This window comes from Macrotis lagotis, chromosome 1 (assembly GCF_037893015.1).
Source record: "Macrotis lagotis isolate mMagLag1 chromosome 1, bilby.v1.9.chrom.fasta, whole genome shotgun sequence".
Taxonomy (NCBI): Eukaryota; Metazoa; Chordata; class Mammalia; order Peramelemorphia; family Peramelidae; genus Macrotis; species Macrotis lagotis.
This window is the reverse complement of record NC_133658.1, coordinates 913,947,412-914,076,113: the sequence shown is the minus strand read 5'-3', so window position 1 is coordinate 914,076,113 and position 128,702 is coordinate 913,947,412. Positions and strand designations below refer to the sequence as shown.

At 38.8% G+C, this 128,702-nt stretch overlaps 3 protein-coding genes, 1 long non-coding RNA gene and 1 pseudogene across 16 annotated transcripts; 2 read left to right on the top strand and 3 right to left on the bottom strand.

Annotated features, from left to right (window-relative positions):
* Positions 1-7,668: 7,668 nt before the first annotated feature.
* Positions 7,669-23,659, bottom strand: LOC141509813 (uncharacterized). Of its 6 annotated transcripts, none has more exons than XM_074219608.1 (6): positions 23,601-23,659; positions 22,065-22,362; positions 21,132-21,211; positions 15,640-15,766; positions 14,677-14,772; positions 7,670-13,426 (listed from the first exon to the last, which is right to left on the bottom strand). In XM_074219608.1, the coding sequence occupies exons 2-6, from the start codon at positions 22,078-22,080 to the stop codon at positions 11,547-11,549; spliced, it is 2,199 nt and encodes a 732-aa protein (XP_074075709.1). In that variant the 5' UTR covers positions 22,081-22,362; positions 23,601-23,659; the 3' UTR covers positions 7,670-11,546. The 6 variants fall into 6 exon arrangements, with proteins under 6 accessions (XP_074075711.1, XP_074075710.1, XP_074075709.1 ...); XM_074219605.1 differs by lacking the exon at positions 23,601-23,659 and adding an exon at positions 23,356-23,437; XM_074219607.1 differs by lacking the exon at positions 23,601-23,659 and adding an exon at positions 23,239-23,339.
* Positions 23,660-23,737: 78 nt separating this feature from the next.
* Positions 23,738-69,768, top strand: LOC141509817 (uncharacterized). Of its 8 annotated transcripts, none has more exons than XM_074219625.1 (5): positions 52,528-52,584; positions 54,122-54,161; positions 56,081-56,207; positions 56,764-56,862; positions 68,008-69,768. In XM_074219625.1, exons 3-5 carry the CDS (start codon positions 56,174-56,176, stop codon positions 69,612-69,614), a joined length of 1,740 nt encoding a protein of 579 aa, XP_074075726.1. In that variant the 5' UTR covers positions 52,528-52,584; positions 54,122-54,161; positions 56,081-56,173; the 3' UTR covers positions 69,615-69,768. The 8 variants fall into 8 exon arrangements, with proteins under 8 accessions (XP_074075725.1, XP_074075727.1, XP_074075720.1 ...); XM_074219621.1 differs by having other exon boundaries at positions 52,533-52,584; positions 56,029-56,207; XM_074219624.1 differs by lacking the exons at positions 52,528-52,584; positions 54,122-54,161 and adding an exon at positions 23,738-24,089 and having other exon boundaries at positions 56,029-56,207.
* An 11,344-nt stretch (positions 69,769-81,112) lies between these two features.
* LOC141509831 (uncharacterized) lies at positions 81,113-94,633 on the top strand. Its single transcript, XR_012474718.1, has 3 exons — positions 81,113-81,179; positions 89,795-89,938; positions 93,972-94,633. It is a non-coding gene; the product is annotated as an uncharacterized LOC141509831 (long non-coding RNA).
* LOC141509826 (ubiquitin-conjugating enzyme E2 G2 pseudogene) lies at positions 86,649-93,580 on the bottom strand (annotated as a pseudogene).
* Positions 93,677-103,053, bottom strand: LOC141509823 (uncharacterized). The gene is given in 5 exon segments (XM_074219632.1): positions 93,677-95,012; positions 95,014-95,579; positions 98,881-98,976; positions 99,484-99,610; positions 102,801-103,053. Coding segments are annotated over 5 exon segments (1,410 nt in total). The 5' UTR covers positions 102,921-103,053; the 3' UTR covers positions 93,677-94,511.
* Between the last annotated feature and the right edge of the window lie 25,649 nt (positions 103,054-128,702).

Sequence of the window (128,702 nt, the reverse complement as noted above, 5' to 3'; positions counted from 1 at the left end):
TTATTTTTTTTTTATTGTCTCTTGGTTTTGAAAATGCTTTTAATGCATTTAGAACAAAAAAAAAAAATCTAAGATAGCCAAATAGTCAAAATCGTTTCATGTACAGAGGATGCTTATAGCTTGATGAGTGATTTCATCAATACTAAAATATTTCTACTTGTGCTGCCAGGACCTGAACAAAAGAGAGTGAGGCAATCCTTGTCCCCAAAGTGCAACAGCAATTTCAAATAACAAATTTTTGTTAACAGACATGAGGAGAAAAACTAGAAAATGAACTTATTTAAGAATGTACAATTCATGTCCTTTTGCCCAGTAATTTTATTAGAGTTGAACAGTACCTTGAATTGAACTGGATGAAATACAAGTGTATAAATCAACAAATCCAATAAACTCAAAGTGCTTGTTGCTGGTGCTTAAATCATAAAATTTAGTGCCCCACCCCACAGGCCACCATTGCTTGCTTGCTTTTCTGCATTCTTACCCTGAAGCCTTGCTCCACTGCTGAATACTTTTCCTCAAACTCCACTCTGAGGCACAGTTGGTCACTGCACTCCCTGGAGGCCCAGGCTCTCCCCACCTGCCAGAACTTTGCACCCACTCCCTAAACCAAACCAGACACAGCAACAGCCCTTCCTCAGCACCAGGTCCACAGCTACCTTCTGCCACCGGTCTTCTCACATACTCACACACCTAGACTCCCTCCCTTTTCTCTTCCTCTATTACCATGGCCAGGTCTTCTCCGAGGACCTCACTCTGTGCTCTCTGTAAAAAGTTATTCACCTATTCATTTTGACTTTATCTTGGTAAATGATATAAGATACTGTTTAAACTTATCAGTAAAATTTGACACTAGAATTTCAAAGCCTGTTTTCACTGGCTCTGGTCCTTTGGAGTTGCAGGTCCTGGCAGGCTTTTGCTTTCTGAAGGGCCATGATCAAGCTGGCTGCCAAAGTCTGAGCAAACTTCTGTAACCTAGAGCCAGGGTTTACATATCTCTGAAAAGAGGGGAGGGATCAGGGTATAGGATGCAGTTTTGACATAAGCCTCTGGGTCTATTAGTGCTACCTTGCTGCCAGTAACATCTGAGATGGGGGTGGAGATATTGAGCCCAGGGTTTTATTTTTAACCTTCTTTTGGATTTTTGGATATACTAGACTATTGAGCCAGCTGCTTTATCTTTGTTATATAATTTCTGTTTTTGAGAAGTTTAAAAGGTTGTGGGGAATCAGAGAAAATGTCTGGCCTACCTTCATGTGCCCACAGGGACCATACTTTCTTTTAAAAAGTCTCTTTATGCTTGTTCTCTATACTTTGTAACCTCAGTCCCTTGAGTTTAATTATTTTTATTGTAGATGATTTCCAAATATAGTGTTACTTATAACTAGTTCTAATTTATCCCCTGAGATCTAGGTCTGTATCTCTAAGTTCATGGTAGCCAGATTCACCCAGATGATCCATCAATATTTTTTCAAAAAGTCCAGAATAAAAAAATTACTTCTGTATAACCCCACCTCTTCTTCCAATTTTTACATTTCTTTTGGCGACATTATCCTTCTTCGTGATTTGGAACCTTCATTTTCATCCTCCAGTCACTCTTCAATCCAGTGACTTCTTGCTATTCCCTGGAATATATTCCATTTTTCTACTCTAGGAATTTCCAAGCCTAGAATATTCTCCTTCCTCATCTCTATTTCTTTACTTCCTTCAAGTCTCTCAAGCCAAGATTCCACTTTCCAAAAGAAGCCTTTCCCAATTCCAATTTATTCTGGAACCTTCCTTTTGTTAGTTTTTTTTCCTATTTATACTGTATAACTTATACATGTTTGCTCATTCATGAGATGACCTCATGAAGGGCAGGGCTATCTCTTGCCTTTCTTTGTATCTCAAAGACTAAATCATGTTTTCTCTACCGACTAACTCACTTTAACTATTTTTTTTTTAGGTTTTTGCAAGGCAAATGGGGTTAAGTGGCTTGCCCAAGGCCACACAGCTAGGCAATTAATTGTTTGAGACCGGATTTGAACCCAGGTACTCCTGACTCCAGGGCCGGTGCTTTATCCACTGTGACACCTAGCTGCCCCTAACTATTTCTTAATTTTTTTAACCCTCCTTTCCTTTTCGTGCCAACGACCTTTTTCATTTCTTTCTTGCATTTTTCTCTTCAGGATCCACTCCTCAAGTCTCCTCAATTCTTTTACATCTTCAATTGTCTTTGACTCTGCTTGTCTTCAAACTAGAAAAGGAGTTCTTAACATTTTATGTGTAAATCAACAGACATTTATTAATTATTTAATGTTCCAGGCACTGTGTTAAGAAACTAAGGATACAAAGAAAGTCAGGGTTAGGGGTGGGAGAATGGTCCCTGCTCTCAAGAAGCTCTCACTTTAATGGGAAAGACAATCTATAACAGAAACTATATAGAATAGATGTAAAGTAATTTCAGAGGAAGACACTAACAGTACACTTTCAGCTTCAGAAAGGAGGATTCAATCGACTCTTAGGAGAAGGTGGAGGTGAGGAGAGGACAACCTTCCAGTCATGGACATTAGGAAATGCAGAGTTCAAAGATGTAGTGTCATGTTTGAGGAGCAGGAAGGCCAGGGTCTCTGGATCATAGAGTACATATAGGTGATTAAAGTGTAACTTGAATGGAAAAAAGAAACTAGGTTGTGAAGAGCTTTAAATATGAGAGTTCATATTTGATCCTAGAAATAACAGAGACTGGAGGTGACTAAGTAGGTGGTATTTCACACACACATGTACATATAAACATATATGCATGTATATATACACATATATAGGTATTTATGTTTGAACACACAGAATATAACGTTTAACCAATTCACCACATAGTAGAAACAGGGAAGGGATGGAAGTCAGTGTAATGAGGGATGGAGGGATTGAAGGTCTGAGTGACGATGAACAGGTTGGGATCCTAAGGCAGAGAAAAACCTGAAATGATAAAAGATTATCAAATCTTAAAGGATTTTCAAAGTTCCTGAACATGGATCAGAATACTTGTTAAGTGATAGCAAAATTAAGGGTATGTCCCTGTGACCTTGCTGTCAAGTGGAGGAGGTTAACAAGCATCATTATATATATTGATATCCCCTCGTTGAGATATCAGTTAAGATAGACTATCTGGTAGGCACTGAACTCATTGGCAAACTGTTGGCTGGTAGATAAGTCAACAGTGTCTTGAAAGAATGATAAATTGTACTGAATGAACTTCAAAGGAGAAGAGATTACTTACTGATAGTGGAAATGGGAGAGACTGGGAGTGGTAATGAGAAACAGTATTCTTACTCCTTTACCATGTCAGTGAGTTAGGTAAGCTTAAGAGTGAAAGTACAACCAGAATTAGAATGAGTTGTCAAGGACCCCATATCATCAGGAGGGATCCAGGTCTTGATGAGAATCAGAAAATGAATAGAAAAGGAAAACACTGAAGATGAAAGCAAGTAATTCAGGGAAACACTGAGGACAAGAAAGCAGAACACTGGGAAAGGGGGTGAAGGGTTACATTGTCTATTGTCTGATCAATTTTTCATCATGATCCTTTGGTGAACCTGTTTAATTCTACATTATCCTCCACCCTTGAGTCACTTACCCCCATATCTTAACACTGATCATGCCTTACCCCAATCCTAAAGTGCTCCCACTACCCACTGTTATTTGCTGCTGAACAAAACTAGAGAAAAAAACCAAAACCATGTTGTTTGAGTCCATTATAAATTGTGTTACACAGTCTCAAATGAGCTCTCAGGACAGCAAAATAATCCTTTCACATCTCCCTAACCGGTTCACCTATTCCACTCAACACAAAAATTTTTCCAAACCTTGTTATTCCTTCTCAATCTCTATCCTTTCATCTGGGGAAACTTGTCTCATACTTCACTAAAAAAAAAAATTATCAAAGCTCCCTCTTCTCTCCTTTTCATCACTTATTTCTTTGCTACTATCGACTCCTTCGTTCATGTCCCATGAGAAGTACCCCTTCTTGCCAAGGCAAATCTTCTCACATGTACCCTTGGATCTCATTCCATCTCATCTTTTCCATAACACTGCCTCATCTATCATTCCACTCTTTTACTAATTTTCAATCTCTCTTAATCTGTTGGCTGGTACCCTCATGATTAAACACTTAGCCAATGTCTTTTTTATGCTCAAAACAAAATCTTTTGAGCCAAACATACCTCCATAGAATTAATCTAAATTCCTTGAGAAAGCTGTCTTCACTCCATTTCTCCACTTACTATCATTTTTTCTTAACTCTGCAGATCTGACTTCAGATCTCTTCATTCAACTGAAACTGCTCTGCCCAAAGTTGTCAATGATCCATCAATTGTTAAATCTAATGGCCTTTTCTTATTCCTCATCTCTTTAACTCTAACACTGTCAATCACCCTTTTCTCTTTAAGTGTTTATGTTTAGCTGAGTCTTCTTGTTTCTCAATTCTTACTTGGTAATTCCACTAGCTTCTATGGAATCAATTATAATATCCATGTAAATGACTCTCAAATATATTTATCCAGCCCTAATCTCCAGGATTGTATCTCCAATTATCTATTGGGCATCTTGAAATAGCTTTCATAAGCAAATTCATTTTTTTTTAGGTTTTTGCAAGGCAAATGGGGTTAAGTGGCTTGCCCAAGGCCACACAGCTAGATAATTATTAAGTGTCTGAGACCCGATTTGAACCCAAGTACTCCTGACTCCAGGGCTGGTGCTTCATCCACTGTGCCACCTAGCCACTCCCGGCAAATTCATCTTAAAATCAATTGAGGCCAAAGTTGAATTGATCTTTTCTCTCAAACACACTCCTTTTCATAACTTTTATTGCTGGCAAGGGATCACTATCCTTAGTATCCCCAGACTCAAAACCTAAGTATCATCCTTAACTCCTCACTCTCACTCACATAAACAATCTATTGCCAAATCCTGCCAATATCTCTTGAATATGGACCCTTCTTTCTTCTTGACACAGCCAGCATCCTGGTTCAGGGGATAACCTTCTGCTTTGTGTTCTTTTCCCATGTCCTCATTACTGTAATCCATCTATTTAACTACCAGAGTTATTTTCCTAAATTAAAGGTCTCTCTACACTCCCTTACCCTCCAGGATCAGATAACCCTCTGCTAAAAGCACTTCACAACTTGCCCCCTTCCTATACTTTCATATCCTTCCGGAGATTTCTTCTCCTCATGGAATCCAACAACACTGACTTTCTTGCTGTTCCTCTCATAAGACACTCCATCTCTAGATCTGGTGAATTTTCACTGCCTGTCCCTGCATGTTTGGAAAGCTCTCCCTCCTCATATGTGCCTCTTGGCTTTCCTGTTTCCTTCAAGTACCAGCTAAATCCTACTTTATTCAATTAGTCTGTCCTAGTTCCAATCAATGCTAGTGTCTCCTTTCTGAGATTGTCTCCTTTTTTGGCCTGTATAGATCTTGCATGGGCATAATTAGAATGTAAAGCTGTTTCAGGGAAGTGACTGTTTTTGCCTTTCTTTATATCACTAGGGCTCAGTCCAGTTCCTGGCAGATAGTTACTAATAAGTCCTTGTTTATATGCTTGACTGTCCTCTCCATATCTGTATATAGAGTTCTGTCCTAACAAGCTCTCTATGGAGATAGAGGTATGTTTTCCTTAATTTCTCCAGACTTCACTGTTTTTTCCAATCACTGTTCGATTCTTAGTGTTTTCTTCATTTAAGCTGTAGTCATATATATTGCTTTTTGTTCCTCTTTTGCAACTCATCAATTCATAATTTGATTCTTTGATTGATTCTTTAAATTCCTAGTGTCATTACTTGCTACACAAGTATATTCAGATAGCAGATTCATGTTTTTTTCCTAACTACTTCCCATTCAATGGGCACCCATTTTGCTGATCCTATTTTATTGTCATAATGAATTAATCAATGCCATGATGAATCAATGTATGTATGCACATAATTTCTGTCTTTTCATCAGGATGTTTTGCTGCTTTAACTGATTATGTTTACCTGCCCTAGGTAGGCACCAGTTAATACAGATGACTGGCTTCTTTACCACAGGTGCTGCCATACTGAATTAACTGGAGAAGCTGGGCTAGAAGCAGGGCCAGGGTCTGTAGAGTATTGCTATTCATAGGGCTCTTGAACTTACTCACTGTGTAATGTTGAAAAATATCACATTCTCTCCAAAGGAGAATACAAAGTTCCTTTTGCTGCCAATTTTTCCTCCTTGCTCTTTTTTCATTTTGTGGTTAATTTCACCATAAAAAAAGAAACAACAATTAGAAACTACAACTTTGAGGGCAGAGCCAAGATGGCAACATGAAGGGATTGAGTCTTAGGAACTCTCTGATAAAAACTCATAAACTAAGGACTCTAACTAAACTTTCGAGAGACAGAACCCACAAAGGGACCCAGTGAAGCAGTTCTCCTACTCAAGGTAACCTGGAAAAGAGCAGAAAGGCTCTGCTTCCCGGGTCGGAGGGGTGGCCCGCCAGAGGGGTGGCCCACCAGAGCCAAAGAACTTCAGTCTCCTGGAGGCAGCCCCAGGGTGCTGGGAGCCTCAGCTCACAGCAGCAGGGGAGTCTCCTGAGCTGCACCCTGGGGAGCACCAGCACAAAGTGGGGGAACAGCGGGTGACCTCTGCCAGAGCAAGCACGTGGAGCCCAGCCCTCAGGGCACACAGCCAGCAGCCTGGTCTTTCAGCAGCCTAGACCCAGAAACAGAAGCAGGTGGAGCAGGTAAGCAGGAGCCCCCAGGGCATGAGCCCATTGAGCTGAGGAGTGAAGAGAGAAAGACTGCTGAGCTCTGTCCTCTGCCCCTGGAACAGGACTCGGGGCTCTGACCACATTCAGATCCTGATTGCAGTCTAGGCCCCCCCCCACACACACACCTTGGCTCCGTGGCAGAGGGGGGCGCTTATGGTCATTCACAGACCAGTAGCAAGGACAGAGCCTCACACACTGAGACCACTGAGGGATTGTCCCAAAAAGCTCAGGAAGCACCCCAAAACCAGGCCCAGGCTGGGAAAATGAGCAAGTAGAGAAACAAAAGGAAGACTATTGAGAAATATTTTGCAAATGAGCCCAAGAAGGATCAAAATACTCAGTCTGAAGATGAGGAAGCACAAGCTCCTGCATCTAAAGACTCCAAGAAAAACAGAAATTGGGCTCAGGCTATGATAGAGCTCAAAAAAGACTTTGAAAATCAAATGAAGGAGTTAGAAGAAAAACTGGGAAAAGAAAGGAGAGAGATGCAGGAAAAACATGAAAATGAAATCAGCAGCTTAGTCAAGGAAATCCAAAAAAATGCTGAAGAAAATAGCATGCTAAAAACCAGCTTAGGTCAAATGGATAAAAAAGTTCAAAAAGTTATTGAGGAGAAAAATGCTTTAAAAAGCAAAATTGGCCAGATGGAAAAAGAGATAAGAAAACTCTCTGAGGAGAATAAATCCTTCAGACAAAGAATAGAATTCAGGGAGATTGATGAATTTACCAAAAATCAGGAATCAATACTTCAAAACCAAAAAAATGAAAAATTAGAAGAAAATGTGAAATATCTCATTGAAAAAACAACTGATATGGAAAACAGACTTAGGAAAGATAATTTGAAAATTATTGGAATACCTGAAAGTCATGATCAGGAAAAGAGCCTTGACATCATTTTCAAAGAATTACTACAGGAAAATTGCCCTGATATTCTAGAAGCAGAGGGCAAAATAGAAATGGAGAGAATCCACCGATCCCCCCAAGAAAGAGATCCTAAAAAACCAACCCCTAGGAATATTATAGCCAAGTTCCAGAACTCCCAAGTCAAAGAGAAAATATTACAAGCAGCCAGGACAACAGTTCAAATATCGTGGAGCTGCAGTCAGGATCACACAGCACTTAGCAGCAACTACATTGGAAGCTCGTAGGGCTTGGAATACAATATACCGGAAGGCAAGAGAGCTTAGAATGCAGCCAAGAATGAACTACCCAGCAAGGCTGAATGTCCTCTTCCAGGGAAAAAGATGGACTTTCAATGAACCAGGGGAATTTCAAAGGTTCCTTTTGGAATGGCCAGAGCTGAACAGAAGGTTTGATCTTCAGATACAGGACTCAGGTGAAGCATGGAGATTGGAGGAGAGGGGGAAAATATGAGGGACTTAATGATGATGAACTGCATGTATAGAAAAATGATACTGATAATATTCATATGAACCATCTTAGTTAATAGAGCAGGTAGAGGGAGCTTTTATAGTTGAAGCACAGGAGAAAGCTGAATTCGAAGATAAAATATGGTGTAAAAATGGAGTCAATAGAAAAAAAGGGAAATGGAATGGGAGAAAGAAAAAGGAGAGGGGGAATAGTCCAAGATATTTCATATAATAAGTTTTTTTCTTTATTACAATGAGCTATTGCAATGATATGGAAGGGGGGAGGCAAGGGGGAATGAGGGAACCTTTGCTCTCATCAAAGATGGCTAGGAGAAGAAACAGTAAATATACTCAATGGGGTATAGACAACTGGAGTAAGAAGGAGGGGGGAGCAGGGGGATGGGGTAGAGATGTGAATAAAGGAGGAGAGGATGGACCATGGGGGGACAGTGGTCAGATATAACACATTTTTTACTTCTTGCAAGGGGCTGGGATTGGATGGCCTGCCCAGGACCATAGGGCCAGGTGGATTCTGGGCCTAAGGGGTGGTATGGGGGCTCAGGGCTTCTTGGCTCCAGGACCAGGGATCTGTCTGCTGCGCCATTCAGCAACCCTACAGCAGAGTCAGAGTGAAAGGAGAGAGAAAAATATAGTACATGGTAGTGGAGGAATAAGAAAGGAGAGAGTTACGATCAGCAATGGCAAAGTTGGAAAAAATGGAAGTAACTTTTGTGATGGACTTATCATGTGATCCACTCACACATTTTTTGTTATTATTATTTGGGGGAGGGTGCAGGGCAAGTGGGGCTGGATGGCCTGCCTGGGGCCACATAGCAGGGTGATCATTGGGTGTCTGGTATTCATGGGTGGAGGGGTATTTTGTTTACTTGTAAACAAGTATATTTTAGTAATGTAAAGAAAAACATATGTACAAAATGAGAATAAAAAAATAAATTAAAAAAAGAAGAAACTACAACTTTTATTAATTTACTCTATTTTTTTATATTTATATCCACATTCCTACAAGCCCTTTTCTCACTTTGCATTTTAACATATGGATCCATTGAATTGCTGAATCAAATTTTCCAGCCATTCTCCAAATTCTGGGGTCCTAAATATTTTTTTCTAGATTTGAATTTTGCTTTTATGCTTCATATAATATTTCTAGAAATAATTTTGTAAGACTTTCTTTTTTCCTAAGGATATGCTTTGGTAATAGTTTTTACCTAGTCCAACTAATACCATATTTATAATCCTTCTCTATTGTCAGATACTTTCCCCCTGCAACAGTACTGCCAATATTTGAATTGTTTTAAAGTAACTTTTGTCAATTTTTTGTGATTATGGAGGTAAACAGCTTGAAAGATTTTAGCATAGCAGATGCCAGAGCAAGTTATGTTCTTATAGATTCCACTCTCCAGGGCTTAATTGAAAGTTTTCTTCATTAAAGCTTCCCTTGCTTCCATTGGCAGACGCAATTTAGAGGTTTTAACCTTCCATTCTTAAAGGCAATTCTTATGCTTATATTTACTTACATGGATTAATAGATCTAAATTCAAGCCTTTCAGTACTTAAACATGTTTGACTTTTTTTTTTGGTTTTTTTGCAAAGCAATGGGGTTAAGTGGCTTGCCCAAGGCCATGCAGCTAGGTAATTAAGTGTCTGAGGCCGTATTTGAACTCAGGTACTCCGGACTCCAGGGCCCAAGCCCTATCCACCTAGCCACCCCCTAACATATTTGACTCTTCATTAGTTCCATTGTAATCTAATTTTTACCCTTTGAGGTCTTAAGAAGACCTTTAACCTATAGGAGTTTGAAAATTATATGCTTTTGTGCTATATGTTTTCTTCTCTGCTATGGAGAATTTTCTGCAACAATCTTAAGTTGCATTTCTTCTCAAATGCCTATTTCTGGTATGTTGGAAAACCCTTATTGATTTTCAAGGTCATATTTATTTGCATTATTTTCTTATTTACTTAGATTCCTAGATCTTAGCATTTTCATTTCTCCAAGTGCTAATTGTTTATTGCCTTTCAGTGATGCCATTAGTTCACCCAGTGTATGTGCTGATCATGTGACTTATCTCTTCTTCTTCCCTTTTTGTGCAATCTGTGACTTGATTGCTTTTCTTTCTATAGTGGATATTCATTCCTATTTTTCCCCTCAGTCTATCTCCTTTACTCTGCCTGTTCCCCTTCACTTTACATTCTATGAACATCTTTTGTAGTTTCATTGCTTTGCCATTATACTGCATAATTTTTTGGCAGCAACAAATACCTATCTTGATTTTTGCTAAGTTCATTTTCAGATTTAATTTAATTTTGTTGTCATTTATTTGAATTTTGCAGCCTTTTTTTGTGAGGACTATTCTGAAATGATGCAATTCCTTTCCTAAATAGCTGTCCCCTCCCCTCCCATCTCCAACATTTCCTAGAAGTTTCCTTGAGAATTAGGGATATGGACAAAGGAGAGTGTGATATAATTTTGGAACAAAGTCATGATGAAGTCTTAGCATGTCCCCCTCTCAAAACCATTATCTCTGGGCAATCAGTTTCTCTAGTCCCAGAATGACTTTCCAAATTACTCAAATCTTGCCTGCTCTCAAACTAAGAGAAACATTTGATTTCTTCCATTGCCATGCTCTTTCAGATCCATTCTATCTTCTCTAGCTCACACTGAAAGCATATCTTATGAGAGGGCGCCAGAATAAGTAACTTATGTACATTAAGCAGAATTTGTACACAAGGATATTTTGCCTTGTAAGAGATCTAAACACACATACTATAGGGAAAAGTGTATTTCAATATTTCATCTGAATTTTTATTTCTTCACTTTCCATTTATCTATTTATCTATTATCTCTTTAGTTCCAATTCACAAGTTTTACTGAGAAATTATTTTAGATGTCAAAACTGAGCCTTGTTTTTAGGTCTACCTAGTGGGAGTTTATATAAATAGCAAAGAAAAGAGAAATGAACCAGAAATATTTTTCTCTTCTCTCAAGCTAAAGGACAAGTTTGCTTGAAGCTTTCTTTACATCATCTATAACCAGAATGACTCTCAAAAGTGAAATTGATGATGTATGAGGAACTCAATTTGAACTTTTTTGAAGCTTCTTCCATTCATTTTTTTCCATTACGATTTTCTTAATATAGAATGAGCAGATGTTGAAGACATCCCTACCCATTACATTTCTATTTTCTGGTCAGTATTAATAATCTGATAAATAACAATAATTCTGCCTGAAAGTGTTCCTAATATCCTTACAGTATGATATCTCTGTAGCTTTCATATATTATATGTATGTGTATATATATAAATACATATATATGTATACATATATACATATATATATATATAGATGACATTTCCCCAGTATAGAGTTGAGTAGACTGTGGCATTAGTTATACTTAAGGTTTATCTTGACTATGAATCCTCTGATGACGGGAAAGGGATGAGCTATGTATGAAGTTTTTTCCACATTCATTACATTTATAAGGTTTCACTCCACTATGACTCTTCTGATATTGAGAAGATAAATTGTCACTAAAGGATTTTCCACAATCGATAAATTTATAGGATTTTTGCCTTGTATGAATTCTCTGATGCTTTGTAAGGGAAGAGCTGCTACTAAAAGCTTTGTCACATATACTACATTCATAGGGTTTCTCACCTGTATGAATTCTCTGATGTAGAACAAGAAATGCATTCTGCCTGAAGGCTTTGCCACATTCATTACACTTAAAGGGTTTTTCTCCAGTATGAATTCTCTGATGATGAGAAAGAGAAGAACTGTCACTAAAAGATTTTCCACAGTCATTACATTTATAAGGTTTCTCTCCAGTATGAATTCTCTGATGTCGAGTAAAAGATGAACTGTCACTGAAAGATTTTCTACAATCACTACATTTATAGGGCTTCTCTCCTGTATGGATCCGCTGATGCTTAGTAAGAGAAGAGCCATCACTAAAAGCTTTGCCACATTCACTGCACTCATAGGGTTTCTCACCAGTATGCATTCTCTGATGTAAAACTAGAAATGCATTCTGCCTGAAGGTTTTGCCACATTCACCACATTTATAGGGTTTCTCTCCAGTATGAATTCTCTGATGGTGAGAAAGGGATGAACTGTGTGTGAAGGCTGCATCACAATCATTACATTTATAGGGTTTCTCTCCAGTGTGAATTCTCTGATGTTGGGTAAGGGATGAACTGTCACTGAAGGATTTTCCACAATCACCACATTTATAGGGCTTTTCTCCAGTATGAATTCTCTGATGCTTAGTAAAAGAAGAACTGTCACCAAAGGCTTTGCCACATTCACTGCACTCATAGGGTTTCTCACCAGTATGCATTCTCTGATGTAAAACTAGAAATGCATTCTGCCTGAAGGCTTTGCCACATTCATTACAGGTAAAAGGTTTCTCTCCAGTATGAATTCTCTGATGTTGAGAAAGAGATGAACTCCGTGTGAAGGCTGCACCACATTCATGGCATTTATAGGGTTTCTCTCCAGTATGAATCCTCTGATGTTGGGTAAGAGATGAACTGTCACTGAAAGATTTTTTACAGTCACTACATTTATAAGGTTTCTCTCCTGTATGGATTCTCTGATGTTTAGTAAGAGAAGAGCCATCACTGAAAGCTTTGCCACATTCATTACATGCATAAGGCTTCTCTCCAGTATGAACTCTTTGATGTAGAGTAAGAGATGAACCTTTTCTAAAAACTTTCCCACATTCATTGCATTTATAGTATTTCTCTCCAGTATAAATTTCCTGACATTGAGTCATGAATTTACATGGTTTGAATGCTTCCTGAAATTCATTATATTTGTATGATTTCTCTCCAGTAGTTATTTCATTACATTTAGCTGAGGAATAATGAAATTCTTTCTTGTAAACATTCTGCTTACAAAGTTTCTTTCTTGAGAAGATTCTTTTATTTTTACTTGCTTCTGAATACTGTTTGAAGGTATTTCCAAGTGCATCATGTTTTTGGGAACTATTTCCTAGTGGAATGTTCTTCTCTGTAACACTTGACTTAAGAGGGAAACTTCTTTCAAACATATTACATCCATGGAGTCTTATTTTATTAGTCATGTTCTTTTGAGAGACTGCTACATGCTCCAAAATTCTTTCTTTGCTCTCCTGTTGCCTCTCAAATCCATCATATTGTTTCGAATGTGAGTGCCAAAAGACATATCTTCCAAGTCTTTCCTGGGATGGTTCTTTCATGGAAGTACCTTGCTTTGGAACTGAGTTCTTGATCTCAGATTTAGTTTCCCAATCTGGGGGAAAAAATTAAAATACAAATGTTCCTTGTTCTCTTTGGAAGGAGAAAAGAAATTGCTATGTAAGTAAATCATTTTGTCATCAATAATATATTTCTGAGAACCATGAGATTATTAATAGGGTAAAAGTCCAAATTCATTTATTGAGATATCTTCTCACTCAGATTAAAATAACATTAATTCTTTATTTACAGGATTTATTAATTGGACAAATTGCTTTCCTCACAAAAACCTAATGAATAGTTTGAGTATTATCCTTCTTATAGATACAGAAAGTCAGGCTCAGATTGCTCATATGTAAGATGGTAAATATTGGAAGAGGAAAGGCTGTAAGTAATAGTGCCCAGTAAGGGAGGGATCAAAATCATCTAAAACAGCAAGAAAATTTCTCAAGAAGGAGGGCCTTCAATTGGATACTAAAAGATGTGCATAAAGTGGATTACTAGAGGATGGGCAGGACATTCTAAGAAGGAAGCATACTGTTTACCAATATATGAAAGACAATGAGATAAGCTTAGAGAGGGAATACATTTTCAAAAATAAAACATTTGCAGAGGTATATATAATGGCAAACTATATGGGAAGTTTAAATCCAGACAAGAGATTGGAAGATATCATACCTAGCTCAGGTACTACTTCTTTCAGGAAGGCTATCCTGATGTACCAAGATGAAAGGGAACTCCCTTTCAGGACATTTATTTATATAAACATTCCAAAACATTAGACTTCATTCAGAATAATGGAATTAATAGAAATTAGACATTAGATGCCATTTAGACTACTGAATTAAGAGAAATTAGAAAGTAGCAAAAAAGGGCAGCAGCTGTAAGTGGTTTTTGTTATGTATCTGTTATTGACATGCAGCAGTTAATGCAGAACTAGAAGTAGAAGGAAATGAATGTATAAAGACTGAGGATGCTAAAAAAAGACTGAAATAATCATAAGAATGTCCCAAGAGAAAGAAAAAGAATGAAATCTTGAATACAGGTAGAAAAATTAGTGTTATAAATTAAAAAATTCATCTTTCTCTCAGATTAATGGGAAAAATGAGGGAAGAAATTTCAGTCGAATGATCTGATGAGCTGAAAACAGGTCTATGAGAAAATTCATGAAAGCCTGAGATCCTTTCTCCAGGTCTGGGTTATTGAATAAAGCTCTTTAACTAACCTCTTTACCGAAGTCTTGAAAAGACTTATGATTTGATCTGCTGCCTGCAATGACTTCCATCTACTTGTGTTCTTGCTTACCTGGACAGGTGTTTCTTAGTACTTCTTCCTCTGCTACCCATGGTACCTCTCCTTGCTCCAACTGGGAAATCACCTCTGGTTTGGACACTGGAAGCCCTGTTCATAGGTTTTTTAAAAGTGAAGAAATGGAGAGAGGTTGGGAAAAAGTATACAGCTTACATTTTAATCCTAGCTGTTTCTCATCATGAGAAAGAAGGCATGCTTAGGAAAGCTCAGAGAGTGCCAAAGAGATTCTGAAGGAGGCTGTGAGCTATGACTAGAAAGTCTCTTCAGCAGTTAAGAGTAGAAGGGCAGGCTCATGAAAGGCTCAGTAGGAAAAGTAGTCTAACTGATGGCACATCCTGCTGAGAAGATGGAAATCTTTGATGTCTTCAGGTCTTGGTACTGGAGCTTTAGGGGAGAAATCCTAACCCTGGGGATTAGAAAATGACAAAGACTTCTGAAGGTGCACCCTTAAAGAAGTTAGCAATTTCCATGTATCACCCCCCCCAAAAAAAGAATTTTTCTTCTCTGAATAAAGGGCAGAAACATTTTGGATTTTAACAGTATAAGAATCTATATTCCCTGCAGGATCAAAAGATTGTTTTTTTAAAGTGAAGTATGGAAGGTCTGGCACTTATAACCTATAACTGTCATCACATTAAGAAATCATTTTAAAAAATATTTCACTGAAATTAATTTCCTTTTAATTCTTTTTTTTTGTTTTTAGGATACTTTTTTTTAGGTTTTTGCAAGGCAATGGAGTTAATTAACTTGCCCAAAGCCACACAGCTAGGTAATTATTAATTGTTCACTGAGGTCACATTTGAACTCAGGTACTTCTAACATTATCCTGAGGAGTTCGTAAACTATTCATCCTATTGTCAAAGAGGGTCCCTGCCTTAGATCAACTTTAAGGACTGAAACTAAATCCCAATGAACAAATTCTGAGTTGGAAAGGGTTGGAAAGGGAATTATCCTCACCCAGAGAGATGAGGTTCCTATAGTTCTCCAGCATCACATCCTTGTAGAGGTACCTCTGAGCAGGTGTCAACTGCTCCCATTCCTGCCTGGTGAAGTCCACAGCTACATCCTTAAATGTCACAGATTCCTGAAAAAACAAACATATTCGTATGCATCTGAAGACCAAGCCTCTTATGGAACTTGGAGAAGGAGGGAGAAGTTGCAAGGGTTTAAAGAAATTGGTTAAAATACCTGAATAACCACTGTGAATTTCATGAGACAGTCAAAGAAAGAATGTAAGATGGTGTGGACTTAGCATCAGTATATCTGGGTTAAAGCTCCCTTATTCTACAGAAGACTTAACCCTGACAGATCCCTAAGCCAAGTGCCTAATTCGTGAGTGATTCAATTTAACAAGCTCACTGTTAGAGGTTGGGGAGTATGAATGGAACACTGGCTCTATGGCCAGAGTCCCTGAGGTCTGGCATATGTTTCCTATGTAACCTTCATCTCATTTTCTTCTAAAAAAAATTTTTTTATCCAGATTATCTCCCTTCATCCACCCAATCTCCATTAATATGGCAAAAAAAAAACTGTTCTTATGAAGTTATGCAAAACATATTTCTACTTTGGTCATGTCCTGAAAAAAGAAAATGAAGAAATTGTACATCATTCTGCACTCTCTGAGACCAACAGTTTTCTATTAAGAGGTAGTAAACAGTATCTTTCATCAACAGTCCTTTGAAGTTGTGAAACATTACAATGATCAGTTACTAAGTCTTCATTATCTTTCCATTATTGCTTACTATGTGTCAATTCATATGTCTCCCCAGATTTTTCTGAAACCATCCCCTTTGTCATTTCTTATAATAAAATAGTATTCCATTCACAAACCAAAACTTATTCAACTCCTTGACATCACAAGAGCTGCTATAAATATTTTGGTACACATGGATTTTTTTTCCTTTTTCTTTGATCTCTTTGTGGTATAGATCTAGTAGGGATATTGTTGGACCAAAGGGTCTATGGGCATTACTCTCCAGAATGGTTGTCCTAGTCAAAATGTATTAGTTCCCAGTTCCACCAACATTGTATTTGAATCATTTTTTAATCATGTTTGATTCTTTGTGATTGCATTTGTGTTTTCCTTAGCAAAGATGAGTGATTTGCCATTTCTTTCTCCAGGTCATTTTACAAATATGGAAACTGAAGCAGAAGGTCAAGTGACTTGCCCAAAGTCACACAGCTAGTATGTATCCCAGAACTGAATATGAACTCAGGAAAAACAGTGTGCCTATTTTCTACACCTATTGTAAAATATGAAAGTAATCTAAATTTTGTAAAATATCAAAATTATCTTTTGGGGATCTATCTCATTTGGGCACTAACTCTTTGGCTACTCTTAAATCTGACAAATAATTTTTAACCATGTTGTTATAATCTGCTTACTTTATTTCCTTTATTTCCTTCATGGGCTCAGTTGTTTCAGTTATGTCTACCCCATTTTGGGATTTTCTTGACAAAAATAGTGGAGTGATTTGTTATTTCCTTTCCCAGCTCATTTTTATAGGTGAAGAACTGAGGTAATCAATTTTTTCAATTTTCAATCACTCCTTCTCTTCTAGCTTTTTCCCTAACAGCTAAAATATGTCCAGATCTCTCCATCTTTATAAAGCTTTTAATCTGTATTACTGTTATTTCAAACTCTACAAATTGCCTTTAGGTCCAAAATCCTCTTTAATCCTCCTTGATCTCTATAGCTTGATAACTTTATCCCTTCATCTTAAGTACCTTTTCTTCCCTAGGTTTCCCTCTTTTCCTCCTGGTTCTCCTGGCTACTCACCTTGAGTTCTGTTTGCTAGACCACGATCCTTATATCACATCACCTATATGGATTTCCTCTTCATCAAGGCTGTCCAAAATATGGCCCTTGTAAAAGGGTCACATGGGTTTACTAAATGCTTTGGTAAAGGAAGTCAAGCTACTGCAGAGCTCTCACTAAAATGGCAAATCAAAATATATAGTCTATTGCTCTCCAGGTAATCTCAGTAAGTTCATGAGTTCAACTATCACTTCTAAACAAATGACTCCCAAATCAATATATCCCAGCACCATTCCCCACCATCATTTTCCCAAAGAACATCTCCACATGGCTATTCTATAGGGATCTTAAAAAGTCAACATGACTAACAATAAAGATTTCTATAGACAAGGAAAGATTATTATGCTCACTGTGTATAGCTAGGTTTTTGTTTCTGTTAAGCATATACTAAATTCAGCACATTGATCAAAAAAGTTTTCCCTCATAGCCTTCATTTGTACTCTTCTGTGCATTTTTAAAAAGAAATACTTCATTGCTGCTGTATCCCATCCTCTCCATCCCCTCATCCCAGTTTTCTTTTTCCATGGTGATCACAGCTTTTCTTCCCCACCTTCATTTCTCTCATTCCCCCATTTTTTTTAACTCTGTCTTATAATAAATAACCATGATCTCATAAAACAGATTCTTATTTTGGTCATCTTTAAAATAGTATGTTTTATTCAAGTCCTTGCCTCTTAGTCATTATTCTTAAGTCTTCAAAGCTATTTTTCTTTATAACATTATAGTCACCATATACTTATTCTTCCAGTTGTACTTACCTCAAGAATGTGATATCTTTCCATCCCTAAGCTTTTCCTTCTTCCTAGCTACTATAAATTCTCAATATTAGTCATTAATGTAGAAGCTGGAAAGGATCTCAGATGTCCTCTGGCCCAAATTCCTCATTCCAGACAAGAATCAACTTGCCCAAGGTCACCTAAGTAATAAGTATAAGATTTGAACTGTATCCTAACTTCATAGTCAGCACTTTCCACTGTCCTCAAGTCAGTTGTCCTCCACAATTTCCTCCCAATAATGCTTCACTATTACTCATTTGTCATTCACATAGATCTCACTTATTCCCTCTCCCAGGCATCATCCTTGTTCTAACTTCTCCCCTAATATCTTCACTGCAATCCATCCACCACCCAATTTCAATTTATGTGTGTATGCATATATGTCAAATACATTTTACTGCACATTTATGGATGTTTCTATGTGTATAGACATGTATAGTACATGTCTATATATATATTTATATATAGTATGTGTTTATACACACACACACAAGGATTTTTTAAAAAGCAATGGAAAGGTGTGGCTAGGTGGCACCAGTCTTGGAGTCAGGAGTACCTGGGTTCAAATCCGGTCACAGACACTTCATAATTACCTAGCTGTGTGGCCTTGGGCAAGCCACTTAACCCCATTTGCCTTGCAAAAACCTAAAAAAAAAAAAAAAGCAATCTAAGAAAAAGGAAGCTTAAGAAATAGGACCAATACAAAAAAAAAAAAGAAATAGGACCTTCAGCTGGGGTGGATGGGACAATGAGAAGAGAGCTACTACTGTGTTTCTGTTTTGTCTATGAAAATGTGACAGAATCAAAATGACCACCAGGGAATTAATATTTAAGCACAACAGCATTCAATAAACACTGGTGGAACAAATATGAAAAAGAAAGATAGTTCTTGCCCTCAAGGAACTGACAACATAATAGGAGATGATATACTACAGGAAACTGAAAAAAATCTGGGGTGTAGGGAAGATACTCAAGGCAGGACAGGATGAGGAAGTCCAAGGAAGTCCCAAAGCAGTGGGGGAAATAAGGAGACAGATCTCCTGAGTGACAGAAAGGTTCTGCTTTCCAATCAGATGTGTGTGGGAGAGTTGGTTAGTTCTTGCAGAATAAAATTTTACAGTGATAAGTTTCCAGGAGGCATGAAGAAATTCAAATAAGTCCAAAAGCAGTGTAGCTGGTAGGAACTGATTAGTAACTGAATTCACATTTTCAGGTGTTCAAATAACTGGCAGATGTGACCACTGAGGTGCATAAATATTTATGTATCTAGTAGATATGTATCTGTTTATACAGATATAAATGTTACATAGCTTTCTTAACTATAGTGTCTGTTCTGTAAATACTCCTTCAATTATCAGAAGATTTGAAAGAAACCACAAGTTGAAGACAAATATCCTGACTTTCAAAACAGGAAAGAGAGCAATCTGCATACTAATAGTTAGCAGCCTTGATTCTTGGGAAAATTCTTGGGACTTGTTTTTGGACAGGATTACTAAATTAGTAGATAAGAGGAATGCTATGAATAGTTTGCCTAGATTATAAAGGACCAAGGGGAAAGGATACAGTGAGAAGTGTAGGTTTTTGTTTTTTTTTCCTTTTTTTTCCAATAGAGGGAAGCACTTGGTTGGGGAAAATTTTTGAATCTGATATTCAAGATACTATGAAACTCAGGATATAATGACATCATTGATGAGTTAGCATTTACGTAGTGCTAGATCTTACTACTCCCATTTTACAGATAAGGAAACTGAGGCAGGTTTATGAAACTTGCCCAGGCTCACCCTAGCTAGGAAATATGAGACTAGATTTGAACTCAGCTCTTCCTGACTCCAGCCTTTGGCACTATCTCCGATGAAACATTTTAAAAGTATTAATGGTTAGCAAGCAGGAGTGGGGATCACAAAAGCTATTAAGAGAGAGGCAATTCAAAACACGGAGTTATCACCTCATACCCAGCAAATTGTCAAAGTTGGAGGGGGTTATAGAAAAATATGAAACACTGGAGCTATGAATTGGCCAAATTATCACATAAGGCATTTGGGAATTATTCAAAGAAAATAGGCTAGAAGGATCCCTATTTTTTTGACCCAGATGTCACTATTAGACATTGATCAATGTTAACTTAAGGTTTCTATATACAGCAAAACACTAGCCAATCTACTTTGGGAGTGACTAAACAAATTGTAGTTTATGTATGAAATGAAATATAACAACTGAACTTTTTATAAACTGATACAAACTGAACCAAAATCAGGGGAACATACACATTGAGTACAATAATGAAATAAGAAAGAATACCCAGGTCTTACATTATAATAATTATGGTCCCTTCTCCTTCTACTAGCACTGGAAATTGCAAGCACCAGACATGAATTAACTTCATTTCTCTCTTTCCCTTCCAGGTGTCTTCAGTTTTACTGGCAGCTCCCATACCGTGAAACAGGCATCAAAATCTCCTGTGTACATGTCTAACTCTGCAGCCTCTGGCACCCAATCTTCCTGACCAAGGTAGTTGTTATAGCAACATGGTCCATTCTACCTCTGGACTTTTTCAGTCCTCCTCAATGAAAATCCCCTTTGCCTTAGTTTCATTAAATCAGCTCAATTGCCTTTTTGTGTGAAGCCTTCCCCATTCACATGAATATCTCTGAAACACTAAAGCAAGCACTGACTGATTTACTCCAAAGAAACTGCAACATTATTTATGCAACATAGACAAGTCACATCTTCAGGTGCTATAAATCTCAAATCATCCAGGCCCCAAGTGAATGATGAGTGGAGAGCTGACAAATGTGTGTGGGCATAATATATAATAAAATGAGATAGTTCAGGAAAGAAGGGTATCTCCAACTCACCTGGATCCTGGTTGTGAGGAGGCAAGCAGCCAATTCTTCATCTCCTTTGAATCCATTTTGGAAATGAGCAGAATCTTTGGCTTAGGAAAGAAAAGAAAACAAGTCATTAATCATTTAGAAGAATTTACTATGGATCAAGTACTTTGCTAAGCACTGGAAAGTCAAAGAAAGGCAAAAAAAAAATAATCACCGCTCTCAAGGAACTCAAATTAGGAGAGACAAAGGGGGCTAGGTGGCGCAGTGGATAGAACACAGGCCTTGGAGTCAGAAGTACCTGGTATGGGCAATTAAGATATGTAAGGTACAGCATTACTGTCCTTTTTAAGATCTTTATCTTCATTTAATCCTATATCTCTTTTGTTATGATTTTATAAATCAGAAGAAAAGACTTAAGAGTTCACTTTCTAGTGCAGCTAGTATCTGTAGAACTTTGGGAAAGTCACTGCTCACTTTTTTCAATTTCTTAAAGAAGGAAATAACCACCTGTCTCATTTATTGTGTTTTCCAGAGTAGTAAGTATAACAATATCCATATTCTTCTCAAACAGGAGTATCAAATGGAAAATGTGTTTCCCTCTGTGGTTTCATAGTTAATAGATGGAAGACTTTAATAAAGGAAGGGACAGGATACTATGATGGTGCAGACTTGTTAAGTTGTCAATAAAGGACAGCTAAAGTATCGAGGTGAATAGAGTACTGGCCCTGGAGTCAGAAGACCTAAATCTGGCCTTGGACTCTTAATAAGTGCCAATCAATTGGGCAAATCACTTAACCCCATTGCCTTAAATAAAAATTTTTTAAAAAGCCAAAAGTCATCTGGCATTATACTACTCCTGCAATGCTTATTTTACAAGGGTTCCTTCCCTTGATATGGTTATTTCTGCATCTCTTCCCCCTCAAATTCCCCTTCCCACCATCTCTTTGCAATTCTTACCTCTCTTTTCAAACATCTGGGCCAGCTATTCCACCAGGAAGAGCCGATCTGACTGGAAATGTCCAGGAATTGCTTCAGCATGTCAGTCACTGAAAACAGAGTTCTGTACCCTGTTCAGTGCTTCGCTGGGCTCAGCCATTGGGAGAGTAATGAAATCAGAAGAGATGATTCCTAGGATACTTATGTGTGATCTGTGAGGTTTATAGAAAAGGGCATTCTGTCTGCTGCTGGAACCTTCATTTTGGAAAACTTGTCTCATTCAGATCCAGAATTCATGTAGACATTCTAGGAAGTAATTCTGTGAAGAGAGTTGTTTGGTAGAAACAAGTCAGCAATCTTGATCTACCAACCTCTTCATCCAGAACCTAGAAGAAGGCAGGACCCTCCATGTTCCTCTCCCTCTCCCTTTTCATTTCTCCTCCCTCTTCATGTCCTTATGAATATACAGTTCAGAATGTATGAAGAAAACAAAAGTGTGCATAATTAGTTTTGTCTTTTGTGTGTGTGTGAGACACAAAGTCAAAATTAAGCTGATTAGATGGGGAAAAAAAGCAAAATAATGGTTTGATTCTATATACCCAGTGTTCTCAAAAAAAAAAATCTTAAGGGTACAGCCCCAGAGTCAGTAGTATCGGAGTTCAAATCCAAACTGGCTGTGAGACCTTTGGGCAGGTTGTTTAATCCCAATGCCTTAAATAAACTTTTAAAGTGGTCTTAAGAACAATGATTTCCACGCCTAGACTCCAGAAACTTCAGCTTTCCTTTATGTTGGTCCCATTGACTTAAATGAGAAAAATCTCAGGGCAGCTAGGTGGTGCAGTGAATAGCACTGGCCCTGGCGGCAGCAGGATCTGAGTTCAAATCCGCCCTCAGACACTTAACTACCTAGCTGCGCGTGTGGCCTCGGGCCACTTCACTCCACTGCAAAAAAACCCCAAACCTATGTTTTCTCTTGTCACCACATTCAACACTAACAGAATGCCTTCTGTGGGGGGTGGGGGAGGGAAGCAAGAATGCGGGGAATGGTAACTCAAAATAAATAAAACCTTTCTTTAAAAAAAAAAGCCTAGAAAAAGGAATTGAGTCTCCTGCCTGGAACCTGAAGCCCTGCCCGGGCACTCCCCCCACCGGCCCTGGCTGGCCTCCGCGGCTCCCCTTCGTGGGGTGACTCCACCTTGGGTCGGCCCTGGCCGCCTCTCCAGAATGGGCCGTGGGGAGGCTCGGGGCCAGGCCATCCCCCAGCACCCCCAAACCAAACCATGCACGCGGCTGCCAGGCCTGTGGCCCTCACCGGCCCCGTCGCTATTCGGACCAAGGCCCCGCCTTGGAGCCATGGACTTCCTGCGGCAGGCGGCGGGAAAGGTCAAGGCGGAAGCGGGGGCGGGGCGGGCTTCCGGCCGCGGGGCCTCCGCTTCCGGTCCGAGGAGTGACCCGCGCGCCCCCTCCTCCTGCGGCTCCGCCCTCTCCGCCCTTCCGCTCCCACCTTTCCCGGTAGCTGCCGGAAAAAGCCGCGCGTCGGGAGCGGGGGCTCCGTACCTGGGGCTCGCTGCCGGCTCCCGCTCGGTCCGACGGAGCCGCCCGGCCGCGGGCCGCTTCCGCATGGCGGCGGCCGCCCCTCCCCCGCCCTCGGTGCCCGTCCCCTGTGCGCCTGCGCACAAGTCGGAGCGCAACCACGGTCCCTTGTTGCCCCATCCTCCCTAGCCGGGACAGGGCAGGACCTGGGAGCCGGAGGCCGGGACCACCCGGGCGTCCTCGAGCCTCGCCCCCCTCCACCACCCGCAGAACAAAAGGTAGAAATATCGATGAACTAAGGATCGCATGACTGAAATGGGAATCACCAGCACCCCACATCCTATGTGATCAAAACAAGATTTAGACATTGATCACAGAGATCATTAAAAACACACTGGATAATTTGTTCAGGTGACAACTCATGCCTCTCAGACTGGCCAGTGTTGGAAGGTGGAAAATCCACCTATCACCAATTGGCAGATCTAGCCAATAGGCAAGCTACTTCTGTCCAAGGTAAGTGACACCTAAGCCCACCATCGTGGTCACAGAAATTTTAGGTATTCTTCAAGGGTTAGGGTCTGTGCCTTTCCCAGAACTAGCTAAGTGTCTGAGGCTGGACTTGAACTCAGGTTCCCCTGACTCCACTGCGCCACCTAGCCAGACCCTTGTGTAAATTACAAATGACTAAACAGTATAAATTACAAATTACACAATTAACACACATAGCAAAGAAAATTTATTCAAATTGGTGCTAAAATTCTCAGGTAAAGAGGTGGTAGACCATAACAGATGAAGAGCAAGTCAGGTCAGAATGGGACCACTTTAAAATAAAGGCCAAAGTAATTTATTTCCCAATTCCTTAGCCCTTTCCCCACATGGGAGTAATCTGACCTGTACAATTATGTAAAACATGTTAATATAGGATAACACATTATCCTCTGGAATGTTCTTTTAGCTCTCCTTTGTGGATAAACTTAATCCTAACAGTTTTAATATCATCCTCATGCACATCCTAGCTGAGCACTTTCTATGTCTAAGATGCACAGTTCTCTGCAGAATGGGCCGTGGGGAGGCTCGGGGCCAGGCCACCCCAGGGGGATGCAAGGCCCCCCAGCACCCCCAAACCTAACCATGCACATGGCTGCAAGGCCTGTGTCTATGCTTAGATTTTCTTGGTTCCTGAGGACCTTATCCTTCCTCCTTTGTATTCTCTGTAAATGCCTGTAGGACACTAAGAAATGATTGGAAATATTCAACCTTGTGAAGCTCTTCTTTGTAGATTCTTATGATTCCTGTGAATTGAATCATTCAGCCTTTCAAATCTGACAGAAAATGTCCAGACATTTCTCCCAATTTGAAAAGGCATTCCCAATTGGCCAGGCTTGCTTGCCTTGGAAACCAGAAACCAGTCAGAAATCAAGTCTCTTCCTGTCCAGAAGGGCAAAACAATGACTCCTGGAAAACATGGTTACCTTCCAGAAGGGAAAAACTGGTCTCTTGGGTAGAGTGATCCTACAGTCTTGCTCATCCTAACTGAGAGCACTTATCTATGTTCAATACCAAATAAGTGCCCAGAGTTAGGATGAACAAGACAAAGACAAAGTTTCTCCAAAGCAAATGTCTACAGAAAAACTCCCACTTTCCTGGGGATTAGATCCTGGAGAGTAGTTTGATTTCCAGCAATAAAATGGCACACCATTATTCTCTAGTCTTCCTCATCCTCACTAAGAGCACTTCTCTATGAATATGCAGAAAAAAGTGCTCAAGATTTAGGATGTACAGGACTAAGTTGCTCTCTGCCAATGCCTGCAGGATACTAAGGAGAAATCATTAGAAATAAACCTTCTAAAGCTCTTTGCTTTGTAGATTTTCATGATTCCTGAGGATCATTCTTCAGTCTTTCGAAATCTGACCAAACAAATATTCTCCCAGGTATTCCCACTGATCCATCTCATCCCAACTGAGGCACTTATCCTGCAAATACCAACTATGTGCCCTGAGTTAGGATGGGTTTGAATAGCTTTGGTTTGCAAAGTAGTGCTTGAGTATTTGATATTTTGATATTGAATATTTTAAATAGTATGAGACCATTTCACCTAGAAATATCACAATGACTCTTCCCTGGAAAACATGGTTACCATCCAGAAGGGAAACTCTTGGGTAGAGTGATCCTCCAGTCTTGCTCATCCTAACTGAGAGCACTTATGTTCCATACCAAATAAGTGCCCAGAGTTAGGATGAACAAGAAAAAGTTCTCTAAAGCAAATTCCCTGGAGAGTAGTTTGATTTCCAGCAGCAATAAATGGCACACCATGATCCTCTAGTCTTGCTCATCCTAACTGAGAGCACTTCTCTATTACCATACAGAATAAAGTGCTCAGAGTTAGGATGCACAGGACTAGGTTGCTCTGCAGTACAGTAAGGAGAAATCACTAGAAATAGTCAACCATCTGAAGCTTCTCTTTGCTTTGTAGTTTCATGATTCCTGGGGATTGGATCATTCTTCAGTCTTTCAGATTTAAGTTCTTCTCTGCAAATGCCAGCTCATGTTGGAGGTTACTTAATATGTCCAAGGTTGGTCTTTTGCTCTGTTAAGGTTCAGATCAGCTGGTTCTCCCTATTTGATCAATTTTACCTATAACTGTAAGAATTCCTTGGAAAGCAAAAAAATGGTTAAAAATGGTAAAACCATTAGATTGGCCTTGGACACCAGAAACTCCCAAATCACAATGACTCTTCCCTGGAAAAGATGGTTACCATCCAGAAGGGGAAAACTCTGTGGTCTCTTGGGTAAGAGTAATCCTCCATCTTGCTCATCCTAACTGAGAGCACTTATCTATGTTCAATATCAAATAAGTGCCCAGAGTTAGGATGAACAAGACAAAGTTCTCAGAAAACAAAGGCCCTGAGAATATTTATCTTGAAAATTCCACTTTCTCAAATCTGACCAGAAAACTTATGTTCTCTCCCAATTTGTTCCTCAGAGGCCTAGGTGGCGCTGTGGATAGATGACTGGCCCTGTTGTCAGGAGTACCTGAGTTCAAATCAGGCCTGAGACACATCTTAGGTGCTCCCATCACTCATATTTATATAAAAAAATGTAAATCCCCAGTGCTGAGTAAGGACACTTACCCTTCCAAATATTTGCAGACTCAGGATGTGCTTAAATAGCTTTTCTCTGCAAAGTAGTGAAGAGATCATTTCACCTAGGAAGTTCTGATGACATGAAGAAAGTTTGCTTGCCTCTTATAAAGTTGGGAATCCATAAACTCCCAAATCAAGAGAAATCAGTTTGTATTCTAGAAGCAAATGGCAAACCATGTCTCTTGGGCAACATGATGCTCCAGTCTTGCTCATCCTGAGAGCACTCAAGTATAAGTTCTCTGCAAATACCTGCAAATCCCTGTGTGACAAAAATTACAAATTCAGCCTTGTGAATCTCTGTGGTTTGTAGATTTTCATGAACTGTGAACTGGATCATACCTCACATCTCTCACACTGGCCAATAACCAGAAAGTATCATTGTTGGAAGGGTTGTAGGAAATTTGGGAAACATGGGAAACAATGTCTAAGACTGACAAATTGCTTTCTGTGGGGGGTGAGCAACCATGGTTCCAGAAGACAGCTGTGATATAGTAAATGCTCAGGAGATTTTGGGGCCTGGCCAATTTAAGAATTTATTTTAACTGCATTGTTACAAATTTAGTTCCCACTCCCACCTCACCCCACTGGGAGAGAAAGAAAATATTAAAAAGCTTCTTCCTCATCCTAACTGAGAGCACTTATCTATGTCTAAAACCAAATAAGTGCCCTGAGTTAGGATGAAGACAAAGTTCTCAGCAAATACCTGCAAAACAAGGCACTGAGAATATTCCTTGAAAACTACTTTCCTGGGATCAGATCCTTCTTCAATCAGACTGTATTCTCCCAATCCTCCAGTCTTGCTCATCCTAACTGAGCGCACTTATCTATGTCCAATACCAAATAAGTGCCCTGAGTTAGGATGAACAAGACAAAGTTCTCCTCAAATGCCTGCAGAACACTTACAAGTCACTGAGAATATTGAACCTAGAAAATTCTACTTTCCTGGGGATTAGATCCTTCTTCAAATCTGACCAGGCAACAAATTTTCCCATGGTGTTCTGGTAGATCATATCAGCCTAATAGAATCAAATTATCAGAGTAATTAATGTGAAAATTCCCTAAAACCAGTTTTCTAACTGAAAGCACTTCATGTATATGCAGAAAAAGTACTGAGTTAAGATGCACAGGACTAAAGCTGTTCTCTGCAAATGTCTATGGGACACTAGAAATATTTATATTTCCACATTATGAACCTTCTCTTATCACTTATCATTGCTCATATCTAAAAGAATTAAAGGTAAATTTCCGGTAGCATGATCCTCCAGTCTTACTCATCCTGAGGATTTTCCTGGGGTTTAGATCCTTTTCTTTCCTGGAGTATGAACATGCAGAAAAAAAGTGCTCAGAGTTAGGAGACAATAACTACTTTTGTGAAGCTCCTTTTCCATGCTTTGTAGATTCCTGGACTAATGGACAACAGGATGGGTTAGAATACAGTTGTGTTGGAGGTTATTAAAGGGCAAAGGTAACATGATCCTCTAGTCTTGCTCATCCTGAGAGCACTTCTCCATGCATATGTAGAAAGTGCTCAGGGTTAGCATGCACAGGACTAAGGACACTTATGACTTGCTTGCCTCTTGGAAACCAGTACCTCCCAAATCATGAGAAATACACTGACTCTTCCCTGCAAAGCAAGGTTACTTTACAGGAGTAATAAATGGGCAAACCATGTCTCATGGGTAGCATGATCCTCTTAGTCTTACTCATCCTAACTGAGAGCACTTATCTATGTCTTAATTGATAAAGTGCTCAGAGTTAGGATGCACAGGACTAAGTTCTCTGCAAGTGGCTGCAGGACACTGAGAAATATTGCACGAAGCTCCTTCTGTGAAAATCAGAATGAAATTATCAGATTAATGATGTAAAATTCTACCTTGATAACTCAGTACTGAAGAACTGTCCACCTCTAGTCTTGCTCATCTTAGAAATAACCAGAATTCTGAGGTTCCTCTTTGCTTTGTAGATTTTCATGATTCCTGAGGATTGGATAATTCTTCAGTCTTTCAAATCTGACCAAACAAATATTCTCCCAGGTATTCCCACTGATCATCTCATCCCAACTGAGGCACTTATCCTGCAAATACCAACTATGTGCCCTGAGTTAGGAAGGGTTTGAATAGCTTTGGTTTGCAAAGTAGTGCTTGAGTATTTGATATTTTGATATTGAATATTTCAAATAGTATGAGACCATTTCACCTAGAAATATCACAATGACTCTTCCCTGGAAAACATGGTTACCATCCAGAAGGGAAACTCTTGGGTAGAGTGATCCTCCAGTCTTGCTCATCCTAACTGAGAGCACTTATCTATGTTCAATACCAAATAAGTGCCCAGAGTTAGGATGAACAAGACAAAGACAAAGTTTCTCCAAAGCAAATGTCTACAGAACACTTGAAAAACTCGGATTAGATCCTGGAGAGTAGTTTGATTTCCAGCAATAAATGGCACACCATGATCCTCTAGTCTTGCTCATCCTAACTAAGAGCACTTCTCTATGAATATACAGAAAAAAAGTGCTCAGAGTTAGGATGTACAGGACTAAGTTGCTCTCTGCCAATGCCTGCAGGACACTAAGGAGAAATTAGAAATAAACCTTCTAAAGCTCCTCTTTGCTTTGCTTTGTAGATTTTCATGATTCCTGAGGATTGGGTCATTCTTCAGTCTTTCAAATCTGACCAAAGAAATATTCTCCCAGGTATTCCCACTGATCATCTCATCCCAACTGAGGCACTTATCCTGCAAATACCAAATATGTTCCCTGAGTTATAATCAGCCTTGAAAACTCCCAGTTTCCTGGGGCTTAGATGGTTCTCCAGTCCAGAGTATTCCCTGGAGAGCAGTTTTGATTTCCAGCAGCAATAAATGGCACACCATGATCCTCTAGTCTTGCTCATCCTAACTAAGAGCACTTCTCTATGAATATGCAGGAAAGTGCTCAGAGTTAGGATGTACAGGACTAAGTTGCTCTCTGCAAATGCCTGCAGGACACTTAAGGAGAAATTAAAAAAAATTCTGAACCTGGTAGGCAATTTGGATCAACTGTCCAGTGGGTGGCAGTGTCTACTATTCTTTCTCATCCTAACTGAGGGCACTTATCCTGAAAATACCAAATATGTGCCCTGAGTTAGGATGGGTTTGAATAGCTTTGGTTTGCAAAGTAGCGCTTTTGAGTATTTGATATTGAATATTTCAAATAGTATGAGACCATTTCACCTAGAAATATCACAATGACTCTTCCCTGGAAAACATGGTTATCATCCAGAAGGGAAACTCTGGTCTCTTGGGTAGAGTGATCCTCCAGTCTTGCTCATCCTAACTGAGAGCACTTATCTATATCCAATACCAAATAAGTGCCCTGAGTTAGGATAAACAAGACAAAGTTCTCAGCAAATACCTGCATAAAACAAGTCACTGAATATTCAACCTTGAAAACTTGATTCCTGGGGATTAGATCCATTTTCCAGTATTCAAATCTGACCATACATTTTTGACAAGTTGTTCCCATAGATCATATCCCTCAATAAAAGAATCAAATTATCAGAAGTAATGATGTGAAAATTCCCTGGAAAGTAGCAATAAACCCACCATGTCTCTTGGCTAGCATGATCCTCTAGCCTTGCTCATCCTAACTGAGAGCACTTATGTCTAATATCAAATAAGTGCACTGAGTTAGGATGAGCCAAGACTAAGTTGTCCTTAGCATGGCCAGGCTTGCTTGCCTCTTGGAAACCAGAGAGTCCCAAGTCAAGAGAAAATTCCCTTCTAGAAGCAATCAATGACAAACCCATGTCTTTTGGCTAGCATGATCCTCTAGTCTTGCTCATCCTACTCTATATGCAGAAAGTGCTCAGAGTTAAGTTGCACAGGACAAAGTTCTTCTCTGCAAATTCCTACATCTTGTGCAGATTTTCTTGGATTCCTAAGATTTATCATTGTTCTGCCCAGACAAATATTCTCCCAATCTTGATAAGGTGCTCTGAATGTCTAATATCAAAATAAATGATATGGAGTTATCTCTTCTAGGTAATCTGTAGAATGCTTGTGAAACAGTACTCAAACTGTCCAGCTGATAAGGGTTATATTTTTTTCATCCTGACAGCCCTTATTCTTCACAGATAAAGGATTAGAATAGTCAGGAGGATCTGTGTTCAAATCCTGCCTGTGTGATGGGGCTAATTGCCTTTGCACAAAAACAAAAAACCACTTGACTCTTCACCTGACAAACTTTTCCCTGCAAAATAAGGTTGCCTTCTAGAAATGTCAAAGCTCAGGTTCTCTTGGGGAGCATGATATTCTAGTCTTGCTCATCCTAACTGAGAGCAAGACCAACTTCTCAGCAAATGCTGAGAAAGAAATCACTGCGGGGCTGCTAGGTGGTGCAGTGGATAGAGCACTGGAGTCAGGGGTACCTGAGTTCAAATCAGGCAGACACTATTAGCTAGCTGTGTGACCTTGGGCATTTAACCCCATTGCCTTGCAAAAGTTAAAACTAAACAAGAAATTACTGGGAATATTCAACCTTGAGAAACACTTCTATAGAGATTGATTCCTGGGGATTAAAACATTCTTCTCCAGTCTTTCAAATAATGTCCAAATTTGACAAAGTATTCCCACTGATCCATCTCTAAATTAAAGAATTAAAAATTGTTGTTGTGAAATTTCAACTTTGATAACATGGTAGAAAATTTCTGGATCCAACTAGCTTGGGGCAAATCACAAAAAAAAAATATTTGCACTGTTAGGGTACATTTGCTCTCGCAAATTGCTGAAAAGTATTGTTCTGATGACATCTTTTAGGTTGGTCTTTAATAATTGCCTGGCTTGGAGCAGCTAGGTGGTGCCATGGATAAGGGCACTGACCCTGGAGTCAGAAGACCTGAGTGTAAGGGAAGTGAAAGGAAAAGAAAAGCAGTTTGTTCCAGAAGCAATAAATGGTAAAGGACAACTCTCTTCCACATGACTCTTCCCTTGAGGTATGAACTAGTCTTTTGCTCATCCTGAGGACTAAAGTTGTTCTCTGCAAATGTCTTCAGGACACTCAAGAAATCTCTTGCTTTGTATTTGTAGATTCCCATTTTGTCTGATCAGCCAAATATTCTCCCAATCAAAATTAGGGTGTGTTAAATCTCCAGTAGCATGGTCTTCCAGTCTTGCTCATCCTAACTGAGGGCACTTATCAAATAAGTGCTCTGAGTTAGGATGAGCAAGACTAAGTTCTCCTCAGCAAATACCTACAGAACACTTACAAGTATTCATTAGAAACTTGGATTTTTCTCCTACAACTTTTCTGGATTCCTGGGGTTTGGAGCATTCTTCAGTCTTTCAAATCCGACCAGACAATAGCTATTCTCAATTTCACAGGGTGTTGCTATTCATCATAACATCCATAGCAGAGGAATGATGTGAGATTTTATCTACCTTATCTGCAGAATCCTTGTGGAACAGTCTTCAGATGTGGGGTGTCCTATTCTTTTTCATCCTAACTGAGAGCACTTATTCTTCAGATATCAAATATGTGCCCTGAGTTAGGATGAGTTTGAACAGTGTGTTACCTAGAAAGATCTGGTAGCATGACCTAGATTGGTATTTGTTAAGCCTCAGCTCAAAACTGCTAAGGTAAGAAGTTCTGATAGTATGCTTGCCTCTTGGAAACCAGGACCTCCCAAATGTTAAGAAACATCACAGTTGCCTTCCAGATTTAACTCCCCAATCAAGAGAAAATCCCCTGGAAAGCAAGCTTCCTCCCAGAATAAATAAATGACAAACATAGGCCCTGGGTGTTTATTCACTGAATCTTATTTAAAAAAAACATTTTGGGTTCAGTGTTGTGCAGTTCAGAATCAGAAGAATATGCTATCCTAAAGTGTTTGAGTTGAAAAGGGAGAAAGGAGTGATAAATACATTCTTACACCTACAAAGACCTTTTACTAATAAGAGAGATATGGAGGAAGACATAAAATACTATAAAATAAAGACTTACCTGGATCCAATCTTCTAATGCCAGAGAGGGAATTTTCAAGGTTGCTGTTCAAAGGCCTGCTAGGGGGAGATTTGAATTTGGAAACCGAGAATTCATCTTATATCCCTTCCTTCCACTTTACCAAGCCCATCCCACCTCAGCCCCACCCTCCCCCACCCCATCCATCTTCTACCCCACCTATCTGCCACCCACCTTCAACCCCAGGAGTTTCCAATGCAGGTATCTCTGACTTCAGGCATTTAATAATCCCTTCACTCAAAATTTCAGAGTCTCTTTAGATAGCTAGCATTCATATAGACTTTAAGATTTGCAAAACATTTTTCATATACTTTTTTATTTGTGAGGGAGGTACTTTTGCTATTTCCATTTTAGGGATGAGGAATTCCAGGGTAAAAAAAGTTGCTAAATGTCCCAGTAGAATCAGAGAGTCCCAAGTCAAGGCTTCTATTCTTGGGTCCATCCAGACACTTCTATTCAATCTGCACTTGAGCAAAGACTTTCTGGGCTCTTCTGAGTCCAGGGGTCTGGAGGCTCCATGAACACCTCACTGCTGGAAGGCATCCTTCTTGGCCCATGGCCAGAGACTGCTGGGAATCCCTAAGATTGAGGGGGTGGGGTGGGATGGGGACAAGGATGGGGAAGGAAGGAGATAGAGAAAAAAGCACATTTTTAGGTAGCATTGTAAAGGGCAGCTTCAGGTAGGAGGGCTTTAGCCTTGCCCATATTCCTAGAGGTCTTTAAAGTTTGAAAAAAAAATTTCTTTTTTTTTCCCCAACAACCCTGAGAGAGTACTGCTATTATTAATCCTATTTTATAATTGAGGAAACTGAGGCAGACACAGGTGGGATGACTTGCACAGGGTAGTATCAGGCAGGATTTGAACTCAGATCTTCCTGATTCCAGTTTCAGTAAACCTGAACATGCTGATGGGGTACTAAAAGAATCAGTGACCCCAACCAGAAAATGGGCCTGCTGAATCATTTGAAAATGTATAGACTGATGACTAAGAAAAAGGTTCTTAAAAAAGGGAAAGTGAAAGAGAAGACCAGAGGGAATGTTGGGCAAAAAAGGGAAAAGGACAAAGTATCAGAGGCTTGGGTATAAGTTTTCTCTCCTGCCTCTTACCAACCTCCTCCCCACCCCAGCCCACCCCCCCCCAATTCCAAACTACCTTTGGTATCTAATTGCTCTAATCCAAAATTTCCTAGGAACTGGAAAGCTATTAGTATATGAGGGGGAAGGGATAGGTTATGAAGGGCTTAGAATTAGAAAGGATTTTATACTTGATTCTCCTGGAGTTTATTGAGTAGAGGAAGAGACAAGATCAACCCTGTGCTTTAAAAAAAAATCACTTCAATAGCTGAATGTTGGATGGGTAGAAGTGAAGAGAGATTTAATGGCAATCAGAATAACTACTGGGCTATTTCAATGATCAAAGAGTGAAGAGATGAAAGTTGGTTTTAGGGTGTCACAGTATCAGAGGAGAGTAGGTGAAACCAGAAGCCTTGGTAATAAATTGGCTATGGGCAGTGTGAGTGGTGATCACTAGAAGCTAAGGGGTGACACCTAGGTTGACCTCTACCATAATGGGGAAGTTAAGAGAAGGGGAGAGTACAGAGAAAAAGATACTGAGTTCAGCTTTGGACATGTTGAATTTAAAATAGCCTTCTGCTTTAAGATTTCAGAAAGGTAGTTTGGAAATGCAAAGAATGGAGATTAGCAGTGGTTAAATAGAATAAGTAGGGAAAGTAGGATAAATAAATAAAGATAAATAGATTTGTGAATGATTAGCATAAAGATAATAAGAAAATTCCTGGGAGCTGATGAGATCACCAAGAGAAATAGCATCTAGGGAGAAAAGAAGCCCCAGGACAGATCCATATGACCAAAGCCGGAATGAAGATCTAGTGAGGGAGATTAAGGAGAAGTCAGATTGATAGGAAGGGAATATGAAGAGAGTGGTGGTCCAAAAACTTAGAGAGAAGATAAGAGTGTATGGAGGCACCAAAGTTCTGGACTGCAGGCCAAGACATAATATATTTAAGCTAATTAACTATCACTCAGTTAACTCTGGATCAAATACAAATACTTGGAATATCTTCTGCATGTGGCCTTCTTTGGGATGAAGCTAGAGAACTGGCCTTATGAATGAGCTTAGTCCTGTCCTATCTGGATGATTGATCTTCAGGAATTTACTGACCTAGATCCCCAACCCTAAATATCCCTATACCTACAATCTCTGCTAAATAATGTTGCATTAATAAAGCCTTCAATATCCCAGGATCCTGAAAGATGGGGACCCCGGTCCCCATGGCTGGTAAATCAGTATCTCTTCCTCTAATGCTTCTAAATTCATTTTGCAGTTTTCTACTTCTTCCCATACTTTCACACAGTCTTCTAGGTCAATGGTACTGTAATCAGTCTCATTCTTCCTGTCCATTGTATCCCTTAGAACTCCAACTTTTCTACCTTTGAAATTGTAGCTAGTATATCCAATATTGTAGTCAGATAACCACTGTGGTAGAAATCTAACAAAACTCAAAATATCTTATCTCAATTTGTCCCTCAAGGCTGAAAGGCAATCCCTTTGGCAATTTTTTGAATGATTATCTTACTCTCTTCAGCCATAGTTAGAAATGTTTTCTCTTTAAGCCCTCATGCCACACCAAAAGGGGCACGACTAGGCTCCAGGTTTCATGAAAATATTAAGGTCATCTGTCTCCCTGTTAGCTTCCATTTCACTGCCTACATCTGTTCTTCGAGCTATCCTATCTTTTAAAACTCTCATTTGAACTTGTCATCCCTTGAAAAATGATGACACTCTAGTTCCTCCTTGACTCACTGCCTCTTCCTCTCCACTTTACTTAACTACTAAGCCCTGACTTCTGCCACAGACATTAGAATGATGAAGTATCTCATAACTGCTAAATCTAATTGATTCTAATTCTCATCTGTAGTTTGTGTACTTCTCTGTAGCATATGACACTTGAAAAAAGCTTCCTCTCAGTAGCTCAGTTGTCTCTTCTGATTCAGCATCCTACTCTTTGTCTTCTCTTCCCAGATCTCCTTGACTATATCATCATCTACATTCTGGCCATTTACTTACAATATCTTGAGTTTTCAGTTCCAGACCCTTTTTATTCTTATAGTCATTGAAACAAGTCTTTATTAACATTCCCTATATATATTCCAGACATCATGCTAGGTACTGGTAATGCCAAGACAAATATAAAACTTTCCCAGCATTTAAGAAGTTTATATTTTAATGGGAGAAAACAAGTACAGAGAAAAATCTATACATACAGTGTATGTGAGTGTGAGCATCTGTGTATGTATGTATGTGCATAGGAAGATAACAATGTAACTTCTATATATGAGGATCTGAGTCAGGAAAAATGGATTTGACTGCTGTAACTCCAGTTCCCTGTATGGGCAGAGACAAGGGATAGCCCACATTTGACCACCTCCATACACTCTAGTCACTTGTTTGCCATAGCGCAATTCAAGTTTTATTAATCCTCTGGAATGGTAGCTGGTCATAGTGCCAGACTCTATAAGATCCTAAGTTCCTTGTTGGTAGGGAACTGTCTATCCTCTTCTCACTATTTGCCCTTGCAGGGCATTATGCTAAGTACTGCAGTTACAAAAACAGGCAAAAGACAGTGCCTGCCCTGTAAGAGTTCACAATCTAATGGGGAACCACAAGTAAACAAATATGGATAGAGAATAAAATTTTGTACAAGATAAAAAGAGGGCAAACTATCAGTGCTCATTCCATCAGTATAACAGTCAGGGACAATTTAGGGCTATCTGCAATGGAGAATACTATCAGTATCCAGAGAAAGAATTGTGGAGTTTGAACAAAGACCAAGGACTATTACCTTCAGTTTGGGAAAAAAAAAATTTTTATTATGTAATTTTGCTATCTCTCTTATACTTTATTTTTCTTCCTTAAAGACATGATTTCTCTCTCATCACATTCAACTTAGATCAATGTATACCATGGAAACAATGTAAAGACTAATAAATAGATAACTTCTGTGGTAGGGTTGGGGGAGGGAAGCAAGAATAGGGGAAAAAATTGTAAAACTCAAAATCTTAAAAAAAAGAGGGCAAAACACTCGAATTAAGAAAGATCAGGAGGGGGCGGCTAGGTGGCATAGTGGATAAAGCACTGGCCTTGGAGTCAGGAGTACCTGAGTTCAAATCGGGTCTCAGACACTTAATAATTACCTAGCTGTGTGGCCTTGGGCAAGCCACTTAACCCCATTTGCCTTGCAAAAAAACCTAAAAAAAAAAAAAGAAAGATCAGGAAAGCAGAATTTTAATTGGGATTTAGATTTGGGCTACCTTGAGTATAAAATGCTTTGGGGGTACACAAGAGAATTTATCCTTAAAGTACTTGGTGATGCCTACACTCTCATCCTTCTCTCCCACTGGTTCCAGAATACTATCTATGCTAATAATTCACAAATCTCTATGTATACCCAATCCTGCCCTTTCTCTGGAATACTAGTCTCTCTGTTGAACCTCTCATACTGGATGCCTCCAAACTATCTTAAAACACATCTAAAAAAATGAAACAAATGCCCTCCTCCCACAATTATCTTCCCTCTGATCTTGATTTCAATTAATAAGTATTTATTAAGTTCCTGTTATTTGCCAGATACTTTGCTGTTCTGAGGATACAAAAAGAGGAAAAGATAGTCCCTGCCCTCAAGAGGCTTATAATTAAATGAGGGAATTAATAGGCAAGCAAATATATGCTATATACATACATATCATATGTATGTATTCAGCTATATACAGGATAAATAGAAAATAATTATCAGAGAGAAGGCTTTAGCCCCCCCCCCCCACTAGTCTCCCAGTCACTCAGATCAATAACCTCAAAGTAAGATTTTTCTGTTCCTCATTCCTGACTCTTGACTCAGTCCTAATTGGTCCCTTGTTTCTCTAATGCACTCCTTCCTCCCCTTCCTGACTCAACATCTCTAATTTTATTCAAGGCTCACATCAGAAGTGACTTTCTACAAGAAATCTTTCCTGATTTCCAAGCCCTCCCCAACAAAGTCACTTTTATCTATTTTGTATCTCTCTCTGCATTTGTATATTGTTTCCTTTGACTAGAATGCAATCTCTCTGATCTAAGGTTTTCACTCTTTTTTTTTTTTTTTTTTTTTTTTTTTTTTTTTTAGTATCCCCAGGACCTAGCAGAGTGCTAGGCAGATTTGTGGTTGTTGCTTAGTTGTTTCTGTTGCTATGAGATCTCATGGACAAAAGTCCAAAGACATTATTGAAGTGGTTTGTCATTTTCTTTTTCAGTGTTTCCCCATTTTCCAGAGTAGGAACTAAGGCAAATAGAAGAAAATGTCCAATGAGTCAGATACCACAGACAGTGGAATGCATTTAAAAGTTGTTCAGGTATATCAACTTTTTGTGACCCTGAATGGAATTTTGCTTCTCCAGTAGATTAAAGCAAACAAAAGTTAATTGACTTGCCAAGCATCATTCAGCTAGCAAAATTTGAACTCAAATCTTCTGACTCCAGTTGAATGTTCTATTATACCAACTAACTGCCCAGCCCAGGCAGATAGCAAACCCTAAACAAATGCTTGAGGATTAATGGAGTCATCCTTTTTCCTTTAGCTTTATTTCCCAAATCCAATTAGTTGCCAAATCCTGACCAATGTAGCAGAACAAAGGACCTGGGAGTGATTGTGTTATGTATTGATATCTTTTTTTTAAAAAGTATGAAAAGGGAGGGAAAGAGAAGCACACTGGGCAGGGGAGGGTAAGAGGGAGGAGAGAGGATAATTAGGAAAAGTCATCCTACAAAATTGCTTTTGTACAAGAGGAAAGGAATGAGATCAGATGACATTTGGACACCCCTTATCCCAAAGGAGGGAAGCATACTCTTGAACAATAGCACAGAAATTTATTAATGGTCTTTAATGACCCTGTTCCCCATCTAAAATAACCCGTGGTGGCATCTGATCAACCAAATTTCCTTTCACTATCCTAAAGGGATCAAATGAAAGTACTTTGTAGGATATCTCTATGAACTGATAGAAAGAGAAGTGACTAGAGAACAATTTATGTAATAACAGCAATATTTTCAAGACCAATGACTTTGAAAGACTTAGAAACTCTGATCAGCCCAGTGATCAAATATGATTCAAGAAGACTCATGCGGAAGAGGTGAAAAACTACAAAATTACAAAGTACAAAATTACACCTTTTTGGGGGACTTGGCCAATGCAGAAATGTATTTTGCTTGATTTTACATGTTTATAATGGGAGTTTTATTTTCCTTTTTTTCTCCATAAGGAGTTGGGAGATAGGAGAAGAAAAGGCAGGTTTCCCTTTACCTTTTTTATTTTTTATTTTTATTTTTTTGGTTTTTGCAAGACTTATCCAAGGTTACACAACTAGGTAATTATTGTCTGAGATATTATTTGAACTCAGGTTCTCCTGACTCTAGGATCAGTGCTCTATCCACTAATCTACCTAGGTGCTCCTAAAATTTAATTTTAAAAAATGTACCTATTACATTTCTATATGGATGCAATTTCTCTCAGCAGTTCAGTGAACTTAGGCAACCCTGGGAGACTGGCAATAAACAATGCTATCCCCATCCAGAGGAAGAAAAAGGAAACAAAACAAAAACAAAAACAAAAAACTCAACAGAATCTGAATGAATACTATGTACACTTTTAAGAAATTTTTCTTGTGTATTTCTTTCCTATCTCATGGTTTTCTTTCTTTAATCTTAAATTCTCATACAGAAAATCACTCATCTGTAAACATGTTAAACACAAATGGGTATGTACAATATTCACCAGACTATTCTCTGCTGAGAGGAAGGGAGGGGAAGGGGATGGGAAGGGAGAGTAGAAGGAAATTATGTAACTTAGAAATGTGCACATGCATGTGGATGAACATTGAAAAACTTTCATTACACGTAATTGGAAAAACAAAATAAAAATCAATTTAAAAAAGAAGGGAATATGTATATGAATTAATTGAGTTAAGTGAATATAACAACAACAGAACAAAAATGGAAAGCAACATCAGAAATGAAAAGACCCAAAAGAAGTAGCATTGTAATTGTGGTAACTAATTTTTGCTATTAGTCCAGGAGAAATAGGAATGGAGTTTGCCTTCCCTCTATGAGGATATGGGGAACTGTGGGAGCAGAATATTGCAGATACTTTCAGGTGTAGTCACTATATTAATTTTTTTTATTTTGATTTTCTTTGTTACAAGGGAAGGTTTAGGTTTTCATATAAGAACAAAATTTATCAATGAAAATCTTAAAAACAGAAAAGATCTCTCAGATCCATAACCTTCTCTGTTTATTGCTACTTACCTTAGTTCTGACCTAGAAACTGAACCTAGAGTCCAAGAGACCTGAGTTTAAATTTGACCCTGGTCACTTAATAGCTGTGTGACTCTGGGCAAGTCACTTCAACTCATAATAACAGCATCTATAACCTAGGGTTGTAATAAAGATGAAATTCGATAACATTTATATAATGTTCATCAATACTGAATATTATTAAAGAACTATATTATATTAAAAACTAACTCTTGGAAATACCACTCATTGAATAATTTCAATAGTTTCCCACTTAATAATAATTGTCTGTTGTTCAGCCATGTGTAACACTTTGTGACCCTCTAGGGTTTTTTTGGTAAAGTTACTGAAATGCTTTGCCATTTCCCTCTTCACGTCATTGTACAGATGAGGAAACTGAGGCAAAGAGGGTAAAGTGATTTATCCAAGATCAGCAAGCTATCAAATGGCTGAAAGTATATTTGAATTCAGAAAGATGAGTCTTCCTGATTCCAGGCCAGTCCTCTCTCCACTCTGCTTAGCTATTTTTTTTTGGTTTAAAATAAATTTATTTATTTTTGAATTTTACAATTTTTCCCTAAATCTTGCTTCCCTCCCCCCTCCCCCACAGAAGTCAGTCTGGGTATGGCTTGGTGGCATAGTGGATAAAGCACTGGCCCTGGAGTCAGGAGTACCTGGGTTCAAATCTGGTCTCAGACACTTAATAATTACCTAGCTGTGTGGCCTTGGGCAACAAACAAAAAAAAAAGAAGTCAGTATGTTAATATTTACATTGTTTCCATGGTATACATTGATCTAAATTGAATGTGTTGAGAGAGAAATCATATCCTTAAGAAAAAAAATTAAATATACAAGATAGAAAGATTACATAATAAGATAACAGGTTTTTTTTTTAATTAAAAGTAATAGTCTTTGGTCTTTGTTCAAACCCCACAGTTTTTCTCTGGATACAGATGGTATTCTCCATTGCAGACAGCCCCAAATTGTCCCTAATTGTTTTACTGATGGAATGAGAAAATTCATTAAGGTTGATCATCACCCCCATGTTGCTGTTAGGGTGAACAATGTTCTTCTGGTTCTGCTCATCTTGCTCAGCATCAGTTCATGCAAATCCCTCCAAGCTTCTCTGAATTCCCATCCCTCCTGGTTTCCAATATAACAATAGTCTTCCATAATGTACACATACTTCAGTTTGTTAAGCCATTCCCCACTTGATGGACATTCACTCAATTTCCAATTCTTTGCCACCACAAACAAGGCTGCTCTGAATATTTTTCTACAGCCACTTAGCTATTTTAACAGCAATAACAACAATAACAATCCCTAATATTTATGTTATGTTTATTATATGCCAGGAAACTGGTGGGAAGCACTTTACAATTATTTTGTTAGATTTCATTCTCCAACTTGACCTTCAGACAGCTATTACAATTATCTCCCTAAGGGATGGGTTTGATCATGTTACTACTTGCTTAAATATCTTCAGGGGACTCTATGGTCTGTCTGAAGCCGGTTTCTGGTTACAGTTCTGTTAATGGGCATAACAATCCTGAGCATCCAAAATTGAATATTTTTTTTTAATACTGTCCATGGGGTTTTCTAAGCAAAGAAACTGGAGTGGTTTTCAATTTCCTTCTCCAGTGGATTAAGACAAATAGAGGTTAAAGAAAGATGAGATTTGAACTCAGGGTTAAGTGACTGGCAATTGGCAATATTGGAGGCCAATTTGAACTCAGGTCTTCTGGATTCCAGGTCCAGTATTGTGTTCATTGAGTCTACCCTGCTGAATGCAGTCAATGACTATTCCTGTCTTCACATGGGAATCCTGTGATGATAAGACCCACAGATTCATGATTAAGAGCTTGATTCTCAAACCATACCTCTTCACATCCTACTAGGAATGTTATGGTTGCCCTGAAGGTGAGACAAATTTGGTTTCTAGTGCTCCAGGCAGGTACCTACTGAATGCTCGAGTGACTACCATACCTCCAGAGATGCTACCCACCTGGTTCAACCATGGCACCTACAAGGTACAGATCAATCTAAACAATGGAGCTATGTAATTGGGCATTATCAAAATTATCACAGTCTCCCAAAGACTGTGCCTGCTATGAATGACCAGTTTGCCTGATCTTCCTTCTGGTCATTCCCAAAGACACCCTTCTCTTCATTCCTCATCCTCCCTCTCTTTCCTTCCTGGAGAATGGCTTCCTACTGTTCAAATCCCAATACACTGATCTCAACCAGGGAGCCCTGTGTAAAAACAAAACTCCAAATCCAACTTGGGAGTGAAGCCTTTCAACACTCTTCATTCCCAAGATATTCTCAGCTTCCTCAAAATGATTTTTCTGCTGTACCCAGAGGTCCATAGTGGTTTTTCCTTGTGGCTAGCCTTGCTTTTCTAAATGTATTCCCACTTCTTTCATAACTCCTAATGAATGCTTTCCCATTTATTGCAATTGAACAAGATGTACAATGACTGAAAAAGTGTCAAGAAAAAGAAATTAATACCTTAGGGAACAAAGGGAAAAGGGGAAAGAATTTGAATTGTAGCAACTAATGAAAACAGATAAACAAAAATGCCCTTCCCCCTCCCTGTTTGAACCTGGCAGAGTCACTCGAACACTTGTCTTGAAATGCTCTCTGGTCTGGAGTGCACTAAAATCCAAATCTTCAGTAACATGTAACTTCATGCTGTGGTCAGTGCTAACCATAAATTGTCCCTGAATGAGCCAAAATCAGGCAATAAGGATGCACAATTGGTTGGTGGTAGGCCTTGAAGATTTGTGAATATGGATCATTGTCAACATAGCAGGGGAGGTATACTTCAGAATAAATACAAAAAAGTATATAAAGTATATAAGTATATAAAAAGTATATAAAATTTTATAGTTGAGTACAAAAATTCAGCTTCACAAGTACAAAATCAAGGAGGCTTGTTTAGATAGCCATTGTTCTCAAAAAGATGTGGCAGTTTTAATGGACTCTTCCCCCTATAATTCATTTTCCATTCTAATTCTAGAGTTGTTAATAATATAAATGGTTATGGACTTGAAGTTTAGGGTACCCCACTTGAAGGACATAAAAGAAGGTAATGTAACAAATATAAATCAGGTATGGAATGGGTGTTTATTCCTACCCAGAAAAGCATATGTTAAACCAAAAAGAATCTTAAAATGAATAGAATAGAATCAATTCAAATTCAGCCAGTTCAGAAGTTAGAATTCAAACCTTATTGGAATAACAATATCAAGAGGATTATAAGTAAAAAGGATTAAGGATAAGTATAAGGTTTCCTTAAGTAAAAAATTGTACTCATTCAAGGACAGATAAAACTCTTCTAAAAATATTTTCATATGAAAAGCTTTCCTCACATCTTCATGAAATTCAAATTGGTATTAAAACTGTCCTTCATTGGGATTACAACAGAATGCTGCCTAAAAGAGATTTATATTTTAAACTGATACTCCAGGTAAATATTTGTACTGAAATATCTACCCTGCTAGCCTAAGAAAGACTTTCCTGCTTTAGCTCTAGACTCCTTAATTATCATAATGCCTTCTTAGGATCAATTTAGTTAGAATATTATTTCACCACACCCACTACTCTATTCTCCTAAATTCAGATTCCTAAAAGGTACTGGAGCTCTTTAGGGTGTGTTATCTCTGTAGTACCATCCTGGGAATTTCAGCTCATTCATTAAAAGAATTTTGGTCAACAAAGTACAAAGACCTGAGTCATTTTGGCTTACAAGAATCAATCACAAGATATCTATAAGACTCTGAAGGGAATTGGGTGTGGGTGTGTATGAAGAGATCCCTATATTTCAGTGGAAGGTCAATTTATCAGTTCTAAGTGGGGCGAGGGTGGGGGGGTCAGGACTGAGGGACCCTAGGAATGATACATGTGAATACCCTCCCTCTGTCCAGTTGTTCAGTCCTGTGGGACTCTTCATGACCATATTTTGGGGTTTTCTTAGGAAAAAAGATGGAGTAGTTTGTCACTTTCTTCTCCAGATCTTTTTAAAGATGAGGAAACTGAGGCAACAGGGTTAAAGGACTTGTCAAGGGTTACACAGCTAGTATCTGAGAACAAATTTGAACTTGGGTCCTCCTAACTCTAGGACCCAGCTGGATCCCCAATCCAGGAGACTGGCATTACCATGGGCATGTTTCTCATAAGACCTTGGGGCTGCCTGGAGGATTTTCCATGGTAAAGATAATGTAGTTGAACCTGGATGACCCCAAAGTAGCCCCAGTGGGTGGGCAGCTACAAGGGCTCGGTGGCCCTGAGGAGCCTCCCCAAGGGGGCTAGTCCTGCCAGGGAGAAGGCTGGTCATGCATTCCTCCATTCCCTCAGTTGTTCTTTGTGGATGAGCATCCAGTCATTCATCCATCTCTTTAGCCATCATGTTATTCCTTTTCCCAGACATTTACTGATTTATTGATTCCCTCAATATTCCCTCATTCCTCCCTTCACTCAAATATTCACACCTTCCTTCACTTCCTTGAGCAGTAATATCTCCTGGCATTCACTCTTTACCTTATTCAGAAGATGTCAGGTGATAATATTTGTAGAGCTAAGTCTTACCTCAAAACATTCCAGAAATGCTAGTTTTTATTATTCCCAAACATTCACTCTTTCTCCCAGCTATTCCCTCATTCCATTCAATAATATATTTTTATATTGCTTTTGAGCCTTAAAATAAACTAGTAGAGGCATTGGTGACTTTTTTTTTTCATGAAGGAGAAGGGATTTTAAGATAGGACTAAATGGGAAAGATTTGGTAAATTATATAGTCAGGGAAAGGAATGGAAGTAGGTTGAACCAGATGAACAAGGACTTTGTTCAGAGACAATGTGGTGTAAATTAAGTCTTAAATTCTGTACTAAACTCTAGGATTACAAAAAATTGTTTCAAGCAGGCCCAGTCTTCTATTCTAACAGTGAAGGAATCATAGAAACAACTGTATACATACAAAATATAATCAGGGAAGAATGGAAATTTTACCAGCATTGAGGGAGACTAGGATTTGGGGTTGGAGGACCTAGAATTTAATCTCATCTTTATTACTGATATCAAGATGACTAACCACAAGTCACTTCACCTTATTGTTGCCTCCATTTTCTTCCCTGGACAATGCAAATGGAGAGGATATGCAGAAGTAGCAATAGTGTTGGACAAAATCACCCCTAACATAACTGTGAGCCCCAAACTGGAGTCTTTTGAAACATGTCATAATATACATGGTAATCTCTGAAGAAATTATGCTGGCCCAAAGGCAGATGATTTTTGCAGCTAAATTGTCAAATCACCACAAATTTGAAGGGTTATAAATAAGAAACTCTATATTTCTAACTCGGCAAAGAAGGGAACTTTGCTCTGGGAAGAGGAAAGACAAATAATTTCCAGAAGTAAATGAGAAAAAGCACATTTTAAAGATTAGAAATGTTGAGATGAAAACCTGAATATCTGTGGAAATTGATAGGATTAAATGCCTTTCTCTTCCAAATTCAACAAAAAGTTATATTTTGAGTTAATTAATTGGAAATTAGATGGCAAAGAAAAGAAGTGTTGGATCCAGGCCTGAATTCTTCACTTGCCCAGTAGAGTCCTACTGAGTATCCTTTCTTGAGAAAAGGAATCCTAACTTCCATGGAAACTCCAAACAACGGCCAATCTCACCCTGAGATCCCAAGCAACTCTAATCCCTACAGAAACCATAACACCCTGCTTCCTATATCATGTACCCTATAAAAAGTGGCTATCCATTGCTGGAGTCTGTTCTGACCCAGCCCATCATTCCTTCCTTCAATAAACAGCTTTACATTCCACTTGCCTCCCTTGTTCTCTTTAAATTGAGGGCCCTCATTTAGGACTTTCAAGAAGCTCATGCTATGGAATATTCCTTGGAAGAATTGGATTGAGGGGTATAAATGGCATGACAAGTTTGTGGAGTCAAGTGCTAGGATTGGGAGTATTCTCGGAATTTAATGCATGATTTTAATGTAGTCTTTGTAAGTGAAAATAAGAAGTTTGCCAGCAAGAATTTGTAGCTAGTCAGATCTGTTTTATGCTATCTATTTATTGTAATTGCAAGATATTCAGATGTGTAAACTAAAGGGACATGAGAGTTTTATATTAAACTGAATTTTTCATAGGGCCAGGATTTTACTAAGGCAACATCAAAAGAAGCTTAACTAAAAGCCAATCTGGAAAGTAAGTCAAATACATCTGTGAGGGGCAGATATTTTGAGAGGGGTTAAATGACTGCAAGAATCAGAAGGGATCCTTTTGGGCAAATCATTTAATCCCATTGCCTTAAATAAAATAAATTAATTTTTTTAAAAAGAATCAGAAGGGTTACATACAGAACATTTTTAGTAGATATTGTAGTAGTATGTGGAAGAAAGCAGTTATCATTGGGAATTGGAATTACCAGTTGAGGTGGGAAAGCAGATCCTGGTGGTCATGACCAGTTGCAGAGTAAAAGTAAGGGATGTTAAGAGCTTTGGATGAATTTATCTGTGTTTTATTTAATTATTTAATTTGTTTGTCTTTTGCAAGACAATGAGGTTAAGTGACTTGCCCAAGGTCACACAGTTAAGTATCTGAGGTCAAATTTGAACTCAGGTCCTCCAGACTCCAGGATTAGTACTCTATCCACTGTACATAACTGCCCCTGTTTGTCCTTTATTCTTTTTTTTTTCCTTTTTTGGTAGATTTTGCAAGGCAATGGGGTTAAGGGACTTGCCCAAGGTCACACAACTAGGTTAATTATTAACTGTCTGAGGCTGGATTTGAACTCAGGTCCTTCTAACTCCAGGGTCAGTGCTATATCCACTGTGCCACCTAGCTGCCCCTTGTCCTTTATTCTTGAAGATCATGGCATCAGGGAGGTGATGCCATGATAAGCACATGAATTGGATTTGAGTGAGGGGGAATGTGTTAAACACCACCCTCACTTTCTCCTCCAGAACCATCTGGGGCCAGTGGCCAGATATGGATCAGGGCAACCAGAGATGTCCATGGGTATGAGGCAATAAGGGTGAAGTGACTTGCCTAAGGTCACATAGCTAGTAATTATCCTGTCTGAAGCCAGATTCAAACCCCTATCCTGACTCCAAGGTTGGTCTCCTAGCTGCCCTTAAGAACTTTTAGATAGATGGCGAGATGAGCAATGATGAAAAATAAGAAAACTGTGAACCAAATACTGAGGACATTTTGAAAGAGAGAAGTGGCTAGGTATGTAGTAGATAATGGCAGAGATTTGGGAGCTGAAGGAATTAGAATGAGTAATTAATGTTCTTTTCCTCCTCAGTTTTCCATTTTGCTATAGGTTATGATCCTCCTCTAGGTAGGTTCCTTCCTTGTTTACAAGAGGGAATTTCAACTTTAAACTTATTTATGATAAGGCAAGTATGGTACTTTGCTCATAGTAGGGATTTAATAAATGTGAATAACATTGTGTTTTATTGTGAATGGCAAGTGCTATTCACTGGAAATGAATATAAGGAAACTAGTTTGAAGTCAATTTTGATATAAGGGAATATTGAGGATGGCATGCTGTTGAGCAAAGGTTGTGGATTCATGATCTGGAAATGATGAGTAGAAAACAAAGTTTTACACAAGTGGGGTGGGGGTAAGGTTGTGTAGTGGAAAGGAAATGCTTAGAGACTCCCTCCCCCAGTGAGTCCCTGCAAGTTGTAGTCAGACTGGGAAGATAAAAGGTGAAAAACATGCACCTCCAAGTATGAGTGAAGTTATCCCATGCTGATAGGGTTATGAAAGAGTATCTTTACAAGGTAATGAATAAATTGTGAACCAGGATTTGTAATTCTGTCATTAGTTATGATTATGGACAGGTCCAGAATTCCCCTCCTCTCCTGAAACACTGCTCTTTTATTTGTAAAATGGGGTTAAAGAGGTCTTTGCCTTGCCAACAAGGTATATTGCTTTGTAAACCTAGGGAAGATACTATGTTGAAGCTACTTCTACTTGGTCTCACCTTGAATAGACAGTCTCTCCTATGAATCATGCCTCTGAGGGCCCATTCATTTTCCTTTTTTTTTTCTTTTCAAGGCAATGGGGTTAAAGTGATTTGCCCAAGGTCAGACAGCTAGGTTATTATTAAGTGTCTGAGGTCAAATTTGAAGTCAGGTCCTCTGGACTCTAGGGTTGGTGCTCTATGCATTGAACCACCTAGCTGCCCCCTTTTCAAAGGACTGCCTATTCAGGGTGAGGATGAGCAAAAGTAAGTATATCTGCTAGATATTCAAGACCTAAAAAACCCTCTCTAAGCTCTGCCAGAGTAGACTTTAGTAGAAGCCTCTTCTAACTGCTCAAGCCTTTGGAATTATTGGAAAAGCTTCCTAAATTTCTTTTTTTAATTTAGTATTTTATTTTTCCCCAATTACATGCAAAACCAACTTTAAAACACATTATGATCTAAATTTTCTCCTTTTATTCCACTCCCTACCCCCATTGAAAAGGGAAACAGTATGATATAGGTTATCATGGGTGGTCATGCAAAATATTTCCATAATAGTATTCTTGTTGTAAATGAAAATATAAACACAAACAAACCCTTAAGAAATATAGAGCAGGGGCAGCTAGGTGGATAAAGCACTGGCCTTGGAGTCAGGAGTACCTGGGTTCAAATCCAGTCTCAGACACTTAATAATTACCTAGCTGTGTGGCCTTGGGCAAGCCACTTCACCCCATTTGCCTTGCAAAAACCTAAAAAAAAAATATAGAGCAAAAAAGGTATGCTTCAGTATGCTTTCAGACACCATGGACAGCATTTTTCATCATAAATCCTTCAGTTATCTTGGATTACTGTTATCACAGCTGATCAGCTTACAATATTGCTATTACTTTGTATACATTTCACTTTATCAGCTCATATAAATCTTTTCAGATTTTTGCATCTTGCTCTTATAGCAGAACAGTATTCTGTCATAATCACATAATTTGTTCAGCAATTTCCCAATAGGTTTCCCCTCAATTTACAGTTTTTTGCCATCAGAAAAGAGTTGCTAGAAGTATATAAATTTGCTTTTTTTTTTATCTCTTTTGGGATACAAACCTAGAAGAGCTATTATTGCTAGGTCAAAGGATTTTCACGGTTTTATAGCCCTTTAGGGCACAGTTCCAAATTCATCTACAAAAGGTTGAATCAATTCACAGTTCTATCAGCAGTGCATTAATGGTCTCATTTTTCCTACATCCCTTCCAAAATTTGTAATTTTCCTTTTTCTTTTTCATTTAGCCAATCTAATAAGTATGAGGTAATATCTCAGAACTATTTTAATTTGCATTTCTCCAATCAGTAGTGAGAGCATTTTTTTCATTTGGTTATACATAACTTTATTTCATCTGAAAATTAGTCATATCTTTTGGTCATTTATTAATTGGAGGATGGTTTTTATTTTTATAAATTTTACCCAGCTCTCTGTTTGAAAAATGAAGTATTAGAGAAATGATTTAAACTTTATTTTACAGCTAGAATGGCTAACTGTATTTTCATTCATCTTATTTCTCCTCACTTAGTCTATTATCTCTCTCCTCTCATCCTGCCCCACTTCAAAAGTGTTTTGCTTCTGTTTACCCCTTCCTCCAAATCTACACTCCCTTCTAAGACCTTCCCTCCCTTTTCTGATCCCCTTCCCCACCTACTTTCCTTTAGGGTAAGATAGCTTACTATATCCAATTGAGTGTGTATATTATTCCCTCTTCAAAGCAATTCTAGATTCCTTAATTGCCTTGTCTCCTCTTCCTCTGACTTTTCATACTTGAATGTATTCCTTTTTGGCAGACAAAGGTGTATCTGGGCAATTAATATTTTTTCTCACTAACCTCATATTTTATTTTAATGCTGTTTTCTTAACACTGTTACCTCTCACTGATTACCTTACTCATTAAAACTCTCCATTAAAAAAAACCCAAAAGCACAAGTCAAGCAAAACAATTCACACTTGGACCTCATACTTTTCCCCTCAGGTTCAATAGGGATTTTTTCTTTTTCCGCACATTTTTTAAGACATATTCTGTATTGGGATGACTAGGATGATTTCGGTTTTTTTTTCCTTATGTACATATCTTGCCTTCTCCCCCATCCTTTTCCCCAAAAGAAATTCTCTGAGCAGAGGACTGCTTTATTTTTTTCTTGTTTCTTCATTATGTAGATGGTTGAATTTATTTCTTAGAATAATAGGTTTACAGCTGGAAAACACGTCAGGATTTATATTAAAGAGAACGGGAGTTAGAGAAAAGTTTAGTGAATTGCCCATGGTCACATACAAGAAAATCATTTCTTTGGACTCAACTTTGGGAGATTTGATACCACAGAACTACCCATGTGTGCCAGTCTCCTTTGAGAAGAGGCACATAATAGGCTCTCAACTATGTGAAATGGAAAGTAGACTTGAGTTTGTCATTTGCACTGTGTTTCTAGTCACATTTAAATTGGAAATGCCTTGAAATGTTCCCATTCTAGTTTTTTTTTTTTGCAAGGCAAAGGGAGTTAAGTGGCTTGCCCAAGGCCACACAGCTAGGTAATTATTAAGTGTCTTAGACTAGATTTGAACCCAGGTACTCCTGACTCCAGGGCCCGTGCTTTATCCACTGTGCCACCTAGCTGCCCCTTGAGTTCAAATTTGACTTCAGATACTTAATTACCCAGCTGTGTGACCTTGGGCAAGACACTTAACCCCACTGCCTTGCAACACCCTCCCCCCCCATAAAAAGCCCAAATATTAAGTATTTTCTCTGGGTTAGACCCTGTGCTAAGCACTCTGTAAATAATGGCTTCATCTGATCTGCACAGCAGTAGTATGGAATTGTTATTAGGGTTTAGAGTTGAAGAAAGTGATTCAGAAAAATAGTTATGATTTGCCTATGGTCATGCAATTACTAAATGTATGGATTTGAACTTAGGTCTTCCTGACTCCAGTCTTGCTTTACCAATACCATCTAGCTGCCTAGTCAAAATATATTGAATGTGGAAGGACTGGAAAAGCATTTGGGAAATGTTCAATAGAAGGAAAAACAAAAGGGATTTCATCATTGCAATATACTATTGATCATCTAGACAAAAGAAGGAAATAGGCAAGATGTACGAAAGACATACATAGAAATATAGAAATAAACAGAAGGGATGGGAGATGCTCAAGAATGAAATTCTTTCGACAAATACCAATGAGAAGAAAATCAGATTTGTTTGAAGAGTGATGTGGCTGCATCTGGAACATAGTATTCAATTTTGGACTTAGGAAATAAATAGGAAACCAGGAAATGAGTATGAATAGGAGGGTAGCTAGGTGGCAGTGGCTAGAGCACTGACCTTAAAGTCATGAGGATGGGAGTTCTATTCCTGCTTTAGACACTAGGTATCTACTAGCTGTGTGACCCTGGGCAAGTCACTTGACCCTGACTGCCTGGCATCCAGGGCCATCTCCAGTTGTCCCAATTGGTGCCCGGCCACTGGACCCAGATGGCCCTGGAGGAGAGTGAGGCTGGACTTAGCACAGCCCCCCTCACTCATATCCAATTGCCTGTCCCTGTCATGCCATCACTTCCCTGGTGTCAGGGTCTCCTATAGTGAAGGCCGAGCCTCAGGAATCCGCGTGGTCTGGTGGAAAGTCAAAGCTATTAAGATGATCGGCTTGATACAGGTGAAAGGTTGCAGCTGCTTGTTAATGTTCTGATGACAAGGAGCCAAGAGACTCCTGTGCTAAACGGAGGCTTCATTTTAGTAATGCCGCCGATACTCGCACATGCTCAGTAAAAAAAATGGGTTTGAGTGGAGTACATATGTCCTAGGCATGGGCTGAAAAAGTCACCCCCATTGGCCGAGGCGGCCTGGATGGATGAATTCTGTGTGTGTTTACACACATGACATCGGTTCTCACCAGGGTGGGCGAGGGTGGGCGAGGGCACTCCCGTCCGGCTCCGGGCTCCAGGCCTGGAGGCCAAAGGCAAAGGGGAAGGCATCCCCAGCGGTCCGGGGCCTAGGAAGCCGGACAAATGAAGCGCAGGGCCCTGGCTCCGGAGTCACCGCGCCCGCCGGGAGGGGCGGGCGGAGGCCCCACCAGGGTCTCCTCCATCACCTCGGGCCCAGACCGCGAAGGTGCTCTTTGGTCCGCCCTCCTCTTCCTCTTCCCTTTTCCAGTCCCAACAGCAAGAACGTCTCGGCGGCCAGAACTACAGTTCCCAGGAGGCCGCGCGGCTGGATAACGGCATCGAACGGGGCGCGTGCGCCGGAAGCGGCTGCGTTGAGACCGGAAGCCGCGCGGTGCTTCCGGCTCAGCCAGGCCCGGGAGCGCCCAGCTCGGGAGAGGCTCCGGCCCCGCCCCGCGGTCCCCCGGGCCCTCCCGCTGGGAATGGCGGCGAGCGCGGGCTCGGGGAGGGCCGGGGCGGAGGGCCCCAAGGGGCCCGGGCCGCTTGGGGCGCGGGCCCCGGCCGAGGGCCAGCCGGCCCTGAGGAGCCTCCCCGCGGGGGTGCGGCCAGCCCCGGCCTGCCAGGTGAGGGCATCCCCGAGGGGTGGGCTGCGCCCCGCATGAAGGCGACCCCCGCGCGGCCCGGCCCGAGTCCGACGGGCGTGAGGCCGCTGGGCCGTGTTGCGCGTGCGCGCTGCCCCCTCGCCTCGCCTCCGGGAGAAGGAACGCGCCCGCCCGCGTAGACCGCCCTGTGCTCCGTGAGGCCCGCGGGGGCCCGCGGGGCCTGAGCCGGCCCTGCCTCGGCTCCCCGAGGTGCCGGGCTGCCGCAGCCCCCGCCCCCGGCCACGCCGAGGGACACGGGGCCTCGGCTCCCCGGGCTCCCCGAGTGCTTTGTAGAATCCTCGCCTCAGTTCTCGTCTCCCCAACTGTAAATGAGGGGGCCTGACCCCGCAAAACACCCAGTGTGCTCCCAAATGCTTATTTCCGGGTATTCATCTTATTGATGACTTGGAGCATGCTGTCACGTGCTTATTAATAGTTTTTGATTCTTCTTTTGAGACTACTTACATATTTTTTTATGCACTTTTTGTCCTTCAGAATGTCAATAGCAATCTTTTTTTTTTAGTGTTTGCCAGGCAAATGGGGTAAAGTGATTTGCCCAAGGCCACTCAGCTAGGTTATGAAGTGTCTGAGACAGGATTTGAACCCCGGTACTCCCGGACTCCAGGGCAGATGCAATCTACTGCCACCTAGCTGCCCCTACTTATATATTTTTAATCTTTTTTTATTCTGGGAAGACCTTTTGGGTTTTTATTTCCATGACTTACTTTAGACCCTTATTAGAAATATTTTATATGCATTTTTTTCTCATTTGATGAGTTTCCTTAATTTTGTCAGTTCAATTATTATCATACAGTTGAATTTGTTTGTAATTTTCTCCAGCTTTTGTTTGCCTAAGATGTCACTCCTTAACCTTAACTATAAAACAAGTGTCATCAGATTCTCTCCTTTTTTTTTGTTTTGATCATTAATATTCAGGTCATGTGTCACTTGAATATTTTACATTATGTGAATTAAGATGTTGATCTAAACTTCATTCCCTACAGACTGCTTTAGTTTTTCTTAGCACTTCTGGTCAAATAGGTATTTCTCCCCGAGATAACTTTCAGTATGGTTTCTTGAATACTGTCCTCTTTAGGTCAGTTATTTTTTCATTCCTTTTTGAAGCTGTTCTGTTGATCTTTCTAGTTTTTAACCAGTACAAATAATTTGAATGAACACTATTGTTTAATAGTATTGAAGTAATAATTTTCCATTCTTGCTCCCCCCCCCACAACTTCCTTAATAATTTGGTATTCCAAGTGAGCTGTTATTTTATCAAACTCTGTAAAGTATACCCCTTTACAGAACTTGCTAAAAATAACTTAATTCACTTGGGGAGGGAAGGAATGTGCTCCACACCTTGCTAACAATTTTCTCATCTCAAGTCTCATTTGATATTTATAACATCCCATGGATAGAGATGCTCTTATTCCTCATTTTACATATGAGGAAACTGAGGCAGAATTGTTATTAGTTCTTCACATGTCACTTTTTATTTTTTTTTAATCTATATCATCAGAATTTTCCCTCTGAGAACAGCTTTAGCTGTGTCCCATTTGGTAAGTTGCTTCTTTATCATTGTCTTTCACATTTTGTTGTTGTTATTTAGTCATTTCAGTTGCATTTGACTCTTTTTGACCCAAGTGACTTGTCATTTCCTTCTTAAACTCATTTAACAGATGAGGAAGTGAGGCAAGCAGGATTTAGTGACTTGCCCAGCTGTCCATTTTGACAGCTAGTTGCTCTGTCATTCACATGGTTATTGAGTCTTTGATTTGTTTTGTGACACATTTCTTGTGTGGAATGTCAATTTAGGCCTGTTTCTTTTCTTCTGCACTTTATGTTATTTACTAATTATTACATTATATAGAGAATACAAGGTATCACAGCTAATAAGTCTAAGACTAGATGCAAATCTTTTTGACTCCAGACCCAGCTCTGTCCACACCACTTAGTGCGCCCCTATCCCCATCTAGTTTACAACCTTGTGTTTCTCTCCTTCATCCTTGTTGCTTCCACCTGGTTAAATTCATATTAAATCTATTAGCCATTTTTAACTTGTCTACGTGTAGTTGGGGATAACAACAGGGCCTAGCTGGAGCCCAGGGCAGTATGATTATAGAAAACAAATACAAAGTAAATACTGGTTATTTTGGGGGAAGGAAGATAATACCCATTAAGGGGATCAGTAATACTTTAATGTAAAAGATCTGAAGAGGACACAGACAAGCAGAGTAATGTTAGATGTATCATGAAATATATTGAAAGAGCCAACCTGCATATGGTAGAGATACATATTTGTAGTCCTCTTTTTTTGATCTTTTTATGGCGGAAGTGTCCATTTGTTGATGTTTGTTACATTCATAATAACAAAAAATCATTTTAAAGGTGATGTTTGAGGTGAGTAGTAGGAAAATAAATTGATAAGTGTTGATCCAGTTGGCAGAAAGGGAACTATAACAGGTATGTTTTATAAATATGGGGAAACATGACTATCCAGGAAAAAAAGGGCTGTCAGGAGCGCCAACTCTGCAGAGAAGTCAAGAACAGTGAGGACACTGGGGCAGCTAGGTGGTTTAGTGGATAAAGCACTGGCCCTGGAGTCAGGAGTACCTGGGTTCAAATCAGGCCTCAGACACTTAATAATGACCTAGCTGTGTGGCCTTGGGCAAGCCACTTAACCCCATTTGCCTTGCAAAAAAAACCTAACCCCCCCCCAAAAAAAAAAAAGAACAGTGAGGGCAGAGGCTAGTGGATTCAGCCACAGAGAAAATACTGTTAACAGTGTCCAGGGCAAGTTCAGAAGTTATAGGACAGACAGTGAATACTGACAGCTTTTTCTAGCATTCACTGGGAGGGTCACCTGCCACATGCAAGCCTGCCAAGGCAACATCACAAAAATTTCCTCCCCTGGGGAGGGCAACACATGCCAGGAAGCCAAGCTACACCTTGATTTTGTTCCATACTTCCCTGTGACCTGATACAGTCAAGCGATAAAGACTAGACTCCCTATCTTTTCATATCACCCTGTTGATTTTCAAAGAAATTGTGTCAGTATGAAGAGAAAAAAAAGTAACAATGTTAAGTTCTCATTAGGAAGGCCTGCTTACTACTGGAAAAGGATCACTATGCTACTGTTATTCCAAATAAGTCTAGAGTGTGAGTCCTGCTAGAAGTTCTGTGAGTTCTAACATATATAAAAATGTTTATTATATTGTGTGACTTGATAGTTAAAGAGCATACTTGCTCTATTTACTTATCTCCAGAAGTTGATGTCTGAATGTTATGGTGAAGCTACATATACATTACAATCTTTTACATACACATGTAACAGGTCCTTATGACTGTCTTAGCCAAAATTCTGAAGTCTAAATGATGTGAGAAACACTCCCTAAGCAACTAGTAAACTCCATGTCTTTGTTCAAGGTCCATGCAAGGAACCACCCTTGGGTGAGCAGAAATGTGTTTGGTATTTCAGCAGTTAATAACCTTCAAAGATGTCACTGTGGACTTCACCCAGGAGGAGTGGGATCACCTGGGCCCTGCTCAGAGGGATTTGTTCAAGGATGTGATGCTGGAGAACTATCAGAACTTTATCTTCTTGGGTAAGGACTGTTTTCCAAATTCCATGGTTCAGAATTCATCTGTGAGGACAAAACTAGTGAGGGATTTTTGCTTATACATCACAGCTAGCAAGACTGAAGAAACCGAATTTATTCTCTGTTTGCCAGCATGTTCACAAATATTTTGAAAGTGGAGTTATTCCCAATTCCCTTTTAGTTTAGAAACAAAGTGTTTCTGTTCCTAGATGAAATGGCTTTCTTTGTACAGTGGAAATCCATAGCATCATTGTCCTGCTCCTGAAGTTGATCCTTCTCATTCTCTGTTTTCCTCAGGTAGATACTCTCCCTTTGAGCCAAAGTCCAATACCAGTCATGGAAAAAGTCAAGTGAAATGATTTTCTTTTTGAGCTGAAATATCTCCTTGATTTTGTTCCATACTTACCTTGACCTCATACAGAGGGGTCCTTCAGAGATAATTGGTGATCACCCCCTAGGCCTTCTTAGGCTTATCTCTTTCTCTGAAGATAAAAGGATAAGGATTGAATTTTGAATTGACCCTTTCTACCCAGCACTTTCTCATTTCTTATCCCATGAGCAGGGTTTCCAATTTCCAAACCAGAGATGATTTCCCAGCTAGAAATAGGTGAAGCACTATGGTTGATGTTGCTGAAAGAAGTTCCAAGAAGCTTCTCTCCAGGTGAGTAAGTGAAAATCTAGGAGGCAGAATATTACAAGCTTTTGCTAAGCAGTTGGGGACAGCATGTATGAATTATTAAACAATTGCTGTCATTAATTACTTCCAGTTTTTTGCAGTCTATGACATGAGCTCCCTCAGTCACTCATATTCAGTTTTTTTTTTTTAGGTTTTCACAAGGCAAATGGGGTTAAGTGACTTGCCTAAGGCCACACAGCTAGGCAATTATTAAGTGTCTGAGGCTGGATTTGAACTCAGGTGCTCCTGACTCCAGGGCCAGTGCTCCATCCACTGTGCCACCTAGCTACCCCTCATCTTCAGTTTTAAAAAAATGATTTTTCCATTTAATATTAGAGCTGGAAAAGTATTTTAGGATGATCTAATCCCAGTAAAACTCCCCCCCCCACTTTAAAGATCCAAACTGAAAAGGTGGTTAAATGACTGGGGCAGGGTCTCTTGACTAGAGAGCAAAACTGGATCCCCTGGTTATCTGACACTTAGATGCATTTGGGGGCATGCATCATGAACTGCTCTCTGTGAGATACTCATTTTTACATTTGACATCATTCTATATTTCCTAGCCATAGAGCGACACTGGTAGAATGATTAAAAAAATAGACCTCCATGTTTCATGGGAAGTATGTAGCTTGGCAGTTTCCCCAGAGGCAGTTTCAACTTGCTCTCCTCATGGTGAACCCTAGGTTCAATTTATTCTTCTGTACTATCTGTCCAAAACAAATATATACTGATGAACAAGATCTATAAACTGTCTATCCATGTGATTCAGGCAGTTTGTGTCTTCATCTGCTTAGAGTAATTGGTCAGGTCAGTTTTAGAGGACAGCCTCTCCTCACAGAGGTTCTAAGAGTGTTCTGGAAACTTAATAGAACTGCACAAGAGCATTACAGAGAAGATCTGGAGAACCTTGGGGTACACAAGGGAAACCCCCTCCATGTTCCTTAGTCTCCAAGGTGGAGAACACACCACTTTCTTTTATGGGTCACCTGATGTTTATGATAAGAGAACCTTCAAACAATGTCACTTCTTTCTTTAGACCTTTTAAGATATCTTGGATGATTTTCATGTAAATTAGACCCTATTGAAAATGTCTGCCAGGTGACTTTTTGCTTAGCTCAATCAAATGCTTTTACCTAATCAGCTGTAAGCATGGGTGGGATCTTCAATTCTCCATATCAGCCAGTTTTTGAATGGTAAACTTGTGATGTTATTGAACTTTGCTTATTCCTGCTTGTTTTTTTGTCCTCATCTAGGACATCCTTGACTAATGTATTAATGATCAAGAAGTCTTTTTATATAAATGGGAGAGTAATTAAGAATTTTTAAAGTTCCTACTGTGGGTCTGGCACTGTGCCAAAAGAATTTCTCTTTTCAGTGAATTTAGTCTAAAGGGGGAGACTACAAATATACACAAATAAGATATATATACACATCGATTGTATTTGTAATACAGGCACATATAGAAGCAATCTTAGAAGGCACTAGCAGTAAGGGGATTAGGGAGGACTTCTTCCCTAAAATGGGGTTTTATCTGAGATCTGAAGAAAACCAGGAAAAGGGAGTCTAGAAGGGAGAGAATTCCAGGATTTTGAAAAGAGACAGAGGAGGGAATTGGAGTGTCACATGTGAAAAATAGCAAGAAAGCCTGTCACTGGATTGCAGTGTACTTAAAGGAGTTTGAGAAGATTGGATTCATAGGAGGATGATGAAGGGTTTTGTTTTTTGGGGGGGATTTTTGCAAGACATTAGGGTTAAGTGACTTGTCCAAGGTCACACAGGTCCTCCTGCCTCCAGAGCTGGTGCTCTATCCACTGCACTACCTAGCTACCCTAATGAAGGGTTTTAAAAACCAGACAGGATTTTATATTTAATTGTGGAGCCAATGGGGATTCACTAGTCAGATGTGTACATTAAATCACTTTGAAAAGCTGAGTAGAAGATAGACTGGAGTGGGGGAGAGCTTTGAAGCAGGGAGGCTAACCTGAAGGCATTTAGGTGAAGAGTTACTGATCTCTGCAAGTGAACTTTTTTCAGTATTAGTAAGGTTTTAGATTTCCTCCATACCTTTGACAATCTCTTTTGAAATGCATTAGCTATTCTTTGTAAATCATTATAATCAGTATTGTGATTTCTGTTCATTTCACACTTTTCATGGAAGAAGGTTGGAAGTTACCTTAAAGTGGTTTCCAAACTCACTTCCTTTTTGTTATTATTTTTTTATTTAAGGCAATGAGGTTAAGTGACTTGCCCAAGTTCACATAGCTGGATTTGAATTCAAGTTCTTCTGACTCCAGGGCCTGTGCTCTATCCACTGCGCCACCTAGCTGTCTCTCATTTCACACTTTTAATTTTCATTTTTTTGTTTAAATTGTTGAAAATTTAGTTTTTTATTTCATACCATATGTTTTTCATCATTAGTCTTTCATTTAATTCTGATCTTAGCCTTAAGTTTCCATGATTGTTATTGTTAGGTCATGTTCATATACACTGTTTGGAATTTCTTGGGAGAGATTATTAGAGCAGTTTGCCATTTCCTTCTGCAACTCATTTTACAGATAAAGAACTGAGGCAAACAGGGTGAAGTGACTCGCCCAGGGTCTCACAGCTAGTCAGTGTCTGAGACTCAGGAAGAGGAGTCTTTTTGAGTTCAATGCAGGTCCTTTATTCACCATACCACTTAGCTGCCCTGATATGATTGAATGCAGACAGCTAATTCAAGGATAGCTTCCACATCAATAAAAATATTATCCTGTCTGTTAAAGATATGTTTCATTTTTTGCATTATTATTTGGTGCTTGCCATGTCTAGCACTACCAGTGCTTTCCTTTAAGAAAGTGCTTATGATATGAAGTCATGAAGCTTCCACATTTTGTTATATAGTTCTTCCTATCCTTACCTTGTCTCACTTTTGCATTGAAGTTAAAATGAATGTAGGGTGATTTTATTTTGAGGAAATTTTCCAGTTCTTTGTGGAATTTCTCTGTCTTTTCATCCTGATATTTAAACTGATTATTTTTATGCTTGGTCTTTTTGCAAATATTTATGAGTACTGCTATAGGTGGATAGAATATCCTATGAAATAGTTTTTTCTGATTGTCATTGGGCTTAATGTTTAGTCCTTTATTGTGGAAGAAGACCATGATGTCTGGGAGGTGATGATACACCATGAAAAACACATGAACTGGATTTGACTGGGAAGGCACTGTGCTAAGTCACTAGCCTCAGTTTCCCCTCCAGAGCCTTCTGGGTCCAGTGGATAGATATGAATCAGGAGGACTGGAGATGACCCTGGATGCAAGACTATATGACTTGCTCAAGGTCACATAGCTAGTTAGTGTCAGAGGCTGGATTTGAACTCCCACCCTTCTGATTCCAAGGCCAGTGCTCTATCCACTGCACCATCGGGCATATAATTAAACATAGGATAAAATCCACTCTTTTCTTTCTTTGCTTCTCCAAGGAGTACCTGGAGGCCATCTTCCATTTCACTCTAATTTCTTTATTTTTTTTTTGTTTTATTTGTCACAAGAATGTCTTATTTGATTTAGTTCCTCTAGCAATATGTCCACTCATTTTGGTCACTGGATAATTTTTAAAGCAAATTCAAATCAAAGGGTATAAATGGTCTAAAATTTAGTAATTTTTAACAGCTTTTTTTTTCCCCATCACTCTGCTACTATCACTATAGAATTGGAAGGGGAACTACATGAGACATAGAACAGGTTTTTTTTTTTTTTTTTTTTTTTTTTTTTTTTTGTTAATGGGTTGCTGTATCCAGCTGGTCTTGCCTGGACTATTCTAAGGACCCAGTCACCTTAGATCTTGCCTAGTAGTGGTTTAGCCTTAGAGAATACATGGTTATCTCTAATTCAGAGTGATAATTACTGTCTGACTCAATGGAAGAACTGAAGTTAAAGCTTTTGATTTTGGTCTCCAGAATTAGTTTTGGAGGACAAAGAACAACAGCCCTAGGAATCTGGAGACTTTTCTTTGTCATCCTTCATTCACTTAGATTTTAGCACTCCTCCCTGCTCTCATCTGTAAAACAAAAGATATTGTTAGGTTGTCCCCTTACCCGTCTGAGAATGCCTCTTAATCTACACCTTTGAGAATACTTTGATAATCATTCATTTTTATTCCTGTCTGACTCTTTGTGTCCCATTTGGGGTTTTCTTGGTAAAGATACTGGAGTGATTTGCCATGTCATTTTATGGATGAGGAAACTGAGACAAACAGGGTAAAGTGACTTGCTCAGGGTCTCTCAGACAGTAAGTGTCTGAGACCAGATTTGAACTTGGGAAGATTAATCTTTCTGACTCCAGGCCCTGCACTCTGAGCATGATGGGGCTATCTAGTTGCCTTTCTTCAAGTCTCAGCTCAAATACTAATTGCTTCATATGTGACTCCTTTCCTGGTCCCTCTTAATTGTGCCCTCCAAAAATGATTTTGTTTTTATTATATATACATTAGTTATTGATTTGTTTCTATTACCTATTGTTCCTACCCACTTTTTTGCCATCCTTCCCTTAGTCCCTCTATCATGAGTTCCATTGGTGTTTGGTGTTTCACCAGAGTTCTGCTTTACCTTGTATCCTGGCAATAGTCATGAATTCTAAACAACTGTTAAAATAAGAACACATTGATTGATATTTGAGTCAGTATTTCTTCTATATAGATTTTAGGCATTGAGTGATCCTAGTTTTGCTTTATAGAACTAACAATAATTCTGATATCACTTTTTTTTTTAAGTTTTTGCAAGGCAATGGAATTAAGTGGCTTGCCCAAGGCCACACAGCTAGGTAATTATTAAGTGTCTGAGACCGGATTTGAACCCAGGTACTCCTGACTCCAGGGCTGGTGCTTTATCTACTACGCCACCTAGCTGCCCGCTGATATCACTTTTAACAAGTTAGCATTTCAGGTAGATGAAAAAATAGATTCTGAAATTTAAACCTTCCCAGTTGTTTGATTCATTTCTCATAAAAATGTTTCTAACTCAAGATAAAACAACATATAGAATAAAGGTGAAACAAATCTACACAAGAAAGTTTCTAGATTAATCCATATTTCACTAGCATTTTTATGGACACATTTTAGTTTGTCCATACCATGTTTAAAAGGCATAGGGCATAACAGAACTGTAGATAATTCCAAATGTGTGTGGTCTGACTAATGTAGACTATAGTTAGTCAGCTGTTCACTCAGTGTATATATGTATGTATGTGTGTGTATATATGTACATATATATGTATATATGTATATATATATATATCTCCATTATTTCAAGCTAAGATTCAGATAGCCTGAAAGACTGAGATTTTGAAGCAGTGCAGAATAGTTGATAGAGAGCTAGTCTCAGAGCTAGGAAGACCTGGAGTCTAGTCTTGTGCTCTTGGGTAAGTCATTGTAACCTCTCAGTGCTGGAGGAAACTCTTAAGACTGTAAGCTTTATTGAAGGTTCAGATCTTTAGCATAGGAAGTTCCTGGAGGGGGAGTAGTCTATACTAATAAAATCTCAAGACCAATCCCTATTTTAAAAATTGATTTGGATTTTTTTCTTGCCCACCACAGACTGTTGAACTTATTGTGAACTAAAAGAGATTTCAAACATGATTTACTCTCAAATAAAGACTTACCCTATAATGATACAGTTGCTATTTTAAACCTAAATCCAATGCAATACATTCATCTTCATTAAATTTTACTCTTTATTTGCACATTTTTTCAATTCAGCAAAGCTAACTAGAACATTAGAGCTGCTGAATGAGTTGCAGAAGGTCTCATCATCATGTTAACTGGTGACATTATCCAATCATGTTTTATCTTGAGCTTTTTTGCAGCAGGGCAGTCTTTTTATTCAGCTGTATTTGATCCCTATTTGATTCTCCACTAAAACTATTCTAAACTTTCTTTTCTTTTGTCTTACTCCGCTGAGGACCTTAACTTTAACTCACTGAAAAAATTTAAGTCAATTGATGTGAGCTCCCTATTCTCCAAATTTCTTCATCTCAAAACCAGTTGACATTGTCTTCCACTTTCTTTTGCAGAGTTGAACTGCTCTGCACCTGCACTTGAAAAAACTTTTCTATCATCCTATCAAGTGACTGTCCTCCATTTTTTCTACCTTTTCTTAGCCAAACTCCTTAGTTATTTGATATAGGTTCAAATGTGTAGTTATGGAAAACATTACCATAATAGTCATGTTGTGAAAGTAAACATAGCACCCCCCCCCAAAAAAAGAGAAACTTCAAGAAAAATAAAGTTTAAAAAAAAGTATACTTCAATCTTTGGGAATGGATAGTATTCTTTATCCTATGCCTTCAGAGCTTCTTGGGTCACAATTTTGCTGGGAGAAGTTAAGTCACTGACAGCTAGCATCTTATAGGGTTGCTGTTGTCTTGTATATAATACGTTTCCCAATGTCAGTCTTTCTAGGTTTTACTAGAGCATCCTGTTCACCATTTTTTTTTTTTTAAGTTTTTGCAAGGCAATGGGGTTAAGCACTGTGCCCAAGACCACATGGCTAGGCAGTTATTAAGTGTCTGAGGGGATTTGAACTCAGGTACTCCTGACTCCAAAGGCCACTGCTCTATCCACTGCGCCACCTAGCCACCCCCTGTTCACCATTTCTTATAACAGAATAGCAACATTCCATCATCATCATCATATACCACAATTTTTCAGTCAATTCCCAACTGATGGATATCCCCTCAAAAAAAAGAGCTGCTGTAAATAGTCTTATACAGATAGTTCCTTTTCCTTCCTGTTTCTCATCTCTTCGGGAATATAGACCTGGTCATGGCATTGCTAGGTCAAAGAGTAGGCCCATTGGGCATACTCTACATTGCTCTACAGAATGATTGAATCATTCACAACTGCTACAACAGTGCATTAATGTCTCATTTTCCCTACTTCCCCTCCAAAATGTCATTTTCTCTTTCTGTCCTGTTAGCCAATCCAATAGGTCTAGGGTACTTTATCCAAATTTTCCTAATTTTCTTTTCTCCAGTCAATACTGAGTTAAGATTTTTTTTTAATATGGCCATAGATAGCATTGATGATTTTATCTGAAAACTATTCATATCTTTTGACCATTTATCATTTGGGGAATGGTTCTTACTTCCCTACATCTTATTCATCACACCCATTTCTTCTTTCTCCCCTTTCATCCTGTCCCTCTAAAAAGTATGTTGCATCTGACTACCCCTTCTCACAAATTCCATTCTCTTCTCTCACTCCCTTACCCCTACCCCCTTTTTTCCCCATGCCTTTCTCTCCCACTTTCCTCTAGGGTAAGATAGATTTCTGTACCCAATTGAGTATGTATGTTATTCCCTCTCTGAGCCAATTTTGATGAAAGGCTCACTCAGTCTCTCTCAACTCCCCTATCTCCCATTCCACTGCAAAAGCTTTTTCCTACCTCTTTTTTATGAAGTAATTTAACCTATTCTATGTCACCTTTTCCAGTACATTCTTCTCACCCCTTAACTCCATTTTTAAAATATATTATCCCTTCAAATTGAATTTCCACCTGTGCCTTGTCTATATATGTTCCTTCTAAATGTTCTAATGAATGAGAAAGCCCATATGAGTTTTCAGTATTATCTTCCCATGAAGGAATAGAAGCAGTTTAACATCATTAAACCCCTGATGATTTGTCCTCCTATTTACCTTTTTTTGCTTTACTTGAGTCTCATATTTAAAGATCAAATTTTCTATTCAGTTCTGGTGTTTTCATAAGGAAAGATTGAAAGTCCCCTATTTCATTGAATGTCCATCTTTTCCTCCTAAATGAGTATTTCAGTTTTGCTGGGTAGCTGATTCTTGGTTGTAATCCAAATTCTTTTTTGCCTTCTGGAATATCATTCCAAGCCCTATGATCCCTTAATGTGGAAGCTACTAAATCTTATGCTAACTGTGCTTCCATAATTGAATTACTTTTTTCTGACTGCTTGGAATTTTTTTCTCCTTAACCTGATAGCTTTGAAATTTGGCTATAACATTCCTGGCAGTTTTTATCTTAGGACATAGGATAAAGGATACTATCCATTCCCTAAGACTGAAGTATACTTTTAAAAATGTTATCTCTTTCAGGAGATGGCTGATGAATTCTTTTAATTTCTGTTTTAGTCTCTACAGGGCAATTTTCCATGATAATTACATGAAAGTGGATTCTAGACATTTTTTGTGATCATGGCTTTCGAGTAGTCCAATCATTTTTAAATTATCTCTCATGGGTCTATTTTCAGATCAGTTGTTTTTTCACTGAGATATTTCTTATTTTCTTCCAGTTTTTCATTCTTTTTCTTTTTTTCTTTTTTCTTGATTTCTTATAGTTATCACCTTCCTTTTGCTCAGTTCTATATTTTAAGGAATTATATATTTCAGTGAGCTTTGGTATCTCCTTTTCCATTTGGCCAATTCTGCTTTTGAAAGTATTCTTCTTTTCATCCTTTTTTTCCAGTTTAGTCCAGTCTGGTTTTTAAGATGTTCTTCAGTATTTTTGTGTGTGTCTCTTTCACTAAGCTGCTTGCTGACTTGGTATTCATGATTTTCCTTACTTTTATTTCTCTTCCCAATTTTTCCTTTACCTCCTTTATTTGATTTTCAAAATCCTTTTTTAAAAAGCAATTTAGAAAGATTTTATTTATTTTGAGTTTTACAGTATTTCCCCCATTCTTGCTTCCTTTCCCCCACCCGCCACAGAAGGCATTCTGTTAGTCTTTACATTGGTTCCATGTTATACATTGATCTTAGTTGAATGTGATGAGAGATAAATCATATTCTTAAGGAAGAAATAAAAGGTATAAGAGATAGCAAAATTATATAATAAGATAATGGTTTTTTTCCTAAATTGACGGTAAAAGTCTTGAGCTCTTCCATGGCTTGAAATCATTCATATTTTTCTTGGAGGCTTTGGATATAGAAGCTATGACTTTGTTATCTTCTTCTGAGTATGGATTTTGACTTCCTTATTTCCATAGTAACTGTCTGTAGTCAGATTTTTTTTTTCTTCTGTTTGCTCATTTCCCCAGCTTATGATTTGATTTTAACTCTTTGTTAAGGTGGGGCTCTGCTTCCAGGGTGGAGGATGCATTGTCTCAAACTTTTGAGGGTTTTGCAGCTGTTTTCAGAGATAATTCTAGAGACCTGAAAGTTTTAAATTCTTGCAAGGTCTTGTGATTTAAAGACAGGTTGGTACCACTCTGCTGACCTATGCTCTGGTCTGTGAGTGATCACAAGCACTCCTTTCTGCCTTGAAACGGTGAGGAGAGTACCCTACTCCCTTGTGGCAGCAAGTTCTGTTCTATTATTGCTCCTCTTCTTCCTGGCATTGTGAGGCAGATCACTGTATGGGCAAAGCAGCAGAGTCCTGCCTCAGTAAATGAAAAAAGACCCCTGTAATTTCCTTCTGTCTCCCCTACCATCTGTGGAATGAGAACTCCAAAAGCATCTTCCACTGCTGATTCAGTGGCTCCCAAGGCCTGCTCCTGGTCCGCTGAGGTTGGTTCTCTGTTTCTGGCTTGCGCTAGACTGGTGTAGTAAACACCAGTAACACCCTGGTGTAGTAAACTTTTCCTGATCACCTTCCAAGTTGTTCTTGACAATCTCTGGGCTGAGAGGTCTGGAAACTGCCACTGCTGCCACTGACCCAGTTACCTGGCCTCCTGTTTCTTAGTGACTGGGGCTGCTTCACTCCTGTGCAGCCTGCACTGCTCTTCATTCCTTTCTCACCCCTGTGCAACAGTCCCTTCCCCCAGATCTTTCAAGTTGCCTTTGACTGGAAAATTGTTTTACTCGGCAGCCCTTGTGTGAGGTTCTGCCACTCTAGAATTTGGTTAGTCATTATTTAAAAGTATTTGGAGTGGTTTGGGGGAGAACTGGGTGAATTCCTCCACCATCTTGGCTCCATTTTCCAATGGACTGTCTCTCAAACTAACTTATGTTAGCCACTTTGTACACTTTTATATTTATATTGCATATATTTTATGTGTATTTATCTCTTCCTTTTGAATATAAGATTTTTTAAAGTATGAGTTATTTCTTTCATTTTATTTGTATCTCCAACACCTGGCCTAGTGCCTGGCTTGTAGTAGGTGCTTAATAAGTTCTTATTGTTTGAGCCAAGTCCAACATTATATGTAGTGTTATAAACCTGGGAGACAGTTGCAGTCTCTTATCTTTTCTTTGGTACCACTTGATCATTTCAAATACATATATAACATGTGTGTGTTTTTATATATTTTATATATATATATATATATATCTTTCTATTTACATTGATATAGTCACTGTGTATATTGCTTTCCTGTACCACAGGTTGTTTAAGCCATTCCCCCAATCACTGGGCATGTTTTCCCTTCAGTTGTTTGGTAGTACAAAAAAGTACTGCTATATATTTTGGAGCTTTAGAATTAAGAAAGTAACTAATTGGAGCTTTAGAATTAAGAATTAAGAATTAAGAAAGTAACTAAATTCTCTTTGACATCTCAGTGTTACATATATAGCAGCAAGGTCAAGGCCTTGAATGGCCTTTTTGTGTTTAGGTTGAATATACATTTGGAACTTCTTATATGTTGTGAGATACAACTCTCTGACATAAATATCGTAATTTTTCTCATTTAGTAGCAATCAGTCAATAAGTTCTCATGTACTAGGCTATATTTTTTGGTTTATTATAAATTGATAACAAATAAAAATAGTTTCTTTTAGTGTTTTAGAGGTAGGATTTGAATCCATGTCCTCTGATTTTAGAGCCATTGTTCTTTCCATTAAATTATTGCCTCTTTAGGTTAGTTTTGTTTGACTTTGTTTTTAGGCAGAAATTAGAATTAGATTAGGATTAGAAAGCTTTCATTGCTAGAACCAACTTATTTTAATTTTCTTAAAATTTAGAAGTTTTCCTTAAGTTTACTTACATATGCCTTAATATAGATGGGAATTCCCTTTGTATTGACCACCTATTTATCCTAATTGCTTCAGTTCCCTATTAGTACTTTTTCTAATCTTTACAGATAGAGATTCTGTAATTGATAATTATAGTTGTAATTATAATTTGTTATTTAGATAGCAATAATTTTCTTTCTTTGGAACAAAGAGAAGGAATTATTGACATCATATTTCTTTCAGGTCCCCTTGGTCAGGAGAGAACATGTGAAACCAAGAACTCAACTCTAGAGGAGGATAATTATTTGGGAGAATCATCCATGAACAGATTCACAATGGATACTAATGAATTTGGGGAAACCTTCAGACAGATGGAATATCTTATTGAACATCACAGAATTCATTCTGGAGAGAAATCTTATCAATGTAATGAATGTGAAAAAGCCTTCAGTTGTAACTCAGACCTTAGTGTACATCAGAGAAATCAGAGTGGAGAGAAATCCTATCAGTGTAACCAGTGTGGGAAAACTTTCAATTATAACTCATACCTTACTGTACATGAAAGAATTCATTCAGGATTAAAACCATATAAATGTACTGAATGTGGGAAAGCATTCAGAGAGAGGAGATACCTTACAATACATCTTAAAATTCATACTGGAGAGAAATCCTATAAATGCAATGAATGTGGGAAAGCCTTCAGCCAGAGGGGAAGCCTTAATTTACATCAGAAGATTCATACTGGAGAAAAATCCTATAAATGCATTGAATGTGGGAAAGCATTTATTTCTTATTCAGTCCTTACTATACATCAGAGAATTCATACTGGAGAAAAACCGTATAAATGTAATAATTGTGAGAAAGCCTTTAGACAAAGAGGACACCTTACTGATCATCAGAAAATGCATACTGGAGAGAAATCATATAAATGTAATGAATGTGGGAAAGCCTTCAGAGATAGGGGATACCTTATGATACATCAAAAAATCCATACTGGAGAGAAATCTTATTTATGTACTGTATGTGGGAAAGCCTTCAGAGAGAGAGGACACCTTACCATACATCAGAAAATTCATACTGGAGAGAAATCCTATAAATGTAATGAATGTGGAAAAGCCTTCAGGCAGAAGGGGAATCTTGCTGTACATCAAAAAATTCATACTGGAGAAAAACCATTTAAATGTAACATATGTGGGAAAGCCTTCAGGGATAAGGGATACCTTATTGTACATCAGAGAATTCATACTGGAGAAAAACCATTTAAGTGTAATGTGTGTGAAAAAGCTTTTACAGACAAAGGATACCTTACTATACATCAGAAAATTCATACTGGAGAGAAATCCTACAAATGTAATATATGTGGGAAAGCCTTCAGAGATAAGGGATACCTTGTTGTACATCATAGAATTCATACTGGAGAAAAACCATTTGTATGTAATATATGTGGGAAAGCTTTCACAGACAAGGGTTACCTTACTATACACATGAAAGTTCACACTGGAGAGAAGTCCTATAAATGTAATGAATGTGGCAAAGCATTTAGCTCCAATTCAGGTCTTACTATGCATCATAGAATTCATACTGGAGAGAAACCATATATCTGTAATGAATGTGGAAAAGCATTTAGACAGAGGGGGACCCTTAATGATCATCAAAGAGTTCATACTGGAGAGAAATCCTATAAATGTAATGAATGTGGTAAAGCCTTCAAAGAGAAGAGATACCTTACTATACATCACAGAATCCACACTGGAGAGAAGTCTTATAAATGTTATTGTGGGAAAGCTTTTAGGCAAAAGGGAAACCTTGCTGTCCATCAGAGAATTCATATTGGGGAGATACCTTTTTGATTGAAAGAATTTGAAAAAAAAAGATTTAGGCAAAAAACATCCTTTATCATATGAGAGAAACTCATTCAGGCAGTACACACTCCTTTAATGTATAAAATCTTTATAAAAGAAAAAAACCAAACAATAAATTTTTGGATGTGACATTTGAATTCTATCCCAATCTCTTCTAAGTTTTATAGATGGCGGAATTGATGACTTGGAAAGGTCTTTGAGTTGATTGTGGCAGAACTGAGAGTGGAAATGATGTTTTAGCTAAATCTAGGAGTTGTCCCCCCCCCCCCATGCTGTCCTACCCCTATAACCCATGGCCTATAAATTCAAAGAATGTGAGTAAACCTTAGCCTGCCTTATTCTACAGAAAGCCCATGTACAGTTCTAGGAAACTCAGAGTAGGAAGGGGTTTCAGAAGTTAGCTCAGCCAGCCCATATATGAAAGAAATCTTAATTACATCATGTACAAGGGGTCACCTAGCCTTAGTTTAAAGATATCCAGTGAGAGTTATGATAATTACCTCCTGAGGCTGCCCACTTCTCTTCAAGAGAAGCTCTAGGGTGGGGAAGGTGTGAATGTATGCAAATATTGGGAAATGAATATGATGTAAAGTCAAAGGGCATTAATTATAGATGTAGGAATGGAAAAGCAATGATTGGTCTCTGCTAATAGTTAACTCATTGAGAATTGCCTAGTTAATGAAGCCTTTGATTTGTTGCCAAAAACAAAAGGAAAATGTGGCTTTACATCAAGTGAGATAATGCTTCGTAATCCTTCAAGTGCCATATAAGTGCTAGTTACTATTATAATATACATGAAGATACATACATGTTATAGGATGTAACCTAGCACTAATGACAGTACTAAGTACATGGCCTGGCCAGGACACAGTTAAGTATCATCCCATCCTTATTCTTCAAAGAAGTCAGGACAGGATAGCATTAGGATTTTTTTGTTTTGGGGGCCTCATTAAATGGGTGACTAATTGAATTTGCAGTTATTCTGACTTCTAAGAAGTCGGTAGAGGATAATAGTAGGATTTTGTTTTGTTTTTTGGGCCCTTACTAAATGGGTGACTGTTTAAACTTGCAGTTCACTAAAACCTACCATGCCTTTTGAATTATGAAGTTGAATTTTTGACCCAAGCATAAAAAAAATCCTATCTGCCCTTATTAAAGTTAATTTTCCTAGCTTGAGCCCAGTGACTCATCCTGACAAAGTTATGCCATATCTTAGTGATCATTTCTAATGTGTCAAGTTTGATAAAATGTCATCTATTCCAGTAGATGACAAATAGAGAAAAGCAGAGAATATATATGTGACTTTTATATGGCCAGTGCCTGTCAGATCATTTAACCAATAAATGTTCCTTAAGCTTTTACTCAGGATCAGCGAGGCCTTGCACGGCCTTGGGGCACAAATACAAAGAATGAGATTGTCTTGGCTTTCAAACTTGGATTCTGAGGCAAAAGGTAGGGCAGTGGAGATGTGCATTTCAGGCCAGGGGATGGACATTGTAAATGCTTAGAAAGAGGAGATAGTGCATCATGTAAAAGGAACAGAGGCCAGTTTGACTGGTCTTCAGAGTGCAGTATAGAGAAGTATATGGAATGTGATTTGTTGAAGGTTTAAATTAAATTCTTAGTGATTTAGTCATTAACTGGGACATTAACTTACTTGTAAGGCCTTGATTTTCATAAAGAAGCAGAAAGCAGTCCCTCATCTCAATGAGCTCACTATCCAGTGGAAGCGACAATATGTAAAACAACTATGAACAAATGGAATAGGATAAATTGGAGATAATCAACAGGTAAGGCACTATCATTTTAAATGTAGAAGGTAGGATTTTAGCTGGAACTTAAACATAACCTAATAAAGAGATGAGGGAGAGAATTCCATTGAAAATGCCTAGAGTTGGGGCGGCTAAGTGGCACAGTGGATAAAGCACCAGCCCTGGAGTCAGGAGTACCTGGGTTCAAATCCGGTCTCAGACACTTAATAATGACCTAGCCGTGTGGCCTTGGGCAAGTCACTTAACCCCATTGCCTTGCAAAAACCTAAAAAAAAAAAAGAAAATGCCTAGAGTTAAGAGAGTTTTGTTCAAGAAGCAGCAAGGAGCCATGTGCTAGAGTGCAACGTGAGGGCTTACTGGGTTTAGGAGTTAGTGGGTGGCATGAAAGGAGACTGTGGCCAAGGCAGTCTCTTGTAGCTCAAGTGATTCCTTCCCAGGGGTTAACTGGAGACCACCGTGAAAGCTACTAGTTTGCTGGTTTTTTATAAGTTGCACAGAACATGGACAACTTCCCCAGCCAAGCAGAATTGACCTCAGAAAGGTTACTTCAGTTTACTGAATGCCTTTTTTGTTTTTGCAAGGCAATGGGGTTAAGTGACTTGCCCAAGGCCACACGGCTAGGTCATTATTAAGTGTCTGAGGTCAGATTTGAACTCGGGTCCTTCTGACTTCAGGACTGGTGCTCTTATCCACTTCACCAATTAACTGCCCCCTTGTATGCCTTTCAAAGACAGATAATTTGATCAGATTTTTTTGTTCTTAGTCTAAGTCTGTTAATTGAGGAATAATTTAGATTATCTGGTTAAGTAATCAGTACATCTCACATTCTTTAAGTGAGATGGGAACTTGGTGAACTGTTAACTTACTTTAAAAACATAACTTAATTTAAAAAAGTCTTTTCCTTTGTAATTCAGTGTATTGAGACAACTAGATAGTGCAGAAGATAGAGCACTTGCTATTAGGAAGAAATAAACTTAATAGCTCTCTGACTCTGGAAATTTCAACCTAATCTCTACCTGTGTGTCTCTAAAGATGGTTGTGAGGATGAAATGAGAATATTTTTAAGATGCATTATAAACGTTATTTTTTCTTTTGCAAGGCAATTGGGGTTAAGTGACTTGCCTAAGGCCACACAACTAGGTAATTATTAAGTGTCTGAGGCCAACTTTGAGTTCAGGTGCTCCTGACTCCAGGGCCGGTGTTCTACCCACTGTGCCACCTAGTCACCCCTTTATAAATTTTAATGTATATGAATGCTAACATCATCACTTTTGATTTTTATGAGTTTAAAAACATGAGAGGAGGTATTTGGGCTTTAACATTGCCAAAGGGGTGTGACAGAATATTTATTTGCCTTTCTCCCCCCTTGCCACCCCCATACCACATACACACCTTTATATTCACATAGCTATCTTTTCCACATCATGACTTCCCCATCACAGTTTTAATATATTTTGAGTCAGTATAAGAAATGGGAATTTTTTAAAGGGAGTTTTTCAGAAGCTGCAGCTGACATATGAAAAGTTTAGAATCTCAAGTATATTAAATATATATTTATGGTATAATATCAACATTTTTTTTGCTTAGTACCATAATAATTTAGACTTCTCTGATAGGAAGGGAAGGCCAAAAAGTATTACAAGGACTTTTTAAATCTCAGGGAAGGGGAAGGGGCCCATACCCTAACTGTACTTAAATGCTTTTTGAATTAGTGGACATTAAACAATAGGGGACAAAAATCACTTATTCCTGAGTTGGTCCATTTAAAACTTCCTGTCAAAGTGGCATCAAATAATGTAAATTAGTTCAGTTAACTTTTTGTTTTTGGCAAGGAAATAGGGTTAAGTGACTTAACCAAGGTCACCCAGATAGGCAATTATTAAGTGTCTGAGGTCAGGTTTGAACTCAGGTCCTCCTGACTCCAGGGCCAGTGCTTTATCTATTGAGACACCTTAGCTGCCCCTCAGTTAACTTTTTTTTTAAGTTTTTTGCAAGGCAATGGGGTTAAGTGGCTTGCCCAAGGCCACACAGCTAGGTAATTATTAATTTGAACAGATTTGAACTCAGGTACTCCTGACTCCAGGGCCAGTGCTCTATCCACTTCACCACCTAGCCGCCCCTCAGTTAACTCTTAAAAAAAATGTAGTCTACCATGACGTTTTAATGAAGTCATACTGGCTTTTACTGGTTTTATTTATTCATTACTTCCTTTTCTAGATGTTCACTAATGAGTGAACAGTAATGTGGGCATAATATATGGGGCTCTAATGTGGGTTCTTATGATACATTCTAGAATTTGTCTCGTGGGTTTTTAATTTTTTTTTGATAGTGTTCTGTTCTCATTGGCAGGACACTTGCCCTCCAGGCCTGTGGTTCCTTCTGAGCTTCCTAGGGAGACCTAGAGCTCTGGACCTGGAGTCATGAAGACCCAAGTTCAATTTTGGTTTCAGGCACCTGGTAGTTGTATGACTCTGAGTTGATCACCACATCTGCCTGCTTTAGTTGCCTCAACTGCACAATGAAGATAACAATACCTACTTTGCAACATGTTTTGAGGAGCAGAGTTAAGTGTTGTCAAACACATCAGTTATCCCTGGATGATTTTTTTTTTGTCAAATTTGGAGATTATCTTGAAGCTGAAACTGGTAAGGCTAGCTAATACATTGGATGATGTGTCTCATAATCCAGATCTTGACAGGATAGGATAATGAGTTCAATGTTTAACAAATAAAAATTTAATAAGTATACTTATGGTGAGAATGGAGATGAAAAAGTTTTGGACTAAGCCCAGGTTTTCAGAGAAATACCCTGAGTACCTGTTGAAGCAACAATTCAATGAAACTAAATTAGAAACACACATCTAGGAAGGAAGGTGACTATAAGCCTGCTTCTTTTCTGGTTAGGGGATCTGAAGCCAAAATCATCTCTGGTAATGATGGTTTCAAGTCTGATATGTCAGTTCCTGGTCTTTGGGACTCATCAGGAGTCCCAAGGAAATAGTGAAAGGGAGCCAAGTCAGCAGACTTGCAAGACAAAGAGCATGCTTTATCTAGTTGACTTTTTTAGGGGAATTGGAAGAAGAATGATTGGACTGAAACCTTCATGCATTTGGACCACCAAAAGGCAGTTCCTTATCTCAGGTTAGTGCTGTAGAAGAGGGTAGAGAGGGAGGAGACCTGGAACTAGCCTCCTTGGGGAAAAAATAAAAACCTCACCCAACAATGAGTATGGTAGAAGACAAAACCTGGTACTTAAGTTGAAGATATGAGTAAAGAAAAAATAAATCCTAATATAGAGAACAAATACTATGAGATAAGTAGAAGCTCTGGAAGTAAATTCAGGGGACAATACAAGTAGAGCCTCATTTAATGATTAAAGAGACTCATGCTATGAAAAATGAAGCAGACTTTTTTTTTCAAAATATAGAATATGGTGTGGAAGGGGGAATGGGAAGCTCAGGACAAAAAAAATGGAAATTTAATCAAGTGGTAGACTCTCAAAAATAGAATGGCAAAATGATACAGAAGTCTGAAAAATTAGAAGAACAGATGAATCTATCAAAAACCACAGAATAGGAAGAGAATTTAAGAATTCTCTGGGGAAAAACAAAACCTCTAATTAAAACTGCCCAGAATCATTAGGATCCCAGGATAAAGTAAAAATCATATTTACCAACTGTTAAAAGAAACCTAAACTGAAAACATAGAAAAATATGCCAAAAGTCTTAGATTCCATGTCAAAGAAAAAATTGCAAGATTCCAAGAAGTTCAAATATTAATCATTGATGAATATGCCATAGCCTACCTGATAGGGAATTTTTGAATTCAATATTCTAAAAGGCTTACAAACAAGATTAACATTCTTCAAAACTTTAGCTATAGGGGTGGCTAGGTGGCGCAGTGGATAGAGCACTGGCCCTGGAGTCAGGAGTACCTGAGTTCAGATCTGGCCTCAGACATATAATAATAATTACCTAGCTGTGTGGCTTTGGGCAAGCTGCTTAACCCCACTGCCTTACGAAAACCTAAAAAAAAAAGATGAGGAATGGGTAAATTTTTTTTCTTTTGGTTTTTGCAAGGCAGTGGGGTTAAGCAACTTGTCCAAGGTTGCACATCTAGGTAATGATGAAGTGCCTGAGGTCAAATTTGAACTCCAATATTCCTGACACCAGGGTCAGTGTTTTATCTACTGTGCCACCTAGCTGCCCCTGAAAAAAGAAATTTTGATAATTTTTTAGAATCCAGCTATCTTCAAGATTCTTTGAGAGCTAAAAGATAAACAGGCTCTTGGCTGGTTTTGTTGGATTTTTTTTTTTAAAGAAAAAAGGAATTGTTAGAGAATAAATGAGGAAGAAGATGCAGAAATTTACTACTCATAACTGGGCCATGTCAGAAGCAATATGTAGACATGGAGGATAGAACCTCTTCTCAGAACCAGGCAAAAAAGTTTGGAACACATTTAAGAGTCTGATATAGAAATGTTAGGTCCAATAGGGATAGAATCTACAAGAGAGTTTAAAGTTGTGAATAGCCATGGGAGGCAACACAAATTTCAACAACAGAGGGATAATTATAGAGGAAATAAAAAGAAAAAAGTTATAGTTTGAATTAAAGAGAATTACAGCGAAACTAGATAAAATCACTTTTTTGTAGTAGAAGACTAGTATTGATTTTATCCTCCCACACCTTTTTTGGTATAGCAGTCAAGTGGACACAAATAAAACAAGATTATGATAGAGGGAAGAACATAATCATATTTATGATTTGGATGAACTTGCTAGTAAAACAAGAGAACACAATAAATTAGATATTAAATATTGTTAGGCTTGCTAGAATTAGGAATAGAATCTTACAGGAAATATTTAAAACAGTAGTCACATTGTTAAAATGAGTTGGAGCAGAATTTGATGTAACTGGTGAATCTAAAAAAAATGGTATTCATGAGCTCAGAATTATCAAAAAACAAACAGGGATGTAAGAAATCAGGATAGGTGGTACAGTGGATACAGCACGGCCCTGGAGTTGGGAGGACCTGAGTTCAAATTCGGTCTCAGACATACAGTTAATACTTACTTAGCTGTGTGACCTTTGGCAAGTCATTTAACCCCATTATTAAAGAAAACTCCAAACTAAGGAAACTGCTCATTCAGGTTGAGACCTCTGCAAATTAGAGAATTGCTTACAGTCCCTGAGAAATTAAATGATTTGTTCAGCTAGTATGTCACAGGCAAGACAAGAATGCAGTTCTTTCTGTCTTTGAGGACAACTATCTATCCATTATACAATGATGGGTGCCAAGTAATATCATATATAGTTAAAGGATAAGCAAATTGAACCACTCAGAGAAATATACAGTAACACTATGGTAGCATGAGGCCTCAATATTCTTCTTTCAGATCTAGAAAAATCTAATAAAAATAAGTTATGGACTTAAATAGAATTTTACAAAAGCTAGATATGGCAGGCATTTGGTGATTCCTGAATGGGAGGGGGTGGGGGAGAAGAAAGTCATTACTTTTTAGTTTTTTTTGCATGACACCATTATAAAAATTGATCATAAGCTAGGGAATAAAGAAATCCTCAATGGAAAATGAAATAGTAAACATTCTTATCATAGCATAAAAATTATTCATAAAAGACCTCTAGGGAAAAAAAATCCCTTCAATGGAGATTAAATAAAATAAGGCATCTATATGATGCAATGGATAGAGCACTGGATCTGGATTCAGTAAGACCTGAGTTCAAATAGGGCATCACACACCAGTTTTGAGTCTCCAAGCAAGTCATTTAACTGTAGTTTGCCTTAATTTCCTTTTTTTTTTTAGGTTTTTGCAAGGCAATGGGGTTAAGTGGCTTGCCCAAGGCCACACAGCCAGGTAATTATTAAGTGTCTGAGACCGGATTTGAACCCAGGTACTCCCAACTCCAAGGCCGGTGCTTTGTCCACTGTGCCACCTAGCCGCCCCCCAATTTCCATTTCATATAGAGAATAATAACAGTTCTTCCTCCTCCCCCTTCCCCAGCATTATGAGGGTGAAGATGAGATATTGTATATTAAGACTAGCATTATACATATAATGGAAAAATAGTGAAGCACTTTCTAGTAGCCTTTCCCACATATAATCCTTAAGATAAAAATAATTTCAAGGAATTTAGCTAAACAAAGACAGGCAAGATAGATATGAAATAACTAATGGGGATAAAGTGAATTCTAGTTTCTTTAGGATGGGGGAGACATGGGCTTGTCTATAGTGGTAGTAGTAAAGCAGCCAATAGGGACAGTAGTGGAAGAATAGGGATGAAGAGGAGGACAGTCTGTTGGAGAAGATGGGGATGGGATCACTTGTGCATGTGGAGGAGTTATCTCTGCAAGGAAAAGGGTCTCTTTATGAAGGAGATGACAGAAGGCATTTTAGAAGAGGAGGGATTAAACTTTATACATATATTTATACATGTTATACATATACACATGTTTATGTTGTTTATACATATTTGAAGGGCAGCTATGTAAGAATGGAAAGAGCACTGGCCTTGGAGTCAGGAGGACCTGAATTAAATCTGACCTCAGACATTTAATAAATTACCTAGCATTGTGACCTTGGGTAAGTCACTTAACCCCATTGCTTTGCAAAAACCCCAAATCATTGATTCAGATCAGCTTTTTTCCAGTGATTGTGTAGAGTACTATAAGAAAGGCAGCTCTCCCAGTACCTGAGGGCAAATATTTTTAGTTATGGGTCAATATCAATTAAAACTTAACTCCCAGAAACATTAGTAAACTTTCCACTTTAGAATTTGCCTGAAATACTGAATGAGAAACTGGCTGACTGTTGGGCTTCGAGGTCAAAAGCAAGCATTGACGAGATCAAGCCCTCCATTCCCAAGATATGTTTTTTAGTGGGAATCGTGTGGTGGACACAAACTCAGCCACTTCTGATGGACAGATTTCTCCAAACTTTGAGGCTTAGGAGCATGGCAGCAGTCTAAACAGCTAAAGCTTCCCTCACAGTACTAACATAGAGGAGAGAAATCTTTTCCTGGCCAAGGGATGCAGTGTTTAGAGCACCAAGCGTGGAGTCAGGAAGACCTGAGTTCATATCTGGCTGTTTGACCCTGGGCAAGTCACCCAGTTTGCCTCAGTTCCTCTTATGTAAAATAGGCTGGAGAAGGAAATGGAAAACAACTCTAAAATCTTTGCCAAGAAAACCTGAAATGGGGTCATGAAGAGTTGGACACACCTGAAAACTAAATAATAAAAAATAGTTCAAAGCCAAGGGTAGAATCTCATTCTGGAGTATCTGTTCTTTCCCTCCCCTCACTGGCTAGTCTGCCAAGATAATCCTCATGTTTACTTCTTGCCTGGCCACTTCAACATATAGCTCACTTTAGGCTTACACTTAACCTCCATTTCCCTAAGGTATAGATAGATTTCTTCTTGTAGCCAGGGACTTCATTGACATTTAGTTACTTTTCTTCTGGCTCCAGTACTGCAGACATGTCCGTATTGGGGCAGGGGTGGAGGGGTGGAGAGAGATTCAAAAACTACCATCCAGTGGATAATTAAAGGACACCAAGAGTTTTCTTGTTATGGGTGCAAAACAGTTGAACTAAAACTGAGCACATCATGCTCAGAGTCCACCTTTTAGGAACAGGAAGTTTCTTTTCATTTTCTCCATTTGAATTGTGAAAGCATCTTGCTTATTGGTAGCATTCCAGGATAGGACAATACCTTGCCTATCATTAATAGGATAAGTGAACTATGCCAGTTCTTGGGCTTCCCCAGAACAAGCTCCAAGACCACATAGGACTTGTGATCCAGCAGGGCTGAATGTTGGCCCACAGTAGGTTCAGCACCCTGGCATGCTAGCACATGCACTTGTGCATGTGGACGCACACACACACACACACACACATACACACACACACACACACACACACACACTGTGGGTCCTAGAAAGTTGGGATCCTCACAGTGACTAGTATTCAAACTAAAAATCTGGTGAAGTGATGGCAATATTATGAGAAAACTATTGGTGGACAGTCGAGGGAATGAAATCATATATATTGACCACATCAGCAGTATAAGATCGTATGCAGAATAAATATAAATGAAGAATGATAAATCTATTCAACAGATCATAATTTTGTTCTCTTTTAGGCAAGAAATGATTTTCTTTTAGAGAAATATTCCTTTTTAAATTTTTTTTTAGCATTTTGCAAGGCAATGGGGTTAAGTGGCTTGCCCAAGGCCACGTAGCTTGGTAATTATTAAGTGTCTGAGGCCGGATTTGAACTCAGGTACTGCTGACTCCAGGGCCAGTGCTCTATCCACTGCGCCACCTAGCCTTCCCAGATCTTGTAATTTTCTTATAAAATCTCTCTTTATAGCTAGGTCATGTATCCATTTTGATCTTATTTTGATAAATGGTAGATGGTAGTCCATTACCCAATTTCTGCCATACTTCTTTCCAGTTTTCTCAAATTTTCCAAATAATAAATTATCTCAAAATATTCTCTTTGCATTTGTCAAATAAAAAGTTATGTTTATTTACTGCTATGAATTATGTCTACTCTATTTCATTGATCTACGTTTCTATTTCTTAGCTAGTACCAGATTTTTTTTAGTTTTTTTCAAGGCAATGGAGTTAAGTGACTTGCCCAAGGCCACACAGCTAGGTAATTATTAAGTGTTTGAGGCAGGATTTGAACTCAGGGACTTCTGACTCCAGGGCTGGTGCTCTATCCACCACACCACCTAGCCACCTTTAGTACCAGATATTTTTGATAAGTATTGACATATAATACAGTTTACCATCTGGTACTACCAAATCTTCCTTTATACTTTTTCCTCCCATTATTTTTTATTTTATTTTTTTTAGGTTTTTGCAAGGCAAATGGGGTTAAGTGGCTTGCCCAAGGCCACACAGCTAGGTAATTATCAAGTGTTTGAGACCAGATTTGAACCCAGGTACTCCTGACTCCAGGGCCTGTGCTTTATCCACCGCACCACCTAGCCGCCCCCCTTCCATTATTTTCTTTAATATTCTTGACGTTTTTGTTTTTTCAAATGAATTTTGCTAGTTTTTCTAATTCAGCAAAATTATTTTTTTTAGAAATTTAATTGGTATAGTGTTTTGTTACTCCTATCCCTTGATTGACATTACAATTTTGCTGTGTTCTACTGCTTGAAAGATTTTTGCTGTCTAGACCCTTTTGGAATCAATACAATAAGTTTGGCCCTATATGTAATCAATAAAATAAAGATGCCTCAGTCTTACAGCTAGCAGAATGTGCTTGGCCATTTTTTTTCAACAAGAGATTACATTCTTTGTCTACATGGTAAGCATCAGATGCAGGATTCAGTCTTTTAAAATTTCTGTTTTTAAATTATGAACTTGATAATAATAAATATTCAATACATACAGATTAAAAGATTGTATATGAAATTATGAATGTTATATAATTTATTATTTAGTCTATACTAAGATAAAAAATTTTTAAAACTAAGGTAAATTTTGTGATTGATTTCCCTTCAAAATTTTTGTTTTCTTGTTTTAGATGCAATTTTTTTGCATCAATCTGTATGCATACTATCTTCAAGATCCATATGCATCAAGCATATTTTTTAATGTTCTTGGTTTTTTGCTTCTTTTTTCCAGATTGTCTTTTACCTCTGGATTTTCTTTTTCAATCTCTTGTTCTCTCTCATTTCTTTAGTGAGGCTTGCCATGGCAGATTCAAGTTCTTCACTTCTGTTCCTTGTTTTGACTGCTTGTGGGCAGGTAGGTGGCACATTGGCTAGAGCACTGGCCTTGGAGTCAGGAGGACAGAAGTTTGAATCCAGCCTCAGACATTTGACTGGTCCTAGTTGTGGGACCTTGGGCAGGTCACTTCACCCTGACTGTCTCTTATCTAGGGCCTTTTCCAATTGTCTTGATCTATATCTGGCCTCTGGACCAAGATGGCTTTGGAGGGGAAAGTGAGGCTGGTGACTTGACATAGCCTCCCTCACTCAAATTCAATTCATGTGCATCACCTCCCTGATGTTATGGTCTTCAAAAATGAAAGAAAAACATTATTGGCTGCTCATAATTCTCATTTTTTAAAGTTTTTTTTTGCAAGGCAAATGGGGTTAAATGGCTTGCCCAAGGCCACACAGCTAGGTGTGTCTGAGGTCATATTTGATCTCAGGTCCTCCTGACTCCAAGGCCGTGTTCTCATTTCTTTTTTTAAGCCACTCAGGAATAATGTATTATGGTTGTATGTTTTCCCCAACTTCCACAAGGTCCTCTGGCTCACAAGTATTATATCATTTTTCTTTATTTTGCAGCTTTGTTGTTGTTTCTCCTTCCTTCCAACTTTTGAGTTGTCAGAGTGGTCCCTAAGTGTTGTGCTTTCCTTTAGGCTTCCCATACGTTCAGTGTCCTATCCTAGTGACCTGACCCACTCCTGTTTTTTAGTTCTTTGGACTGGCAGCAGCACCTTAGATGTCGCTGGTGCTAGTAATTCAGAGACTATTTATTCCAGCTCTGGTAGTTCAGAGCTTTTCAGCATTGGTATTTCTAGGTGGCAGCCCCCAATTTTGCTCTTAAAGAATTGAGGTCAAACTGGCTGATAGAGGTCCAAGAAAACTTCCAAAGGCTGTGGTCTATACACTAGAGAGAGAGGGAGGGTGACCATCTATAAGAGTAGATTTTTTAAAAATTTTGTTTTATTTAAGGCAATGGGGTTAAGGGACTGGCCCAAGGTCATGCAGCTAGGCAATTATTAAGTATCTGAGGCTGGATTTGAACTCAGGTCCTTCTAACTCCAGGACTAATTCACCCAGCTTCCCCACAGGAGTAGATTTTGATGTTAGCTTGTGGTTGTGCCCTTGCTGCTGGTTGTGTGAGGTGGGGGAGGGAGGGAGTGAGCGCATAAAATTTTGAAAAAACCTAACTTTTAGATTCATGCTGTCCTAGATCATGGGAAACAGGTGCAGATGCTTTATGTTTGGCACATAGTTCTGTTTTGGGATGGTCTGAGAAGTAACTGAAGGACAACAAATATCAATCTAGGGATCACATGCATAGATATGTAAATGAATCCATGGGAACTGATGAAATCACGAAGATGCTATTTAAAAAAAATAAGAAAAGGGAACATAGCCCACGACAGAGCCAGAGGGACTTAACGCTTAGATGGGATGATAGAGATGAAGAATCAGCAAAAGAGTCTGAAGAAAAGTTAGAGAAATAGGAGAACCAAGAGAGAGCATCACAAAAAACTAGGGGGAGTAGAAAATGTCTAGTCTGCTATCTTGTTGCTCAGGTGACACAGAAGTCCTCAAGAACTATTTTGAATGATTATCGATCATGCTCATAATCAGAATTCTGAAGTCTTTCAAAGTTGGGTTCCTTTACTAATGGATATTGTTCTGGTTCTGCCCATTTCACTCTGCATTATTTGACATGAATTTTCTCAAGTTTCTCTGAATCTTTTTTTCATTTTTTTATGGCATAAACATACTCAACTACATTTATATACAATTTATCCCGCTCTTTCCCCACCTGATGGAGCACTATTTTTGTTTACACTTTGTTGTTATTAAAAAAATACACATACAAATACACATACAAAAAACACACAGACAAATATTTTTGTACATGGATTTTCCCTGTCTTTGATCTCTTTGGGGTATGTCTAATGGATCAAGTGGTTTGTACTTTTCATGACTTTTTGAGTGTAGTTCCAATCTGTTTCTAAATATGGTCAGACTAACTTACTACTTTACCAACAATACAGTAGTGGCTCTCTACCTTTAACACTTTAATCTTTGGTTATCTCTGCTAATTTGGTATAAAGTGGAATCTCAGAATGGTTTTGATATAGCATTCACCATTCACCTTATTTATTGATTTGGTGCATTTTCTTTTTTTGACAAGGTACTTATTTGAAAACTTTTTTTTTTTTTTTTTTTTACCAATTGTCTATCAGGTAATGGTTCTTGTTCTTTTATGTATTTGCATCAATGTCTTGGATAAAAACCTTATTAGAAATATTTGCTAAAATTTTCCAAGTTAACTACTTCTTAATTTTAAACACATTGTTTTTTCTCATTTCAATTTTAAATAAACGAAATTGCTCATTTTCTGGGATAATCTTTTTAATTCTTCTATTAGTTATGGTCAAGAAGCATTTCCTTACTTTCTGACTTTTAAGGACATTGAATGTATAAGTGAAGTATCCATTTAGAACTTACGACATTTGGTGAGACATCTGAACCTAACTTCTTCCAGGATGCTTTTGTTTTCCTAGGATTTTTTTGTTTATTTTCAAATAAATAGTTGTTCTTATGTTTATCCCATATTAAGTTGTTATATTCAATTGTTTGGGGTTCTGGTTTACCTGACCTTTTCTATTTTATTGACTTTATTTTTTAGACAGTAAAAAACAGTTTTGATGACTTGATTTCATCAATCAAACATTTTAAGCATGGTAGCATTTATGCTGGGGGTACAAAAAAGGCAAAAATAGTTCCTAGCCTCAAAGAGTTCACATTATAATGAGGGAGGTAGATGTAAATAACTAAGAACATAAAAACTTTATCTAGAGTTGGTTGAAGATAATCTTAGATGGGAAGGCTACACTTTAAATTGTAGGGACTAAGAAGATGATACAATAGTTGGGCCAAGTCAATGAGAACCAGATACTTAAGACATGGAGGTAAGAATTCCAAGCATGGAGGCCTACCAATGTAAAGGGGTAGAGTTAAGAGATGGAGTGTCATGTCTGAGGAAAATCAGGTAGGTCAGCATTGTTGGATCATCAAGCGTGTGAAGGGAAGTAAAGTATGAGAAGCCTGGGAAGCTAGTGAACTACTTATAGAGAACTTCAAATGGCAAAGAGGGATTTGTATTTGGTCCTCGTGGTAATAAGGAACCATTTCAGTCTACTAAGTAGGACCAAGACATGGTTAGCTATATGCTTTATAAACATTTTAGCAGCTATGTAGAGAACAGATTAAACAGAGACAAGCTGCAGAGACCAATTAGAATGCTATTGTATAATCGAAGAAAGAAGTCATGAGGATCTGAAGTAGGTTTTAAATGTGGAGAGTTATGAGGGCAGAAACTACAAGATTTATGCATGGATTAGAACTATGAAGAGAGAATGAAGAGACAAGGATGACTATGAACTTGAATGTCTGGGAGTATGTCGGTCCTCTCATTTTAGGGAGATTTGGGTAAAAGACTAGTTATTTTGGACATGCTGAGTTTGAGACACCCATAAGAAAGTGAATTTAGCATATCTAAAGGCAGTTGGTGATGTGGAATGATATATAGGAGAGAAACCACGATTTTATATACCAATTTTATATACCAATTATATACCAATTTTATATACCAATACTGGAATGCCAAATGTACGCTTGCCACATAGGGTTAAATACTCACATGGTCAGACAGAGTGATACAAGGACCTTCTCAATGCCTCTCTTAATACCTTAGAAATTAATTGCAGGACATGGGAGATATTGGCAGACTGCTAGCATGGTGTGCCCTCATTAGAGAAAGTGCTGTGCTCTGGGAGCAAGCATAAGTGAAGTAGTCCAAAAGAAATGTGAGATGCATAAATTAAAAGAAGCTACTCCAAATGTTCACATGGAATATTTGTGCTTGATCTGTGGTAGAGTATCCTGAGCTGGTATTGGTTTGATCAGACACAGTTGGACAAATTGTAACTTGACTCTAACATAGTGATATCATTTTGGTCCTCTTAATAATTGAAGGACAGCAAATATCAATCATATGCATAGATATATAAATGAATCCATGAGAACTGATGAAATCACCAAGATACTATTGAAAAAGAAACAAAAGAGAAGATAGCCCATGACAGAGCCATAGGGGACTTAACTATTAGATGGCATGATAGAGATGAAGAATCACCAAAGGAGTCTGAAGAAAAGTTAGACAAATGGGAAAACCAAGAGAGAGCGTTACAAACATCCAGAGGAAGCAACTTCTAAGAGGAGTAGATGATGGAAATTGTCAAATGCTGCAGAGATGAAGAAGGATAAAAAAGTAAGCAACGACTTAGAGATCACTGGATAGAGCTAGATTATAGAGTTTGGAAGTGAGATGAGAGGGAAGTGAAGGCACCTATTTGAGACAGTGCCTATTTTAAGCAGTAGACTACAAAGGGGAGAAAATAACTGGGATAGGACCAAGTAAGGATTAAGGATAGGGGGAGATATGAGTATGTGGGAAGCAGAGAAAACCAATATATAAGGAGACTGAAGATATTAGAGTAGGAATAATAAGAGCAATCAGCTGGAGAAGCTTGGGGAATAGGTACATGTAGAGGGGCTAGTCTTGGCAAGAACTTCCTCAATGTTGATCCCATTTAGACTTTTTTTTCCCCTACCATCATCAGTCTTGAGATTCTTGGCCTTTATTTCCATCTGATAAATCAGTAGTTTTATCTAGCTGTGGAAAAAAATTCCTTGATAGTTTCTTATAGCCACAAATTTGTGAATTTAGATAGTTTTTGTCATTTTTATTATATTGGTATAGTTCAACTATTAATGATTAACAATGAACATTTTCCAATTATTTATTTCTGTAATTTCTCTTATAATTATATGCATCATAAATATCTGGGTAGATTGATTCCAATATCCTGAGAGTCTTGGTAGACGATACCTGTTAGAGTTACATGGAATGAAATCTTCCCTTTCCTTCCACTTAAGTTTTGCTAGTAATATGCAGAAAAGTTAATATCGTGGGTTTATTTCATACTTATCATTTACTAATTTGAACTTTTTGGTTTAATCTTTAGGGTCTCAAGTAAAGTAGCATGTGATCTCCAAATTAGCAATATTCTTGCTTTTTGCTAAACAGTGACAAATGACATTCCTGTTTTATTCCTGATTTCATTGGAAAGGCCTCTAGTGGTTTTTCCACTAGAGATAATGGCAGTTCTTAGTTTTAGAGTTTATCATATAAGAAAATGACTTTATGATTCTTTCTCAATGTTTTTTAGCATGTATTTTGAAAATTTTATTTTCCATTTGATATAATCAAGGAATTTTGACTTGGCTATTAACAATCTATTATTAAATCATCCCTGAATTCTTTGCATAAATCCAATTTGATCAGTGACTAAGATCAATCTGTATGTATAAACCCAACATAGTCTTTTGAATATATTGCATTCTTTGCTAATATTTCATCCAATATTCATTTGGATACTTGATAGCCTTTTTTCTCTGCTGGATTTCTAATTGGTTTGTGCATCTGGTCATATTTCTTTCATTAATATGGTAAAACTCAAGTTTTGGGTTTATTTTTTAGCTTTTTCAAGTAAATTATTTAATACTATTCATTGGTTTTTGAGTGTTTGATAGAATGTATGCACAAATCCATCCAGGTTAGGTTTTTCCCCTTTGGGATCAATGACTTCTTCAAGTTTGTGAATCTTAAATTGCATAATTTTGTAAATATTCATAGCAAAATAGGTTAAGAGTAGGAAGGGATCTTAGATCCAACCAAGGAAACCACAGCACAGACAGTGACTTACTTAGGATCATACTGCTAGTGTGTCTGAAGCAGGATTCAAACCCAATGCTCCCTTATGCCATGTTGTTCCATCTTCATCTATTTATCAGCTTTATTGGCATATAATAGAACAAAAGTTTCTAATGCTTTCTTTTCTTCATTTGCTATGAATTTTTAAAATACACTTTGGTTTTTTATTTTATTTATGGTTTATGTATTTTATTAGTCTATAAAAAAGATTTTTTTTTTTTAGGTTTTTGCAAGGCAAATGGGGTTAAGTGGCTTGCCCAAGGCCACACAGCTAGGTAATTATTAAGTGTCTGAGATCGGATTTGAACCCAGGTACTCCTGACTCCAGGGCTGGTGCTTTATCCACTGTGCCACCTAGCCACCCGTTTACCCTTTAAGTCTTCAAAATTTCTATTTTGGTATTTGCAGAATTTATTTGTGGGAAGGGAAGGAAGGACTTCTAGCTTTTCAAGTTTCAAGGATTTTGTTTTCTTTTTTGATAAACATACTTAAAATATTGGGAACTAAGTGGCACAGTAGATAAAATATTAGACCTGAGATCAGAAAAACTTATCTTAACAAGTTCAAATTTGAGCTCGGACACTTACTATAAATGACCCTCACGATTTTAATCCCATTTGCTTCAGTTCCTCATCTAGAAAGTGCACTGGAGAAGGAAAGGGCAAACCACTACAGTATCTTTGCCAAGAAAATATCAAATAGAATCACAAAGAGTCAGACAGGTTTGAAATGACTTCACAATAAACTTAGAGATACACATTGTCCCTTAAGGACTGTTTTGATACTTCCTAAAAATTCTGATAAAATTATTTGTTTGTATAGTTGACTGACCCATTCTTTTTTTCCTATTCAATTATTTAATAGTTTGGATTTTTTTCAAATTCTTCTAGTTGATGATAATTTAATTGAATTATATCAATAAAGACTATTTCTTTTCTGCATTATGCATTTTTTATACTCTTGCATATAGTCAAATTTCACAAAGGTAGCAAAGTTAGGAAATATGTATACACCTTGCAATTCCTATTTATTAATTGCCTAAGGTTTATGTTCATCTTCTCTAAAGTTTTTTTTTTTTTTACTATTAAGGGTAGTTCTTTTTCTTTTTTAGGCTAGGCAGTTGGGGTTGTGATTAGACTATGGTCACATGAGCTAGTCATTGGCTGGTATCTGTGACTAGATTTGAACTCAGGTTCTTTGGAGTCTGGGGTTGGTGCTCTATCTACTACACCATCTAACTTCCCCTATTAAGACTAATTCTGAAAGATATACATTAAAGCCTGAAGCAATTACTGTTTTACTGCATTTCCCTGTGGTTTCCCTTTTTCAATTTAAATACTTACTTTATTTGATAGAGATGTTATAGATAGTATTGATGCTAACTTTAAGGAGAATACTTTCCTTGCTGATTTTTTTTTAATGAGGAAAACATGTATTTGTCAAAGTGAAGGACAGAATTGGATGGCAGAATGCATTCCCCATGTGGCATGTGTGTAAATACAGTGGTGGACCTAGCACCTGCTGCTTTGAGGGCAGCTGGCAGGCCTCCCTGGAAAGCTGGGCTGCTCCCAATTCTCTCTTGGTCCAGGAAGACTGGGCCTGAGCAGAAGAAGACGCCAGGGCACAGAAGCCAGTCTGGCCTGTGGACCAAATGAGCCTTGGGGGACTGAGTGTTCAGAGGAACTGCAGCAGCAGGTGTTAGCTGTGACTGTGTCCAGGTGTTTATGCGTGTGTGTGTGTGTGGAGGGGGGGGCAGGTGAGAGCAAGGGAGAGGAGTTGAGGGTCAGCAGCTACTACAGCCCCAGTGATTTCTGCATGATCTGCTTGGCAATTCAATAGAATTGTTCTTGGTCATCCCACCATCCATGTTGGCCCCTGCTCTTGTCCTTTGGCTCTGCCAACATGGTCACTATGGAGAACAGGCTCTTCTCCATGCTCTGCATGGGGCTCCAGCACTTGGTGCAGCTCTTGGAGCCCATAGGGTCGTCTCTGGGAGCATGCAGGATGGAGATGCAAGCCCTGCTGTCAGAGTAAATGTTTGGGTGGCACATCTCACAGGTGAACCTTGTCCTGGGGGTGGGGAGTAGGGCTGAGCAGGGAGTCCAGGGGAAAGCTTAGAATGGCAGAGAAAAAACTAAACAACACAGGTGTCTTCTGGGTCCATGATCAAGGCTTCCCATTCAAAAAAATTCTCTTCAGTCATCAGGCCTGCCACAATTCCCTCTGGCTGGTTCAGCTTCAGTTGCTTGTACTCATCCAGGAGCTGCTTGAATGCTGTGCCTGCCATCCTGGCCCTGTAGCCACTGGCTGCTTTTAACTGTTTTTACTGTTGGCATGTCTGAGGTTATGATTTCCACTTTTCTTAATTCACCTGAAGCATAAGATTCTATACCACCCTGTTAGTTTAACAATTTGTACATCTTTATCCCAAGTTAGTTGGAGGTAGTAAACTAAGGTCTTAAATGAACACTTCTAATTGTTCCAGTTTCTTTTCTAGGCCTTGTTTGCTTATAAGCATTTTTACCCAAATTTCCTCCTGGAATGCTCAATAACAAATCATTGAAGAGAAGATTCCAAACCCCACCCCCTTTTCTTTTTTTGGGTGAGGTAATGGGGTTAAGTGACTTACCTAAGGTCACACAACTAGATTATTAAGTGTTTTAGGCTGGATTTGAACTCAGGTCCTCCTGACTCCAGGGCCCGTTCACCACCTAGTTGGCCCTCCCCTTTCCTTCTGATAGACAGTGTACAAATTTTTAGTGATTCTCACAGGCACAGATATTGGAGAAATTTAACATTAAGAAACATGTGGAACTCTTTTCCAGGAGGAAGGAGCTCTGTATTCTGATGAAAAAGCACCCATTTGTCCTTCCAGGATTAAGCTGAATATGCAAGCCTCAAGCTCTCAGCAAAAAGGTGACTAAAGATCAGAAGAAAAAAGAGAACAGCAGTGGAGCAGACCTAACCAGGTACTTATGTATACTAGAGCAAGTTTCTGTTAACTAGATAAGAACCAAAGGACCCAAATGGAGTCATCCCCATTTCACATGTGCAAGACATAAAAGAGAACTTCCTAGGACTTTTAGAAACAGACACTGACTATCTACTTTAGGTGAATCACAGAGGCACAAATAATAGTACCAGAAGTTCTAATCATTAAGTCTTTAGCAAGGCACTAGAGAGATCATAAGGGCAGATTGCAGTTTTTCCTCTGCTTTCCCATTGGTGACTAGAGATGCAGAAAAGTAAACATGTAGCTAACAAAGATAGTGTGGGAGGATGTGGTTTGAATTTCTAGACCATAGCTTTTCTTTTAAACACAGGTAATTATTAAATGTCTGAGGCTGGATTTGAACTCAGACCCTTGGTGACTCCAGGGCCAGTGCTCTATCCATTGAGCCACCTAGCTGCCCCAAGACTATACTTTTTTTTTTTTTAGTTTTTGCATGGCAATGGGGTTAAGCGGCTTTCCCAAGGCCACACAGCTAGGTAATTAATTGTTTGAGGCGGGATTTGAACTCAGGAACTCCTGAGTTCAGGGCCAGTGCTCTATCCACTGCGCCACCTAGCCATACCCCTAGCTTTTTAAAAAAAATGACAAGCTACTGGGCAGGAGTGGAATGTACCTAACAAAGGGAATTAAGAGTATATTAGGTTACTGTCTTAAAATCTAGTCAAAATGCATATGGAAGGGGGAAATTATATGTATATCAACATGCTAGATATCATAAAAAGAATAGGCTTAATGAAGGAAGAAGAACTGAGACATCCAGAGAATCAAAGGAGACAAAATACAAGAAAGGAACCAAACTAAAACCTAATATACGTCCACAAAACTAAGACAAGATGAGGAACTAAAGGTCCTAATCCAGAAAGGAGGCAAACTTAATTTCACAAACACTAAGATTTAGTAGGAGAAATACTAAGATTTAATAGGATGAAACCCATTTCTGGAAACACTTTAGATGAATGAACCTTATTCAAAAGCAACAAGACAGTTAATATAGTATGGATAGAAGACTTATTATTTGTCAGGAGTTCTTTCTCTACCAAAAGTAGAATAAGAATAGTTAATAATTTCTGGACCTTCCTGAATGCTAATTTCAAACCTTCAAAAGAAAGGTAAACAAACAAGTGGTGATTTTATAATTAGTTGGGAAGTGATGACAGACTCTTGGGAGAAAGTACTAGTATATTATCATAAAGAAGGTAAAGTCAAAGCTTTTATCAGATTGCTTTCTGTTGGGGGGAAAGGGGAAGGAAGGAGAAAAATTGTATAAAAATCAAAAACCTTTCAAAAAAGATTGGTCAAAACTATCGTATGTCATTGTAAAACATAAAATATTTAATAAAAAAAGAAAGCAAAGTCAAACATAGTTTAACATTCTAAAGATATCAAAAAAAAAATCAGGTTAGGAACATATGGACTAAAATTCTATGAGCACATAAGTCCAAGATAGTGCAAGCTTCCAAGAATGAAATTCTAAAGACAAAAAGGGAAATAATTTCAAGAGAAAGAAAAGTGGAAGTTGAAAATATCAATATAGATAGTTGCCCCAGCCTCACCAAGTAACTCAGATATTTTTAAAAAGACTACATACACAAGATAAGAGTATAAATAAAAAAAAGTATGGTGAAATTTTCCAAGACTCAGTATAGAAATAATAAAATTTAAAGATGAGATTAAGTTGCTCAAAAAGGTAATTAAAAATGTTTTCTTAGTCACAATGTAAAAAAGAGAATGCAGAGGTTAGGACTATTGTTAAAGGTGGATGGAATACTTGACAAGAGAAGGCAGAATTGCTTAGTTTTTGTTCTGTCAAAAAGAATGATCAGTGGAATAGAAAGAATCAGACAATGCATATTATGAAGTTAATACTCAAGATAAATGAGCAGATATTGAGTAATTGAAGAATTCACATGAATGATCTGATGATACCTCACTGCCAGTGATACACTTGAAAGACTAAATAAAAGCAAATAGTGCTCTGAGAACAAAAAGATATAAGAAAGCTCTCTGAAGATGATTAAAAATATATATACAGAAAAGGAAAATGTGATCACAAAAAAGCCAGCATAGCTTCATCAAAAATTGGTATTGTCAGAATAACTTTATATATATATATTTAGGTTTTTGCAAGGCAAATGGGGTTAAGTGGCTTGCCCAAGGCCACACAGCTAGGTAATTATTGTCTGAGACCGGATTTGAACCCAGGTACTCCTGACTCCAGGGCCGGTGCTTTATCCACTGTGCCACCTAGCCACCTCTTTTATAGTCTTTCTTAAAGTGTTTTATTATGCTATTATAAAAAATGCTCTGATCATTCTGAATCTGCAAGTTAGAAAGGATCTCAGTGTTCATCAAGACCAATTCATGCTCAAAAGCAATATCCACTTTTACATACTTGATACGTGGTTATTCATCAATTGTTCAAAGAGCCATGGGATCTCACTGTCTCTCAATGTCATGCCACTTTTGGACAACTCTGCTTGTTGGTTTTTCCAAAAATCAAGCCTCTGTACAATTTCGACCAGCAACTCCTCTTTGTGTTCTTTGAATAGAATTACTTGAACACAGCTGGTTAGGTAAAGTCCTCTCAAATTTAGACTAAAAGCAAGTCCAGTGCCTTCAAAGAATAATCCTATGAGCTTGACACAAACTCATTCATTACCTTGCAGCTCTTATCTGAACACTTTCTACCTTATCAACTTCCTTCTTAAACTAACATAGTACTCCAAGTAAAGTCTGATGAGGTTAGAACATAGGACTAAGCTTCCTTATTTCTGTAGGTTAAGCTTTTAATGCAGCCTGAGTTTGCTTTTTTGGCTGTCACATCATAATACATGTATTGAGCTTGGAGTTCACTAAAACTTGCTGATCTTAAAGTGCTATGTATTCCCATTCTGACCTTGTCAAGTTGATGTTCTTTACTCTAACAGGCATACAGATTTATCTACACATACATCCGTATCCACGTAACTTATCAAATCAATCACAACCCCAACCATCAACTGGTCAACATCCTCTTGGTGTAAGGTGTTCTATACAGTATCCCTGATAAGTACTTGGCTTTGTGCTATTCTACAAATAGTTAAGAGTTGATGCAGGGGACAGCTAGGTGGCACAGTGGGTAGAGTACCGGCCCTGGAGTCAGGAGGACCCGGGTTCAAATCTGACCTCAGACACTTAATAATTACCTAGTTGTGTGGCCTCGGGCAAGTCACTTTTACCCCATTAACTTGTCAAAATAAACCCTAGACAAACAAAAAAGAGTTGATGCAGGATTGGTACTGTGGACCAACTCAAAATTTTTTTTTTAAGGTTTTTGCAAGGCAAATGGGGTTAAGTGGCTTGCCCAAGGCCACACAGACCGGATTTGAACCCAGGTACTCCTGACTCCAAGGCCGGTGCTTTATCCACTATGCCACCTAGCCACTCCCCAACTCAAAATTAAAGTCCCTAGTCTCAGTCAATTTACCTTCTATTTTTATCAATGATTTGGAGAAAGGCATAAATGGCATCCTTATCAAATTTGCAGATGACATCATTTTTGGGAGGAAGAGATAATACATTTGATGATTGGATCTAAATTTTAAAAGATCTCGACAGACTAGCACATCAGGCTGAATCTAAAAAGATGGAAATTAAATGTATTTACATACACACAAGAAATTTACACTTGAGTTAAAAAAAATCAACTTCATAATTAAAAGATGAGGGAAGTATATTTAAGATCAGGTTTTTCAGCAAAAGATCTGTGGATTTTCATGGTCCTCTAGCCCAATGTGCCAACAATTTGCTATGACAACCAAAACTGCCAGTGCTATTGTATGCCGCAGTAGGACAGTCATAGCTTCCTTGAAATAGGAGGCAATAGTTTCACTGAATTCTGGAGTGCGAAGACTAAACATAGGGTACTGTTATTAGTTCAAGGACCATGTTTCAAAAAATACATAAACAACAGTTAAAATGTGTAACTGTTGTCTTTTGTCTTCTATTAGATCTCATTTTGATTCCTCTGCACTCTTACTCCGAGCTATTCCATAGGACAATGGACTTCCTCAAGGAGTGGTTTACCCCTTATGAAACATCTTCAAGTAAAAGCTGAATGATCACTTCATGGATCTGTCTGGTTGTCAAATTCCTTTAAAAGTATAAATTACATTAAATAGTTACTGAAGCTATTTTCAATTCTGAAATTCTTTGTGGACCAAGGGATGAATTGATGCTGAAGACAAGCCCACACTCAAATTCAAAGATTTTCTCTCTAATTTGAATTCTGAGGTAATAGAAAGAAAACTGGATTTGGATCTGATCTCAGTTCAATTCTTCATCTGCTACTTACTACTTTGAGGAGTTCAGTTTGCATTCAGTTTGCTTTTAGTCCCTTTACCCTCTCAGCCATAAAAATCAAGGAATTAGAATACATGATTCCAAGTCACTTCCAACTTAAACCCTCTAATTCTATGATTAAACATTTCACTTTGGGTGAAAACTTTTCTGCATTCATTACACTGAGAGGTTCTATCTTGTGTGAACTGTCAAGATAAATAAAGAATGTCTTGTGGCTGAAGTCTTTCAACATTCATTGTATTAAAGGGATTTTCTCCAATATGAATTCTCTGATGTACTGCAAGGTGTCCGGTCTTTCTAAAGGCTCTACCACATTCACTGCATTTATAGGGTTTTTCTCCAGTATGAATTCTCTGATGTACAGTAAGGTGTCCCTTCTGCCTGAAGGCTCTCCCACATTCATTACATTTATAGGATTTCTCTCCAGTATGAACTCTCTGATGTATTGTAAGATAACTTCTCTGGCTGAAAGCTTTACCACATTCATTACATTTATAGGATTTCTCTCCAGTATGAATTTTATGATGTTTATTAAGGCTTCCCCTCTGGCTGAAAGCTTTTCCACATTCATTACATTTATAAGATTTCTCTCCAGTATGAATTTTATAATGTTTATTAAGGTTTCCTCTGTCAATGAAACCTTTCCCACATTCATCACATTTGAAAGATTTCTCTCCTGTATGAATTTTTTTGATGTATATTAAAGCTTCCCCTCTGACTGAAGGCTTTCCCACATTCATTACATTTATAGGATTTCTCTCCTGTATGCATTGTCTGATGTACATTAAGGTGTCCCTTCTGGTTGAAAGCTTTCCCACATACATTACATTTATAGGATTTCTCTCCAGTATGAATTCTCTGATGAATAGTAAGGTACCCTCTGTCTCTGAAGGCTTTTCCACATTCATTACATTTATAGGATTTCTCCCCAGTATGATTTCTTTTATGTTTAGTAAGGTTTCCTTTTTGGCTAAAGGCTTTTCCACATTCAGTACATAAATATGGTTTTAATCCAGTATGAATTCGTTGATGTACAGTAAGGCTTGAGTTGGAGTTGAAGGCTTTTTCACATTCATTACATTTATAAAGTTTCTTTGTAGTATGAATTTTCTGATGTCCACTAAGGTATCTGTTCTGTCTTAAGACTTCAACACATTCGTTATTATTCACTTTAAGTTTTTTCTTTAATGAAATATAATTACACTGCTTTGCAGTAGAATCTTTGTTTTTACCCCTACTCTTTTGACAAAGGCGACCTGAAAGAAAAACAATGATGTCAATATTAGAATCTTTTTGGAGTATAATATTCTTCATAGTGAGTTTTTTTTTTTTTTTAGGATTTTGCAAGGCAATGGGGTTAAGTGGCTTGCCCAAAGCCACACAGCTATGTAATTATTAAGTGTCTGAGGCCAGATTTGAACTCAGGTACTCCTGACTCCAGGGCTGGTGCTCTATCTACTGCACCACCTAGACGCCCCATAGTAAGTTTTAGAATAGTTATACCTTATCAATGAAAATGAAAATCAACCCAAAATAAATAGATCAAAGAGTGGTAAGGCCTGATGTAGATGATAAGGGACTGATCTATTCAGAACTAAAGGCATTGTTGCACAGCACTTAAAGCAACTGGTCATGCCACTATAGACTGGAAGGCAAGTCCTGGGAAATGTCAAAATATTTAGAAATTTGTTTTCAAAAATTTTCAGAACACTGTTTCTGAAAATGACAGGCTGCTAATCCTAATAGTGATCTTTTCACAAAAGACAACAGACCAAAAAAAAAAACCCCAAAACAGAAACAAAACCTATGTCCAACTGGCTGATTTTGAGCAATGAAATTCAAAATTCAGGGAGAAAAAAATTAATAATGTAAGCTAACCTATTTTATTATATCATAAGATTTTGGGGTTGGTTAGTGAGTATTTAAATTTCAGCACATTTTTGATGTCAGAGTTAAGACATCTTGTGGTCAAAATGTATTGAGAAGTATGGGCTCGATAAAGGAGTTCAGAAGGTTTAAAGTTGTTTAAATAACCTTAACCAAAGAGTCCTTGATGAACAGAGATTTAGTTGGTTTATTGGTATGTGTTACTAAATACTTTTAAATATTCATGGTGGATGAATTGAGTTTAAGATGCCAATAGGATATAGAAATTAAAATGGCTGATAGCCAGGTGATGAGGCAGCTTTCAAGCTCTTGAGGGAGCAGACTAGTTCTAGATACATTGATCTAGAAATTCACCAAGAGATGTTCATATAAATTGAATCCACAGAAGCTGAAGCCACCAAATGAGAAAGTATGGAAGGAAAAGAGAAAAGAGCTCATGACAGAGTTTTGATGAATAGTGGGCATGACATATTTGAAGGTCCAACAAAGGAGACTAAAGAGTATAGTCAGAGAAATAGGAGTACTGGGAGAAGGAAATATACAGAAACCTGGAGGAATGATTATCTAAGAGCAGTCAATGGCAGAGTTTACATCTTTATTTTTATAAGAAGAAGGCCCTTAGAAATCACTGGTAATTCTTGAGTCTGGAGGGGAAGAGGATGAGTCAGTCACTCATTAAGCATTTGTTAAGCTCTGTGCTAAGCCCCTGGGGGGAATTAAAAAAAGGCAAAAAACAGTCTGAGCTCCCAAGGAACTTCTGATCTTATGGGAGAAATGACAAATATGTATATGTATATGTGTATATATATATGGCAAGTTTCCTGTAGGAGATGAGACTTTAGCTGGGAAAAATGCTGAGAGCTGGAGTTCCTTGTTCCTGGAACAACCAGAGGGCCAATGTTACTGGATTTTATAGAATTTGTTCAGAAGTAAGGTGAAAGAAAATTGGAAAGGTTGGAAGGAGGCTATGAAGAGCTTTGAACACCAAATAGAGGATTTTATACATGTTCTTGGAAGGGACAGAGAATTACTTGTGCTTCCTGAGTATAGAGGATAACATGGTGGGAAAGGGACATATTCTAGACATATTGCAAAGGTGAAGTGAACTGGTCTGGACTGGATGAGGTGAAAGAGAGTGAAGAGTCCAGACTGACTCTTAGGGTTCAAGCTCTTAACAGTAACAGGAATAGGAGTGATAAATAGTAATAGGAAGAGAGGATTTAGAGAAAAGATAATGAATTCTGTTTTGGACATATTGAGTATAAGATAGCCACAAAGGGGAATACATGATTCGCGTCAGTAGAGAGACTGGAGCAGGATAAGTAGATTTGAGAGTGATCAGCATAAAGATAGTCACTAAATTCCTGGGGGAGAGGGGGATGAGATCACTAAGCAAAGGAGAGAGGTCCAGGACTGAGCCCTGAGGGCCATCTGTAGAGGGTGAATATGGAGGAGGATCCAGCAAAGGAGACAGGAAAGGAGGAGAAAGCAAACCTAAAGCATATTAAGGAGGAGAGAGTGATCAGCAGTGTCTAAGTCTGCAGAGAGTTTGAAGTCAATGAGAAAAGGCTATTGGTTTGATTAACTAGGAGAGCACTGGTGACCTAGTGCAACTTTGTTGGAACGCCAAGGTCAGAAGAAGAATATTAAGAGCATTTCTCTAATTCCAAGTCCTGGGCTAAGTACAGTATAAACATTTTCTCATTCAATCCTCTCAAACAACATGGGAGGTGAGTACTCTTATTAGCTCCATTTTAGAGATGAGGATACTGGAGGCCAACAAAAATGAAGTGACTTGCCCTAGATCACCAGTTTGTGGACACCTGAAGCTGGATTTGACTCAGGGCTTCCTGATTCTAGGTCTATTCCCTGGGTCACCTGAGGTGAACATGGGGAAGTGGTTGCAGAAGAATGGGAGACTAAGGAGATTTGTTAAGTTATGCGGGCGATCCCAAACTGTCCTCTCAAGTCCCTCCCTAGATTCTGATATTTCTCCTCATACCTATTCTCTTCTTCCTCTTCACTACTTCACTTGGTAGAGGTGTGGAATGCAGTGTACATTTTTATATACAGTCAAAAAAGACAGATGTTTAGCTTTCATTTGCATGTTTGTTACAAAAAAATTATTTTTTATTAATTTTTTCCCAGTGGGATAGAGGTTAAGGTGGAGAGAAAACAGATTTCTGTCCTATAAAAATATAATTTACAAAAATAGAGAAGTAGTGGAGTGCTACTGAATAAGAGTCCTGGAATCAGGAGGAACTGAGTTCAAATCCAGCCTCAGGTATTTACTAGCTGTTTGATCTGAGCAAGTCACATAACCTTGATTGCTCCATCCCCAAAAGAACAACAGAAATGGTTACCATTATTAATTTTACTCAACTGTTTTACTTTGTTACAAGAGAGCTCTCACAGAATGAATATGAAAATGTTTGTAGTTTAGAAACAGAACTTGTCAATAAAACTTTATTTAGATATCTTGCACATTTTCTTCAGAGCTGGAAATAGAAAGTCCTGAATGACTAAGATGGCATTTATATGGGACAATCTTTGGTCCTTTAATCCCCCCACCCCCACTAGGAAGTATGAATAAGAATTTGCTCCAATTTCTGTATCCTCTCCTCTTGACTTCTCAGTTATTCTTATTTGTTGATCTTTTCACTTACTCACCTGGAAAGGGCCTTCTTGGAACTTTTCTCCCAAGCATCCAGTGGGCACCTCCTCTTTCTAACTTGGAGATCACTTTTGGTTTGGAAATTGGAAACCCTGCTCATGGGAAAAGAAATGGGAAATTTGGGGGTGCAAAGAATCATTTCAGAATCCAATCCTAACCTCTTTACCTTCAGGGAAAAGAGGGAACCATAAGAAAGTCCAGGGATGGTCATAAAACACCTCTGAAGGATTCTCTGCAATGGGCCACAAAACTAAGAAATGGCTCAGAAGAAAAATGAATTAACTTGACCCAATCCATGACTGTATTGGACTTTGTGCTATGGGAGGGAATGGGAACTATCTGATCTAAGGGAACAGAAAGTAGGAAAGGAGCAGCTTCTGAAGCAGGATAATAATGCTACAGATTGCCACAGTACTAAGTAAGCCCTTTCATGTGGAAACAGAAACTCTGTCTTTTAACCAAAAGGGGATTCACATTCACATTATCCTTGAATATCCTGTCATATCAAGGAAAAAAAATCAGTGAATTGCTCAGATTCAATGGCCAGAAGCTGAGAGGCATCCACAGAGTCCTTAATTACAAGGGAGAACCGTTCTTACCTAGGGAGACAAGGTTCTTATAGTTCTCAAGCATCACATCTCTGTAGAGATCTCTCTGAGTAGAATCCAGGTGCTCCCATTCTGCCCTGGTGAAGTCCACAGCAACATCTTTGAAAGTCATTGATGGCTGAAATACCAAATATAGTCTTGCTTACTAGGGACATTTCTTTCATGGACCTCAACCACAACAAGAAGCTCAAATGTTATTTCAGGGGTAGTTTTTTTGGATTTAGAATATCTCAGGACAAACACTTGAGTACTCTTTAGAAAGCAGTGAGATTTTTTGTGAATATGGTCAATTGCAGGGAACAGAATAATGAAAGGCTCTCTGGATGAGGGTGCTATGATTAGACTCACAAAGAAAGATGAGAAATTTGACAGCACAATGAGGAATGGGGAAATGATTGGTTAGGAGACCAATGCAGCTGACTAGTGGGTGGCAATTGTCTGGAGAGGAGTGGTGCCAATAGCACAAATTCCCCACCTCCTCCAATTACCTCCAAACCTCATTTTTTGGAGTAGATTTTGGTGTTTTGGCTGACAAAGTGGCCTGTTTTGTGAACTAATGGCATAAGGCATTACTACCCCACTTTTACAGATGAGGTAATTGTCTCAGGAAAGAAGATGATAACCTAACATCATATAACAAATGACAGAATCAGTTAAAATTTCTACCATACCGGAGTATACTTAATCCCATGACATGCTCTTCCAAAACATGCCATCTGGTCATACTGCTGTTCCCTGAAGATAACAGTGCACTGAATAAAGCACCTGTGATTTAAGTTAGGAAGACTCAAGTTCAAATTCAGCCTGACACTTGGGAGCTGTCACTTGGCCTGTCTCAATTTCCCCATCTGTAGAGTGTGGATAACAGCATGTACCTTGCAAGGCTGTCATGAGAATTAAATGAACAATATCTGTTGGCACTGTATGGAAGCTCTTTTTCTCATATTGTCTAAACATCTTTTTCCCCCTTCTTCCTCCTTTTTGAGACAAACTCTTACCTGCACCCTCTTTTCCTGTCCCCTGGTTGCTTTCCTACCATCTACAAACACTCAGCTCACCTCCAATCTCAAGAAACCTTCACTAGGCCCATCTTTTCTCTTTATTCCATATACCTCCTTCTCCTGTGGCTAAACTGAAGAAGGTTGTTTCTTTTCAAGTTTGTCCTCAAGTCCTGAAACTGCTCATTCCAAAATTAATTAAAACCGTAATTGCCAGATCCAAAGAGCTTTTTTAAATCTTTCTAGACTTCTCTGAACAATTTGACAATAATGTCAATCTTCCTATAATTTGTATGTTCTCTTTTTAGGTTTCTGGGACATATATAGTGCTTCTGGGAGAAGATCTCTCCAGAATTATAGGCTTAGAGATCAAAGAAATGTAGCATGCAGGGTTGTGTAAATATAGACTCTCAATCTGATTCCATCTCTGAGGGAGGCATCCATTATCTTAGACCTCTAGTCCTAGCTATTCTTTTGACATCTATCCTACCAAGATGACCTAATCAGATATTTTTTTGTCAGTCAAATCTGACTCTGTGGTCTCATTTGGTGTTTTCTTGACAAAGATACTGAAGTGGTTTGCCTTTCTTTTCCAACTCATTTTACAGAAGAGGAAATGAAAGCAAACAGGATTAAGTGACTTGTTCAGGGTGACACAACTAGTGTCTGAAGCTGGATTTGATCAGTGGACAATAAGTCTTCCTGACTCCTGGTTCACTAAGGCACTTAAGCTGTTTAAGATCATTCCAAAATTAAGGCACTCCCCCCTTTCCCCAAGTCCCCTGACAACCTCTTCTAAACTGAACCTCTAAAATAAAGAAAACTTTTTGTAATCGACAGGCTTCAAATCTGTTGGTTAGCTAGGGGTGTGTCTCCCCCAAGCATCTGAAGAATACCTCCCCTCTTCCTGCAGAATGGGTGGACCAGAACAATTTTTCCAATGGCCATGAAGACAGCTGAAGCAGGCCAGACACCAAAGATGTCAAGGTCATAGTCTCTTTATAAAGTCTTGCACCTAAGACTTGATGACTCAGGAAGAGAAAGTGAGGCTGAGGATTCTGTGCAGCTCTGTCTCACTCACATCCAATTCACGAGCAAGTCAAGACACCACCCTTCGATGCCACTGAAAATGAAGGTGTCCTTGAGCCTCCGATCTTTTCAATTTAACTTGGTGATCTCATCAGCTCCCACAGATTCAATTATCATATTCATGAAGACTGCTAAATCTAAATTATCCAGTCTTCAAAGCTTTTCAGACTTCCAGACTAGAATCTTCAACTGTATACTAGACATTTCAGATTCAACATCCTATTGATGTCTTAAACTCAACGTATCTGAAAGAGCACTGTCTTTCTCCCCCAACTCCTTCCCCTTTATTATTGTTATTGGGGCACAATTAACCTTTCAGGAACACAGGTCCCCAAATCTAGGTGTCTTCCTCGATGTTTCCCTTTTTCTTCTCACTCCCAGAGCCAATCCCTTTGAGAAGGTCTGAAGTGTCAACTGCATAATCTTTCAAACACACTCCATTCTTTGCAGTATGGAGAGTTCAGGTCTTCATGACTTCACAGCTGGATTATTGCTAAAACTCAGGTAGGTCTCCTTCATTCAACTGCCAAACTGATCATGAGCAGAAGGAACACACCTGGCTACTGCCTACCTTTCCAGTCTTCTTATACCTGTCTTTGATGCCGTGATACAGGCCTCTTAGCTGTTCCTCCCGTCTCCTGACTTGGGCATTTTCGCTGGCTGTCCTCCAGGCTGGCAATGTTCATCTCCTAACCTCCTAAGTCTCCAGTCAAGTCCCATCTCCTCCAAGTTCTCAACCTTCTCGCCTCCCTCCACTAGCCCCAATTTACTGTCTTTCTTAGTGGAACAGTGTTTGCATGTTGCCTGCCCCATTAAACGTGTGTTCCTTAAGGGAAAGTGTTTTTATTTGGGTCTTATTTTTCCAGGACTTGGCCCCATCCTGGACGGAGAAGGGACTTATGCCGGATTGTCACTTTGGCTCGGGGCTTGCTTCGAGTCTCATCTAAACAAACCCAACCCCACCCGCGGCCCCGCTCCCCGCGTCGGCGGCTGGTCCGGCCGGAGCCGGGGTCCGGGCTTTCGGGCCTCCCTTTGTACTGACCATCAGGGCTCGCCGCCACTCACAAGCGGCTCATGGCGCTACGTGCTTCACGGCCGGCCAACCCCGGTGACTCGGCGGACCTGGGCCCGGGCCGGCCCGCTCCCGCGGCCCCACCTCCCGCGGCCCCTCCCCGAGCCCCGGCGCCCCGGCGCCCCGGCGCCCTGGCGCCGCCCCCTCACCTGGCAGGCCGGGGGCGCCCGCGCCCCGAGTCGCCCCGGCCCCTCCGCCGCCCCCCGCCCCGCGGGGCTCCCGGGCCCCCGGGGCTCCGAGGCCGGCCGGGCGCGGGGCTGCGCCGCCATCCCGAGCGGGAGGCCCGGCAGGCGGCGGGGCCGGGTAGGGTCGAGGCCCGGCCCAGCAGCTGCGGGACGCCGGGAGGCCGCCCGGAGGATTCCCGGAGGCTTCCGGTCCGGAGCGAACGCTTCCGGCCCGGAGAGAGCGCTTCCGGTCGCCCATGCTCAGTTCGCGCCGCTCGCCCTTTGTAGGGGGAAAGCTTTCCCCGGTGCCTTCTGGGAAGTGTAGTCGGGGCCCGGGAGCTCTCGGCGCGCTTCTGCGGGGTGACCGAGGCCCAGCCTGGGCGCGGCGCTGCGCTCGGAGAGCACGCCCGGCCAAGGGCGCACCTTCCGGAGAAAGCCACGGAGCGCGGCCGGCCGCGGGCCTGCGGGCGCGGGAAGGGGCGGAATGCGGCCCGCCTGCCCGGGAGCGGGGCCAGGGCAGCGGGGCACCCGATCGGGGGCACGGAATGTGACGGCCTGCTTACCCGGGCCAGTGCCAAACGGCCTTGTGAATGCGAGTTGCCAGGTCACACAATTACGGAGTGGCACGATCGGCGTGTAAAGAGGGGCGGGGGCCGGCTAGGTGGGCGGTGACCCTGGCGTCAGCAGGACCTGAGTTCAAATCCGGCCTCAGACACTTCACAATGACCGAGCCGTGTGGCCTTGGGCAAGCCGCTTTACCCCAGTGCCTTGCAAAAAAAGAACAAAAATGAATTGAATCATAAAGACTAACAGACTGCCTTCTGTGGGGGGAGGGAAGCAAGACTGGGGGAAAATCGTAAAACTCAGATAAAATCTTTCTTTAAAAAAATGAATTAATTTGTTTATTTATGATAGGCCTTTCCCATCCTTGCCTAGAATAGCTTTAGTGTTAATGGTTAATCTGTCCGGTTCAACTACACTCCCTACTATTTTTCTGATTGGTGTGAGGATCAGTGACTCCACGAGGGGGATGGTTTAACTTGAGATGTGGATCTTCCTTTTCTCCTGGGTAAACATTTACTTTCCCCTTAGGTGCCTTGTAAAAGTCCTTGGCATCTATTCTACTGATGTAACCAAAATTATATAAAATTTCAGAAAAACCTGCTTGAGGTCCGCCATGGGATTAGGCTCAACATAAAATAAATCATATTTAAATAGTAAATGTTTATGCATGTTGAGAAATGCAATTGGAATGGTATCCTTGGACAACATTAAAGCATTTTGCAACCTTAAAAAGCAAAAGAAAAACTGGCTATTATATTGTTATAGTATTTTTCTGTGTCACGTACTCCTTTGGAAGTCAGTGAATTTTATGGACCTCTTCTCAGAATAGTCTTTTTAAATGCATAAAATAAAATACCCAGAATTATAAAGGGAAACCAATTATATTGAAATAGTTACTGAAATATGTTTATAAACAAATTTTTTTAGACTCACACTGTAAGATTTAAGGTTCACAAAGCACTCATGGGTTCCACCAAGCAACCATTACTATCCTCATTTTACCAAGGTAGGGACTGTGGGGACACAAGATGCCTTTAATGACATCACAATTAGTTTTCAATCTAGTCTAGGACTTCCAATTTTTTTTTTTGATTTATAGGTTGTTTTATTTTTCCAAATATATATAATGAAAGTTTTTTTTTAACATTCATTCACTTGCATATTTATGTTACACAACTTTCTTCTACCTTCTCTTTCCACCCTCAGAGGTGAACAGTAGGTCTTCCATTTTATCTCTGTCCCATGCTAACCTCTTCCTGTCCAAGAGGGAGTGAATTTCCCTACACCCTGAACCTCTTCACATTTTTTACCTTTTCACCTCACCTTGAGAGTACTGTACCACTATCTCCCCCTACCTCTTTATTGTTTCTCAAACATCATCTTCTAATTGTCTCATGCATGGATAGAATACTCTCTATCTTCACTTCTGCCTCCAGGCTTCTCTGGCTTCCTTCAGTTTTCATCTCAGATCCAGCCTTCTGCAAGAGTCCTTTCCTGATTCCTTCCATTGCTAGTGACTTCCCTCTGAGATTCCCTTTCTTCTTTTTGTGTATAAATCTTGTAGCAACATAGTTGTCCTCATAGTAGAATAGAAACTATTTCTCTTAGCAACATATCTAGTATGAAATAAGTACTAAATGTTACTGTGTTCTTTTTTTTTTAGGTTTTCACAAGGCATTGGGTGGCTTGCCCAAGGCCACACAGCTAGGTCATTATTAAGTGTCTGAGCCTGGATTTGAACTCAGTGACTCCTGAGCTGGTGCTCTATCAACTGCACCATGTAGCCACCCCATGTCCTTCTTTCTTGAAGAAAACCATGACATCAGGAGGTGATGCCATGATGAGCAAGTGAATTAGATTTAAATGAGGGGGGCTGTGCTGTCACCAGCCTCATTTTCTCCTCCAGAGCCAGCTGGGTCCAGTGACCAGATATGGATCAGGACAACTAAAGATGACCCTGGATGTGAGGCAGTCAGGGTTAAGTGAGTTGCCCAAGGTCACACAGCTAGGAAGTGTCCAGTGTCTGAGGTCAGTCACATTTGAACTCAGGTCCACTAGGTTAAGAAGAAGGAGTTCTCTCAGCACAAGTCAGAACCTTCTCTACAACTTATAGGTGGATTTGAATCTGGATTTTCCTGGACTTGGCCATGTTGCCCCTCTTAGACTGTCATTCATTCATACATTCAAGTCATTTTTTTTATCTCCACATCCATCCTTCTTGGTGGAGACAGAAGGACCAACAATGATAAGGACCAGAAAAATGCCATGGAGAACACCCAAATTAAATGGGCATAACCTGAATGAAGCTTCGACAAAGGCAGGTGTGTGTGTGGGGAGTCCTCAACCTAAAGGAATCAATTGCCAATGGTGTCTCACAGTTAAAAGCCTCCTAAGTTACTTGGGATGTAAGATGAGAAGGTGGGAGTAATGGCATTATGATGAAGTCTTTAGTTTTCATTTCTCTACTTTTTATCCCCTCAAAGATATTCTTAAATCCAGGACAGAAATAAAACAAAGAAATGTATTGATAATTTAAGTAAAATAGTTGGGAATGTCTCCTGCTATTTAGGACAAGAGAGAGAGATATGGGCTCTATGAGGGTAGTAGTATGTGGATGCATTGATGCTGGGATGTCCAGAGCCAAAGTTGATAATGTCAATCTCAGTCAGTCTCTGTCAAAGATAGAGAGAGATCTCTATTGGAATATATCAACAGAGACTAGGACATTTGTTTTATGTAACCTGGAATGATTTCTTTTTAAGGAAGAAAGGAGGCTGTCCTCAGAATTGGATTGATTTGAGGTATGGGACTGGCAGGTGCTTGACTGTAGTGATAACAGAATGGTACACAATTTTGTTTTAATTATCTTTGCTTGTGCAGAATCCTGTCTCCTTAGCACATACACAATACCCTCTTTTCCTTAAATAAACTTTAGCATATTTTCCCTTAAATTACCACTCCACTTGCAACAGTTTGACTCCAAGCATAAATAAATTTATGTCCCTCATATCTCTATCTTTGACTCTGATTTCTTCATTTCTGCTCAAAACCTTTTTTTTAAAAATATATTTATTTATGGCAGTGGGGTTAAGTGACTTGCCCAAAGTCACACAGCTAGGCAATTATTAAGTGTCTGAGGGCAGATTTGAACTCAGGTCCTCCTGAGTTCAGGGCCAGTGCTCTATCCACTGCACCACCTAGCTGCCCCAAACATTTTTTTTAACAGTACAAGTGATCAATTTATTGAAAAAGTTCAAAAGCATGTGCAAAGCCAAACACCTGTGAATCCTTCATTTCCACAAAGGGGTGGGTTGAGCTTGTCTTCTCGTATTTCTTCGTTTGAGTCATGTTTGATCTTTGTAATTTTGTTATACTCACTTTTGCTTTTTTTTTTCCATGTGGTTTCTGCTCAAACCTTAAACTCCATCAGTTTTCCTTAAAGAAGGCATTCACCCCCAGATTTATTAAACATTTGGTTATTTAGTTAAATTCTGTTTGGATTCTTTGTTTTATGGTCTGCATTTGTTTTTTGATTCAAGTTTCCTATTTAATAGCTATCCCACACATTGTTTTGGTTGAGGATGCTGATAAAAATAGGGCAGAGCCAAATATAGAGGATTCCTCAGTTTTAATCAGTCCCGTAATCAATTTCCCCTTTTACTGTTATTCAAGCAACTCTAAATCTGAACTTTTTTCTCAACTTGTTGAAATTTACAATTTGATTAACTTTAAAATTAAGGGATTGAATGAGAAGACCTCTAAAATCTCTTACACCTCTAAATATACAAATCTGTGAATAATGTAGGATGATAACTTGAATATTAGGTAGGTTTAAATGGAGATTTTATTGTTTTGATTTTAGTAATTCTGTTTTGTGACTAATGTAAATGTCCCTTTATAAGAAAATGTCTAATTTAAGCCTATAAAATATTTTTAAACTAGGTAATCTAGACTGGATATGACATTACTATATTAATAACTAGTTATTAGATAATTTATGATCCACACTTTTCTTTCTATTTCCATTGAAACCCAACTCCTGAAAAGGTCATTCAGTGTCTGAGGGATGTTATTGTTCCTACCCTCCAGGCCCACCCAACTGGGAGACTGAATTTCTGGTTTGAGTGTGAACTTGTTGATAATGATGTTGATGTTTGTCCTTCATTCTTTTTTTTTTTTAGGTTTTTTTTTTGTAAGGCAAATGGGGGTAAGTGGCTTTCCCAAGGCCACACAGCTAGGTAATTATTAAGTGTCTGAGACCGGATTTGAACCCAAGTACTCCTGACTCCAAGGCCGGTGCTTTATCCACTACGCCACCTAGCCGCCCCATTGTCCTTCATTCTTGAAAAAGAACATACCATCAGGAGGTGATACTATGATATAAGCACATGAGTTCTCCTCCAGATCTGTCTAGCTTCAGTGACCAGAGATGAATTAGGATGACTGAAAATGACTCTGCATGAGAGGAAATCAGGGTGAAATGACTTGTCTAAGGTCACACAGCTAGTATCAGGTATCTGAGGCTGAATTTGAACTCCCATCCTTCTGACTCCAAGACCAGTGTATCTACTGTGCCACTAAACCTCAGACCCTTTTGACTCTTCTGAACTGTGTGACCTTGAGCAAGTCACCTAACCACATTGCCTCACATCGAGGGCTAGAGGGTCATCTTGTGGTTCCTTCTAAGGTCCTCTGAATGCAGTTGAGGCCTCAGTTCCTTCTTTCCCTTAGGCTAGGTGAGTTGCTGTCTGGACTGACTTGACCATCAAGCATGAATTTTAAGGGAAATGGTCATTTAATGGACATGGTAATGAACCTGAAGATAGAATTAGGCAGACAACTTGGTTCCCCCAAATATCTAGTTAGAGCATCCTTGGGCTATGTATTAATTCTCTTTTTTTTTTTTTAGTTTTTTTTTTTACAGGGCAAACAGGGTTAAGTGACTTGCCCAAGGCTGCACAGCTAGCTAATTATTAAGTGTCTGAGACTGGATTTGAACTCAGGTACTCCTGACTCCAGAGCCGGTGCTTTATCTACTATGCCCACATGTGTTAATTCTAGAATGGAGGGATGGATACTGCAACCTACTCTAGGAGATGGAAAGTGGACCTTTTCTTCTTCTCCCAACACTGAACAACCATTCTGGATAGAGCTGGAAGAAAACTCCAATGTTTAATTAATGACCTTGTTAATGGAGATATCAAGGTTCAACATAGATAGAGATACTTAGCTTCCTAGGACTAAAGGAATTTATACCATGATACTTTGAAATTTTGAAGATATTATCATGAAGACCTACCTTCTTTCTCTTCCCCCAGCATCCAATTGAGAAAGCAAAACAAACAAACAAACCTTGTTATAAGCATATATAGTTGAGCCAAATAAATTCCTGCATTAGCCATGTCAAATCTCTCTCTATATCTCATTCTGTCCATCTCTCTTACAGGAGGTGAGCTACATATTTCATCACGAGTTCTCTGAAATTTTGGTTAATCATTGCATTGATCAGAGTTCCTAAATCTTTCAAAATTTTTATCTTTATAATATTGTATTGTAAAAACTCTTCTCCTGGTTCTGCTCATTTCCCTCTGAATCAGTTCACACAGGTTCTCTTCCTAGGTTACTCTGAAACCTCTTCCTTCAGTATTTTTTCTTTAAATTAAATTAATTTTTTTGGTTATAGTTAAAGTTCCAAACTCCTTCCCTTCCTCAAAGCCAAGATGCATTAAATTTTTAAATTCCTTTTTAAAAGTTTAAACACAACTATTTCAATATAAACCCCAGTGAAGAAGAATGTAAATGAAACTGAACTTCTACCTTCAGGTAGAAAGGAAAAACAAAAGATAATGGAAGACACATAGAAGAAAGGAAAACAGTATTTAGGCTGTCATATTTCCATGTCCTTCTATTTACTTAGGCTAACAGACAAATTACTAGCAACCTTACAGATGTTTGTGTGTGTATGGGTGTGTATCTAGCTTTATGTAGCTATAAAGTTGTCTAACCCCAACAGATATGACGTACTACCCAGTCTCTTTCCTTCTCACCCCTAGGTTTTTGGTTCACTGGAAGACTTGGCTTCAGAGAAAGATTTTTCCCTTTCCTCTGCCACAGGTTGTAGGGATAATGGGTCTTGTTTACTGATCACAATCTCAAAGAATATGACAAACTATGTTTGGAGATAGGAAGACTTGTTTGTAGTGACTGGCATGCACCCAATTGGATCTTCCTTGTACTTTATGGATATTAAGAATCACCTGGGCTGATTGAGGTCAATGGGGTTCACTGCCATGCTTTCTCCAGAATTGTTTGATGTAAACACAGTCTTCTGACTGTAAGAAGTGGCACAAATCCCTGGAAAATGATGGTAGAAAAGCTACAGTGGAAGTCTTTAGTGCAGTCTATAAAGCTTTAGGATAACAGTCAGCATCCAACAACACATTATTTAGGGTGGATCTAGTTTGATGATGATGATATTTATGATGCTTGTCCTTCATTCCTTTTTTTTAAAGGTATTTTTTGAAAGGCAATGGGGTTAAGTGGCTTGCCCAAGGCCAAACAGCTAGGTAATTATTAGGTGTCTGAGGTCGGATTTGAACTCAGATGTGGGGGTCCAGCCTCTGTGAGGTCCTTGGAACCTGACAGGAGGGATAGAGTCGGCAAAATGAGTTGAGTCAACACAGGGTTAAAGGCAGGAGCAGGTTGACTGACTGTCAGCTGCTTGGATTTATTTTTATAGTCTCAGAATCATATCAAACAAGCAAACTAAAATCATTTCCTTGGTTACAAAAGTGTACAATTTTCATCATTAATCATATAGTACATATGGTTACAAGTTTGATCATGTAGTGCTTACAAGTTTGATTATCAATCATGTAGTTAATTTTCTTGTCCCTGCTCAGACCATGATGACCTCAACCTGTCTGTTGCTTAGTTTGTTGCTGCATAGTAAACTTATTAATTAAGCTAACTTTTCTGATAATAATCTTTGATATAATTTGTTTAATGGAATGCTTTTATGTTTTTGTGCCACATATGTAATGTTTTTCGATATGCTCCCTTGACAACCTATAGTGAGAGCAGTTATGTTTGTCCACCCATCCATTGACTCCTTCAATAACCAATTTTCCTTTCAGTCTTTGTTGGTAGATGCTATGGTTTCTATGACTTTTTATTCTTTCCCAATAAACTAAGGCTGTTAGAGTTCACATATCGGTCACCTCTACTAACTATTCTCTCACCATCTTTATCATATATTCCTGTGTATGATAAGGGGGGAAAAACTGTTAATTTCCCTGGAATTCTATCTAATCCATCTTATATCTGTTTTCCCTGTATTTATTCTGACATCTCCCTGGAACTCCCAGTGCTGTATTTTCCAAAGATTTCATAATGTTGAAGCCTTTTGAATGCCTCAGGGAGAGGCAGTCCTGTTAAATTTGGACAGAGTTCACAATCTGTTTTATTCAAGGAACTTCTCTTAAATCCTTCCTTTATAGTCATTCCACTATTAGGATGAGTAAGTTTTGCAATCAATAATAGATGAGTAAGTTTTGCAATCAATAATAGACCTATAAATATGGGTATACGTGGAATCCCTATATATATTGAAGAAGGAAATGTTCCATCAGGTGGTGTGGCCGCCTTGAGTCTTCTTGCTACAACTGTGTCAAACAGCTTAGAGACCTTGGCTCCCAACCCTCAGGTACTCCTGACTCCAGGGCTGGTGTGCCACCTAGTCACCCCCCTGTCCTTCATTCTTTTTTTTTTTTTAAGGTTTTTTCAAGGCAATGGGGTTAAGTGGCTTGCCCAAGGCCACACGGCTAGGTAATTATTAAGTGTCTGAGACTGGATTTGAACCCAGGTCCTCCTGACTCCAGGGCCGGTGCTTTATCCACTGCACCACCTAGCCGCCCCCTGTCCTTCATTCTTGAAGAAGACATGACATCTAGGATGTGATGCCTTGAAAAGCACATGACTTGGATTTCAGTGAGCAGTACTGTGCTAAGTCACCAGTATTACTTTCCTCATTTCCTCCAGATTTGTGTCTGGCCACTGGATCTAGAGGACTCCAGCAGAGAAATTGAGATTGGTACCTTAGCACAGCACCCCCTCACTCAAAATCCAATTCACTTGCTAATCATGGTATTACCTCCCCTGAGTTGTAGTCCTCTTCAAGAATGAAGGACAACATCAACATTATTGCGTCTATTATAAAACATTCTTAAAGGCCTTCCAAAGAAAATTTCATGGGATATGATCCAATTTTTGAGTGGGCCAGATTTCAAAACTGCAAAAGGACCAGTGGGAAGGTTTTGATCCTTCTATACCCTGTTTGGTCATATGTTTTAGTCAGTCCTGTTTTAATATTCTGATATTCTTTTTGCATTTTCTCTATGACTCTTAGTGATACCCACAATGCAGGTTTTGTTTTATAGCCAAATTCTTTTCTACTTTGAAAATAATTTGACATGTAAAATTCATCCCCTTTTGTGAATTCATAACCAGTGGGACTCTAAGCCTAGAGATTAATTTTGTAAGTAATTTCTTTGAAGCATTGGTGGCATTAGCCTTTCTGCAAGGAAATGCTTCTGTCCATCCCTATTACTTGTTTACCCTATCTAGGACATACTTGTACCTTTTCCTAGGGGAAGTTCAATGAAGTCCATGAGGATATTAACAAAGGGTTCAGGATAAACCCCAGGGATGGTCGTGACTCCTGGAACCTTCCAATCCCTTAACAGTTCCTCCATCAAGCACAATGGGAACCCAAGAGTGGTAAAGGGAACAGGGATTTAGTAACCCAGATATCAATGGGAAGCTATTGCCTGAGCTGTCACTAAGGAGCTCAGAGAGATGGAGGAGATCAGCAGCTACTTTTCTTTGGCTATAGACACTGGAGTTTGGCATTTACAAAGAACTAGGGAAAAAAGGGAATTGTAGAGCCCAAAAGAGAGAGCTTAAAATGCCTCTAAATTTGCAGAACTGACTGCAAGCATGCACCAAAAGTCCATCTGCTGTGACTGTAAAGAGTAACAGTGTCCCTGTGCAAAATAGCATACCTTTGTAAGAATGAGTTCAGCAACCTGGGCGGACAAATAGGTAAAAATCCAGAAATCAAAGTAGCCATGGGGGAGCAAACAGCAAACCCTGATTAGAGGTTTCCTTTCTCATATCTAAGGCAAAAGCCACCTACAAACAGGATTTTGTTTGTGTTATGAAGGGGAAAAGTCAAGAGACTGTGTGAGTTGATGGAACTTTCAGAGAGGTAATCATGATAGAGAAAGGTGTTCTTAAGATCTAGAGGGATTGGGAGAAGGATCAAAGGATTGAGGACAGTTCACCTAGAAAATAACATGTGGACAGTCAGGGATTCCAAATGTAAAAGCTTCAAGCATCATGTGGGAACTGGAACTTAAGGGAGTGCCCAAGAACCAAAGGTTGGACCTTCAACCAGGATGCCATTGCAGGGAGACCAACTGGGAGTCCTTGGGCTTCAGAATCAAAGTGAAGCTACAGGGTGAAATCCAACTCCACGGGTCTGAGTTAGAATTTCTGAGACAAACCAAAGAGGATAAAGGGTGCCAGGGCAGAAGCATCAAGGCATTCCAGAGGAGGAAAAGTGCCTCCCCTGTCTCTGAGATACATGTAAAGCTCAATGTGCAACATGCTTGGTTGTGTGATGGGAAGTCTTGGATTTCCTTTGATTACTAAGGACTTGGGTTCATACAGATTTTAGTTAATTAAAAGTTGGTATGACTATTAAACTAATCTGACAAAAATCTGTCTCATGGGAGGTGAAAATTTACTTAATCTTAAACTTTCCTTAGATAAAAAAACCCAAAGAAGCATCTCAGCCAAGTGTCCTTATTGCCTTGGTGGCATGTAAATCCTCTTCTTCAAACAATCTATTTGTGAATCTTTTAAATATTGTTTAATCTGTAAACTGACATATATATATATATATAGTTTATTTAAAGAGGTTCCTTTTCTTTGTATTAGAATTATTAGAGTAATAGAATGTGACTAACTAAATTTGCTCAGCTTTCATTTCTATGAAGGAAGCATGGGATTATGATCTATCTTCTCTTGAACTTTTATGGTCTAAGAGGAATGTACAAGATTGCAATATGTTATTGAATTGCTTCACGATACTCGGATGCATTTTTCCTGATTCCCTTCCTGACTCCATCCACTCTATCCATTGCACCACCTAGCTGCCCCTACTCTGATGTATTTTTGCCTGTAAATAGCCTTATAATCCTCATAATTGTTCAGGTTTTGTTTGAATTCTGAACCTATGCAGGAATCTAATAATAATTGTCAAGGGATCAGGTACCACCAGATATAGGGAAACCACAAAGAATTCAAATGTGTTGAACAAATCAATAAGATACAGAGATAGCAAATGTAGGTGATTTTTCAGATTACAAATGAGTTTTATTAAAAGGATAAATGGCAAAAAGAAAAATCGGAAACATACACACAATCAACCAAAAACCTCTCATCTTTGCAAATTGGTGCAATGGGGGAGTCTTCTTTTATCACTTCTTTGAGGATATGTTTTTACATGTGGTTTGCCACCTTCACCATTATTGCTTTGAGGAGGTTTTTAATTTGAATTTTGAATTGAAGAGAGAATTTGTAATTCAACATTTAAAAACTGAACACATTAAATTATATATTTTCATTTGTTGGGAAAAATAAAACATTATTTAAAACAAATATAAATAAAAACAAAATAAATAAAATAAAATGTTATAATATTAAAAATTTTTTTGATTGATTCACTCTTTCCCTAATCTGACCACAGACAGAGCCATCTAAACCATCTAGTTACCCCAATTTCCAGTCTTACCCACTAGAGAACCACAAGAAGAAACCAATTTCAATTCAGTCTCAGGTATAGATGTCCTCTGGGCTTTAGTTTTCTCAAATGAGGGATTTGACTAAATGGCTTCTAGTCCCCAGTCCAGCTCTAGATTCAAGTCCCCTTCACTTCATTCTTAATGACAATCATCCAGATTCAGGTGTTTCTTATTAACTCCTTCTTGAACTATCAGACAAAGATCAGTTTTCTTTCACCTTCTCTTTTCTCCCTCTGAAGAATCTTAGGTAAGCAGTTATTGGAAAACAAGAATTTTATTGGTGTAGGAACAACCTCCAATCAAACAGGTTTCACAAAATTAGTGTTAAACGTTGGAGTAGAGCTCAGGGCTTCCAGAATCTAAATCTGCTGTGCAAAACCGCCTTTCTTTATCACGTCCAAGGTCATCATCTAAGGGTGAGCACAGGAATTCAGTCTTTTTGGTTTTAAGAAATGCTGATTGACTCAGAGATATCCCAGGTCCAAATCCCAGACCTAATTTCTACTCCCAAACAAAGGGCTTATTCAATTGTTTCCTGAAGATTTTTTTGATTGATTAGATGAGGTGGTGAGGGAGAATTGACTGGAGGAGGTAGAGGGAAGCGAACCAGTGGTCATAGGCTCTGGATTTATATCTGAGACACCCTAATTCAACAGTCTCATTTTTCAGAAAATGAAAGTAAGGTCCAGAGTTGACAGAGATACTTAGTGTCAGAGGTGGAATCTGAACTACATTAGAAAGAAGGGATTTGATGGAGAAACAGTCTATGATTGTGAGGTTTCGAAGAATAGTCTGAGGCAAAGAGGCAAAGAACAAGGCTGAGACTAATTCAGACTCACAGGAAGAGCAATTGTCTGAGACTTTGAAGAGAATCCTCATTTTCTTTTTTTTTATTATATTTATTTTTGTTTTTGTACAAATGTTTTTTATACATTACTAAATTATTCTTGTTTAGAGTAAACATAATGCCCCTCCTCCTGAAAAGTATAGACCCTTCTGAGCAATAAAGTTAAGAAAAAAAATTAAAATTAAAATAATGATGATGTGGGGCATCTAGGCGGCACAGTGGATAAAGCACCGTCCCTGGAGTCAGGAGTACCTGGGTTCAAATGGGCAAGCTACTTAACTCCATTTGCCTTGCAAAAAAAAAAACCTAAAAAAAATAATGACGATGATGATGATGATGATGATAACAATAATAATAATAAGGGCAGCTAGGTGGCACAGTGGACACAGAATCAGCCCTGGAGTCAGGAGCACCCAAGCCCAAATCTGGCCTCAGACACCCAACAATCACCCAGCTGTGTAACCCTGGGCAAGCCGCCCAACCCCGCTTGCCCTGCAAACCTCCCCCCCAATAATAATAACAATAATAATAATAATAATAATAAATTTGCTTCAGTCTGTGTTCCAACACTACCAGGTCTGTTGTGGGTGGATCACATTCTTTATGATAAGTCCATCACAAAAGCTACTTCCATATTTTTCCACTGTTGTCATTGCTGATTGCAACTCCCTCCATTTATACTTTCCCAGTACCATATACTATATTTTCTCTCTCCTTTCACTTTTTCCCTCTTCTTAAATGTGCGTAGGGTAGTTGAGTAGTGCAGCAGACTGATCCCTGGACCTGGGGCCAAGAGGCCCCAAGCCCACATACCACCCCTAAGGCCCAGCAACCACTCGGCCCTGTGGTCCTGGACAGGCCATCCAATCCCAGCCCCTTGCAAGAAGTAAAAAAGAAAATGTGTTATATCTGACCACTCTCCCCCATGGATCACCCTCTCCTCCATCACACACATACCCCCTTTTCCCTGTCCCCCTTCTCTCCTTACTCTAGAGGTCTATACCCCATTGAGTATATATGCTGTTTCCTCTCTGAGCCACCTCTGATGAGAGCGAAGCTTCCTTCATTCTCCCTCGCCTTCCTCCCTTCCATATCATTGCAATAGCTCATTGTAATAAAATAAACCTTATTACATGAAATATCTTAGCTTATTCCACCTCTCCTTTCTCTTATTCCCGTTACATTTCCCTTTTAGCCATTGACTCCAATTTTACAGTATATTATATCTTCACATTCAGCTCTCTCCTGTGCTTCATCTATAAAAGCTCCTTCTACCTGCTCTATTAAATGAGAAGTTTCTTATGGGTATTATCAGTATCATTTTTCTATGCAGGAATACATGTAGTTCATCATCATTAAGTCCCTCATATTTTACCCTTCTCCCCCACTTTCTATGCTTCACCTGAGAACTGTGTTTGAAGATCAAACTTTCTGTTCAGCTCTGGCCATTTTAACAGGAACATTTGAAATTCCCCTGGTTCATTGAAAGTCCACCTTTTTCCCCTGGAAGAGGACTTCAGTTTTGTTTGGTAGTTGATTCTGGATTGCATTATAAGCTCTTTTGCCTTCTGGAATATTATATTCAAAGCCCTACAAGCCCTTAATGTAGTTGCTGCTAAGTCCTATGTGATCCTGATTGCAGCTCCACAATATTTGAATTGTGACCTTCTGGCTGCTTGTAATATTTTCTTTGACTTGGGAATTCTGGAGCTTGGCTATAATATTCCTGGGGCTTGTTTTTTTGGATCTCTTTCTGGGGGAGATCAGTGGATTCTCTCAATTTCTATTTTGTCCTCTGCTTCTAGGATATCAGGGCAATTTTCCTGAGGAATTCTTTTAAAATGAGGTCAAGGTCAGGTATCCCAATAATTTTTAAATTATCTTTCCTGAATCTGTTTTCCAGATCAATTTTTTTAATGAGATGTTTCACATTTTCTAATTTTTCATTCTTTTGGTTTTGAAGTATTGTATGTTGACTTCTCATAACATCAGCAGCTTCCTTTAGTTCCATTCTATTGCTGAAGGATTTGTTTTCCTCAAAGAGCTTTCTTATTTTTTTTTCCATCTGGCCAATTCTGATTTTTAAAGCATTTTTCTCCTCAATAACTTTTTGAACTATTTTATCCATTTGACCTGTGTTGGTTTTTAACATGTTATTTTATTCCACATTTTTTTGGATCTCCTTGACTAAGCTGCTGACTTCTTTTTTCATGTTTTTTCCTGCATCTCTCTAATTTCTTTTCCCAATTTTTCTTCTATTTCCCTCACTTGATTTTCAAAATCATTTTTGAGATCTGTCATAGCCTGAGTCCAATTTCCATTTTTCTTGCAGGTTTGGATGCAGAAGCTTGTACTTCCTCATCTTCAGATTGAGTATTTTTGATCCTTCTTGGGATCATAGATAATGTATTTCTTCAATGGTGCTCCTCTTTTTTTTCTCTGTTTACTCATTTCCCCAGCCAGTGCCTGGTCTCTGGGTGCTTCCTGAGCTTTTGAGTATTATTGAGACACCTCCCCACAAGGATCTCAATGTGTGAAGCTCTATCTTCTCTCCTGGTCTGTGAATGACCACAAGCACACCCCTCTGCCACGGTGCTGAGGTGGGGGGACCCTGCTGTTCTATGGTGGGCCTAGAATGTGATCAGGATCTGAATGTGGTCGGAGTCCCAGAGTCCTGTTCCAGGTACAGAGGACACATCTCAGAAGTCTCTCTCGACTCCCCTACATTTGGTTGGCCGAGCATTCCAGACTCAGTTGCCTGGGTTCTTCTTACTGGCTCTGCCTGCTTCCATTTCCTGGATTTGGGCTGCCTCAACTACTGCTAGCTGAATGCCCTCAGGGCTGGGTTTCACAAACTCACTCTGGCATCCCTCACTGATTTTCCAAGTTGTGCCCAGTGCCCCCTGAGGTGTAGGTCAGGAAACTGTCCCCACTTCAGCTCCCAGGCAACCTAGGGCTGCCTCTGGGAGGCTGAAGTTCCTTCACTCTGGTGGACCACCACTCTAACCCCATGGAGCAGAGCCTTTCCACTATTTTCCAGGTTACCTTGGGCTGGAGAATTGCCTCACTGGATCCCTCTGTGGGTTCTGTCTCTCAAAAATTTAGTTAGAGTCCTTATTTTATAGGTTTTGAAATATTAGAAAGAGAACACCTAAGAGAAGCTCTTCTCCGGTCCACATCTTGGCTCCACCCCCTGTATCCTCATTTTCTTTGTGAGACACTGAAATCCTAGGGAAGTCTTTGGCAGCACTTCCTTTGCCAGGAGCACTGGCATATCCAAATTGGGTTAATGAAACTTGCACGACTTTCAACCTTGACTTCAGCATAGTGTGCTCTTGCTTCCCAGTCTCGCTCTCTCCTTCAAGGAAGAAGACCTGACACAGATTACAATGCTTATCACTATTTAGAGTTCTTTCTGAAACATTCAGAGTAATCATTTAATAACTAGTTTCAAAGATGGTGGTTTTAAAGTATATTTTATTGATATAGCTTTCTCCATTATAAGAATTTCATGCAGAATTCATTCCCCATTCTCTTCTAGAATGTTTGCTCAGTTTACAAATGAGTTATTTAAACAGGGTGAATGACAAAAAAGAAAATCAGCAAAATATAAACATAATAAACATGCACACAGACACACTCAGGCAGCCAAATAACTCCTATCTCTGCAAAGTGGTGGGATAGTGGGAGTCTTTTGCCTTTCTGTGAGAATATGTTTTATGTATAAATTTGCTAAATTCACTATTGTTGCATTGAGATGGTTCTGAACCTGAATGTGTTCAATTCACAGAAGCAAAAGGCAGAAGAGGAACAGCAGCTGGGACACTGGTCTAGTTCCATCTATCTAGCAAGGTCTGACTCCTCTTGTTCCACATGCATTAGTGAGATGGGAAGCATAAGATCATCTTACAAATCTTTAAATGAGGCTGGAGAACAAAACATACCCACAAATCTTCCTGTATCCAATGGGAGGGACAAAGGAAACAGAAAGAGTTCATTAGAATTCCTTGTACTTCCATTTCTCTCTGGGTGACTTGAAGTAGACATGGTTGAATCATCAACCAAAGTGCAGCCTGAAGGTGAGACTTCCTGATCTTTCTGTTGACTTCTTGCTTCACACCCTATGTGCACTTCTTCTTCCTCCTCTTTCACCTCTGAAATTTTTCCACTCCTACCCTCATCTTTTCTGGAACTGATTTCTAATTGAGTTATCATATTGTGCAGGTGGATATCAATGGACATTCCTTTTCCCTGGAATTTTTCTATAAAAGAGAAGAAATAAAGTGTGTATCATATGAAGAGAGGGTTCACTCAAGTCTTCTCTAAAATGAAACAAAATTATGTGAGGAAAACCATTGTGACAAATGTTGAAACTGGCAATATCAACACTTTTGAGTTTTTTCAAAATTATACCATTCCTTTTTGTGCTCCTTAACAGTTCCACTCTCTTATTCACTATAGACTATTCCCAAAATTTGGAGCCCTGCTTAAGACTCTCCCATTTCACTCTCTGCATACTCACCATAGCCAGTTCTGTAGGCATCATTGGAAGGATCATCATGGCTCTGATTGTCCCTGTGATCACTGCTGCTGTCATGCATGTCCCTGCTGCTGACCTCAGAATTCTCACCATCACCATCCTCCATGCTGTTGCCTTTACTATCACCTGTCTGGTTGGCAAGTGGATTGGCCCCAGACCTAAAGGCATCTTCCAAGTCTTGAAAATATCTTGAGATCAAATGGGGTGACACAGAAAGCATAACAAATTCTTCAGTCTTCCAGTCTCTTCCAGTGTTTTTTGGGTCACTTGAGCCTGACATGGAGGCAGCTGTGGTCAGTATGGAGCCTGAGAGTGACGCTTTATTATCTTCAGACTGGTTTCTTGATTCCTTCTCTTTCTGTAGTTTTTTCCTTTCTCCCCCTTCCAAACTTTCTCTTCTCTCTACAATTTGTCTCTGGGAGAGCTCACAGGTAGCTTTCAAGGTAAGAACTGCAAAATGCTGTAAAAAGGAGGAACAAGAAAAGGCATTATCAATAGAACTTAGGTCCAAGTGTTCCCAGTTATGGATAAAATGATGGGGGTAATGTCCTGCTGAGAGTGGAAAACACTATTATTCTCTTAAATTTCTTGCTATTCTGTACTTTAACAATGCATTTGCAACTCTGAATTTTATTCCAATTCTCACTTGCCCTTGCAGTTCTCCTAAACCAATGGATCTCTTCCCTCCTGCCTTTTTTAGCATGGTCTATCTCCCTACTTTCCCAATTCAAGGAAATCAACTCATTCTGAAGTGGATGATACTGATACCATAGTATTAAGTTTCCTCTTCTTATCTTCTTACTCTCAAGTCAGTTAGACATCTTCCCCCACCTGTCTCACTCTCATGCAGAGTAACCCTTCTCCCTGCCAAGACGAATCCCTGCATAGCATCCTCTCTCCAGGTGGTTGTACATTCTGGCCTCCCCACTCCCTCTAACCTTCATCCTTTCCCACTCTATTGACTCCTCCCCTCTGACTACAAATTACAGTTCATCCTTTCCCCAATCCTAAACAAACTTCCCTTAATGACACTGCTTTCTCTCAGCTCTGATTTTTCACCAAAATCCTCCACTATCTTTTTGACTGGTTTATCACCTAATTCCTTCTCTACAGTTTTATTGGATGGTTCTATACACATCTTTTCCTTCAGAGACTTGTTCGTTACCCAGGTTTCCTGTACTTGGTACAATGACTGGTACATGCTAAGAGTTCTCTACTTGTTCATTGGCTGGATCCCTTCTGAGGTCTCAGGTCTTCCCAAAGAACAATTCAAAAATTCAGTATAAATACCCATTCTAGGTAGCCCAGATACTCCACAGTTACTGAGTAGGAATCCAAATCCTGACACTGATCCCCTTGAGTTGCCCTGGACTGTGATGATAATCCTACTCAATTTATGGCATAGAACTGACAATCTCTGGATATTTGGCATTAAAAGATTGTGGGAAAGAGGATGTTGTAATCATGAAATGCCCTATTTTGGCAGAGGAGAAAACTGAGGGAGGAAAAATGAATTTGGGTTAGTCAAGGAGGGAGGACCACTTAGTCATATTAAGTCACTCCATTGACTCCAAGTCCCTTAAACAGACTATATTTCCAACATCATTGAAGTCAAAGAAAAAGGCATTCACCAAGAAAGAATTTTTCTTTCTGATGACTTACCTCTGATATCCTTCCAAGTGGTTTTTTCTGCCAGAATACAGCTCCAGTTGGAATCTCTGCTCTGCACAGAAATCACTCCAAATGATCTGGGCCTGGCCTTTTATATGCATTCCTTTCACGATCGCCAACCCTTAGCCCATTTGCATTAGGAAGGTGTGAATCCCCATCCTTAGCATGAGTGACAAAGGAGAGAAATCCTATTGTCTCACTACTCCCTCCCAAAAGTTGATTCCTCTGTACTTCTTCCCCCTCCTCAACCAGTTCTCTTCTTAGCACTTCATCTAGTTACCCTTATCCCTGCTCTGCTTCCTTAGAACAACCCAACTGTTCACTTCCTAGAAACAATGAATCTCAATCAATGAATCTCTAGAGTTTCCTAAGCACTTGTCCAAGAGTCAAGTACTTAGGGAATGGAGGACTCCTGTCTTATTGGCAGTGAAGAAAGTTTTCACACCAGCCCTTACACAGTTTGTTTCACATCTGGGAGCAGCCTCCTGGTATATCTGGGGAATCCAACCAAGGGCCAAGCTTCCCTTTTTCTGATCTTTGAACTATAGAATTCCCAGTTGATAACTGGAGGGAGTCAAATCCTCCTTAGTTACCCCAGGCCGGGGAGCAGAGGACTCTACACAATCAAGCCATGGAATCAAGCAACAAGCTGCCAAAGGAACAAATAGAACGGAAGGGGCTTCCCTTGGTTCAGGACCCCTTGAAATGAGTATATATATATAGAACTCACTGAGTTTCTGGGGAGGCTACAGTATTCTAGTTAATGGAATGAACCACCTTCTAGGCTCAAAAAATGTTAACTGCCAAAATAAACTTGATTGTACTTGGGAGGGTGTCCCCTCCAAAATACAATGATCATTTTAAAGAAAAGTACAAAAGCAACAGCTCACAAAAGTCCCTAATCATTTCAAAGCCAAACACCCAGAAAGGGCTCATATGTCTGAGGCTTCTCCCAGACACAGTCATGCTTATATTAATATCCAATAATGATGTGACATTAAAAAGTTTGCTAAAGTTCCTTTGGACATCTGATTTCTCTGGCTATTGACAACCACTCTTTCTTGTAGGGTCTGTTAGGTCCATTTTACAGATCAGAACAGAAAGCAGGAGGAGGCAAGGGGACTCAAGACATTACTCAGGTTCTTCCAATTATCATGTTTCTGAGGCAGGATTAAAATTCACGTTTTTCTGATGCCACGAATATCATTCTATCTATATGATACTTTGATTTGGTGGTCCCTCTAACCTGTTTCTTAGTAGCACTTTAATCCAGAGAGATACATTTCACAGGGGAAAATATAAAAGTAAAAGAGTTGAATTCTCTGAGCAAAGCCCCCAGAAGATAAGAACACCAGGAGGAACTTTCATTTGCCTCTAGTCCTGGTAGGACACCCAGGGTAATGAAAGGCATTTGGTTCAGTTTGTCTCATCACAAAGTCCATCTGTGATCTAGAGCAGAGATGAATCAGATGACCAAGTATAAGTATAAGGAACTGATTCAGCCACTGCAGGATAATTTAGAACCTTTGTTATCTCAAGGAGTCCCAAGAAAGGTGTTATCTAAAGAAACCTAGCCAATGTTTCATGTTCCAGAATCAAGACAAAGTCAGGTATGTCTTTGTTTTTTTGTTTTTGTTTTTGTTTTTAGGTTTTTTGCAAGGCAAATGGGGTCAAGTGGCTTGCCCAAGGCCACACAGCTAGGCAATTACCAAGTGTCTGAGACTGGTTCTGAACTCAGACACTCCTGAATCCAGGGTGGTGCTCCATCCACTGCCATCTAGCTGAGGTCAGGTATGTCTTTGTGAAGAATTAAGTGAGGGGTTCATTTGATACTAATGACCTTGCTGGGACATGGGATCTTTGGATGTGAGGGAAAGGATAAAAACTATTTGGTAAAGTGAATGGCAAGCACACCCTGAAGGAAAAAATAATGTTATGGTACTTGCATAGACTTGTAATGTTGAAAAACTAAATGAACCTCCAAAGAATTTGATAATAGTAGACATTTATTCACATTGGAAAATAGAACTTTAGGTAAAAACATCACTTATAGAAAAATATTTATAGCAGCCCGGTTTGTGGTGGCAAAAAATTAGAAATTAATTGAATGTCCTTCAATTGGGGAATGACTTAATAAACTATAATATGTGTATGCCATGGAACACTATTGTTCTATTAGAAACCAGGAGGGATGGGAATTCAGGGAAGTCTGGAAAGATTTGCATGAACTGATGCTGAGAGAGATGAGCAGAACCAGAAAAACATTGTACATCCTAACAGCAACATGGGCGTGATGATCAACCTCGATGGACTTGCTCATCCCTTCAGTGCAACAACCAGGGCCAATTTTGGGCAGTCTGCAATGGAGAATACCATCTGTATCCCTAGAAAGAATCATGGATTTTGAACAAAGACCAAGGATTATTACCATCAAAGTAGAAAAAATAGAGCATTATATTATTATGTAATTTTACTATCTCATACTTTATTTTTCTTCCTTAAGGATATGATTTCTCTATCATCACAATCAACTGAGATCAATACATAACATGGAACCAATGTAGACACTAACAGAATGCCTTCTGTGGGGGTTGGGGTAGGAGGAGGGAAGCAAGAGTGGGAAAAATTGTAAAACTCAAAATAAATAAAATATTTTTTTAAAAAAATACTAAAATTGTCAAAAAAAAAGAGAGAAAATAGAACTTTACTCTTAGGTCAAAAACTGACATTTTTGCCCAAAGTAAAGGAAGTTCATTCACTGTGTTTAGGAATGCATGATAAATAATTTTCAGGCAAAAGCAAGAGGAAGTGATTAAAAGATTCTTTTTTTGTTTCACCTTTCTCAATATACTTGTAAGATAAAGTTTAACATGATTTTTTTACCTTACTTAGTGGTAGCATACCTTGCTTTGTCAATGATTATGCAGCTTTGTGGCAATCTATTCTAATTGCTTGACACTGAGATTAAACTAGTTCACAAGTCTACCAACAGTGCTCCTGTTTTCCCTTTTTAATACTATTTTGGTTTTTGGTATTCTTTCCTGTCTGATGGGTACTAGTTGGTAATGCAGAGCTGTTTAAATTGATATTTCTCTAGTCATTGGTGATTCAAAGCATTTTTCAAATGACTATTATCCATTTCCTCCTTTGAAAGTGGTCTTCTCTTGAAAGGTGACCAATTTCAGTTGGAGAATGGTTTTTCTTTCCTTATGCATTAACTCAGTTCCTCAGATACCTAAAAAAAGGAGATCTCTACCTGACAATCTTGATGGCAAGACTTACTCCTTATCTTTCTTTTTTCTTCTAATTTTAGTTGCCTTCATTTTGTCTGTTCAAAGAGTTTTGCATTTTATGTAAACATAGTGATAGATTTTATCTTCCTTTGTTTAGGGTTGCAACTCAAAATGTTGGGATTGGTCTTAGGAAGTCTGAGAAAGAATTCATAAGATGTAGGCCCTTTTTCTCAGAAATAGGTATTTATTAAATAGCATGATAACATAGTTTGTTGATAGTTGGGAGATATTCTAGCAAAGAGGCATCTGACATGTTCTCACATATAAAGAGGAAAAAATGAAAAAGAGAAAAGATGATGTAAGATAAATAAGAGTGTTTTAAAATGAGTCTGGATGTCAGAAATTGGTGCCAGCAAGGGACAGTTCAAACAGACAGAATTCATACTTAAATTATAAATATAATAGTTAAGGAGGATCTTTGGATGTCAAAGAAGACCCCAGGTGCTGATAATATGTAGTTAAGTCTCTTAAATAAGCAGACAGTTCCTGATTCTTACATAAAGGAAAAGGGCATGGATGTCCTCAAGCTGGTTTGGAACAGTGGGCATTGCTAACAGGCAACAAGAAGACAGAAATGCTGGGGGGGCAAAAGCAAAGGAAACAGAAGCAGTAATTAAGTCACATTTAGTATTCCCAATTCTATCAAAGATTCAGGAATGACATTCAGAGCAGATCTGGATGTTTGTGAGGGGCTCATTTATTGCCACTTCCCCTAACACTTTCGAGCTGATATGGTGTTACCTTTGCTCATAATGGAGTTGGTTGGAAGTGGTTCATTTTTTATTGGCTGCTGGATTTATTTTCTTTTGCTAATTCTTCCTCTTTCTCTTTCATTTCAACAATTTTTTCATTTCTTTCTAAAGCCTGGCTGCCATCTTGATAAAGTGGAGCTTAAGATAGGAGGGTTAATTGTTTCTAGGAATTGGATCCTGAAGAGAAAGAAATAGACAGTAGATTCTCTGAGCATAGCATATCCAGCCTATGTGAAAATTATGTGGAAAATGTCAAGGTAAAAGGGGGAAAAGATAATTAATTTTCAAATATTTCAGTTTTGCCTGTATTTACATATCCTTTTACAACTCTGTATTTGATTCATTTTCCCATTCCCCACAGAAACTATAATAAACATTTCCATACTCAATCTTACCTCAACTTGACCTCTTCTATTTCCTCAGTTTAGGATTTAAGATCATTCTGATTTGGATGATATTGAAACCACTGGATCAAGAGCCCTTTGCCTATATACTTCCTCTCAAATAAATAATCTCACCATACCTCCCTCATGAATTAGTTTTTTTGCACCGTCCTTTCATTAAGAGTAGCCCTTCTATGCTATTCTCATCTAGAGGAAGAGACACCAAACAAAACAAAAGCCTTCAGAATCTGATGAACATTACATTGACTTTTTAATAAAAATAACTCTTATGTATTTCTTTCTCTTAATCCTAATTCCTTTTACCAAAAATGACTAACATAAAAACCATCTTAACATAAATGTGCAAGTTCAATATTAAATTGACTGTTCACTGCTGATGGGAGGGATGTAAGAAGGGAGGGTGGAAGGAAACTTAGTAACTTAGAAATATGCATATGCATGAGGATGAATGTAGAAAAGATTTCATAATATATATTTTGAAAAGTAAAGCATTGGTTAAAAAAAAGAGTAACCCCTCTATAGGCATCCTTTATCAAGCCCATTATCCTCTTGGGCTACAACCACTTACCCTCTTTTACTCTTTTTTCTCAGCAGATTGTGCTTTGTATCATCACCAGTTTCTCTAACCTTCATCCTCTCCTGCCCTGCTGACTCCTAGCCCTCTACCTCATGAGAAAATTTAATAAATATTTCAAATCTATATTCCTGGTTTTTTAAAAAAGTCTGATTTCTCTCCATTGTAAGAAATAAAATGTTATCTCCTACTATGTTAATTATAAACTCAGGAAGACATATGATTAGGAAGAAGGAAAACTTGTCTTAACCTCATAATACTTTATCCAGGAAGATAACAATTCTTCCTCATTTAGATAACTTAGCTTTGGATAAGGAATTTTGCTGCCTAATAGACAGGGCTCCAAGGGGTTTAATGATTTTCCTTATCCTTTGTTTATGGTTAAACAGTGTCTCCCTCTTTCTCTCTGGGGTAGTTATTTTGGATTGATGCTTCCATAATAAATCCTAGAGCGTAAATTTCGTATCTAAATTATATTGTCTATCATTTATTTTAACTGTACATTTAAAGTTTAGAGCTTATTGATAAGATAAGGATATGGAAAGGAATTTGAGGAGGTTCAGGACTTTTGGTTACCCTATGGACCCAGTACAGTTAAATTGTTGGAAAAAAAGAGGCCTGTAACTTTTAAATCTCTGCTCTATTTCAAACTCCTGTTTTAATCAACAGGTGTAGGATTAGACTATTTGGACTCGGAAGGATCATAGATTCCTTTTTAATAACTAACTCTTCATAATGAGATTCCTATAAAAGGACAGATTTTAAGCCTTGCTACAGTAGTGGACTTGAAATGAGATGAATCTCCCACTTTTCAATGCAATTGTTCTACTTTGGAACTTGTTTTGGTTTAGGTCCAAATGTTCTTTTAATTTGCCAGTTTTGGGCCTCTGGATTTCTGGCACCCAACAATTTGAGAGACTTACTTTGGGTGCTTTCACCTTGTTTCTTGTATATTTGTTGTTTTAGCAATAGTGACTTTGGCACTCAGATATGTGAGACTCCATTTGAGTTCCCCATATGCCCTTGTTTTGTTTTGTTTTTTAATAGAAAGAACATAGAGATGAAATTGCTGTATAAGGAATTTGTGAAGGTTTTCCAGAAAATAATGTCTTTAATTTACATCTACCTAACAGGTCATGGTGCTCCTAAGAATGCTCCCAGTATCTGTACCTTCAGGGATGTTAGTGGTGGCTGACTGGTGGGATTTTAAAAATTCTCATTGCTCTCTTACAAATATGTTTCTGTTTGACTTGCTTTTTGCTTTCTTTGAGCCTTGATTGGTTTAATTAGCTATTGTATTTTCTCTTCCTGATTTGATTAATCTATTCTGTTTTATATTTTATCACCACTGACAGGGAAATGACTATTAGCCATATATTATGAATTTTTTTTTCAGCTGGAAAATAAGAGGAAATTAGAATTTTCTTTCAAAATTTGCAATTTTGGAATGTCCAGAAATATTTCAGAAACTGAAATTTTAAAAGAGAGTCTGATTTTTTTTCCAATTCTTATCTATCTTTTTTTGGTCCAATATTCATAGCCCATTTCTTTCTTTTTTTTAAGTCTTTTTTTTTTTTGCAAGGCAATGGGGTTAAGTTGCTTGCCCAAGGCCACATGGCTAGGTAATTATTGAGTGTCTGAGGCAGGATTTGAACTCAGGTACACCTGACTCCAGGGCTGGTGCTCTATCCACAGCACCACCTGGCTGCCCCTATTTCTTAGAGCTTTTTCTGAAAATCTGACTACAGCTTCTGCTATCATCCATTTCATGTTGGAGGCTGTTCTTGCTCCCTCATCTCCAACTCTCTGAAATCTAAATGCAAAGATATTGATGGCAACTTGTTTGAACCTGAGGGACTAGAACTGCCCTCTTTGTTAACGTGGAAAATAAGAGGGGAAGGAGAGAGATATTTTGAGGAGCTTCAGGACTTTTTGCAGATATTGAGTTCAAGATGTCTACTAGAGATCTAGTTAGAGCTGCCTAAATGGCAGCTGAAAATGGCAGACTGGAGTACAGTAGAGAGGCTGGGGCAGGATAAATAGATTTGACATTCATTAATTAGTATACAGAAAATAATTAAATCATTCAGAGCTGATGAGATCATCAAGGGAAGTAGTATATAGAGACTGAAGAAGTTCCAGGATAGAAGCCTGAGCAACACCTGTGGTTAAAGGACATGATCTGGAGAAGTATTCACAGTATGGCAGAGAAGTTGTCAGATGGGTAGGAGTAGAACTAGAAGAAGACTATGATTAAAAAAAAACCTAGAGAGAAGAATCAAAGAGGGGAGAATGATAATTGGTGTCAAAGATTGCAAGCTTTTTTTTGTTTTTGTTCTTTTTTTTGTGTCATCTTTCATAATGGAATAATAGG

Excerpts from the sequence above, each read along its gene's own strand:
- LOC141509817 (XM_074219619.1), top strand. The coding sequence starts at position 52,444 with ATGGCGGCGAGCGCGGGCTCGGGGAGGGCCGGGGCGGAGGGCCCCAAG. Across the intron at positions 52,585-56,080 it reads GGCCAGCCCCGGCCTGCCAG|CAGTTAATAACCTTCAAAGA; the intron begins GTGAGGGCATCC and ends TTGGTATTTCAG. Across the intron at positions 56,208-56,763 it reads TCAGAACTTTATCTTCTTGG|GGTTTCCAATTTCCAAACCA; the intron begins GTAAGGACTGTT and ends TCCCATGAGCAG.
- LOC141509813 (XM_074219608.1), bottom strand. Across the intron at positions 15,767-21,131 it reads TCCTCACAACCAGGATCCAG|GAATCTGTGACATTTAAGGA; the intron begins GTGAGTTGGAGA and ends TTGTTTTTTCAG. Across the intron at positions 13,427-14,676 it reads ACTAAGAAACACCTGTCCAG|ATTGGGAAACTAAATCTGAG; the intron begins GTAAGCAAGAAC and ends TTTTTCCCCCAG.